General features: G+C 42.8%; 3 protein-coding genes across 15 annotated transcripts in view; all 3 read left to right on the forward strand.

The window, feature by feature from the left end:
* The first annotated feature begins 5990 nt into the window (after window positions 1-5990).
* Window positions 5991-36434, forward strand: LOC104145174 (glycerol-3-phosphate acyltransferase 3-like). 10 transcript variants are annotated; one of them, XR_011140808.1, is made up of 15 exons: window positions 5992-6285; window positions 14224-14296; window positions 15823-16093; window positions 17282-17356; window positions 18046-18135; window positions 19071-19164; window positions 19452-19567; window positions 21131-21186; window positions 21529-21614; window positions 22626-22754; window positions 23829-23908; window positions 24385-24502; window positions 24731-24759; window positions 24885-25404; window positions 28404-28843. XR_011140808.1 is itself a non-coding variant. In XM_068941494.1 (14 exons), the coding sequence occupies exons 1-12, from the start codon at window positions 6082-6084 to the stop codon at window positions 24497-24499; spliced, it is 1389 nt and encodes a 462-aa protein (XP_068797595.1). In that variant the 5' UTR covers window positions 5992-6081; the 3' UTR covers window positions 24500-24502; window positions 24731-24759; window positions 34138-36434. The 10 variants fall into 10 exon arrangements, 7 of the variants coding, with proteins under 7 accessions (XP_068797597.1, XP_068797595.1, XP_068797593.1 ...); XR_011140809.1 differs by having other exon boundaries at window positions 25275-25404; XR_011140810.1 differs by lacking the exon at window positions 24385-24502 and having other exon boundaries at window positions 5991-6285; window positions 25275-25404.
* Window positions 36435-39361: 2927 nt separating this feature from the next.
* Window positions 39362-65118, forward strand: LOC104145175 (glycerol-3-phosphate acyltransferase 3). 3 transcript variants are annotated; one of them, XM_068941497.1, is made up of 12 exons: window positions 39362-39601; window positions 50113-50185; window positions 56138-56408; window positions 56925-56999; window positions 58136-58225; window positions 58433-58526; window positions 58954-59069; window positions 61008-61063; window positions 61566-61651; window positions 62227-62355; window positions 62957-63036; window positions 63921-65118. In XM_068941497.1, the coding sequence occupies exons 1-12, from the start codon at window positions 39458-39460 to the stop codon at window positions 64045-64047; spliced, it is 1341 nt and encodes a 446-aa protein (XP_068797598.1). In that variant the 5' UTR covers window positions 39362-39457; the 3' UTR covers window positions 64048-65118. The 3 variants fall into 3 exon arrangements, with proteins under 3 accessions (XP_068797598.1, XP_068797599.1, XP_068797600.1); XM_068941498.1 differs by lacking the exon at window positions 39362-39601 and adding an exon at window positions 40168-40559; XM_068941499.1 differs by lacking the exon at window positions 39362-39601 and adding an exon at window positions 49550-49618.
* A 40941-nt stretch (window positions 65119-106059) lies between these two features.
* The window catches only part of CDS1 (CDP-diacylglycerol synthase 1), a 385867-nt gene continuing 370303 nt past the window's right edge, over window positions 106060-121623 (forward strand). Inside the window, exons 1-2 of one of the 2 annotated variants that reach the window (XM_068941516.1) lie at window positions 106060-106329; window positions 106596-106736. The gene's annotated coding sequence lies outside the window, so the exon portion shown is untranslated. Of the gene's footprint in view, window positions 106330-106595; window positions 106737-121623 lie in introns of those variants that run through there. The other variant, XM_068941514.1, reaches the window with a different exon arrangement.

Here is a 121623-nt window from a genome sequence, read left to right on the forward strand (position 1 = left end):
TTATTTATTTATTTACTTACTTTACCAGTGCTACCGCCAATTTTTCAGTTTTCCTTTATGTAATTCTTGAGCCTAAATTTCTGTTTTGTTTTCACCGTTAAGGTGAAACAATTCTTTGCTTTCGAAAGGCTGTTCAGCCCCCACGCGTTTCACAGATGGCTTCTGGAGTGAGGGACGGCAGGTGCAGCAGCAGAGGAGTGTTCCAGAAAGCAAGGTATGCTATCCCCTTCTGATGGATTCCTGTGCAGTCAGTGATGGATACCAATACAGTGAGCTGCCCACAGGCATCGGGACCAGCTGAACTCCACCCTGAAAGTCATGGCCCGAGCTTCTCAGTGGGCCTCACTAATCTGGATTAAGATCTGTGGTACAGCATCAAAACAGCATTTAAACAAAGCTGAACCGTCCACATCATCGAGCTTGGCGCGTGGGTGGAGCAGGCTGTATTCATGTCCTAAGAGTGGGAGGACTGTGTCATCCCACCCCCAAGTAGGTAAAGGCACGGGATTGGCTGAACTGGTGTCCATAAAAAGCTTATACCTTTGGAAACATTGATATGCTGTGGGGTTTATCACATAACTGCACACGTTTGCTGTGTGAGTATGTCTGGAAATGCACTGTATTGTCTAGGATTATGATGAGAATATGGTGAGTTAAAAAGCTCATAAATTGTGATAAGGAAATAGTAAAATGATAATTTTAAGTAACAGTCTGGCTGCAGTGAATCACACCACTCCATCTCAGGCTATGGACTGAATTTTGGGAGTTTAGTTTTGCCTTTTTTCAATAGTCACATTTTACTTCTGTCTAACAAATGTAATACTTTTTTCACATTATGGGAGATATTCCCCATCACGTCAGCCAAAAAGAGCTCTGGGAAACATTTTGAGGAAGAGAGAGGTAAAAATTACAGATTTTTTTTGTTTTTTCTAAACATGATCAGAGACCCAATCTAAAGGCTGCCAGTTTGCTCCCCCAGTCCCCTCCAAATTCAGGAAAGCAAGCGTTTAAATGAGTGAGTCTTGTCCTGGCTACTGGGTAGGCCGCCTGTATCTCATAACAGAAACATCACCTTGTATTTTTACTGGAACTAGGAAACTTGACCAATACATAAAATATGAGAAACAGAACAGTCACAGGCACTGCAAGAGTCAAAGACCACAAAGTTTGCGGTTTTGTAGCTATATAGATTGCAGATTGATCTTTTTCAGGCAGTTCTGCGGAAATGCACGCAAATGCTGAATTACCTGTTCTAAATGCAGTAATAAACCGGTTAAAATCCATTGGCTAATCATGGTACTGTTCCCGTAGGTAGAAAGAAGTTGCCTTTTTTTTTTTTTAAAGATATATTTGACTATCATGCTACATAGGGAAACCAAATAGCACTAACAATTAAATGGACAGAATAGTCTTTTATACCCCTTTGAGCTGATAGTGCTTTCTTTGGCTTGTGTAAAGATGGCACTCATACCACTTCACTGGAAAGATACGTTTCTGTGCCAGGTCGCTAGATTTCGCTTCTTTGTACAAGCTTTCATCTGTTATCCCCTGAACAACTTCATGTACCTGGTCTTAGGATCAGCTTTATATGTAGCAATACACAGAGATGATATCAGCCAGTTGATACTGAACTGCTTGTAGCTTACTTATTTCTGTGATTCAGTAGTTGTGAACCTGAAGATATTTTGTAATGAAATAGTCCCCTAAGACGTCAGGAACTGCTGCAGCGTTTCAAGTGAATTTCTCATGCTTGTAGCTCTCAGTTTGAGATTCATTCAAATTGAAAGGATTTATACTCTTGATTCCTCCTTTGTCACCAACATCCTTTTCTTCTGAGTTGGATTTCTGATCATTAATTTTTTGTGAAAGTTCAAGAGTAAAATTCTTCCAAATGAACAGAGAATTTGGCACGTTAAGTTTCTTGCAGCTTCTTCTCGATATATAGGGTATTGTATCACACGTAGGTGCAGAGGTGCATATAGCTATTTGGTATTAATCATTCGTTATTTACCTGAGGCTGATGGAGCATTCAGATGCGTCCAAGTGCATTTTATTGCTGCATATTTCACAGAATTACAGAATCGCAGAATGGTTGAGGTTGGAAGAGGGACCTCTGGAGATTATCTAGTCCAACCCCCCCTGCTCAGGCAGGGTCACCTACAGCATATGGCCCAGGACTGTGTCCAGATGGCTTTTGAATATCTCCAAGGAAGGAGACTCCACAGCCTCTCTGGGCAGCCTGTTTCAGTCCTCTGTCACCCTCACAGCAAAGAAGTTTTTCCTCAGGTTCAGACGGACCTTCCTGTGGTTCAGTTTGTGCCCGTTGCCCCTCGTCCTGTCCCTGGGCACCACGGAGAAGAGTCTGGCCCCGTCCTCTTGACACCCTCCCTTCAGATACTTGTACACACTGATAAGATTCCTCCCTCAGTCTTCTCTTCTCCAGGCTGAAGAGGCCCAGCTCTCTCAGCCTTTCCTCGCAGGAGAGATGCTCCAGTCTCTTCATCATCTTCATGGCCCTTTGCTGGACTCGCTGCAGTAACTCCATGTCTGTCTTGCAGTGGAGAGTCCAGAACTGGACTTAACACGCCAGATGCGGCCTCATCAACTCATTTAAATGAGTTATTTGAAATATCTTTCCACTTCTGGATTAAGTATTTGCTCCAGCTTCAGAATGATCGATTGCAGCAGACTGACTATCGGTAAGAGGAACAAGCAGCAAGAAGGGCAGAAGAATGACATGTTGAGGCTCTGCTTATTCTGTGCATGGCAAAGCCAATTCTTAAAGAAATTATTGTGCTGAGAATATTTGTATAGCACAATCACACACTATAGTTATTCATCTCATAATAGTGGATGCATGACTGATCTTACAGGAATTTGGTGTGAACCATCAGTGGTTCTTTTGGAAGTAATAAAATAAATCAGTGATTGTGATGGTGATGTAATAGGCTATGTCAACTTTCTGACTTGAAAATAGAAAGTTATGTTATGAATTACCTGGAGATGAAGAACTTCTTTTCCTCTCCATATTACAAGCAAGCATATCACCTTCAGACAGCCCAGAGACCTCATTAAAATGCAAGTTTATTTCTCTAGCAATTTCAAATGCTTTGGAGTTCAGAAGCAGACAGGCTTTGGTCAGGCTTTTCTCATTTGTTTCCATGCTCGCAATCACCATGCTCTTCATCTTCCACTTTATGGGGGAACGCCATCACAGTGACCACCGCCTGATTGTCTTGCCCACCTTGGTGGCCTACTGAGGCAGATTAACGGCTGTCCCAGGAAGCTGCACTGGAAAAAGAAGCCACAGTGTCCAAATGGCCCATAGCTCAGCTTTGGACTCGAAGGGGATACAGGCACTCTCTTAGCAGTGATGGCATCTTTTGTGATGGTTGCTGCCCTTCTGCTTTCTTGCAGATGTGGCATCCGCTGTGCCACTGGATTGCCTGCCTGGACCATGGTGGGACCACTTTCACAGTGCTGCAAGGGGCTGTGGCTCCCAGACTGGCCTGTGAGTCCAAGGTGACACTTTGGCTGCAGTGGGTCATGGCAATAGTGTGTGTCCAGGAGCAAAATGAGTGGGATGGCGGGAGTAATTGTCTTTCAGTGCGTGGCAAATGCTGGGTGAAAAGCAATAGACTGCCAGCGCCTCTCCGCTTTATTTGTTTCCCCCCAAACCTAATGGCACTTTTCAGCAGGTGTAACTTTGCCACCTTTCCTGCTTTTTTGGGATGTGCTTGTGATAGCTGTTCCAACAGCTCCCAGGAGAGCTCAGAAGTCTTGGACTGAGTGGTTTGCAAAGGAAAATTGTAGCTGACAGATGGCTGTAGTCCCATCATTCAGCAGGATGGAGGGGTGAGCAAGGGGGGGTTGGCTGGCTCTCTGATTTTTTTTCTTTGGAAGGAGGCAGGGAAGAATTATAGTACCTGCCTGGGCTCCTTTTGTGGCTTGGGGACTATAACTCGGTAAGGGCTAGAGAAGCATTGCGGGTAATGGAGTCTCACAGGACGGAAGATAATTCTCCCTCATTCAGCAGAGGAAACCTCCTCTCCCTCCCAGCAGGGAAAGGAAGTCTCTCCTTCCCTCTCTTCTTTTAAGAAATGATCCTTCTTTCCTGTGCCCAGGCTTTTTGTTGAGATATCCCTTTAAGAGAGTTACCACACCTTCCTGTTACTTCCTGGTGGACTATCAATACCTCATTTGGCCCACACTTCCTGCCTCAAATCAGGTCCCAGAAACTACCTCCACCCTCCCACCCACAAAGTTTTTAGCACCTAGACTATTTACCAACCAATTAATTCCCTATGCTGGTGCTGAAGGCAGCTATTCAGAGATGCGCTGCATTGTGCTGGACCGTCAACACCCCTTCATCTAACTCTCTACTTAAACCACCCTAGGGAACACATGTTAGGAAGGCAGGTTGCTGTAGGAAGAGGCCAAAAGTGAGAACATAAGGACTGACAACTAAAAAGAAATGGGCAAGCAAAACTGTCTATAAATAATGAAACTTTATTCCTAGAGAAGGCCAATACAGCTTACAGCTTTTAGTGAGACGGGTGGGAAATAGTGTGCAGTGGGGTTCCTGGCTGCACCAGTCTTCTGGGGGGCTTGAGACTGCCTTTGGAAGATAGAGCAGTGGGAAAGCAGATCCAGTTAAAAGATAAATCAGCAAGGGTTCATAGATGAGACAAAGGGCTCAAGAGGTCAGCAAAGGAAAAGAAGGTAGGGCAGGTGAAGGAGGAGAGAAAGAGGCAGAAGAAAAGTTAGACTGAGGAGGAAGACGCAGTGGAGTTGCAAAGACCTGAGGGCTGGAATCCAACAGCAAATCTGAAGGTACAAAAGCTGTATGACTCGTCGTATGGCACAAGAAGCATGTCATGGTATCACGTGAGCTTGGTGCACACTGGAGGACTTAGGTGCAGCCCTCCGTGATTCTTGTGTCTCCATTAGTGACTGGAGTCTATTAGGTACACTCTCTAGAGTCGATCTTTTGTGTTTCCTTTCATTCCTCAATCCAGTTTGCGTGTGCCAGGACTGCTCCACAACACGGACCAAAGAGCGGTACGTGGGGAGAAGAGGGAAACTTGTTTCAAAAGCACTGCCCCTGCTCCAAACAGAAATGCTAGTGTAGGCACACTCAAAAGAAAAGCCTTTCACGGACTCCCATGACACCACTTTGGAAGTCATCGTTCCACCAAAATTAGTTTATTCTGTGATAAGTTTATAAATGAGCAGCTGATATGCTCCTCTTAAATTCTAGGAACACTGTTATTCAGCTTTATTTCTTCTCTGGCACATAGAAGTGGACAGGGTAGGCTCTACGGGGCTGAACTTGGACTTTCCAAAGAATACTAAATTTAACTCTTGGGCATTTCATGCGATAAAAGGAGAAACCTACTTAGCTAGCATATTTAACTTGTGCAGCCGAATGGATTCAAAGATAGGCGAGTTGTTACCTCACTGCCGTGCGTTATCTAACTCTGTAATACGATTTGGCTCATTTCTTGCGGAGCAATGGGGGAAGCACGTTTTTATTCCCTTGGATTGTTAATTTACACCTGTTGCAATTTCTGTCTCCATCTCACAGGTATTAATACAATAGCCTGACTTACCACATCTAAAGCTTCAGTTGGGTTCCTTTAATCAGTTATGCAAACAGAGCTGTCATTTTGCCATGTAGTAGAAAGTCTGACCAAATAAATTACTAATTTGGTCAAAACTTCAGTGAGGGAAGTGTTACATGCATTCAATTAGTTTTGAAAGACAACATTTTCAAAGGTCTGAAAACCACACCTACTTTGCTCTGTATTGTAACCTATTGGTAGGATACCTTGTGAAAACTAGTTGACACATTGACAAGTTTCCAAGCATCTTATTACCTGACATATATTATTAGTTACCTGTTTTTTCTTTCTTCTCCCCTGAATTATATCTGATGAGTAAATGCTTACCAATTGTAAGGAAGTGGGTGGAGTTAGGGCGGGATGAAGAGAGCAGCCCTCTCCTAGGGATTCTAGGGCTTAGAATGTGTAATTTCTGTTTGCCTCTGTCTCTTTCAGTTTACTGGATTCTCCACTACAGATGAGCAAATACTGTCAGGCAGTAGGTTGGCATTTTGAAGGAGCAAGCATGGAAAAAAATAGAGGGGGTTACGGTCTTGTGGAAGGCAAGATTTTGTCGGTCTGTCTGGTTCTGTTTGTGGTGCTAGTTCTGTTGCCTTCGATGTTTAGAGTGTCCCTGGGGATTTCTCATATCTACGTGAAAATTGTAGTTAAAACGTTAGAGGTAAGTTGAGTATTGAGTTAAATAAGTATGTGTATACTACAGGACGTATTTAATAAAATAGCCTGGATGTTTGATACGGATATCATAAAAGTCAGCGGAAAGACTTCTGTGAACTCTGGGAGCCTTCAGTGTGTTTTTTATAGCTTTTATTGATGTTGTAGCTCCTTTGAATAGTTCATTTCATTCAATGATAACTAGTTATGTGATGGGCTTTAAACTTACTAACTTAAGACTATCTTCTGTTAAAATAGAGATTCCATGATGTGGTGCTTATAGTTCAAGTTGGTAAGAATGCTTCACAGTATACTTATTAACGGTCAAATCTAAATAAAAGGATATATTTGTTTATGGGAGGTTGTAAGTAACAAGAAAATGTATTTTAGAAATACATGAGTTTTAATTGTTTTATCTGAACTATTTTAACTATATGCTTCTAGTGAGTACTGTTCTAGGAAAGAATACTGACGGCATATGTCTGCTTCTTCCGTTTATAAATCTGGATGATAAAGCAGTCACAAGTTTTGTTGTACAAGACTTGAGGAATCCATGCAGTCTTCTACAAGTGGTTTTTTTTTTTTTTGATGAATAAATAGGTCATGGTGAAGATCCTGACTCTGCTGATATTGTTGGTGATACTAGTGAAATTAGTGGGCTTTAATAAGCCAGGATTGCATTTATTTTTGCAGTTGGATGTTTCATATCTGTCAGTGGCCAAAAGTAGGTGCTATGATTTTTGTTGTGTTGAACAGAGAAGTGTTTCACCTTTCCAATAGATGAATTCCATCCCTTGGGCACAAAACTGCTTTTCATGAGTATGCTCTTCTGACTGTGGCAGAAGAATTATTATTACTATTGTTACTCTTCTTCTTCTTAAACTGTTGAAGCCATCTAGTTGTGCACTAGAAGATATCCCTAACAGTTTGGTAAATTTGATACAGCTTATAGTATGTCCATCTTACCTCCCCAGTTTAGTCTTGTATTTGTCTCTTGTATGTTGTCATCTCCACCCTGCCCCCCCCCCCCCCCACGCCGATTTAAAAACTCTTGGGCAAAGATTGTCTACAGCTGTTTGCACATCATCTAGTACTGAAGTACTTGAGTCGTGATTGCAAGCTTCAGGGGTTACATATGTATTTTCAGATATTCCTGTCAAAGGGAAATGAGTAGCTGTAAGTAACGTTGACTTAGAAGTGACTATAAATCATGCTGACTTTTATATGATTGTTTTTTTTATGAGCCACCAGTATGCTAATTAAATTCTTACTGGTAACCTGAATAAGAGGCTTGTGGCACTTGTGTGTGCAATTGATTTCATCAGGCTCTCTTGCATCTGGCATAAGCCTGAGGAGCTCATTGGAGAGCTTTGCTGTTGCAGCTGGCAGATATTACAGTAATTTCTGTAGTTTCTTCTTATGTGTTTCCCTATTTGAAAGGAAATTTGACCCGCCGGCTGGGCATTTACTACCGGAAGCCACTTCTCTTTTGAAAAGCATGTTAAATGCTTTTGTTGTTATCTGCAGTTTTCTTAACAGGTTATGAGCAGGATAATCTTGTGCTCCCAACACAGAGGAGTAATTTTTATATATAAATATGTGTGTGTGTGTGTGTATGTTTGTATATACGTTTATATAGATTAGATATATATATATATATGTATACACACACACATATATATGTAATCAAGTTAATTGTTCTGAGATCAGATATAGCCTTATATGCATAGTTACCCAGCTGGCAGCAGCTAATAAAGGAAAGAGCACAAGATTACATGCTGTAGTTCTGGTTTGTACCATGTACACGTTGTTGTTGTTGTTTTTCAGTGGAAAGTGATTCTCTAACTGTCCTGAAGGCAAAAAAGAAAGTTTTGTCTGTTTTCACATTCTGATTCATTGCCTCTGTCTTCTCCCAGGTATTGTTCAAAGTGCTTCTTGCTGTGACACAAGAGTAGCTAAGAGGTATCTTGGTGGGGGAAAGAAGGGAGGGAGCATTAGGTTTCATTTGCTTTGGCAGTGGATTGCTGTTCTTTGGCAGTACAGGGTGGTACTGGGGAATGCTCAGTTATAGCTTGTGCGTCCAATTGCTGGGCTTCTTGTGGAAGTCTTGGGGCTGATAGAAGAAGGTATTGCTGAAACCGCTGCTTAGGATGCAGTTTGCTTTAAGCAGGTTTGTATGGTTATATGCCCCCTTTGTTCAAAAATTGTCACTTGACGTTGATAGTCTGGCCAAGTGTCAAGTTGCTTCTGGCTGTGACACTACCTGGTTGCCTGGGATCTTGCTAATGGGGAATGGCACAAAGACTATGTTTGGTTCCTGGTGCTAGCCTGAGTGGCAAAATATGATGCCTTCCTGGATAGCTGTTCTGAAAAAGTAATAGCAGACGCTTAATCGTGTATTGGTATAAATCATGTATCAGTATAATATTGACTATATCTCAGGAATGTCAGTGCTCTGGGAAGTACTTAAGAAGTAGCTAGATTTTGCCCAGGAAAAAGCCCCGTGGAAATCATGGCTGGATTTTCCATTGTCTTGCGCTTGAGTGAGTAGAGAATGAGGCCGTTCTGATCTGAGAATACTTTCTATTTGCTTCTCACAGCTTTATATGACCATACAAATTAGGAGGCAGAGGGAAAACATGTTTCATTTTTCTCCATGTTGTGTCAATTTGAGAAAAATAAGAGTAGATATTAAAGTCAAGGATTTTAAGGTCAAATGTTATTTCTTTCAAAACTGAGTTTGCAAAGAATGGATATGCTTAGCCCTTACTGAATTTTCGGGGAGCTCCAGGTCTTTCAGGATCAGGTTCAAGTTAGCAGATCTGTTCTTGAGCAATGAATAATGATGGCATATGACGAGACACCTCATTTCTTCACTTCTGCAGTGTTCTAGCACTGAGAACAGTAACCGGAGCACATGAGCAAGATGGAATCTGTGTATGGCAAGACCTGAGTTTGTATCCTTTGCCTCTCCTCCAGTGAGGAATCTAGGTGTTTATTTCTTAAAACAAACCAAACTGTTTTCTAAAAACGGGTTTCAAGGCTTGAAAATCTGCTTTTTCTAGAGGGCGTGTTTATGGGGTAATAATAAAAGATTGTCAAGAGGTTAGTTCGATAAGTTTCTATTATACAGCTGTTGGTACTTATTTACTTACTATTATTACATTTCATTTATCCTTAAAAAATATTTCTGAACATGTTAAAAATGAAATTGGCTGGGACAGGCTTATCCCTGCCAATAAGCTTGCAAACTTTCAGTTGTGACTTTTAAACTCTTATTTAAAAGTTGCCTGTCTGTAGTGGGTTTTGGTGGAAACGACGATACCCAGCAAAGCTAAGCAAGCAACGTTCCCCTAGCCCTTTAGTGTTGATGTGGCACTTGTAAAAGAAAATGTTTTTGTTAGTATGAAATAAATACTGTGCTGTCGAAGTCCTATGGGGAGTTGGATAAACATGCATTGCAACTGTAGCCCCATGTCCCAAGAATCGTGTTTGGATTTTCACGAGGTCTGAACTTCCTTGTGTAGCTGGAATAGTAATGCTTCTTGAGAAGCAGTCGTGTACAGGGAAAGCATCAGCAAGCTAGTGTTATGGATACTTCTTTGAACTGATGCATGGTGGGTTTGCCTAGGTCCAAAAATGGACTCAAGAACAGAGTGAAAGCAGCACTGCCCTTACCAGTTCATCTTACTAGAGTCTCAGCTAATATTTTGATAGAAATTATATTGACACAGAGTATTTTTGGGGGACTCCCCCAGTGAAACTTTTGAAGTCTGGTGCCCTACTCTCAAGCTGGAGAGTAAATCCTAAGAAAACTTTGAGCCTCCCGCATGGCCCAGTCAGCATCGCTTCACCCAACTGCAGAGGCTGTCTCGACCTGCTCTTATGCATGCACAACTGACATCTGCTTCTGGAGGGCAGCTTGTGGGCTGTGTTGAATGTCTGCCAGCTCTGTCATATTTTGCGAGAGTTTTTTTCTGAGAACCCAAAAAGCCCAGATCCATCCCACAGGATAGTTTCGGGAAGGTTTGCAGTAGCCGTGTCTTAAACTGAAAAATAGGTCGCTTGCACATTGAGGTAGCTAACGTTCTGTAAATTCCCATTGGAGCATGGGCAGATGCTGTGAACACGTAGGCGAATAGAAACAGCTCTCTGCTATGCTTCTAAGTACACAGTTATTGTGAGCTAGCCACTGCAACACAGAGTAAAGAAATGATTCTTTTGCTTTTGCTCCAGACGAATGACTAGAACCTTACTGAACTGATTTATCTGCCCGCAGATGGGCAGCCAGGAGACTTCTGAATATTTTCCACCAATTGAACATGGAGAGTTGGAGCTTGCCCGTCCTCTTCAGAGCTGCGTTGGGGTATAATACACAGACCATTTGCTCTAGGTTTTTGGCTGGGACATGAGAGGTGAGATGTAACTAGATAGGCTGTTGGACGAAAAATTCCTGAGGGCTTGATCTTAGAATGTTATTTTAGATGGCACTAGAAACCCGCTGATATTCTCTTTGTAGTTACACCAGAAGATTTTACATCAAGTAATTGCTGCAAAGTAAGCAATGTGCCTTTGTTACCCGTGAGAATTAGGCCAAGAAGAGGTTTGAAAAGAACCTGTGTAATGAAGGATTTGAAAAAGCTTTATGAGAACCTGGGAGAAGGGATAGCAGAACGTTGGAAGGGAAGTAGAAAGAGGAAAAAAGTAAGCGATGACATAATACAGCAGAATGGGTTACTGAACAACACATCGAGCTGCGCTTGAGAAAGGGAAGGAGTAAAAAAACCCACCAAAACAGTAGAAATGAGATTTTAGAGAGTGAATATTCCGTATTGTATAGCTCTGAATGATAATGTACTTTGAGGAGAAGAATTGGTAAAGTGAAGTATTGTGCACAGTCATTTTGTTTGGAATATAATTACAGGGAGCTTCAAATGAATGGGCTGTTGGAGTTAAGGCATCAAGTTTTCGGTATTCAAGCTGGGATTCAAGCTGAGGGATGTTGAGACTCCTAATGTCCTCATCCTTCAGAAAGGGGAGGGAAGAAAGCACAGTACCTGAGTTCTCATTATTCAGTCAGCAGACTTAGGAATGGAGTTGCTCTGTTTAACACTTAAATTCTGTGTTAGTTGCAACATCTGTGGTTTTGTAAGCTATTGAAAACATCCTTTCATTAGTGTTGCAACTAAGACAAGTGTGACTGCTCTGTCTCAATACTGTGCAAAACAAAGGCAATCACAAAGCCTTACGTTGTGTTTCAAAAACAGATTCAATGTAAGGATGTCACCCAATGCATGAGAAGGTAAAAACTACTCCACTGCGTCATTGATCCAAAGTTTGGCCAATAGCCTGCTTTTGAGAGGAGTCAACTCAAAGGCTTAGTGAGAAACGTAAGAGCAGGGTGAACATACAGCAGTAGTGCCGGGAATACTCTCCCAGGTGCTCATTGCTGGAGTCTCTGATGCAGGTTCATGTGTTTCATATCTCATGAAAATTTTCTTCCCATAGCTTGACCTAACTACTTGAATCGATTTCAGTTTTTTATCTCTGGCAGTATGTTGCTGCTAATGAACTCCGTGACTTGACTGCATGTTGCGTGAAGAAAGATTTTTGTTCGTAGCTGCTGCCCATTCTTACATTACGCTCCACAGTTTTTGTGTAGAAGAGAAAATGAGTGACCGTTCTCTGCCTGTCATGTTTTTATAGGCCTCTGTCATACACTATCTCGGCCACCTCTTTTCCGAACTAACAAGCCTGTGGAACTGTTCCGCTTATGGAAGCTCTTCCTCATTGTCTGCCTTTGTAGCCTTAGTTGCCTGTATAACTACAGACTGTCATTTTTACCCAGCTGTTCCTCTGTGTTGTGAGGTACTAGGTAATGGCCTGGCAGGATTTTATACTTGACTAGTCAACTTTTTCAATTTGTGTTCAGTTTAGTCTTGTCCTACTCATTTGATTTTGCTAATTTACATTTGCTGAATAGAAATCACCTTGGTCAATAGTTGTCTTTTTAAAAAAGTAGGGATCAAAAGCCAGTCTCCGTGAGGTATTCAGAATAACCTTAAGACAGTATGAGCAAGCTCATGGCAGGTGCTTTCCGTGTAAGAGCATGATATGCAAGATAAGGGTGTTTGACAACAGATAGGAAAGCAGAGAGTAAGGCAGGGGGCTTTATTTGCTGTGTTCGGTGATTTTCATTTTATTTTATTTTTTCTTCCCCTTCCCTCATGCCTTGCAACTGTTCTTTGGGATACTGCGGGAGGGGTGAGGAGCGGTGCAGATTATGAACAGTTCAAGTTTGTTGCATGTCTTCCGTTCCTTTTTTGGTGTGACCTTCTTGTTCATATGGTATTTTTCTTTCATTTCTCAATGTCTGGGGTGCAATTTTCGTGACTACCCCTGGATCCCCGCTTCTGATTGACTTGCCGTGTATTAAGAAACATTGGGGTAGATAATGTGCCCGTTCCCCTTTCCTAGCGAATAATGGGACTTGTCCATGCTGGAACAGCTATTGTGTTTTAAATTTTCACTGTATCTTAATGCGATAATGTTTTAGTATAGACAATCCAGAGGTTGAGATATCTTTCTTTATGCTGTGATAACAGTTGAATTTTGTGGAGTTTAGTATATCTATACATAACATCACTGTGCCCATTCTGCTTTTTGTTTTTCATTTTAATTTTTCAATTTTTAAAATATGGCTGGTAATGTCTGTGAACTAAAGGTAGCTAAAATATCTTAATTAGGCTATGATAAAAGTGTCCCTTTTTGTCATTGACTTCAGCTTCAGTAGCTACAAAAGTTGCTGGTAGACACAAAATCTAAGGAGGACAAAAAGCTAGTCTAAGTTTTTGGCACATGCAAAATTGTAGGTCTGAAAGATGGTGAAAACTATTTGAGTTTAAGCTGCACGGTGACTTCAATGGCTGTACATGTCAATAAGAGGGAAAGAAACTGTTTGCCCTGAAACAGAAGGATGAATCCAGATCTGTTGTAGGTGGGAAGCCGTATGCCAGCTGAAAATACATGAAGAGTGGGTAGTTGCTTTCTTAATAATGAGCAGAGCCCCTCCCCCCCCCCCGCCCCCGACTACCTGTGTCCTGTTAGGACAGATATGTAGACATAAATATGGGAAGAGTAGTACTGAAGAGCTCTACTATTTATACATCTGAATATTTATTATTGTATTTTATGCCAATATAAAACCCTAAGAAATAAGCAGCAGTATTGCAAATGGTCTTTATAACGATCTTGTGTATTTATACGAGATGTTCCAATTGTTGAATGTATTATAGAAAAGGTTTGTTTTTTTCCTTCCTTGTTTATTTGATTTTGCTAATTGAGTTTTGTGCTAGTTTGCACAGGGAGGAGAGAAAAGGGTTAGCTCAAAAAGGTAAAGACAGGGAAAGGTGAATGCTCATTACTGAAAATTCTCCTCCGTCAGAAGTACTATTCAATAAGAAATGGCCCCCTCCTCTCTTTGTTCTCTGTTGACACAAACGGCATGAATGCCCAGAGGCTGAGATAATTTCTTTTATTCCTTAAAATTCCTTTTTAGGTCTATCATTCCAGAATGCCTCTAATGTCAATGACAGTATTTTGCGTAGTTTGCCTGAAGCAGACTAGCGAAGAGGGAGTTCTGGACTCATGAATGTCAGATAGCTCAGTAATCTGGTTTAAAACAAAAACGAAAAAAATCTGGATGAGTTCTGAGAATAAGTTTGAACCAAATAATTTTTCATGACAATGGCAAAAGGTAATCAATATAACAAATGAAACTGGAGGTGTGCACAACAGCCTTACAACTGAATTTGAAAAATGAACGAAAACCTAAGCCCTGACTTCAGTAAGAAAGGCTCAGACAATTCACAAACGGATTTTAAAGAATACTTGGCAATGACAAAATAAAAACCATCAACATTTACTTTTCTTGTTTTGGGAACAGTGGGCCACCCTGCAGATTGAGAAGGGAGTAAAAAAGCAGAAGGCGCTGGTACTTGAAAATTTAACCTCCAACGGTAAGATCTTTGTATGAAGACGACACAGCAGTATTCATCTGGTAAAATGGCAACTATTTTAATATCTTACCTAGGAAAGAGAGAACGGAAACATAAATTGCATCTGATGTTAAGTAAGAAAACTAGAAGGGTCAAAATGAAGTTCCATGAGCAGACCAACAAAAGAGACTAAGTGTGTTATAAGCAAGATACCTGTTGATGAGTCTTCTGGATAACAGGCATTAAAGAGAGCAGGATGGGAGGAGAAAGACATCGCTGATAAGCGTTTGGGAAGCTGTCCCCCTTTTCATGGGGATTTTGTACTTTGACTCCATAAGTTTCCTCTCTTTAGAGGGTTAGGAGGAGGAATGGTTATTTTTTGCACCGGACACTTCTCTTTACAGCTTCTCTGTTCTTCTCTTAGCTCCTAGCACACAAAAAGACTGAGTCTTACTAAATCTGTTCCATCAGCCTTTGGATCACTCTTAGAGTTTGAACTCTTCTCTAGGTATGGGGTTAGAATTTGAAAGACAGTGTAGGGTTTCCCTGCCCGTCAATTTTTCCTGTTTTTTTTTTTTTGACGGAAAGGACTAGATCAAAATCTCATAATAATCCTTTTACTTTTAGTGGCATTTTTAGTCATAGGAACCCAAGATAGATTGTTTGGGTTGTCAGCTGATGGCATTCAGGTCTGATGATTGCCCTGACATTGAAGGTTCAACTGAAATCCAGCTGGAGAAAGGTTTTGTGATTCTGATCGGAGGCTTAAGCACACTTAAGACACACTGAATGCATTTTAAATAATGCGTATTTAATGCTTCTAAAAACCAGCTGTAACCAGCTAGCTAAGAATCTGCCCTCAGAGTGATTTCAGCAAACATCAGACTTCACTGTGAGGCATAACTTTAGATGTGAAACATAAATGTGTTTAATTCTTCCCGTACAGCGCTTTTGCATTACAGTGTGTATGTTTGTGGGGGAAAAAGTTGACACCTTTGTGCTTTTAGAAGTTAAGTGACCCATAAAGAAAAGAGGAATGGGAGGGAGGAGGCGCTGAACTAAACATGTGAGAGGAAGGAGTTTGTTGCAGCTGGGGTAGTACTGCAAAAAAGCAAAATTAAACAAGAACAGCAAAACCAACAACACAATAAACACTACCTGACTTTATGCATCCAGGCAAGAGCAGGGACCTGTAATCTTGGCAGTGCAATGTTGACATGCTGCGTGTACGTATATCGTTTGGTAAATTACAATGAAGAAGGTGTCCTGCTCAGAGTTTTATTTGCAACTGACTCTGAATGCTTGTCTCTTCAACAGTCTAATGATGTGATAGGGCACAGGATTAGAGAAGCAACCTGTGGAGTTAACTGCCAGTCCGTAAACCAAACATTCCAGTGCAGTTGCTGCAAGTGCTTACAGTAGGAGAACTACTCGTAAAAAGTATGAGTATTTTTACTCTTTCTGGAATTCTGATTGTCCATTTTTCTGTGTGGAAGAAAGACTCATTTCCTCATGCAGATGTTTTTTGTTTGCTTTTTACTATTAAGGGATCATCCAGAGGGAGGAAGCCTCCATGGAAGAGGAAATTGCTGGCCAGCGACGAGGACGCTTCAACCTTGCTGATGTTTTGTACTTCTCCAAGAAGGGGTTTGAGGCTGTTGCAGAAGATGAAGTCACTCGGCGGTTCTCCTCTGAGGAGCTGGTCTCCTGGAACCTCCTTAGCAGAACTAATGTCAGCTTTCACCGTATCAGCTGGCAACTGACCTTTGTGTGGGTCATTGGGATCCTAATTCGGTACTGTCTCCTGATGCCTCTTCGGTAAGCCAGATGTAATTAGCTGGAGTTGCCTTTTTTTTAAAGTTACTTTTTACAAAAGATCAGTGAAATTTATATGCTATTGACTAATGCCGGAATGAGAAGGTGGCATGACTTGGATTTTGAAGATGCCTTCAAAACTCAAATATCCATAAAAAGTGTTGATGTACATTTCTCGTGTTCTGTTTTCTTAGTATGCTAATGTCGCTATTCATTTAACTTGTTTTTTAAATTCGACAAAACCTCATAGAAAACATATGGAGATGTTTTTGATATAAAATAACAATTGTCTTAATTGAAGGGATCAGGCTTTACTTGCTTGAATAATGTGGGGGAGATTGTATGCTGAATGCCTGGAGTTTGGAGGAAAGCTAATGTTCTGGGAGCACAGAGTTGGATGGGGCAAAAAAAAAAAAAAAAAAGACACTTGAGATATATTTAATTTTCAGAATTGTTGAGGTATCTTTTAAGCAAAAGCAACTTTTATCACATGGAGCACACAATTACAAATATTCACACATTTTTCTAAAGAGCAGGAGCTTTTAAAGGCTCTAATTTCTTCTTTGGGAGGAAAGTATTTAAAAGAAACTCTCGCAGTGCATAAAGGTGTCTTATACCAGTAAATCACCTCTCAAAGTACATATGCCTCTGTGTAAGCTTAGACAATTTAGGGAGACAACTTTTCATGCAGAAAAACCTTTAGCTTTTGTTTTGCTTGGTCCTTAGTAACTAAGGACAATTAATTTTCATGATTGTGCAGTAACTTAACTGCACAGGATTGAAATACGTGCTGAAATCTCTGGGTAGATTTTTAAAAATTGAATGTCAAGTCTTTGCGTTGCATTTTATAATATAATCTTAGGTACTTTAAAGAATCACATAGCCACTGCTTAGCCTCATTGAACTTGGTGGATTCCTTACTACCTGATACCTTGAGATCAAGGCATGGTGCTTTTTGGAAGATATGCTCCAGGCAACAGAAGGTTTTTGGACTCAATGCAGGATTAATTGAATGAAAATCTGTGGCTCATGTTATCCCTTTGGCCTTAACTGGTTTGTATTGCTAATTAAATGCTACTAAGGGAGGGTAGAAGCATCCTGGAATGGATAAAGGGGTTAAAAGGCTTTTTTGCTTGATCTTCCAATTTTTTAATCTTACCAATTAATTAAGAGGTTTATTTTACTTTGTAGCGTCAGCTTGGCTTCTTTCAGTATGCTCTTGCTGGTTTCAGCAACCACGGTAGTAGGACAGTTTCCAAATGGCAGGTAAATGTTTGTTGAGAACTCTTTGCCGTTTTTGTTGCAGTTCTTCAAGGAACTGAATTAGAGCATTAGAATATAATTCTGCTTGAGCGAGGAGGATTAACATGGAAGACTGTGGGGTGATATATCTCTGTTGTAAACTCACAGGGTACCGAAAGGTAATGGTATCCAAAAGCAGACGTGCAATGTAACCCAGAAAGATACTGCCGGAATATACCGGGTAGCTACTCCGTCTTACAGTGGAAAATAAAGAGGATACTCTATGTCTCAGAATAGGGCAAGTAAAACCTGTCATGAGCAGATCAGTATTAACACTGTGAGGGGAGTTAAGTCCTGTCAGTGCAAACGACTCCAATGTGATTTACCAGCTACACATGTCTATATTTAATAAGGGTTAGTGAATGAGTCTATAGCAGGTTCTTCCAGGTGAAATCTGTAAATCAAAACCCCTACTATAATCTCCTCTTCTTTGAATGTGATGATTTTATAATAGACCTGAATAGAAGAATGGAGCCAAGAATGTCTCTGATATCCAGTTAGCTTGTCCTGTTGGGCACAGCTATTGCAATGAATCATCTTGGTGTACTTTTTGTGATAGCAACTGTTGGGAATAAATTGGGAAGCTTACGCGATATTGTGCTGTGAGTGACTACAGAGAACTGGAAACGTATGCATGGCTTTATTTCTTCTAGGGTTAAACGCTGGCTGAGCAACCAGGTCCAGATGACTTGTGCTGCCTTAGGGGTCCGATGTCTGAGTGGTGCTGTTCATTTCCATAACAGGCGAGTGGTGCCAACCTACTCTCACTTGTGCATTATTCATTTTTTAAAGTGTACTCTATGGTACCAAGCGCCTCAAGTTTCAGAGGGGGATTTTTATTCATTATTGCGTAAGTATTATGGTAGATGAAATTAGATTCAAGAACTGAGTTAGGTAATCTGAACCCTGTCTGTCTTCCTTTCTCTTAAGGCATTTTGATGCCCTACTGTATTTTCTGTTGTGTATTTGCAGGGTGTGTAAAGGTGGAATAATGCTGTCTACTTGATTAAATTTGAACCGAGGCGTTTTTCTCAAGACCTATAATTTGTTTTATTAGCTGATTTGTTCAGTAATTAATCCTTTACCCTCTTTCCTAAAGTACATTGTCGGTGGTATCTCAGTAAGATCTTCAATCTTAGTTATTGTAGTTATGGAGATTTATGTAATATAGGCTCCTTGGTGGGTGTTTTTTTTTTTTTTTTTCGCTTTGTAAGGCAACAAAGGTCATGCTCTGGTGTGTTTAAACTTAGAGTTTTAGTATCTCTGAGTAGTCTTTAATATATATCTCTCTTGAATGGTAATGTGTGCAACTAAAATGTCTTCTGCAGAGAAATTGCATATTCCCAGCTATGAGGAAGCTAACATACAGAAATAAAGAATTTACTGAAATGCCAAAACTGGTGAAGTCTGAAGGGGCGCTTTAAAGAATGAGGAACAATGACTCATCCACTGTAATATACTGCCAGAAGTTTTAATGTGTGTGACAGTAATATTCATATTTTAAAAATGTTTTGTGTTCTTCTGCTTCCTATGGATTTACAGATGTGCTACGTGTCTGAAATGCCTTTGTGGCTGAGAGTTTCTATGGCTGGTATGCATTCGCTAGATGAATTTCCTGGTGGGGCCTGGAGCCTCGAGAATAAACATCAAGTAATTACTTTTACGATTGTCATTGCAGAGAAAACAGACCACAGAAAGGAGGCATCTGTGTAGCCAACCACACGTCTCCGTTAGATGTTCTAATCCTGGCTAGTGATGGATGCTATTCTTTGGTATGAACAAGAGAGTTGATAAACAGTGGTAATGTTGAGATGCGCACAGATACAGTGTTGGATGAGATCATACGCTTATTGGTAGAAAGAATGGGATTTGATAGTGTTCAGAGTCTCACTTTCAGGACTGCAGAGTGGTGAACAGAGGTAGGTGTGTGTACGTTTTTGACCAAGAGGACTGGGATCACATGTGAACGAGCTCAGAAACTGATGCATCTTCATTCAGAACTTTTTATTTAAGTATGTGCATGTGTTTGCATAGTAACCAGTATTTTTGGGTCTTGCAGGTTGGCCAAGCACATGGAGGGCTTCTGGGACTTATTCAGAAATCTTGCATGAAAACCACTGAGCACGTTTTGTTTGAACGTTCAGAAATGAAAGCCCGTCACCTGGTGAGAAAGAAGTAAGGTAGTGAGGTGTTAACTTAATTTTTCCCATCAAGTTTAGAAACTGTGAGCCATAAGTGCGATTTGAGAACGTTCTGACCCTACATCTCTTATTGATGAGCAGCTGTAGGTTGTCATCAGTGTAAGTTCTGCAACTGCCCCATCACTTAGGGGGCAAGGTGTAGCAATCCTGTTCTGAGCTCTTGACCATTTGCCCTGTAACCTCGGAATTTCTCCGTTTCCATGATCGCACTGCTTGCCCCAGGCATCAGCCTGCTCATTCAGATTCAGAACTGATAACTTGAGATGTCAGGACAGGAATCCAAGTTTTGTCAGCACATCTGCTTCCCAGATTGTGCCTTGCCCTCGTATGGTTTTTCATCAGTTCTGAGCCATTGCAAGGCTGATTGTATCCATCATGCGTACAGGATAAAGGGAGGCTGATCGTGGCAAATCTTAACTTTAGCCTCGTGTGTTTGCTTCTGGAGAAGGATAGATCACTTGAGGGAACCAATCACAACTCATTAGAAACATCCTCAGCCCTTATCAGCCTCGCGTGCAAAAGTTTGCGGAAGCAATTAAACAAGTTCATAAGGAAAAAAAAAATCACCAAGATACCACCTGGCTCCTGGAAGCTGGAAGAGCATCTGGGAAGCGTCTTTACAGTTTGCTTGATTCCTGTTCTGCTCTCCAGGCCTGCAGTTTGTCGACTGCTGTCAGAGACAGCATATTGGACTTAAGGACATGAACAGGTTTGGCTCATTGTGGCTCTTATGTTCTCAGGCTTTTTACAAAGTAAATTGTTTTTAACTGCCCTAAATCTTCATGAAATAGGGTGCAAAGCAGCTAACTTTAAGCAAGTCTCTGTGGCAGTTAGTCTTTAGAAGAATGGATGAGGTCCCTCTGTGCTGGATCATTCCCTCATTTTGCTATCTGATGTTTTGCCTTTGTTCTTTAAGGCGGCCTGGAGAGAAGCTGCATGCTCTTGATTCTTAGAAAAGGCAGATATGTCCTGAAAAACAACTAGTTTTACGTGTCAGTAAGTGTGCTCTACATAGTGGTGATACACTTTTTTTTTTTCAAATGATGCACCAAACGTAGTAAAAGGTTGTTCTGCTTCTTATCTAGATGATGAGAGTTATTAGGTATGTATAAAACTGATGTTGTGAAGCTGGGAAGCATGGAAACGTGAAATATGGAAAACTGCTGTATTTTAGGCAATAAAATATTTTAGGCAGAATTTCCAGTTCACAGCTGGAGCCTGTCAAAGATAAGCAGGAAACAGTTCACGTGTCTCTCAAGTACCACTGTTAATTGGGTTAAAATGGTTGAAATAAAAGGAGAGCTATTCACTTTTGTAGAAAACCTACTTACACAATTAGCAAGAGACCCTTCAAGAAACAGGCCTGAAACGAATTCTTATTCTGGTAGAGACTACTGACTGGCAAAGAGCATTGGGCGATGGCTTTCTCTTGTCATATTTAAGAGATAACATATATGTAGATTCCTGGCTGAGTATGAATGAGAGAGTCTTCTACGAAAGTGGAACGTACACTGGAATTTTATTTTTTGCTCCACAGAATTAGAGAACACGTTGCGGATAAGACCAAATTACCCATTTTAATTTTTCCAGAAGGTAAGAAAAAACTATACTGATTTTACTGCTGTGCTCACTTCTTGCCATCAAGTGCAGTTTATTACAGCCGACCTTTACAACGAGTTTTTTTTTTAAATTATTTTTATTCTGTAGAGTTAATTAGCTCTTGTGAGATATGAAAAGTCAAATTCCATTATTTTACAACAGGTTTATGACTACCTATTTGGTTTGAGTAGCTTAATAGAAGAGAGAACAGACTCTGGGTTTCTGAAGTTTGCTTTGTCCTCCAGCAACTTAAGTCTCCTTAAGGCAAATTTGGATTCATTCATTGATACTTTTATTAGAATGGATAAACTCATTACCTGTTTTAATTCTGGCCAGGTACCTGCATAAACAACACATCAGTAATGATGTTTAAGAAGGGAAGCTTTGAAGTGGGAGGGACCATCCATCCAGTAGCCATTAAGGTAATGTATCTCTAGTTCCCAAGCATGGAAGGGTTATTTGAAGAATGTTTTCAAGTCAGAGAAAATATTCATGTGTAAACCTTAATAAGGCCTTTGTTCTGCGTGAGTAAGGCACTAAATAAGCCCTGAGAAATCTGAACCTTTTTATGATGTGCAGTGTCTTGCAGGTCAGTGCCGTATGGGAAATTAATTTCTGAGTGCTTTTATGACTGACTGAGAGCAACCTGAAAAGCTCCGTTGCAATTGTGCTCCCTTCTGTCTGCTCTTTCTGTCCGAAGGCTCCTGGCTCTTGTCTGTTGTGGGGATAAAGGCACGGGACTAGGAATTGATTATTTTCTTGGCATTTCCAGAGCTTTCTGAGTAGCTTTAGCGGAGTCACTTTACCTCTGACTACGTTGGTTCCTTTTCCTGCAGCTATGATGTTGTCTAATCTCATGGAAACTGTTGCAGGTATTGTGAGCATTATCAAGCAAACCTTGTAGTTAGTGTATCTATAGATATAGACGTTATTAGAGGTCTTGACTCTTTGAGTGGATGTATCCGGTTATAGTTGAGATTTGTTTCTATGGGGCTGTCATGGTTGTTTTTAAGCATGAGCTTTTATTAGCTTTTAGTAAAAGTGAAGACATGGAGCTGCAGCCTGCATTTACTGCTGCTTTGAGGAGGTTTGATTAGATTTGCCCCAATTTAAAAGGTTGAGCTGTGACTTCATGGCCAAAAAAGAGCGACCTACATGGTTTAACGCCAGTCCAGCTGTACAGTGTGTGTAGCCCAGGATGAACTCTTGTTTTGTAGATACTAGGTATTTTGTGCCTTGTAATTGTCCATTCTCAGAACTGACACCGTGAATTCCTTTTCGAGTATCGTTTTACTTTTTCATCTTGGAATTGTTTTTTTTCATCTCGGGCTGATCTCTGCTGTTACTTCTATGCCTGTCATCCCTTCTGTGTGTACATCTTGATCTCCTGTGCAGAGATACATGCCCTTCAGCTTATTGTTCTTGTGTTCCAGTATGACCCTCGCTTTGGAGATGCGTTCTGGAACAGCATGAAATACTCCATGATGACCTATGCTTTTAAACTGATGACCAGTTGGGCTATTGTCTGCAATGTGTGGTACTTGCCACCAATGGTCAAAGAGGTACTTATGCTTATGTATGTTTTGGAGATGCTTGCAACTGTTTTCTGGGAAGAAACTGGTACTGCTAGGCACGATATGCTGACATAATGTTTGTGATCTTTATTGACAGCCTAATGGACAAAAGCCAGAAATGACACCGTAGTCTTAAAATTAAGCAGAGATTGGAAATCAGAAAATGCTGCATGCTAAGGCTATGAAAACAATCCTACTGTAGGCCTACATTTCCCTCTCCAAGGGAGAGGTTTCCTTGGTGTCCTCTTGGAGTAAATAAAGCTTATGCCTGCGAGAGCTGTAAACTTTCTGTACTATGGTTATTTATCTGTGCAAGTTGACATACCAGAGCGCTTATAGCTGGGCAGTTAAAGTGTATTCATCATTCCTACCTGCTTACTCCAGTGAAAATACATCTTAGCACAGCGAACATTGCAAAGGCAGAAAAGCTCTAAAAGAAGGATTTGCATCTTGTCTCTAGCTTGTGTCTTGTTAAAATTCTTGGTTATCCTGAGCTGCTAAACCTATATAGCAGTCTGGTTTATACACCATACATCTTTTTAGAAATCAGGAAAGGCACTGACCTTAATTTTAATAGACTTGAGCAGGCATGACAGCAGCTATAGGAAGGCGAAGACTGGTTTTTGGCCCAGAAGGTTATAATTTTACTGATGTTGAATGTACCAGGCCCCAACCCTGCTCAAGACACCACGTCTCCTCCAAGGTGACACTGTTGGTTCACTCTGGGCTTCTTGTGGTCAGAGTGTTACTGAGGAACTGGGAGCAGATGCATGTCCTGCTCTGGCCAGGTCTGTGACCTTGCTCTGAGCATATGTTGTTTCAGACTGCCCTAGAAACCACAGAGCCTCCCACTTCTTTTTGGTACTGAATGCTGGCAAACCCAGCATGCTAACTTGCCAGGTGGCATTTCCGCGGTCCTGCTAAAACTGCCTTACAGGTCACATTTGGCTTTGTGAGTCTGGCATAAACCTGAGTGCCTGCTCTCTAGCAAGAAGCATATTTTAAAGTGGGGCGTAGAGAAAATGTTGAAGTTGAAAAGCAAATCATTTATATCTTTTTCAGGAAGAAGAAGATGCTGTCCACTTTGCTGACAGAGTCAAGGCTGTCATCGCTGCTCGAGGAGGAATGTCTGTACTTCCTTGGTAAGAAGCAACACCTTTTGAAGTTGGGCTTGAAACGTAGTTAGGTGTTCTGTAATCTGAAAGTTTAGCCTGGAATCTTTTAAAATTTCTTCTAATACTACAGCTGTGCTTTGGCTGTAGTTTACCACCCTTTACTGAGTTTGAGCGAATATTTTCTTATTCCATGAAGAATTCCACTAGAGTAAGTGGTGGACTAATGCAGTATAAAAAGAGGTACCAATCTGACGGAACGTGGATCCAGCCAACAGGTAGAATTTGATGAGAATAAATTCTTTGCCGGTTAAAAGCTGGATTAAAGGAAAGGCATTGTTTATATTATAATAGATTTTGGCAATACAGATCATTGAGCGTTGTACTGCAAAAGCTGACGTTTAAGATGAAAGTTGCTTTGACTATGTAGTCTAAATATTCTAAACTTTTTCTACCTTTACCGTGAAATGAACTCAAGGCTATTTTTTTTAATCTGTATCTTCCAGGGATGGAGGACTGAAAAGGAAAAAGGTCAAAGAGTCTTTCAAGCAGGAGCAACAGAAAAAATATTGCCAGATAGTAGTAGAAAATGGAACAGTGGGAAATGCCAATGTTCATTGAATGGTGTTTATTTTACCTCATGTTTTTTTTTTTTCCCCCATAACTTATGTCGTTCAGAAACAGGGCTATATGTTATACATTAAACCCCTTGTCTTTACCTGCTGTCCCTGTAAGACATGTTGCATGTGACATGGCAGAAAAGCCATAAGCAAATAGTGCTCTGTTTTAACTAAGAATGTATGTTTATGAATAGGAAGATTTATAACGTGTTTTTTTTGGATTTCTTTCCAGTGATGAGTGAGAACTCTACAATAAAATTAGTAAGTTTCATTATAACACCAATTTTCTAATCTCTGAGTTACTTTAACAACTTAGATGTTAACTTGTTAACTCTTAATTAAACATTTCCGTACTCCCAGCCGATAGCAACAATTTGTTTTAGCAGTTTTGCTGTGAGCTAGAGGCACTGTCTTGTGTTAGAGATAAAACCTGCTGATGTCAGAAGCCATTGAGTAGTTCAGCAAAATGTATTTTTGGAACTGGAAATTGGAGATGAAGTGTTGGCTATCGCAAGGAAAGAGGCGGTTGCAGACTTTGCTCTTCAGGTTACAAGACCAGAGGTTGCACGGTAGGACATGTTCAAGGGTCCTGCTGAAAAGCAGCAGAACAACTGACATAATAGCATATCCCAGATGCCTAGCTATGTCACTGGGATAAATTAGTCTGAAGAAAGGACAATATGATAGAAAAATGCAGCATATTGCTGCGTTATGTTTTGACTTGTGGTTTTGCTATATCCCTTTCTATGTCTGTTTTTGTGCGTTGCATGAATTAGAGAGAACTATGTCGTGGCCTCCGTCGTCATCTGTTGGGGTTATTTATGGCTAGCTGCCTGCGTGTGTCATCACTAGTTGTGAAGGCTGTCGATTGCTCACTGGCAAGCCCACACACCAGAAATAATTAATGTGAGTGCACTTAAGGAACGTGAGGTGTAAATATTCCAGTCACCTTTCGTGTTTCTTTGTATAAAATGTTTGCTTTCCCATTGAGTAGCTCTCACTAGGAAGGATCTGGCTTTTTTTTAATGATCTGAATGTCAGTAATGAAGCGCACACAAATAGGTGTTACTTTGCTCTGCCTAAGTTGCTGGAAGACAGATGAGTCAGTAAGGACTGTTAATAAGGTTTGTATTACAACAGCCCATTGATTGAGGTCTCATCAGAGATGGAGGGTCTGTCATGGCAAGCTATGTATACAGCACTGCACAAATACAAGCTATAAAACTGCCCAGCCCTGGAGAGTTTTGAGTTTAGTTATACAAAACTAATATGGTGCGGAGGGGCTAACAGAGGGGAAGGAACTTGCTTAAGGCCGCACAGCTCAGGAATAGAGAACTGAGCTCACCTCCATGTGTGGCCTGGCCCAGTGTATCATCCCTGAGTTTAGTTTCTACAAATACATGAGTTCTCTCACTGGGTCAGTCAGCCCAAACTTTGATATTTTTGGGTAGACAGTAGCAGAAAATGCCCTTTTAAAAAGCCATTAGCCACCCAGGTAGGAAGAGTACTAGCAGTAAACCTGCAAAAGAGAACTGCATTTGCCTCTCCCGGTGTCGGAGAGGTCTGCCTGCCTTTTCCCTTTTGCTCCTGACAGTTCTAAGCTGTGCTCGCACGTTCATTAGGGTTCTTGATTTAGTTTCTTAGCGTAAGTATCCGAAGTAACATGACAGACTCTCCTGGTACCTGTTAAACCTCTTCTGTGGGCCTAAGTTTAAAATTGGGACTTCCCTTTTTCTTCCCTATGTCATTGATCTCTGAGTCACTAAGAGAGATTGCAGTTGTATGTGAACGGTTAAGACAAGTGCTGAGAGCAGCTTTTCCACAGAATCCTGTCCCTCCACCCTGCTCAGAGATGGAAGGGGAGATGGAACAGGCAGTAGCAGGGGACTGAGAGAGGAAGAGATGGGGAGAGAAGGAGGAAATGTTGGAACAGAAATCTCATTTGGGCTCCCTTTTCACAAGCCATTAGGAAATGTGCCTCTCTTCCTGTCCAGCCACATTTCCCCAGCTTACTGAGAGGAGAAAAGCTGTTGGATGCCTGACCCTCGTTATGGTTATGACTCTAGACCTTCTAAGAGTATAGACTGAACCTCAGAATCTGGGAGTATTCAGTGTCACAGAGGTGGCCGAGTGTCTGTGCGTTTCTGCCATCTTTTGGCTGCCTTGACAAAAAAAAAAAAAAGCTTAAAAAGTCATAGCTGTAGGTTATAATGAAAGCTTTTAATTAATTAACACCTTTTAATGAAGCTTTAATTAAGCTTTTATTTTTTTATTTTTTACCCTTTAATTTTACCCTTTTATTTTTTACCCTTTAATCACGCTTTTAATTAATTAATTGAATTAATTAACACCTTTAGGTTATAATGAAATTTAAAGCAAACAAACTGACTCAAGGGGAAAAAACAATCCTTTGATTCATTGATATTAGTTATTTTTCCATGTTGCTTTCTGAAACTCCACTTTAATTTTGAAATTCAAGGTTTATTATCATCAGCACAGCTGAGTGATTCTGATTTTGACATTCTAAACTATGTATGTAAACAAATTGTTGGTATCTTAAGGTTAGATCTTAATGTGGTGCAAATCAATGCAAGTCTATCGACTTTCAAAGCAATCTCAAGTTTGAGATCTGGTCCTGTGTTTGGGTTTGGGTTTTGGTTGGTTATTTTTTTACCTTGTAACATGGAAACCAGAATGCTCATTTACATTTGAAGTTCTCCCTCAGTGGAGTCATCTGGCTAGCTTACAAAACAGACAGCTAGAAAGGGGAAGGTAGTTATTTAAGTTAATATTGAGAGGAGAGCAATGCAGTTTGTGCTTGTTTTACCATGGCAGATCTTCACCCTGTGCTCCCTCCACCTAAGGCAGCCTGTAACATCAGGGCTGTGGGGAGAGGCATGGCAGAGCATCCCCACAACCCAGACTGCAGCTCAGTGGGTTGGGTAAATCACCCTGTGTGCTTCAGCACCTATGGAATACTTTTTTCCTTTCCTTTTTCTATCCTTTACTACCTTCTCCCTTCCAGTAAAAATATTTTCTTTTATTAAATATTCTTCCCTCTTGGTGGTGGGTTTTCGTTCTTCTCCATTGGAAGCCGGGGTAGTAGGGCACTTGAAGTTGGTTCGATGTGTTCTGATCATACCATGTCAATGACAGGAATCTGATGTGCTTTGTTAGCTGCTGGCAAAAATGCCAGCCTGGCTTTAGATGGAGACTACTGTTTTTTGAATCTTACCTTGCCAGATTCCTCTCCTGGGACCTTGTATCCATGGGGCCCATTGGTGTGAGGCAGCAGCAGTCTTGTTTGTGCACTGCCTTACCGCACTTTGAAGAAAGGCGTGCACAGGTTTTGATGGTCCTTTTTTCGGCTACCCTCCATCTCCTCCTCAGTTTTGCTGCTTTCCTTTCTCCTGATATTCTGTGTGTGATCTCTATTTTACCTGCGTTTATCATCAGTGGCCTTTAGCAAAGGCTTCTAGCTGAGGTTGTATAGTGACTTTAGAGTGCAGGGGTTGTGGGTAAGTTGTTTGTTTTCTAAAAGGACACCACAGATAAGTAAGTCCTCCTCCTCCAGCAGGAGGATGTGGTAACGGTAAAAAGAACACATTCTTTTGATAACTCATGAGTGGGAAGTTTGTAAGCTGCAGCTTCTCACGGTGGGATAACTTAAATTTGTTTGTGTTACTCGTCCTCCTCTTTTCTCTGCTTATCTTCTCTCCATCTCTTAGGAGTCAGGCTTCTTGGTTGTTTGAGATCCTATTTTTACTCTAGGAGCAGGAGCAGGTGCAGTGGAGTCTCGTGGAGAATTGTTCCCATTGATAGGTCTGGATGGAAAGGAAGGAATATTTCAGAGGATCAGGCCCTCAAAAATATCTCAGTGTAAGTAACTTTTTTTTTTTTGTTAGATATGCAAGCCACAAGATGTATCCTTACCTGGAGAAGCCTGCAGCGCTATCTTCTTGAAGAGCACAAAACAGAGCAGCAAAAGAAATGGAAAGCTTTCTCTCTAGTTTACTACTTAATAGCAGTAGTAAACACTCCCTCTGGCTCCTTAGCCAATGAGCTTCACACTTCACTTAAGCAAGACTGCCTAAGGAGCACTTTTCCTAAAAGTGCCTACTGTCTTTGAATCCATTGGGTGTTTTTTTTCCTCTCAGTAAAATATATGAGGACCTTCTGATACAGCTAATCATTTTGGGAAGTCCTACATTATAAAGCTTGACTTTCCTTTGGAATTCGGTGCTGCTGATTACTACCCATGTATGAAGCGCCTAAGTGATGTTAATTGTGGCCGTGACACTCATTTACCATAGTGATGAAACTGCAACAAATCAAAGTAGTCATAGGTGAGTTCATCCCTCATGTCTGAGATGCCTAAGGCTAATGGCAGTGGGCCATGTGTTGAAAATAAACATACGCTGGAATGAATGAATGAAGTCAGGCCATCCCATTATGGGGGTGGGTTAGCGAGACTGAAAATCCAAGTGGATGCTTATGTTAAGTTTCAAGGACATAACTATTTGATGTGCTGTGTGGATGGCAAGCCAGACATTTTAAGTGAGCTCCACCTTTTGATCTTCAGTAGAAATCATGCAGCATGCCCAAAGTACAGTGCAGAATTTTAGTGCACAGTGTGTGTCCTGGGGTGGGATGGGCCCTGAAGCTACTTTGGGTCACTGTCCTGACTCTGCACTGGGCTGAAGGCTGGAGCTGTCTCCCCAGGTGGGTTGAGAGGTTTGTGGCCTTGAATAAATAAGGGCAACTCTCAGAATCCCATAAATGCTGGGGCACTGGATCTGATGTGCCTTTTTCTTCAGGCAGGCTTCCCATGCCAGTGCTTTTGAAGGAGTCCTCTGAAAGCAACTTCTTGGCTGTTTGCCTTAGTGTTACATAAATCTTCCTTGGCTGGAGCTAGAACTTGCAAGGATGATTTATGCTTTGACCCCCTTTATACTAAATGTGCAGACTGAAATAGCTTGAGCGTCTGGCTCCTACTTCTGGGTTTTCAGTTTTGGTCTGGAAGGAGGTTATTTGCACGTTACAGCTATTCACCTTGGAAGTATATTGCACTGCCCTGCTAAAAGGGTGAAGTACCCTGAAACTGGTTTAACTGCCCACTGTTGAAGTAGTGTAAGGTGAATTCTGTGTAAATGATTGGCGTGGGCTTAATATCTTTGTGTCAGCTGTATAAATAGGTTCTCTAAGTTTCCTGGGCCTCTCAAAATTTATATGAACCAAGTATTGGAAGGGACCAAAAGTTCTGAGGTTTCCATAGGTTTCCAGCTTTCTAAACATAAATCTGTAGGCTGTTAGCCATGTGCAAAAAATGTGATGTGGTTTTGTATATATACATTATATGTATAAAATACTAATATAATTTCTGTTTAGAAATAGTCTATGAAGGGTGCCTGAGTGACTGCTAGCTATTAGGAGCATAGCACAGACATCAGAAGTGTGTATTAATTACATCAGTAGAAATGTTAAATAGAAATGTCATAGATCGTTGTAGGATGTGGTAATAAGCAACTTAATGACCTCTTGTACTCCATGATAATTGTGTCACGGTTTGTTAAAACATCTATTTACTGTAACATACCTGCATCTTAAGAACAATCGTTGCAGCTACAGAGTCCGTATTCCTCTTTCCTCCAAATGTCTTCTCACTCTCTCTACAGCTGTGTGCTGTCTTGTTTCTGACTTTCTTATTTCTTGGACTTCTGCTGACTTGCTTTACTCTACTGGGAGATGCTTCTCCTTTCCCTAAGTATCTGACTAAGTCCACATTGCATCCACTTGACTGGACTCACTGTTGTTTTGGGAATTTGTTTCAGTAGTTGTACATGCAAACGCTAGGAGACATGTGCTTTATAGCTAATGCCAAGATTGCCATCTAGCGGCATCTAGTTAGTGCTAGGAAACTGTCCCACCTACAGCTTTCTCAACTTTTCATTTGATGCAGATTCGTCCTAAATACTGATGTATGAGCCTGAATACTGATGTATTTTTTCCTAGATTTCCAGGAAAATATGTAAACACCCCCTGAACACAAGCTCTTTGGTCATTAGTCATGCTGCATTACATGCAAAAGTTATTTCAAAATGAAGTTGTTTTAGAGTTTGTTGTTTCCATGGATCTGCACAACGGTGATGCTTGTGTGCTTCCAGAGAAGGCCAGGAGAATCTGCTCTTGATTACAGCTGGGACTGGCTTGGCGCTTAACCAGTGCACTTTGTCAGCCCACAGAAAGGTGGGAAATGCCTGGAAAAATACAAACCAGCTCTTTTCCTACTGGACGTGAATCCAGATTACATGTGTAAGTTCACTGGAGTTGGCCAATACTAATCCTGACTTTCAATGCAAGCTCTGCTATATGTAAGCCCATAAAAGGGATTCATATACCTTAAACATGTACTGGAATAACTAGCAGGATCATATGAGAATTACTGAACTGCTGGGGTTAGTCCTGCATATGGATCTACTGCTAGAACTAACACACTGTCAGATAATTAATTATGGGTCTGCGGGATATACGTATTGCAAAACTTGTTGTCTAGAATATATGGTGTATAGCACAGTTGGGTAGCCTGGCTTCATTCTTAAAGTTAACGCTGCAACTGTAAGTTCCCCTCATTAGTCCTGAGAGGGAGATCTGCAAAGTCAGAGTAATCTTTAAAGGGGAGCAAGAGGAGATAAACAACGCAGTCACATTGGGAAGAGGATGGTGGTGTTTTGGCTCAGGCAGCTCAGATCTTGGGCTTGCCCATTCAAAGGTGCGGGGCTGGAGCGTGCTGCATGCGTCGTCTTCCCTCGCTGCTGGACTCTGCATCCTGTTTAAAAGGTTTTATTTTTTCTTTCCTAACTTAAAAGTATAAAAATTGAGAGAGAGAGTTGAGGCCTAAAATAATGAATGTGGCCCTTGCCATGGTGTTGTGAGAGTGCTCAGCAGAAAATAACTTGGAGAAAATGGAGCCCCTGTGTCTGCTACTATTCTGGGGTGGGTGGCAGTATTGGGTGTCCCTCATATTCTCTTTATGGCTGTTTGTAGGCTCTGTGACGCTGTGGCAGCTGAAGGAGCTGGGGCCACGTACAGACCAGGAGCGCTCAGCTCTGCTCTCCAGGGACCCAGTTCTCAGGTTGCTCTGCCCAGGCTGCAGTATGGTGGTTAGAGACGCTGCTGGGGGGCTATCTTTCCGCAAAACGAGAAAAGCTGCATGCAATTGGCAGTAAGCTGTGACTTTTTTTTTTTTTTTCCTTTTCTTTCTACAGTGCCTTATAGTCTGAAGGAAGCCATATGTTATTGCGAGTCAGTCTCTGCCTGTAACCCATGGGAGCTCGTACCCCTAGTAAATGACTGCAAGCTTGCGCTTGCTCTAAGTTTCGGCAGTTGTGTGCTTTAGCGTTTCCCTGGGTGGGTGAAGGTTAGGTCATCTTATCACTGTGACAAGCCAAAAGCAGAGATGGTTCTGTGCTCTTAACTGCTTCAAAAGCAGATGCAGGTCTACCCCCCCTGCTTTTGCCTGTGTGTTAATATTCAATAGAGGCAGGTTGCAAGCCTGGCGTGTGTTCCTGAAGGCAACGTGTCGCTTGTCATTTGCTGTGGTTAGTTTTTGCTGTGAACTCCTTAGCTTCCTCAGCATGTTGATGCTGTTTGCTCCTGTTTTGGGACTGGGGTCATTTCTGGAAGAAAACATGCTTTCAGGATGATGGGGGTGGAGGGGGGGGAATACTCTGAACTTGCATTTAGTTATGCTGTAGTGAAAACAGTGACCAGTTAAAGGCTGGGTACTCAGATCTGGCATTTACTCAGACTCTTCCGTGTCAGCTTGCCTCAAATGGAAAGGAGAGAAGCAGTCTGGGCAGCTTTTCACCTGATGTTTATTTTAGCCTGAAGGCACTCTGAGAAACATCTTGGAGTTTGTGTGTGGTTTGAGGCCTAATATTGAGTTGGCCAATGAAGACAGATCCTTTATAGACAGGACCTTTGCATTTTCTGGCCTCTCTGGAGGATTTGCTTTTGGAAATGACTGTGCTGTGATGAAATAGCTGTTTGCACATGCTCTTTGGAGCGTGTTTCCCACCTTTGACACAGGTTCTGGAGGTAACCTGTGAGGGGTTTATTTGGTTTTGGAAAAGCCAGCTTAGAATTTAGTGGGCACGCTATGGAGACAGAGCCCTTCCTGGCTTTTTTTAAGCCGAATGACAGATTTTAGCTTCATAGCCATTTCTCCTCTCCCCTCCTCCTCCTTGATTTATTATTCTATTTAACGATGGCTCCTCAATTAGTGTACCAGCCTCATTTGTGAGTAGGGTTCATTGTGATCAATGGTCATCAAGGCTGGCATTTAGTACATCCAATCAGTGATATTCTATATAATGGCCATGGTATTGACTGATTTCTAATTTTACAGTATGTTGAGCCCTGTTGAACTCTTTCAATATGATAATTGCTTTACTAATCAGTAGTCATGATTTGTGTGCAAATGTGGATTATTGACAACAGTTTATACCCCTTGGTATTTGTATTTGACTATAAGAAAGATAGATGTGGTGAAGCGTTAACCATATCAGTGGCTATTAAATAGAATAATTATGGAGGCAATATTATCTTTTTGTAGATTAGACTTTCTTAAAATATAATCTTATTAGATAATAGATAAAGATATCTTTCTTTATATATGGGATAGCTACTAAATGCTCATTTACAACTTGATAGACATCACCTATTAAACAGTATATTTCATAACAAGTAATAAACATGTTTATTCATTAATTTATACGTAAAATAGTGTTTCATGAATTATATAATAAATACAAAAAGAGAAGATTCATCATATATAGCTAGAGGCCCTCTGCTTTACCCATATGATGTATAACTTTACAAAAGATACATGAGATGTATACATACATTATTAAGCAATAACAATGTATACTTGCACATCAAATAGAAAAACTTGTTATACTTCATATAACGACTCTATTTGTCATTTTAAAATTAATTTTATTTTATAAAATATATCTGCAGGGGACTATAAGGCTATATATAGATCATACATTTCTTAAAAATATCTAAAGCATTAACTGAACCAAATGTTACATTTTTGCTGATTTTTATCCAGACACAATCTGTGTGTTTAGTTTATTGTTGTTGTTTGCATGTCACACCCTCTCCCTTTGCATTGTATTATGTCATTACTCAAATCCTGGAGGCTCTGTTCCTCGGTCAGTCCCGTGTTATGAGCGACGTGGGGTTCTGGTGGGTACCTGAAGTGTGTAGTTTGGTTTGCATCGGATAATCTGATCTGTTTGTTAAACTGGGATGGGTTGCTCTCACTGTGGGACCAGGAGGTGGCAGCGCTCTACGCATGTGTAACGCTGCTGTGAGGAACAGAACCTGATTAACGCTCTTTTGGGAAGTATATCCTTAGTATAACTTTACTAAGTAAAAACAAAAAACCACACACACACACAAACGTGAAAAGGTAAGTTGATTTACTGGACAGCAGCATGTTTTGTCCTTCCTTATAATACTGACATGAGCGGAAAAATACAGTATCATTTTAGGTAGTAATTTTGTTGTATGCACGCTAAAGTCCCTAGAGAGGTCATGACGGCTGTTCCTCCGTGTTTTCTTCCTCTCCAGGTGCAGCAGAAGGGCAGGCTGTCAGGCCTCAGCTCACGGGAGGGCATGTACAGGGAGGTGCCACCCCTGCAGCCTACTCTTGTTGCAGGTTCACCTATGCCTGCTGGGGTTGCCTTTTTGCAGCATTTTTGGTCTTTGAAGATAGTAGCCACATCACCTCCCATGCCTGATACTTAGAACTGTCCCCATAGCCACAAAATCCCTCCTATGTTAGAGCCCAGGGAGCTTAGTCACTTTAGCCCAGATGCATTAAAGGGCATAAAGGGAGGGCCATTGCTAAATTGCATTCTGATACTTTTCTGGTGTTACAGAGCTAAGCTTTAGATATGTGTGTAAGTATTTTGTGGTATTAAGGCCAGCATATTTAGCAACTTGCAGGATCAAGCCCTGATAAAGCCCACTGAAAAATGTTTAAGTGCATTGCTTGCCAGAAAGGTTCTGAAATATTGTTTTCAGGCTCACAAGGAGCCTCAGCTGTTCCATTCCAAGTGATAAAGTCGTGCCGTAGATGTGAGGCCAGGTTTTCAGAAAGTCCATGCTCAGGCTCTCTGAATTAAGAGTTAGGTGCTTAACAGCCGTGCAGATTTACACCTTTGACCATACTCGTGTGACCATTGCAGATTAGAGAAGATCTCTCTCCTTTTTTAGCCAGCATTGAAGGCTCAGGTTCTGAGCGAGTTGCCTCAGCACCAGCACATCTGAGACGTGCTAGGTTATGTGCGGCACACGTGCAAGGTTGGCAGATAAATAATATAGGACCTCTGAGAGACCTGCGCCTCCTATAGCATAGCTGGTGGTGGTGGTGGCGGCTTGGTGATGTGTCCCAGCCCACTGGATTTCATGATGTTATGCTCCTAAATGATAAAAGAAGTTGACAAGCAGTTCTGGGGTTTAGGCTTTGATGTGGGGCTTTTGAGTTTATTGCCTTTGCCCTTTGCATGTGTAATCCAGCAAGTTTAATCTCCAAACTGGACTGCAGAATGAGAGTATGGTAAGACAGGAGTTTGGCTCTGGAGCCCTGTTGTTATTTATACAGCTGGGATGAGGAGCTGTCTGTGCCAAAGATGATATCATGATTTACTCAAAATAGAACCCCAAAAGAGGGAACTGAAGAAAAAACTCTGGCCTGGATTGCCTGGAAGTCTATTAGTGGAGGCAGCAGGAGACTATGTTTCAGCTCCTATTCCGAATTGGTGTGCTTTAGGGTAACTTGCCTCTCGGACTTTCTGTGAAAAAGGGCTGGGCTGGTTAAAGTACTTGCCTCCAGAGAGGCCACTTAACTGGGAGTCCTGGGCAGAGACCAGGTGCTTTTCTGTGGCCTGGAGCTGCGTGTCTCCACTGTAGTGCATTTCCTATTAGCTATTTCAGCCTGAATCCACTTCGGTATTCTTTGCTTCTGTTAATCGCATTCTTGGGTGCCTATGTTTCCCCACATATTGTAAGGAGAAGCTAGGCTTGGGGCTTTTAATGGGGTTTTAATGGCAACTGGACTGCTGAACTTCCAGAATCCGAAATCTCTCTGTGGACATTTCCCTTAAATTCTCGTGGTGGAGCCGGCCTGGGCACGGTGTTTATGAAGTGTTGAGCGCGTCCCAGCCCTGACCCGTGCTGGAGGCCACACGCAGTACTGCAACTCAGAGTAAACACCGCTAGCCTTAAAAGCACTGTAAAAGTAAGCCACCTGTTAATACTTGTATGTATTTTTAGCGTAATTTGAGTTAGAGGTCAATGACAGCAGACCAGGAGACTGTTACAAATTCTGGTTGGGTTTCAGGATGCTAAGTGAAGCTGAAAACATCCAACTCCATGTATAAAGCATATCAATTTTTACAGTGAGTTATAGAAAGTACAGTGGTGGAGAAAAAGCATGACCTGCCTGCAATCAAAAGACAAATGAATGGATGAAGAATTGCATTGAGTGGTTTCCTGGCTATCTGCCACTCGGGAATGGCAGGAGATAAAAGGGAGTGCTGGGATAACTATGATATATCTGACTGTATTTATTTTCAATAAAATACTGATATTTACATGAGATTAAACTGTTTGATATTCTGAAGGTGCCTGGCTGTACTGACAGGAGACAAATGAAAAGCCACTTTTTTATTAGACCTGACCTACTAGAAACCAATAATGTATACAGTAACTTAGAAAATGAAGAATGTGACTGCTGAATGAAGGGCCACTTTCCCGACCCTCCTCCTGAACTGGGTCAATGGGATTTCCTTAATCCTAGAAGGCAAATTCACAGCTATGCTCCATGGAGTGAAAACTCTGTAGGCTTTGATACTTAAGCAGAATAAAATAACAGTAACCAAAGGAATATAAAAAGAAGTTATTGAGAAAACCAGTGTGGTATAGTTGATGAGAATTTTACACGTGCTTTTTCTCAGTCTTTGATCCCATCCAACTGTCACAGTCATGCATTATATGTCCTACAAAACTCTTTTTCCAGGCAATGAATGTAAATGCATTTTCACTAAAGCCATAAAAATATATTGTTACTAATCTTGGCAGAACAAATATTAGGACTCTTGATAATTGCCCACACAATTAAATGAAAACCATCTTTTTGGATCCACTGAAGCCTCTGTTTTAAATAAACTCAGAGCATTTCCTTTTAACTTCAGCTTTTCTCCTCTGCTTTATAATTTGTAAAATAAATTGAAATATAGTACTTTTCAAATGGAAGTTATTTGAAATAAGAAGTTCAAGAATTCTGTTCAGATAAGGTTTATGAAAATATTTTGTTTCGAGTTTATCAGTATTGCCACATTCTCATGGGATGTGTTTGTTTCTAATGGTTTACACTTTCTGCTGGAAAATGCTCTGTTAGAAGGTATAACCAGATGTATTCTTTTTGCATAAAATAGTCCTTCAAAAAAGGAGAGTGTGGAAAATTATGGAAATTAGCACTGTGTCCCTGACTTCAGTGGACTGATGCTGGCTTACCCATGCTGAAAGTCTGGTCGTAAAGCTTGGAAGGAAAATGTCATTTCTATTAGGAAAATAGGCTTCCTGGTTAAAGCGAGGCTGAATAGTTGGGTCGTATGTTTTTCACATGCTACGATGCAGACAAATAAAATGTAATTGGGGGACTTAATTTGAAAGTGATTTATTGCTAGATAAATGACCAGTGGTTTATAATAGCTATATGTTTTTTAAAAGACAAAGGCCACTGGGCAAAGAGAGCAAAGGTGTGTTTTATTTTGTTTCATTTTTTTAATAAGCCAACAATTTTTTGATAGTTAATAGCTGTTCTGTGATGGGAATGCAGGATGCACGCAAAGGATGAACTTCAGCACATTCATGACAGGACTTTGGCAGCATCTCTAAAAAGAAGCTGTCGAGTTATTAAACATGTTTCTTCCTTACTGTACCAGGCAGACAAGAAGCTTCTAAGAGCAGCTCAAGAACAGCACTGTTTTTCTCCAATTTAATATTAATGGATTTGTGAAATAGTCATGCAAAGGGGGAAGGGATACCTGAATGCAGTAAAATAGGAATTTCTGTTTACATGTTCAGTCTTGCTTCTGTCACGCTTCTGTTCAGTTTGCACAGAATGGCTGGCCATGCTGAAAACTGTGCTTCCTTAAAATTTCTTTTTGCCAGCATTTTTTCCCACTGACACACAGTGATGGCAGAGATAAAACCAGTTATCTTTTCCTGCTCTGAAAAGCCAGTGCTGGTGTGGACTCTGTTTTCTGCTGCGTTTCTGGAGCCTGCAGGCATTGGGCTGCTTCTCGTGTCATCCAGGACAGGGCAGGTACAGTAGCTAAGCCGCTACAATAGCAAACACGTGTCTCAAATCTGTGTGATGAAATAGTATAACTAGCAAAGCAATCACCAGAACTTTGCTCTGATATTTGAGGGACACCAGTGGATTTCAGCCCTCTATGCTTCAGGAATTTGCCGTATGGCACTAAGTTTGACATGCACTGTGCTCGTTTGAACCATTTTTGCATTTTACTGAAACAATGATTAACCAGTGCATGGACTGGATTAAACTGATCTCCCCCTGCCCCCTGTCTGTTCTTTAGGATTGTTACCAAACCGAGAAGCTCTTTGCCTTGCACAGGTTTATCAGTATTGCCATGCTTGCTTCAGATGGCAACCTGAGGTTTTACTGTCTTCCTGAAGACACTAAAACATAATGGAGGTGAAATCTATGTGACACTTTAGCGCGAACACAGGGCTGTCCCCACAGCAGCACAGGATTGTGTGCATTGCCGCTGCCTGCGCTACATCTGCCCTTTGGCGAGACGCCTCCGTTCCTTAATGCAGAATGCAAGCTAACAAAACACCCCGAAACCTTTGGCCTCTGCCACTTGTAGCTGACATGAAAAGTCATGAGTGGGTAATAAATGCCCTGCATTGCTTCCTGCTTACGAAGCAACTAAATAGTAACCTAAATAAGCTGACCGTGGGTGTATGTTTTGTAGTATCACTCAGTGCTGAAAGTAGTGTCCTTTTAAAGAACTTCTGTTCCAAGCTGCTTTCTGACCTTGGTGTAGGGACTCTGGTATTAATGTGTGTATGGCACAGGCCAGGCAGCACCACAACTAAACACATGGCGGGGGGGGGGGGGGGTGATGGTGGTCAGAGAGTCTCCGAGTCTAAGCTGGGTTTTCCCTAGGAAAACGTGAAGCCCTGTGCTCCCCAAAGATGCTTCTTTACTGAGCATCCTCCTCCGTTCTCCTTCGCAAGGAGATACTTGCTGTAGGGACATCTGCCTCATGGTGAAATAAATGATATTGTCTGCGAACAAGCTGTGCAGGAGCGGGCTCTGCCTCGCTGAAAAGACGGCGTAGCGAGTTTGAGGGCCTCGGCCGTTTCCCAAGGCCACTTTCCCCCGCATCCAGACTGCAGGACACAGATGTGCCAAGTCCTCCGGGCGTACAGTTCCTGTAGCTAGTTCGGCTGGGAAACCTCCTCTCAGGTGGTTATGCTATAACTATTGCCCTACCTTGTTAATTAATATTTATACTAGAAGACGCTTAGCAAACTACAATTTGAGCTCAGGAAATTGCTGCCATGCGCTGAGAGAGCCGGGGCAGGTGAACGTGGCGTTGCAGGGCTGACTCCTCCCTTAGGGAGCAGCGTAAGGGATGCGTTAAAACAAAACAAAACAAAACAAAACAAAACAAAGCCAAATCCCCAAAAAAGCAGATGCAGTAAATAAGCGGGCAGGGGCCGGGGCGGGGGCTGCGGGCCCGGGGGCGGGCCCGGGGGCGGCGGCGCCGCCCTCTGCGCGCTGGCGGCGGTGCTGGCGCTGCCCGGTCGGGTCCGGCGCGGTCGGGTCCCAGCCCCGGCGAGGCCCGAGATGGAGGACGTGGGCTCGCTGGCGGCGCGGGTGGCGGCGGTGTGGCTGGCGCTAGTGTTAGCCCTCATCGTGGTGCCCTCGGCGCTCGGCGTGTCGCTGGGCATCTCCGAGGCCTACATGCGGTTGCTGGTGCGGACCCTGGAGGTACGCGGCGGCGGCGGCGGCAGCGGGCGGCAGCGGCCGCGGGGCAACGGCCGCGCCTCAGGCAGCGCGAGCGGCAGCGGCCGCGGGGCAACGGCCGCGCCTCAGGCAGCGCGAGCGGCAGCGGCCGCGGGGCAACGGCCGCGCCTCAGGCAGCGCGAGCGGCAGCGGCCGCGGGGCAACGGCCGCGCCTCAGGCAGCGCGAGCGGCAGCGGCCGCGGGGGGGCGGCGTGGGGGCAGGGGCCGCCGCGCCCTGAGGGGAAGCGGCGGGGTCCGAGGGTGGCGATGCCTGGCGAGGCGCTGCCCGCTTGGCAGGAGCGAGGGCTGTCAGGCAGGTAGGAGTTTTGGGGTGAACCTGGTAATAGCCAGGGTTTCCTGCGTTCGTTGATGGACCAAAATTGCCACATCTTTGTCCCGGAGTTCAAACCGCCCCCCCCCCCCCCGCCGCCCCTGAACCCCTAAATCCCTGTAAACCTGCTGGTTGTGCAAGCCTGCTGCTCCTTGAACCCACTGGCCGGTTAAAACAAGCTCAGGGTTGTACCGTGTCCTGGGTGCGGTTGTCTCGGCCTGGTGCGGCTGTCACCCGCCTGAGAGCAGCGTTACTGGGTCACGCTGTGGGGATGTGGCGTTTCTGGCAGCGTGCCTGGCTCCTGGCACGGCGAAGGGCTGGTGCGAACAAACGTGCATTCACACCAGCTGGAGCTGTGCAGGGCTTCAGCCTTCCTGCTTTTCCCCTGATGCTGTGTAGCTATCTGAGCGCTTCTTGCGAAGAAATCGGCTTCTGGGTGGGATACAGTTCATGAAAGCGCTCCTCTGAAGCTTGCGGTGGTGGCAGGGAAGCATTTTGAAACGCCTGGGTAGGATGGTCTGGGTTAATTTTTTTCTCGTGTGTTTTTTTTTTCTTCCAAGGAGAAGGGAATCAAAGACAACAAACAACTGTTAAGGGGAAAAATAAAATGATGTAAGTGCAACCTGTGCCAATATGATAGCAATCGATGTGTTATTATGGAAAATAGGTTTTGTCAAATTAGATCTCCCTCCATGAGGTTTTCAGCCAAACCTCACTAATGCACTTCAGTGCCATGAAGATCCTTGATGCTCTGCTAAACAACAACTAACCACCTAATAAAAATAGCATCCATTAAATATATCTTAAGTGTGGTGTTTCAAGGCTTTTGGTGAGGAGGCACATACTTGAAGCATTTTTTAGGGTGCCTGGAGCAGGTTTATTCTTACCTAATTTAAATGGTATGAGAATAATTGTGAAGGGTAGAAAACAGAGTTTTTACTGGGAAGAAAAAAATCCAGATAGCAGAAGCTGAGGAGGTAAAGGTCACACCAGCCTCAGGGAACAATGCAGATCACCTAGTAAGATAGTCTTGTTTGAACAACTTGCCTTACCTGTGGTTGACTGCAGTCTACGTTCTGCATTTTTAGATCACTAATCATTATTTTTAGTGTCATCAAATGTTGCAGCACGAGGTGACTCAAAATGTCTTGGGCATAAGTGTGAAGAAGCAGCTGACCGCGTTTTCATGAGGGTGACCTGACAGGCAAAGAGTAAGTGCCATCCTGATGTGTAAGGGAGGAGATGATGACAAATCTAGGAGAAGGAAATGACAAATGTTACCTTTGCGTGTGGCATGGCTGAAATAGTTTTTGGAGTAACATGTCCACTTTTGCTCTCCATTTGTGTGTTTATACGTATATATTAAAAAGAGGAGCCGATAACAAAGTGGGAAAAGTCCTGGGAAGAAGAAAACCTAGTAAGTTGAACTTGCTGTAGGAGAGTGAAGAAGCTCAAGCCACTTCAGACTTAGAAAGGCCAAGTCCAGATGTGACTTCTTTGTGCCCTCTGAGCAGCTGCACGAGGAGAATCCCTCAAAGACGGAGAGGTGGATGTTCTGGCAGCCAGCTCCAAGCAGCTCCTGTCAGAGCTCATTAAAAATGTGTGTTGTCACATCTGGCTTCTGCCTGCCAAAAGCAGTGCTAACAATGCAAAGTTTTAATTACCTAGCTGCTAGCCGTGCCTGGTTGTCTAAGTCTCCGATATCTCCTGGGCTGTTGCTTTGAATACACGAGCTTTCAACCAAGCAGCAATAGCCTATTTTGTGTCTGTGTCAAATCATAGGATGCTACAGTCCGTGATGGCTGAGAGGGATGCTGCAATCTCCGATGGCTGAGACGTTTCCCAGCACAGTGGCCAACTTCATAGCTTCCTCTTTGGCTTCCAGCCCTTGCTTACAGAGGCAGTCTCCCCTGCTGCGGTGCCCAAAGTTGGCCTCTTGGGCCTGCAGAGCACTTGGGATTGCACTGCTGCTGCCTTCGTTGCCTCTTTGATGGACAAGGTGGTCCTGACCACCTGTCCAGGTCACCTGACCACTGACAAGACCTGTCGGTGAAGAGGTGGCCGCTTATTGACGCCAGCTGAGTATGGTGTTATTCCCTGGTTTTGCCTGCTTGTATCCTTCCCCTGTGTTGGCAGAGTCAGGGCATACAGCTGGTGATTGTGCGGAGTTTCTTTCTTTCTACAGAGCATGGCATTGTCGGGTATCGACGTGTGTTTATTAGAGCTACTCTGTTACAAGGGTCTGAGTCTGTAATCTTGGACACCGTAGTCCGGGGTCTGATTAGTTGAGAGGTCAGAGTGAACTTCAGACTCATGTGGTGTGTCTGCTGGTCCAGGGTTGTGTCAGGCATTACATGGACTGTAAATAAGAGTCTGTGGTGTGCAGTCATCTCCTGTGGTATGGAGCGAGTGTAGGATGGTACTGGCCTTGCACTTGAATTTTTTTCCTACTAATAAAAACAGATTTGTTTGTGCTTGGTTCTGGGGAGCAGATGTTTGTTTCCTGTGCAACAAGCATGTTCCAAGAAGAGGAGGGGGGTGGAAAAGCTCCCTTTATGAACAGAGCGTTCTTGTACTTTGCCTATTTGACGTTGCTGATGAGCGAGATCAGTTGGGGCACAATAGCTTTTTTTTCTGTACTGGGCTGCCCCAGAAAGGCACATTCTTCCAAGCCAAATGCAGCATGTACGGATGTGGCACTGTTGAGGATATGCTTCTGTTGGACTGCCCTTCGGGTTGATTTGACCCCGAAGGGATGACCATGTTTATATGGAGCATATTTTACTATGTGACTAAGGGGAAAAGGGTAGAAAAGTGTGACCAGCTATTTGAATACCAGAGGAATGCAATACGGCAGGCAGTCTACTTGCTGTTAGAAATCCCTGCCCCCCTTCCCCCCCCCCCCACTAGGTATAATGACCTTAGAGTATAATGACCTTGCTTCTGAATTTTCTTGCCAAGCTAAGTGAACTTTTAGAAAGCTGCTGACTTTCGTCTGCATGTGGCTTCCCTTTCAGGGCTAATGTAATGACTTCTGGCATCGTGTTGGCATGTGTTTTCTAGAAATGTTTCAGTGTCCCACATGAGAGCTGAATTACTGCTCCAAAAGCTTCTCCGGCAGCCATTTCTTCCTGTGAGGAATTTCTCTGGGCTGGCGATGCTCTGCCAGGCTGACACTTCCAAAATCATTTGCCGCTCAGCTCTTGCCTGCTTTTGAGAAGCTGGGGACTGCCCCTCGTGATTGTCAGAGCGTGTTACAGCTCCTTGTTTGTTTTTAATTGTCTTCACGTGGCTTCCAGTTCTGAATTTTGTGCATCTTTCTGTCTTGATCTCACTCTTCCTGCATCTGGGATTCTGTTTACCTCTTGTATATGCTCTGATATGACCTGGGGTTTATACAGCACCTATACGTATGCCATTTGAGCTCTCTTGCCAAGCAGTGGTGAGACCACCCTTTCAGAGGGTGGTTTGTCTTGCCTTGAGGCTCACAGAGCAGCCACTACCACAGAGCAATCTGTTCCTCTCTAGCCATCATGTTACAGAAAACCTGGAGAATTAGCTTACGCTGCATGCCTAAGTATTACATAGTAGTGCTAAATCCTCCTGAGTGATGGTCTATGCTTGACAGGTTGTACCCAGTCTTGTTAAGAACTAATTCCAATAAACCTTTTTTTTTTTTTTTCCTTCCAGTCTATTGTTTTTTGGGGGTTTGTCTAGCTCCCTGAAATAGTAGGGTTGATTTGTCAGCCAACGCTTTTATAGGCTCTGCCTCACTTGCTTTTTCTAATCGAGAAACATTTCTTGCATGTTTTAAATTGAGTGGTGCATGTTACTAGTGAAATCTTGGGAAACTAGCTAGCCCGAGCGAAATAAAATTATTAGGCCTTGTTCATCTTCAGAAACGGCTCTGCCAAAAAGTAACATCACCTTACTATGTGTTGTTAGGACTAATTGTTTATTGCTGGTTTGAGGGCTTTGACTGCCCCCATCCCACACTCTGTCTAGGTGTACTGCCTCTGGGAATTTTGATTAGCCAAGAAAGCATTTCTGGAGTTGGTTTTTCTCCTGGAGCACTGTAATGCAGAAGAGAGGCTGGGAGTCATAGGTGTGTTTCCTGTTGGGTAACTGATCCATCTGGGTTTAATAGCAGCCCCTTGGAACAGGATCCATTTCCAATAGTTTATTATGCTGCCCTACGGAGATTATGTTTTCCCTGGACAGAAGTGTAACGTTTTTCAGTGGCAAGGAGGTGAAGCCAAGTTAGAAATGGGGTTAGAAATGACCCTGACGGGGAGAATGGACCTCAACTTGAGAATAATGTACCTAGGGTAAAAAGCACCTGGTGGCACCTCTGGTTGAACTCCAGGCTCTGGCTGTGTGGGTTAGGTGAGAAGGCCCATCTGTCCTGAAGTACTCGAGGATGCAGCTCTTTGCTGTAAACCACCATCAGGATTGCAAGCTATAGAGTGTGGTGCTAGGTGTAATGGGGTGGGGAAGGAATACAGAGGATATGTAGGCTATAAATATGTGAATCATTATGGTTTTCTACGGTTTCCTATTTAATTGGCCTCTCTAAGCGAGTTGTGCTGACTAATGTCATTGCACAGCGTCAGCAAAGGCCTTTGTAACTGCGTAGTTGGTATCCTTCAAGGACTATTGGGGCACAGGAGAAACTGAGACCTCTGAAGTAAGAGAGTAATTCCAAAGGCTGCCAGCTCAGATGTTAACAAGAAGCATCTCTTGGAAAGGAGCCCAATACAAAGGACACACCCATGTTTACAAGGCTTGTATTGGCTTTTGGAACAAGAATTTAGGAAATTGACTCATTAGTCTTAAAGTATATATATTTGGCGCAGAGATTTCTTAATAATCAGCAAGACTCCCTGCACACCGGTAAGGTTAGCAGAGGTGGGGTTACCCTCTGCTGGTACATCAGTTACTTAACTCGCCATCCTTCTGGCCAATAGCACTGACCTGAAACTGCTTCGAGGTTCATGGCATGTGAACACCGGGATTTCACACACTGTTGATAACTAAAGGCTGTTCAAAAACAAAAAGCAGCTATATTCGGATCTTGTCTTAAAGTTATAACGTATGAAGTTTATGTAAAAGAAGCTATTTGGCATTCCTGTTGCTGATCCCTGGTGCTTCCCAGTCAAGTTGTGCTCTTAACTGCGCTTTGGGTACTTGTCCACCAAGAAAAACTTGCTATACAGCTCATGGTGTGTATAAAAACATTTCAAAAGCTGTTTCGAGGAAGTGACAAAGATGCACCGTCAGAATGAGGAAAAGATGGCAGAGGAGACCACAGAGGACCTTTCATACCTCATTCCAAAATGGTTGCTGCTCTTTGCGTTGTTGTTTTTCTCTCCTCCTCATACAAAACAACCCAATAATTGGTATTCAGATTTTGTTGGGTTAAACACCGCAGCATTGTGTGGGAGATGCTTTGAAATTGTTCTGTTGGTATTAACCTTTGGAAAGCTTCCGAGGAGGAGTTCCTGCTTAAACTAGCTCGTTAACTTTTGCTCTGAACATGACCTGCCATTATCTTTAAATAGGGGAACACCAATGATCTAACTTCCTATGACTCCAGATATTTAATAATATCCTCTTTGGTAATGATCAATCATTGCTATTAAACTGGAGGTGTTGTTTAAAGCTGAAAAGGGGGGTGACAGGCAAAGCTCCACCTACTAGGGAAATAAGGACAGTTTCTGAAATGTTCCTAATAAATGAAGTTGTAATTGCGCCTAGCAAAACATCTTCTTAATATGCTTGTGTGAAATGATATGTCAAATTTGGCTTTGGAGATAGGTATCTGCTTGGAGATGAGATTGGTTTTGGACATCTACTACAAATCATGTGCAATTGTTGCCTCTGAGCTCTGACTGGACCTTTCTTGAGTAATGCATAGTGCGTGTGTATAAGGGGAGTAGATTTTTTGACTTATTTCACATAGCCTATTGACTTGCTATATATCTCTTTAAGGTGTTGGTAACTTAAAAGCCTTTCCCAAAGGTCGAAGAGGGAAACCTTTTCAGGGAAAGGAGGACCTGTTATTCTTACTTTGCGAAATGTGGTATCGTGCAGACTACTTAATGCATCCTGAGCAGCTGAACGTTACAATTGTAAAACGAGACCTGTGGTGGTGTTTGCTCAGTTTCTGCAATCGTGCAGTTTTCTAATCCTGCATGTTAGCAGGTAGCCCAAGCTGCAGACCCCCCCCCCCCTCCCCTGCCCTATAATCTGTTCAGGAGTCTAGGGTTTTATACTCCTTCCCTAAAACTGTTTCAGGAATTCCTGATAAAGGCTGAGGTCTGCACCACGGTGCTGGAGGCTGCCTGCCCAGCCCGCTCACAGGCTGGGAGGAAGAGCCCCTTGGATGTGTGTCAATATTACTGATAAGCAGTATGTTTGAAAAACCTGCCGGGCTGCTTTTTGCTCATCTTCTGTGTAGAAGTCGAATGGAGGCTATACGTCATAATTTTGTTTCAAGATGCTTTTTGGTCTCTAATAGGACATGGTATTTTCCCCTGTGTGGTATGAATCTGATTACATCGTGGTAACTCTTTGAAGCATAGGGCTGTACTTTAGTACAGAGGCCAGCTGAAATGGCAACAGACAGGGCGAATCAGTAGCTAGCAGAAAGGAAAGGAAGTTACTCCTGTTTCTGCATGTGGTGTCTTTTCTCAAGGTAGATGTAAACTGGCTTTTGACTTGATCAAAGCTAAACATTTTAGCTTTGATGAAAGTGCCTTTATTTTAACTGCCTGAGAATTAGCGGAAGGATTAGATTGAGTAAACCTAAGTAAACAAGTCTTGCTCTTTGGTGGTTAGAACATGCATGGTCTTGGGAAATAGGACAGAGAGAGAGAGAGAGAGAGAGAGCTGGAGGAGAGGACTTTAAACGGGTCTGCAATAGCAGTGGGTAGACCTGGATCCCCTGGGCCCCAGAGAATACCTTAACACTGCAGGGCAAGAGGGGTACGTGGTCTTCCTCTTGCTTGCTGGTTTTATGAAGCATGACTAAATCCCCTGGGAAGTCTAGCACCAAAAATAAAATTGCCTCAGCTGTTGACTTGTGGACAAGTCAGTTATCCCCTGAAACGATCTGTGCAGCCTTTGTACGGGGTGCCATGTTGGTACTATGCTTGTGGCAGTGTTCCCATCCCCTGGCAAGGGCATGGGTGGTGGACAACGGCAGCTGTCCCCTCGAGTCTTCCTTTCTGCCCTGAAAACGGGGTGTCTAGGTGCTCTTTTGTGGTGCTGCAGCTCTCTGAAGTTAGGTGAACCTGTGGACTAGAAGTCAGAGTAACTTAGAAGCATGAATGTCCTTTTCAGAGAAGAGTAGATAAACACATCTAAGCAGTAGAAACCGATTTAGGTTGCACGACCCTGTAGTTTCCATTTGCTTGGGGAAAATCCATCACCTCCTTTGCAAAGCTCAATGTCGAAAGATGCTGCTGAATATTCGGATGTCGCAAGCTTTTGAGCATTACCAAGGCACGTATCAGTAGCCTATTTCCTCATTGTGTTACTGACTTCTGCTTGGTCTCAGACTTGTCTCAGGCTAGATCCACTCAGATCTAGCATGAACTAAGCTTACTTATAGCAGTAGGATTTCTGTAGCAAGAATGATCTGTAGGGAATGCTGCATGTTCTTCTGAGCTCCAAATGGAGAAACTGTTCTCCCAGATTTTGCAAAACAAGGGGTGACAACACTGCCTTGCGATTACCAATTTGAGAGGATCTGCTAGGTGAAAACTCATTTTCTCCGGTAGTGTATGCGGCTGAGGCCAGTAGCCAAGTATGCTTTTGTTTTTCTGTGTAATAAAAGTGGCTTGCCTGCTCACAAGCATTCTGATTGCAGCTTTGTGTAATGATTGGTCAGGGAATGATTATATCAGCGTATTTGCTGGTCTATGTATGCCCCCAAATTCAGTTAGTAGAGGAACTCCAGAAATTGAGGGACGCCGAGTAATTTCTTCCTTTATGAGCGTTTCGCTTTGGCATTGCCTAGGACTTTCATGGTTGTGGCATTGTCGAGGATCATGCGTAGTGAGAAGGTACTGAGCTAGTCTTGGAAGTAATGGTTCCTGGAAGAGCTATTGCCTCAGCAACGGAAGAACTGAGAAAACAAGAGGACGTGTTGGCAGGGTTGGTCTTCAATCAGCAGGATCAGATGTAGTTGGCAGTCCTCGCAGTCTGCTGTCTTGGGAAGTTACGTGGTGGAGGTAATGCTGTCAATCAGGATATTGGACCTTCAAAATGAAACTGGATCCCCAAATGCTCCACAGCCCTATTGGAGGAGAGAGGTGGAAACTGCATGGTTTAACATTGGGCTAATACTTGAAAATTTCAGTTACTGTGAGCTCTGTTCATGCCGTGCTGTGACTGTGGGCAGTCACTCTTCTGTATGACCTACCCTGCTCATGCTGTGTTCTGTGTAGACCAGCAAGGCCCATCTATATGCTATTAAAACAAAAAGCGTTCCTTTAGTACTGATTGAGGACTGCAGAGCAAGTCGAGGTTTGAACAGAGTAATATCGTGATCCCTAGATTTGAGCTAATTTTTGTCAAGTTGTGTGCCTGTCTGAGAACCACCCACTGTAACAGTTTTCCTGGAAATAGGTTGAAGTTCTGTGCGTGTGCATTCATATTCACAGCCTTCCCTTCACAGGCAACCACAAAATCGGTCATCGTTTGCTGGGCTTTCCATCCTTTCCGAAAGCAGTGATATGGGGAAAGAGTGGGTCGGGGACAGAAGGGCTACTACGTGGTCAAGGAAGTTTTGGAACAACGGGGTTGTCATGCTTAACGGAATGAAAATGAAGGCTGATGTGGGAGGTGCAAGGGCTATTTAAAAGCACTTTGTGGAACTGAGTCAACTGAAGCCCATTGGCCCGAGAACAGGTTGAGCTGACTAGAGATGAATCGGGGCTGGAAATGAGAAGCAGGCTCCTAAACCTGGAGTGGTTTTGCCACATGTGTTTCTAGGGGAAGCAGAGGGGCAGAGCTGCCAGGAAACTTTGACGCTAATGGTGCTGGGGGGAGAGCTCAGGTAGCTTTATGCCCTTTTACAATCTCCTTCTCCTGACCTGCCTACCGTAAAATAGCAGTTTTGAACTCAAAACAGCTGCCAGCCCTGGCCAAAGGCAGGGGAAATAGTTCTCTGCAGCTGTTCACTAGAGCTGACGTTTTAGCCTTATTCTCTGCTGCTCTTAGCCCTAAAAAATGGCAGGAAACGAGCAGCTGCAGGTTCAAGGGAAATTCTGATTTGCCCAACTCGGGTAAGTCTTGGGGGCAGTTTTCTTCTGAGTGAAACAAAACTTGAACAAGGCTTCCCGTGACTGCAAGTGCTGGTTTGTTTTTCAGTTCAGCTAGCTGTGTTTAGGCCTCAGTTTGACCTAAAGCATTTAAAACAATTTTTTTTTCTTGTTTTAAGTTTCATGTGGTTACTTTCAGGACTGTGGCTGGGTCAGGAGTCTACTAGTGGAAGGTTTCTTTGGAGGATATTTCCCAATAGCGTGGGAGATAGTTGCTGGTATTGTGACTCTCAAGAAGTGAAAATGTGAGTCTGTCACAACAGAGCTTGAAATGGCGATGAAAGAAGACGGCTGAATTGCAGTGCTTCTCTTGGCTTTGTGAAAACACATTGCGTGCACAGGGTCTGTTCTCCAGCTCAGTGCTGTGCCTACATGGGAGGGCTGACTGGTCCTACGGACTTGGTAGCCAAGAGCCTCCCATGTCATGATTCGGTGGCCGAGGGGCGAACGGCAAGACTGATAACAGGCCTCTGTGGCTTTCAGTGGCGAAATATCTGAAATTAAACTTACAAATCTGTGAAGCTCTGAGTTGGCTCTCTGAAGACAGGCAAGCCAAGTCTGAAGCCCTGGCTATGACTAGATGTTTTTTGGTTATGAAGTATGTTCAGGCAGTTTTTCTTCAGAGGAATGATCTATAGTGTTGTGTGTGCGTCTGAGGAAGATGAGGGCTTGTTACCAGGGGAAGAGGTTCCTTTAAAGTCACAACCTGTCTCTTAAGTAACTGTCACTTCTTAGGAGACTTGTTTAAGTGAACATTAAGTGAATATTACTTATTACATTCATATTAATAAGTGAACGTTACAGCTGTGAAATTAACTGTTCTTTCTCTTCAACAGTGGGCCACTATACGGATAGAAAAAGGTGTCAAAAAGGCACAGCCACAGATGATCAAGACTCCTGCTGCTAATGGTAAGAATATAGTCAAGTCATACTGATAAGGCTCGCAAGCCAAAGTAGGGGAACCGTTTCAGATGAAGAAGTAATGTGTATGCGAGAGCGAACAGGAGAGGAGGTGAGGCTGATCACTAACTTACTGCTTGATCTAATTATTTTGAAATACTACTGGCACAAGAACTGCTATTGCAGAATGAAACGCTTCTTGTATTGGCCTGTGTTGAATGGTTGAAAAGCCAGAGGGGTTGAGAAAACAAGGGTATGAAATAACAGTATGTTCAGTAAAGCAAAGCAGGGCTTAAGACGGAGACTGTTCTCAACTGAATGAAACATTCGTGTTGCAATGCTTGCTTTTGTCTTGAAGCCTGCTTTTAGGTCAGTGCTGACAAGGCTACTGGCCATCAGTCCTGACGGTATCAGAACACATTTTGTAATCTCTGAAGAGATCTGTAAGCTTAGTGGAAAGCATTTTGAAGTCTAAGCCCGGCAGTCGTCTTTTGCAAGCTCATTGCTTTGATTCTGTTGTAGGATTTTTGTTGTGGTGTTTCACTTTTTTCCTTCCTTTCAGTCTGCTTCTGTTTCCCTTTTGCCCTCTTGCGTTGCCTCAGCATTTGCAGACAAACTTCTTACTCTCACTGTCTGTAGAGAGACAGCTGAATAATTGCTTCATGTTTCTTCCTTTACCCTAATTTTGAAATGACTTCTCTTACTGTGTTTTATCCCATACAGCATGTTATGGAAGGCTGTACTAGGTCAGAGTTGGCTGCAAGAGGACTTTGGAGCTGTACATGGAGCAAGAGCAGCCTGAATTTGCACAGGAAACTAAAAGAAGAAGGCTGAACTTACCATTGTAGTCAACACTTGGTCTTCTCCCGACTCCTGATTGCATTTTATTTCTATTGATATGCTCATTTTTTGGACAGTGTAGTGTCAGCATTTTTGCTGTGAATTTCCTCATTAGGCAGCACACCTGAAAGCAGGGCAGTACTTAGTGAAATTGTTCTCTGATGCCACAAAAAATAGCTCTTGTGTGAACATGTTACAGTAATGGGGATTGAACTCCAGAAGTGATTGTGTGTATTGCATTTCAAAAGGAGTATCCTTACCAATGCTGGAAATGCAGGCCAAGTATGAAACAGGCTTGGATGCTAGTAGACCCAGCTGTCAGTTAGCAGCAGTAATAATAACTGGAGGTGCTGTGCAGCAGCCCTTAACGGGTCGGAGGATGACTTCTAATTTAATTTGTGACTTGAAAGGGGGAGAGTGAATATATGGATGTCTTGTGCCAGTCACTGGCGTCCTGAAACAGTTTGGTTTGATTTTTCGTTGTTTTTGTCTTCTTTTTTGGGGAGTGGGAGTGGGGAGAGGTAGAAAAGACTGAGAGGCGAAGGAACCACCCCGAGGTAATGCAAGTGTCCCGCTGGCTATGCCTCACAGCTTCTCAGTGATGCTGCTAGATTTCTTCTTCCTTCCTGTAAGGGTGATAGTGTCCCGTCATGTTGTGGCCAAGTGAGAGGGCAGGAGATGCGACTGTGCTGCTGCAGCTAGGAGCTCTTTTTCCTGTATATCTGATGATCGTGGCACATAGGGTTTCTGCTCTAGAAAAGGAAGAAAAACTGAGGGAAAGAATACCTGGGTAGCGGATATCGCCGTATGAACTATCCTTCTCTAAAAACCCAAAGTAACGCTATGGGATACCTATTGCAATTGTATGTGCAGCTGAGAGGTGCACTGGATGTGCTGTAGTTTATACCTGGGACAAACATGTGTGCAGCCATCTATTTGATTTTTCTCCTGAGGCTTTAGTAATAGTTAGTAGTAATGCCTGTGGATATCTCATATAGATGACCGCTTGCAGGACTTCTATGTTCAAACAGTCTTTTGGATTATGTTTGAAGGTAAAATTGCAGCATTTCCCTGCTGTGGGTTCTTCTCCTGTGCTGTTAGCAGTGTTCCAGAAGAGGCTTGTCGCAAAGGAGACCTGATGATTCCCTTCTCATGGGGAAGACTGAAGCCTAACTCCTCCTTAACTGAGAAAGTATGCGAATAGGGGGGATTTGTAGTCTCCTGTACCAAGCTGTGCTCTGTATACTGCTCTGAGGAGCTTTTTGAGTTGTCCAGATTCTAGTCAGGGGGAGAAAGAGGCAAGAAAGGAAGCTTGTGATGGGCATCCTACCTCTCTTACAGAGAGTCAAAACTCCCTTTGACTTCAACCAGATCTGGGCACACACAGTGCCTTTTGAGGCATGGCTGCTGCTTCTCTGTTCCCCCTGCAGTCCAGTAGCCTGTTTGCTACTGAAATCCTGTCCTAGCTCAGAGGACAGGCCCAAATGTGAATGATGACACATGCAGTCAGAACTGCCAAACAGTATTAGGCGATCTCTATGCTCAGTGTAATAGTACGGTTATGAATGCTATGCTAGGTATGAATAGACGTTAGGTAGATAGCACCAATCATGGATCTGCATTGGAAATAGTAGTTGGGCGTGTGCTGGGGCACACACGGGCACAGCAGCAGCGTGGATCTGAGGCGAGTACAGCTGAACACTCTTGGCCATCAGGGCCTGCAGCTATTTCCACATCGAATTTCTAGTACTGAAAAAGAGCACAGTAGTGACTGACTTGTAATTAGGTGCTCTGGGCTCTTGCATGTGGATGAAACTACTAGGGGGCCAGGGAAGGCCGAAGTGTAACAGTGCTATATTTAAGTTGGCCCCTGAGGTGTCAGAACATGACAGGTTTTCCACGTGGAAAGGCCCAATTGTGTTATGCAATATTTATTGAGGGCGGAGAAATTCCTAGTGGTAATAGATTGCAGAGCATTGAATAAAACAGGGTGAAGGTAAGGGCATTCACATGTGTATGATAAGGGCTGTCTTGAGGAGATTTTGTAGTACCTTCTCCCTTCTTCCTGACTCTGTCCAGTCCTTGCTAGGAGGTGGGTTAGGAAAGGAGGGAGAATCGTAGATGTGCGTGAAATGACATGTTTTCCTGTGTTCGCTGTTCCCTGGCAGAGCAAAGTGTACCTTTTCCCAAGAACTTAAAATCCAGTTATACCTGGATCTTCAACATGAGAGCCAAGCAACAGCGTGACTGAGGAGGCAACACCTTTCACTCCAGTACCAAAGCTTTTTGTATCTGTCACCAAAGAGAGCGGCCAGTGCCCCTACGTTGGCAGTGTGAGAAGGAATAGTCCCAGGAAAAATGTCGGCTGATGTTTTTGCTGGGTGGGGAATTATCTGGTGCTGTCCCTTCCCACGTTGCCTGTGTCAGAAGGCAACGTGTCACACGTTGGGCCCAGTGGGTGACTCTGTTGGGCAAGACTTCAGAGGCTGGATGTGCGTCTCTTAGTAACTGGGTGTCTGCTCTGTATGTGTGTTGGTTGTGTCAAAAGGCAGTGCTGCTCTTAAGTTTGTGAGTTGAAAAAACACCCAAACACTGTTCAGTTACAAATTTTGTAAGTGTCATCCACTGAAGGAAGGGCTTACGCAAATATGTGACTGTAACTGGGTAGTGTGAAGTTTGCTGTAACTGGGTAGTGTGAAGTTTGAGCATGGTATAATTAGCTAATTAGAGTATGAGAGCTTGAGACTTAAAGCTCAAGTGCTCAGGGCTTGTGCCACGACATTGTGACTAGTGGCGTGATTATGTCCATTTTCTGGTTATGAGCGATGTTTGCTGTGCTCCTGCATAATGCTGCCTTTTAGCTGCCTCTGGCAAACTCAGCTCTGCTCATGGCCAAGGGCTTAAAGGCTATTAAATGTTACTCCTGATTAGAAGAAAGCTGAGTATATCGCTTGAGCGGTGTGTGTTTAATTCTGTGCATAACAGTACAGAGCTCTTGGTGGGGAGTACCTCACCCCTAACGCAGCGTGTGTGCCGGGGCGTGGTGTGACGGTGATGCAACAGGCCTTTCAGAAGAGAGGTTACAGCAAGGGCATCCTGGCTGTGTTGGCAGCGTGCTGAACTTGAACTCTAGGCTCCGACGTGCTGCACCTGCGGCAGTTTCAGCCAAGAAATAGGAGCCGGGAGCTGACTGCCCAGCTGATAACTGAGCCAGAGAGCGGGTACCAAGGAAGCCTCTGGCCAGCAAAGCCATAGCAATTGGTTGCCGTTGCCCAGAAGTGTTCGGGGTCAGATCTGTGGGCGCAGCTCCTCATCGAGTGTTGCAGGTGCTGCTAGTCCCTGTTTCCCCACTGCGGCCACGGCTGGTGCCACTTCCTCCTGGGAGATGCAGAGAGGAGTGGTACTGGTGTCCAGTACCATATATACACACACACATATACGCACATATATGTATCTATACCATATACGTGCCTACATACATATATACTGGTATGTATATACATACACGCACACGTATATGCACACATACATATACGCATGCGTGTGTGTGTGTGTAATTTATATATAAAGAAAATATGTAGTTTATTTTTACATAGATATGTGTATAATAAATGTATGTGTAAAAGGTTAGTGATAAAATCTGCTCTGAGATGATCTGCCAGTGAAATTGCAAGTCATCACTGCAAAGTTTAGAGGTGAAGGTGTTAACAGTGAGTTGGTGTTGCAAGGTGACATCTCTCTTGAGTAGTGTTTTTAGAGTTTACTTCAGTGATTTGTGAGGCTTGGATCTTGGAGCTTCTTGTATTAGCCTCTATGCATGATACAGCGAAATACAAATGTTTCCTGGATCAGTTGTAATCTAAAAGCTGCCTATGATTTGTACAGCATATATATTGCCAGAGTCTTTCCTTCCATGTGCTGGCAAGACATTCATAGGAAGTAGATTTTAATTCTGTGGGATGTGTATTAGTGGGAAGGTGCGGTGTGTTTTGACACAATTGGGTGCTTCCTCCTCCCCTTATTTTAATCCCATAAGCATTGAAGATTATGCAGCCTATCAGAGGACATCTGGAAGAGCAATGACCTGAACTCGGACCTCTGTAATCCTAGTTGAGTGTTTCAGTGGTTGTTCTGGTTAAATGCCAGTCTAGATTTCTGTGGTCGTCAGCTTCTGGAGCTAGACTTGCTACCAAACAGCAGTTACTTGATCTTTATATTTAGCTTACTCCGTTTGCCGTCACCTTCAGGGGCTCAGTGAGAAATCGCTGCTTATCAAACTAGCTTATAGACCATAAATAAAAAAAATGGTTCTTGCAGTTCTGAACTCTCCAGTTTTCTCTTGTATTGTCAGGCATTGTATGGGCAGAGCTCAACTAAAGCACAATTATTAGTGACAAACTACATTATTACATTAAGGCACCTCTAGGCACAACTTTCTCTGGCTTCTTGTCTTTTTGTAGGGTTTTCCTTTCTTTTATATATGCTACCAAAAAAAAAAAAAAGGTGTGGCCCTGTCTCTGCTCATAGAAGAGACTTCTGCTGTAATGGAAGGTAGGTGCATTTGGTCCAAAGCTGATCCCTTCTCAGACGTCAGGTAGCAGTCACGATCTGGGACTTTGACAGGTAGCAGCAGAGCAGGTCTCAGCAGAGCATGGCTGTGGGAAGCCACAATGCCTGACTAGAGACAAGGGCCTAGGAAATAGGGAAGCCTCCACACAGGAGCATGAATGTCCTTAAATATACACTTGGAGCACTGGGAGAAGGGCTCTGTGGAGGGGCCAGGTTCTTACTTGGTCTTCTGTGGAAGCACGAGATGGTCTTGGATAAAGTTTCTGAGTTTATCATGTGTCAGATGATGGGAAGGGGTTGACTTTCTTGCTTCACCTCCAGCAGGCAGCAGAACTGGATGTGTTTGTTCTTGAAGGGGTTTATGCGAGGAAGGGGAGCTAGACCAAGCCTACTGAAGAGTATGCGGTGTTCAACTACTCCTCTGATCTTATTGTCATAGGTGGAGCTCTGATAATAAAGCTGTCTCCTGGAGCATTGCAGAGCAGCGAGTAATTTCAAGGAAGACTATTGTATAGAATTGTTTCCTCATACGGTTATGCTTTCTTTCCCAAGGTATCATAGAAAGAGATGAAACCACTATGGAGAAAGAAATTGCGGGTCTGCATCGAGTGGATTTCGAATTCTCCGACATATTCTATTTCTGCAGAAAAGGGTTTGAGGCCATTGTGGAAGATGAAGTCACGCAAAGGTTTTCTTCTGAAGAGCTGGTCTCCTGGAATCTCCTCACAAGGACTAATGTCAACTTCCACTACATCAGCCTGCGGCTGACTGTTGTATGGGTCATTGGGGTTGTGGTGCGATACTGCTTCTTGCTGCCCCTACGGTGAGTTTACGGGTGCTGAGGGATTGTGTTAATCTGGGAACAGGTCAATGCCTATCTTCTTAGGAAATGTCATCTGAAGTTTTTAAGCAGAAGACAACATTAGCAGAGGCTACCTGTGGATACAGACAATTAACTGGCTTAAACTCTCCTTTGGCTAAAAAGCTACTCAACGTTTTCCTTCCCCATTCCCTATGCACGATAGTTTAAGGCAAGTGATCATCTTTTCTGTGATTATTTCCCCTAAGTCACATGGATTGGCAACATAAGAGTAATTTGGGCAATCTCTAGTTAAACTTTGACCTTATAAGCAGCGGTGTATCTGATGCTGTTGCCTTTGCTGGGCCATGATTTTGAGCAATATGTGACAGGGGGTCATTAACAATAGAGCTATAGAGAAATAGGTATGTCAAGACTCTGAGGAATAATTCAGTTTCTGCAGTCTGTTTCCATTTTAAAGGAGGAGGTGATATTAAAAGCAACAAAACTATTTATCCAGCTTTCATGTCTCTCTCATAGCTTTACCCTGGCTGCCATTGGGATTACCTCAATGATTGTGGGGACAACGATGGTAGGGCAGCTGCCAAACAGCAGGTAAGTGTGTTGTGTATGTGAGGTACAGACTAGCCCAGTCAGTAACATGGCATCTGTGCAGAGAACTTGAAGCCAAGACTGGACAGACTTTTGCAAGTCATAGACCATTGATACGACAGTCCACCCGCAAGCTAGCGTCCTTGTTTATGATGGCATTTCAAACTCAAGCAGAGCCTGGCTTCTTGCTAGGCTTGGCACTAAGGATGGTGATTTCTGTTGGGCCCCCGTCCTTATGAGAGGTAGGCATAAGAGGTGTTAAAATATAAAAGATGTCCAAGATCTTGGAGACCAAAGAACTCATTATCTCAGGACTTCAGAGCTAGAGCACTGAGGCCCAAAACAGCCGTTCAGATAGGATGCTGGTGATGTCCATTCCTTAAGGAGAGGAGGAAAGAGGTATCCTGGGATGGCCTTGTTTCAAGTCATATGAGGAAGACAAAGAAATGAGAATTAATACATGAGACTCCTGCTTTTACTCCGTCTGATAGAAAAGGAGAGCGGTATCCTGCTGAGTTGCGAAGACAGGCTCTTTAAAAGGGCTGATTGGAAGAAAAATCAGAGGAAGCAATTTTAATTCAGCAGTGTGTCTTAGTGATGGGATTGATAATGAAGCAGTGTTCAGGTAGGGGCAGCGCAATAACATGCAGAGGTGTGTAGAAAAGGGCAGCCATAGCTCTGTATGGGGACAATGCCAGAAGTCAAGCAAAAAAGGGTTGAAGGTAGTGCCGAGTAGTTCAGGTCTCCCTCCCTCTCTTGCCCTCTGTGCCCAAATTGTAACTCAGACGAGGTATTGGCATCCTTGTTCTGTAGTTGGGTCTCTGTGCTAAGGTCAGTCCTCTGTTACACGTGAGCATCTCTGAGGCGCAAATCCTGGGCTACTTTTGTGCTAAGATAAAAAATATCCAGTGAGGAAATTGCTGCTTTGCCTGCTGCCTAAGTAAATGAGACTAAGGGGATGATGTGTTTTGGCTGAGCCTGCTGTAGCAAGTGAGTGGAAGAGCTGGAAAAATCCCGCTGTGCTCCTGGGTCCTCGAAAAATCTGTCTTAGCTCCAACTTCTGTCGAGTAGCCTGGAGACCGTTGTCTGTGTCTAGCTGCTTTCCAGGATGCTCCACATTACTGTGTTTTCTCTTTCAGTGTGAAAAACTATCTGAGTGAACTTGTCCACCTCACATGTTCCCGGATCCTTGTCAGAGCTCTGTCTGGTACTATCCATTACCATAACAAGTGAGTGAGCCAATGCTAGGGTAGCTTAAGTGAGGGTGGGTAGCTCTGCGTGCGTGACTATCCTTGTTGAAATGGGGCAGTTCTTTCCTGGCCCACAGGTCAATGTCGCACTAGGTGCTGACTTACCTGGTAGTTTTAAAGATACGTTGTGTGTGTTAGGTGCTGCTCTGTGCACTATTAGTCTAACAACCAATTCTGTAATTGCAGGGAAAACAAACCTCAGAAAGGAGGCATTTGTGTGGCCAACCACACATCACCAATAGACGCAATCATTTTGACAAATGATGGATGCTATGCAATGGTATGTGGAGGTCCGTGATAACCAGAGGAAAGAGGGAGGATGCAAAAGGGGAAGGCTATGGGGTATTGGTTGTGAGATTCAGTATTTTAACTTTCACAGTTAGTAGCTACATTAGGTTGAGCACTGATCAGTGGGAAGAGTATAAATCGTGCTGAAGGTTGACTACAGGGAAGTTTTTGTTCTGGCAAAGTTAGCTTGGCAATGTCAATGCCAGGTTCTTCATCTGGTGTAAAACCTGAGATACGCTTTTACATGTGCTTAACAGGCCCTTTCAAGTGCATGCCTTTTACTTTTTTTTTTTTTTAAAACTAGTTTTGCCCAATCCTGATTTGCAGTTTCCAGTAGCCTTTTTTAAAGTAGGGATGCAGGAGGGGTAATTCTGCTTTCCAGGAGTCTCGTGTGCTGACGTGTCTCATTGCACTTGCAGGTTGGCCAAGTTCATGGTGGACTAATGGGAGTCATTCAGAGAGCCACAGTAAAGGCCTGTCCTCATGTCTGGTTTGAACGCTCAGAGGTTAAAGACCGCCATCTAGTGACAAAAAGGTGAGGCATAGGTTTGAGTGGCGAGTTGTAGTAGTGATGTAACTGTGATATCTCATGGTGCCTCAGGCACCGTGTCCAAGGATGCAATCCCTGCATGGTGATTCAAAAATCAAGGGCCTAGATTTGGAAGCATTAACTAGGAAAGACAGAAGTCCAAGATGCCCATGAGGTTACTGTGAGAAATGGCACTTGGAACCTTGTTGTCCTGTGAGGACTAAGGCTGTCTTGTAAAAGTGTCTTCTATTGGTTAGGGACCACATCTAGTTATGTTATTGCAAATGATGGCTGCTGCTTACAAGCCCTAATCATAGGGACACCAGTCACTTGTAATTCCACATTACTGTAGGTTGAATTGTGCAGGATCTTGCCAACCAGTAAAAGCAGGTAGGAGTGGAAACCATCAGCGTAGCAGTGACTGTATGCCGGTTCTTGGAGCCAGAGTAGGGGCTGGTTTGCAGCATACTGGTTCATTCAGAATGGCCTGAATGTACTTGCTTGGGTGGGCTGAGGTACAGTAGGCTGTCGTCAAAACGTCAGGCTCCGAGATCACTGAGGAACGCTTGAAAACTTCACATAGGGTCAGGTGTTTCAGGCCAAAAGTTCTGGTAAGGATTGGATTGCAGTTGACTATAACAAAATAACTGATTTGGGTAGCCATCAGCCTAATAACTAATTTCTGACTAATTCAGGCATGCTTAAAGAGGACATTAAGATACTTCACATTCAAAGACTGTGTGTTGAGAAGGGAATCCTGATTATAAAACAGGCTTTCTGTGACATGAACTATCTGGACTTCATTCTAAATTGAATGAAACAGCAAGCTTTGCTCACTCAGGTGAGGGGAAAATATATCTCATTGTAAAACTGAGCTCCTTAAAAGAAAGCTGTATTTTGCAGAACCACAGTGTAGCATGTAGGAGAGAACTTGACTTAGATCATTTGAGAATAGATAATAGCGCATGTGTTGCCAGCCATGCCTGCGTGTGAAACCGGTACTCTGAAAGTGTCATCTGGGGCAAAGTAGTGCTTTTGACTTCAAGAGAACTGCTGACACCTAGCTAGGCCTAATTACACAGCCTAGGCCTTCGTTAAGGCAGAATGCTCTTGTAAATGGGAGAATATTTTGCCCAAACCATTCCTCTTCTATTCCTCTTTTCTTTCCTTATATATATTCATAAACCCCTTCAATGTCTCTTTCCGTTTTTTTCCCTTTTGCTCACCCTAAATTCCTCAGATATTTTGAATGAAGTCTTTAGCCAAATAACTTGGTGATAAAGCCTACTTCTCCACGTGAGATATGTGGTTCTGGCTCTGAACTTGCCCAAAGGCTTGCCTGTGAATGCTGATGTACAAGGGATGTACCCTTCCTCATTTTCGAAGAACTTCTCTGATTAATTTTATGACAGGCTATCTTCTTGATCACCTCGTTGGCCTCTACATGGCAAGATAGCTCTGGCAAGTCATCCAAGTGCTGTCAAGGTAGTGTGAGCTGTAGGCATTAGAAATCTTTTCTTGAAGAAATTTAGTGTTAAGTAAGCGGAGCCTGGATAGACCATTTCTTTTTTTTTTTCTCCTCAGGTAGGCTGTTTCTTACGAGCTGAGTGTATAGGAATGACTTTATGGCATATATCTATTGGCTCTCCTGATAGCCGATAACTAATAAAACAATATGTAGGAAAGAAAAGAGGATGTTGCCTTAGTGTGAAAGTAGTAGGAGCAGTTCTCAGAGGGTATACAAGACTGCTTGCACAAAGCTTCAAATCTGTTAGGAACTGAATGGCAGATACAGATTTGTGTCCAGTATAAAGTTTTAGTTTCTTATAAATATATGCAAGTTTTTTGGTTTTTTGTTTTATTTTTTATTTTTTTAAATGTACTTGCCTGGGGAAACCAAAGTGGAAAGGAACTGTTTTTTAAACTTTCCTTCTGCTTCCACAGACTCAGGGAACACGTTGCAGATAAGAGCAAGCTTCCAATCTTAATTTTTCCAGAAGGTAAGAAGTTCAACAGCTCTTTCCATCTATTCTGTATAATCTCATCTCCCTTATTCTCTTGTCACGCCTTCTCATGCTGTAACGGAGCTGACCCATGGCTTAGATTTTTTTATTAGGGCTTTCATATATATATTTTTTGTCTTTTGTATAAGACTCCACAATGACAACAGTATTCAATCTGTGGCTGTTGTATCTCCTGGCAGAAGCTGTAGGCAGAAGAGTGGGAAGATGATTTGTTTCAGTTAATAGTGACTCAGTTAGCACTGTCCTCCAGAGCTAACCTCAGCCTTGTGCTTCCCCCCCCCCCCCCCCACATTCTTGCCTCGCTCAGAGAGTCTGTCAGAAGACAGAGAACGAAAGACAGCAGGGGAGAAAAGCTTAACTTTATCTTTAAAGGGCCTGCATTTGCTCCTCAGTGAGCGTGAGACCTGTATGTTGGTGTAGTCCTGCTACTGAAATGTGGCAGGCTATATGAAGTAGTGACTTCTTCTCTTCTGGGCAGGCACCTGCATAAATAATACATCTGTGATGATGTTCAAGAAGGGGAGCTTTGAAATAGGAGGGACAATCTATCCTGTTGCGATCAAGGTAAGGGGAAATAAGTGTCTGCTTAACTTCAGAATGATTTGGGGTCTGTTTCTGTCAGGGAGGTGGGAAGCTATCACAGCCCAGCTGCGAATACAAGCACGCTGGCTCTGGCAATTGGTCACCTGCCTTGCTTGGCTACTGGAGCGTAAGCGACTGAAATGAGAGACAGGGGGGAGAGAGAAATTCTTCAGGCAGCAGAGCTCAGCTGTTCAGACTTGGTAGGGTTGATGTCCTCCTCCAGAAAGCTAGAAGAAAGGAAGGCTGGAGAGGGAGATCCAGCTAGTCCTTCCCAGTGCTGAAAGGAAGAGAAGCATGTAGCTCATAGTAGAAGTAGCTCTTCTGGCTCTTTGAGCGGATGGGTGACTGCTGCTGGTGGTGCTGCCGTGTAGCACAAGATACAGGAATGAGCATGTGTTAATTTTCTAAAGCCTCGTGCTAAGTGAACGCATTAGTTGTGAATATTCTTTCTCTGGCATGTGACTGAAAGCATCCACCCCCCTCCCCAAGATTCAAAGCAGGCTGTGGTGTTCTGTGAAGAAAGGGTTTTACCATTTGCTTTTTGTGATCCTTTACAGTATGATCCTCAGTTTGGAGATGCATTCTGGAACAGCAGTAAATATAATATTGTGAGCTATCTGCTGCGAATAATGACCAGCTGGGCCATTGTGTGCAATGTGTGGTACATGCCACCAATGGTTAGAAAGGTAATTTGGCATATGGTTGACTGTCTGATTGCTATTTAAGATCTACACTGTCTGTGCAAGCATTGCTTCCTTCCCTTCCTCTCCCCCCCCCCCCCCCAAAAAAAAAAAAAATCAAAAGGATTTTATACTGGACTTCTGTCAGTGTTGATTTTGCCCTATGACTGAACTTTGCTTTTCCTGATGTATTTTCCTAAAGTATTGTCAGGGTCTGTGCTGGAAAAAGGTATGGAGTGCAGCCTGGTACTGTCAGCACTGCACTAAATATTCAAAGGAGAGCACTGAACATACTGCTATTTACAGTAGCACTGCTGCTAATGCCAGCTGGAGTTAAGGGTATATTCATAGTTTGGAGAGCTGTTGTTAGGCGCTCCATGAACCCACCCTGTTGGAGCAAAACTTTCCCCTAATTTCAACGCTTGGGGAAAAATGAGAGCTAAATGAATATCACATAGGAAGCTCAGATGATGTTGCTATGAGAAGGGAGGAGGGATCATTTGTCACCAGGCTAATCTGATGAGGAAGCAGACAAAAAAGTGTGGTGGAAGTCTGTTTAAAGTCAATTCTTTCTGATCTCATTATGTTGAACTTAAAACCTTTCAAGGAAGGAGAAGATGCTGTTCAGTTTGCCAACAGAGTGAGGTCTGCCATTGCTCGCCAAGGAGGCCTGACTGAACTTCCCTGGTGAGTAATGCCATCATTCTTAGAGTCTATGGACTACTTGCACGTATTTGTTACAGCTCGTGGTTGAGAGATGCTTCCCTTCCCAGCTTTGTGGAAGATACCATTCAACCTCACTTTATTCCAGTCAGGACAAAACAAGAGAGTGACTTTACTTGCACATACAGATGTTTGCGTGTGAGAAAAAGGAAGCTTAATGTCTTTGGAGCATGTAGCTCCCTTACAGTGACTTCTGTCTGAAGGTTTTGTGCATTTGAAGAGAGTCCCCCCTTGTTGAGATTGAAGTTGAGCGGAGATACTTGGCCACACTGATGAACAATGAACAGTAAAATTGGGTCTTGAAAGTCCCTGCTGTACTGACCTCCTCATAGTGCGTGCTACTTCAGTAAGAAGTTTGATTTTTTAGGAGGAGATGTAATCCCTTAATTTTATTGGAGTATAAAAAAACCAAACATGAGAGCAGGATACTGGTAAACAGAACGGGCAAGCTGTTAGAGCTGCAAGGCCCAGCTGGCCCTGGAGAGGAGGTAATGCAAGAGACAACTATGGTTTTCACAAGATTGGCTGTCCGTACAGTTTAGGGAAGTACTGTTCCATGTAGGCAAGGATTTTTCTCCAGATGTAGGTGCAGCCTGGTATCAGCATCAGATTATTCCCCTTTAATGGGCTAAGCTCTAAACTTGGCCTGCATATTCATAAAGGCTCTGTGTAAGTGCTGTTGTAATGAACGCACTTAAACTTATATTTAAAAGTTCTGAAGAAAAGCCTCTTGAAACATGTTGTAGGACAAGACTCTAGAGTTGACTAAGATATTCGATATAATACCTATTTTGATAACAATAGTTGTAACGAACTTGATGGAGTACTTCTCTTCTGCTCTCTTCCAGGGATGGAGGCCTGAAACGAGCTAAAGTCAAAGATGCTTTCAAGGAAGAACAGCAGAAAAACTACAGCAAGATGCTAGTAAGAAATGGATCAATAGGAAATCTGTCTACAGGAACGGAGTCAGACTGAATGGTGATTCTTTCAAACAAATTTTGCACAACCAGCCTTAGCAGGAATAATCGTTTTTAATTACAAGAAAAAAAACCGAACAAAAAACAGAGCAACAAAATCCCTCTTGTAATGCGTGCACGTATTCTCTGTATGGCTGGTGCAGAGCCTGCCGAAGGCAGTGTCTCTGTATCTCCCTCTCTCTCCTTCTCCCTTTTTTCTCCTTCTGCTGTCCCTCCTCATCTTCACTGTATGCACGATGGTGCACTGCTGTATTGTAGCTCCTGTGATATCAAGGAATGGAGCATATGGAGAATCAAGGGACATAAGGAAAAAAGCACCACGCTACTTTTTCTGAATTTGTAAGGATGAAGGGAAGTGCACTGAACAGATGCGGTCAGGACACTGGTTGCACAGATACCTTTTGTCCATGGTAGTCGGAAACTTTAAAACCTAACAAAATTTTGTTTTCTCCCTGTTGCTCACAGACTTCTTGTTGTTGTAGAGTTCTTATATAACATGTTCTAGGATGGTCTCAAAAGTAAGGCTGACTCTGGTTACCTTGATCTGGATGTGCATGGGGGAGGGGAGCAAGGACTGATAGATCCCAAAGGATAGAGAGGGAGCTGCCCTGCCAAAAGCACAGTTCAACGACCATGAGGAATTTGGCAGCCTTGTAACATGGAATTGCCTTTATTGAGAACTGTTACCTGAGGGGAACGAATCCTCAGTCTACCTGTCTACTGCTACTGTTCAAACTACTTTCTTCAGACCAGGAGAGCTATCTTGAAGGTAAGATACAGTAGGCAGCTGAATAAGTTAGGCTGTGACAGATGTGTTCTAGGAAGTGGATTTTCAAGACTACTTTTCTGCAAAAAAAAGAAAAAAAACAAAAAAACCCCCAACCTGCTAATGGCTTAAAGATCTTAAGAGTACAACTCCAGAAATGCATTTGTTGTTGATCTGGGCCAGCAATAGCTATCACAACTCTAAACAGGATCTGCAAGTCATCTATGATACAAGAAGTGGCATGTTTGAAACTACAATGCGTTGCTATCTTAATGTGAAGAGAAATAAATTCTATATTTCTAATGGGTCTTGTGTGGCGTTTATATTCTGTTCTATGTTTGTTTAAATAAAACAGTTGTACTTTCTGAAAACTTAGAGTTAGGGTAATGGACACTTAACTCACTATGGCATGAAGTACCATCTGTAGTTGGACTCTTACCTGATTTCTAACATGACTTTTTCCTTGTTTTCCCCTCTGACAAAGGAAGGTGTTTCTTCTGTCTAGAGAGTGGAAATAACTTCCAAATCACGCAGACTTGAAATTAGAACATGAAGTCACCTCAGGGAGATTTGACCGATTAAACTATAGTTAACTGGAAAACAACAATGAACCTCTGAATTTGTTACAAACAGTGAGTTCGTTTGTAAGTCTTGTTTTCCCAGAGCAGAGAGATTTTCAGTTTAATGCTGAGCAGAAAAACTTACTGTTCCAGAGCTGAGAATCGTATCTCAAAATCTGTTACAGTTTAGTCTCATGAATACGGAGGGTTCCTGATCCGTTTTCCCTTGTCCCTCGGGACTTGCACTTTCATAAGCATAGATACTCCCATTTATCAAGTCTAATACAGGTACACTGCACATGGTACTTAGGTCTTGGATGTCTAGTCTTGAAGCCCATTGAAGAAAGCATTGGGAGCTAACTCTTAGAAAATGCTTTTTGGTTTAGCACGATGGGCCTTTTTAAGAGCGAAAATGTTTAAATTGAGAGGATTAGGGATGACAGAAGTGAAATGAGGCAAAACTTTTTGTTTAATTTGAACCTAATTCAATTTTGACTTGAGTTTTATTATTCCTACTAAGATGAACTGGTCATGCGACCTTTGGGCTCATGAATTTGGTCATAATTTCTGGATACGTGCTCTGAGGTGGAGCTTTCTTGGCTTACCTTTTCTGTAGGAAGCTTTGTGTTAAGAAACTCTTCTGTGTGTGTGTGTGTGTGTGTGTGTGTGTGTATAGACAGATACAAAATACATTCTAATCTCTATATTGTTGCATATATGTTACTCTATAAATGAAACACAAAGTTAAAATAGGTGAAGGTTTAAATACGCAATTCCTAAGTGAATCTTCACAGTCAGCTTATGGCTCACTGTGCTACTGCTTCCTTCCTGTGTTTGGAGCTAATCTCATCAGCAACTGAATTGCATTGGATTATGAAATCTTGCTGTGTTCACTGGCACATCCCGTATGTGTAAGTGTTTACAGTAGTAGGGCTGTGAGCTTTGGGAAATGCACCAAGACTGTGGTTTGACTCTTGCCTAGGGCAAAATTGGCTTCTAAGGAAAAAGCCTTTTTAAGTGAAAGGGTAATAATAAGGTAATACAGCTATTATATTGAAATGTCATCTAGGAAGCCCAGTAGGGTTGTGTAACTTTTTTTAAGCCTGTAACTTCTACAGATTTGCAAATATCCTCTACTGAACCAATTGTTAAACAAAATTTTTCTTTCTTTCTCTTTTTTTTGAATGGAGATACCAAGAGTGCATCTTTACAGTCATGAGATGGGGCATCACTCAGTCAGCTCTTAATTGCTGCATAGTTGCAGAAGATGTAGGTGAATGAACAAGCTGATAGGGTTTTATGAGGCTGCAGTTGCTCATACGCTTTTTTTTTAAACAAAATGTCTTCTCACTTAGTCTTTGACTCCATCCCTGGCAGGAGTTGATGCATCTTTGGTGTAATATCCCTTGGCTGCTTCTATTTGTCCTTAAGTGTTTTGTACAGGGAGGCTGTGCGAGCAGTAGTGACTATGAAAAGATGCTCCTGGACCATATTGCTAATTCATTAGAGAGGTGAGATCGAGATTCTTTGGGTGGTTTAGAGATGAGCCTATTGACTTTGGGGAAGCTTTTTACAGGGCAGCTATACATACGCAGTTGGAGATGGCAGTGGGACAATGAATTGTTGCGGTCACTCGGCTCAATATCAGTTAAGCTACTCTCACCTCTTTCCCCTGCCTTTGGAAAGATTTTTGTTCAGTTTCTTCTTTTTTTACCCCCTGACAGGTCTGGGAAATATTGCTGCTGAATTGGCTTGGATCAATAGAGACAGCTTGAGAAACCCATGGAGCAGTTGAACTTAAAACCTTAGTTCATAGTGCAGTGCATGTAAGATTCGTATTTAAGGACCGATATTCTTTCTTTTAAGATTTAGGGGAAGGCATTTGATCTCAGAAAACAGAAACTGGTAAGATCAAACGTGAGTTGTGTATCTCAGTCTTCAGGGCCTACCTGAGTTATGACTTGGGCTGAGTCAGAGAGAGGCCAAGACATGCCCATGCCTATTACCTTTTTTCCTGCATAGTTTGCTGCATTCCTTTTTTCCTTGCAGAGTTGCTTGTGGAATAGCAAAGAATGAGATCAAATGCATCTTATTCATACAAGAGACTAGGGCCAAGGAATACCTGTGTTTTAGGTAGTACTTAGTCGTCTTTTTTAAAAATAGGCATGTAAAGGAGTGTGACATGGAGAATATTTTCTTTCTTTCCTTGGGCTTTGCTGTACAGCAGCCTTTGTATCTCACAGTCTCACAAATGTTAATGTTTCTTTGTCCGAGTTCTTTTATTTTCCCCTCTGTTGTAGTCCTAGAGTGCAATACGTCTCCTGAACTCTCAGAGGACAGAGGCCCCTTTCACACTCCACCAAAAAAAGGGTTTTTCCTCATTGGCTTTGAGCAAAAGCACAGGCAGATGATTTGGTAGATGATGGTACAAACCAGTTCAGGTGTCGCTAGTTCTTTTTACATCACTCAAACCTATGTGTTACTTCTACCTTAAGCACAGTAGCTATTGCCAAAGGTTCTGTTGTTTGTATCCTACTTAACGTAGTTCCACCTCTGATTGGCTTTTCCTCAGCTATACAAAATACAGAGAAGCATTAAGACCATGCAGACCGTCATTGCAGAAAACTTATGCTTGAATAACAAGTATTGCTCTGGAAGCTGTAGGGCCAGAATTCAAATTACTTTATCTTGAGATCTAAAGCACTTAAGAATGTCCCCCTCAGCCTCACTGTTCAACAGGTCCGTAGGGGTTTCTGAGACTGGGGTATCTTGAATATGTGGTTGGTATAACTTGCAGAAAGTTTTAACCACCAAGCTGGCAAATGATGTGATGTATTCCCCTGTTGTTTGTTTTGCCTGGTATTTCTCAGGAACTGGACAGGCCTGGAATTCTGCAGTCTGCAAAGTCTCCCTTGAGGAATGGAAGGGATTTTAAGCAATCCTGAGGTATTTAAGGAAAAAGCCAAATAATACTGTAGCCCCATAAATAAGATGGAAGCAGAGTTAAGCTACGAAACTTTGCTGCAGGTACTAGTACTAACTTCCTAGCAGGAGATTGCTGGTTCCTAATTTTCTGTATGTGTTTGACCTTAAATACCCGTTAGATAAACAACAATTCAATCAGTACAAGAACTAACGAATGATTTTGTATGAATTTGTGCCACCGCTTAGACTGCAAGCTGTAATTGAAGTAACGGTACAGGGCTGTGGTACAAGGTGTCCTGGCTGTGGATTCTCTTGTGTCCAATGTATCCATTACTTTCTGTGGAGACATGAATATAATCTGTCCTCAGTCTGGCCAGCTGGGTTCATAAGATTAGTAGACCTGTATTCACCCTAAAGAATTTTACTTCCTTTTAAAAACTTTGTACTTGTCTATTGCTTTCAAAAAAATTATTAGGGACATGCCTCCTGGCACATAATTGCCGTGATGGTGCAAGTTTAATTTCCTGTAGAAATCCACTCAAAACCCAAATAAGTTCTTGGACAAGAGCCCAGATTTGGTGGCTCAGTGCCTTAATAGACAGCTAAGTGTCTACTCCTTTCCCCGCCGCCTGCCCCTTTCTTGTGCCCTGATTCCTGCCTGCCTTTTCGCACAACTTGTGTTTCAGTGAGGGGAGAAGGGGGAGAAATGCATTCGCTCAGTGTAACTTATACCCTTGCTGGCAGTGCCCTTCTGAGAAGGGAAGTGGATGCGCGTGGCATCTGTGAACGCTGAAGGCATAAAGCTAGCGTTTGCCATGTCATCAGTGAGTGTTATACCCATTCGGGTCTTACGCATGGGGATATGTTGTCCTGATTGTTTGTTTGGGTATATTTTTATTTTTAATGAAGGCAAGTGAATTCTACAGACTTTGTTTACCTTGGTGATACAGGAGATTATAGGCTGATGCCTTGCTAGTCTTTCCTGGGCTGTTTTTTATACTCAGAAAGCAGCTCCTGAGCATGTTCACGCGTTTCTACAAAGTCCCATTGTTTCTGTCTTCAGCACTATTTTCTACCGCAAGCTAAGCAGTCTTTCTTCCAGATAGCACTTCACTGAGATAGCTTTGCTAAATGAGGGTAAAATGGAAACTAATGATATTCTTGAGCTTCTCTCAGGCCAGCCTTAATGACCCTGGTCCTGTGGCTATATAGATAGGTCTGTGTGAAGACTCATTAGCAGCAGTAGCTTTGAAGGGCTCCAGTCTTTGCCCTGATCCCAGGATGGTGACTGAGAACTACGGGCTGAATCACTGTGGGGTTGGAGGAATCGAGGTTTGAGCACAGTCATCCTGAGCGTGGATATAGGGCAGTACACGCTGCAAAACACAGGTCATGACTCAGCTGTGCCTGAGCATCCACAGTAGGAGGCTGTTCAAATCAGTGGTATTTTGAATATTGATTGGATGACAAACTAGTTGCTTAAGCCCAACAGTGAGGGTAACCTCTTGGTTTTGTCACAGCTGTATGTTTTTGGCACTGCTGCTCCTGATGGATGTGTCCGTGCTTTTATCAGATCTGGTATGTTGCCACCCAGAAAGGTTTTTTTTTTTTGTTTTGTTTCCCTGAAATGAACATAATAAAAAAGGCAGAAATTTGACCTCGAGAGTCAAGATACAGACTCCAACGATTGTTCACTGTCTCCATCTTTCTATTAGATTTTCTGAGGCTGTTTTTTCCCCCCCTACTTGCTGGATGAAATCCATACAAATGAAATACAAGCGCAGTCAGTAAATAATAATGAAAAGGTAAATTCATTTTACAGAGAAGCCAGTGCATGTAAGACATCATCTGGAATGACAGTGATTTTCTTGCACAGATCACGAAGCTATTACAGTCTCTCGAAATTAATATCTGGCTTTTAGGCTCTATAACTGTGAGCATGACCTCCCTTTACCCTTTTGCCATTAAGAAAAATGGTATTGTTGTTTTTAAATGCAAGATGGACAGCAGATAGGATACTCTTCCTCAGATAAGAACCGCTACTTCTGTTAGGTTCCAAGGGAAAGGCAAGTGCTTGGGTCCGTTTTCCAAATTGCAAACTGGTGATGAGACCAGCCAGGGGACAGGCAGGTGTAGAGTTGTCTGTGCCCAACCTTCAGTGCCGCTGCTCCTGCAAAATGGTGAGAAAGCCCAGAGAAATCACCCTGGCAGCTTTCTTCCCCTTTGCTGCCGGCCAGGCATGGCACAGTGACTGAAACCCTGCTTGGCATGCTGAAGGTGGCTAATTGGCTGTTTCTGTATCTCGGTATGGTGGGAAGGGCCAGCTTGCCTGCTCGTCACCCTACCTCCTCGTCGTCAGCGATTCAGTTGTGTTTTTATGCCGGGTTATTGTCTAGCCCATGGGCTGGGCTAAATCTAACTTCCCCTTACGCTTCAGATAATGTTCATTTTGCACAACATTCCTCAGTGACCTAATTTCATAGGGATTTTAATTGCAGAGAGGGCGAGAGGTTCATAACCCTAAATTTCTGTGAATTGCTCTGCCATGCTATATCTGATACTATTCCACCAGTGTAACTTTGTTGGCTTTACTGGAGTCATGCCGGTTTAAAACTGGGATGAATCCGAGGACTGTGATTCTAGGCTATACTATGAATGTATGTCCTGTTTTGGTATTTAAGCTTTTAATTCTTGGTAAGTTCAGAAATCTCTCATAAAAACCGTCACACAGAAATGCAAGGAAAACTTGCCTTGGATTTCTGGGGCCATTACCTTAATTCAGACACTTATTGAATACTTTTTAGGAAACAGACCTTCTCCTTTATGCTAAGCAATGTCACATTTTAGGTGATGCTAGCATGAAAGGTTTTCGGTTACATCTCAATGCAATGCATTGACTTGGGATGTTGTGTTAACTCATCTTTACAAAACCCTAAAAACCCCCTTGCTCTGATTAGAGAAGAGGGATTTTTGGATAAGCTGCGGCTAAGTGAGGATGCGGGGATGCTTGCTGTTTGCAAGTAAGCTCTCCTTGATGCTGTTGAAGGTTTCAGAAACCTGTTCAGAAAACTACTGTTTTACGTCTTAGCAGAACACTGCCACCTACAGACTGTAGCCCTGTGTCAGTGTAACGTCGAGACTCCGGCCTCAGAAGTGAGTAAGTTGTATGAGTCAGGGCTTTAATGAATAACGACGGGTTTCTGTGTGTGTGTTTTGCTCATCAGAATTTCACACCTTTCCATATGTTTTTATCATACCTTTTGTTGTAATCTAGATTTATTTTTTTAAAAAACATACTCTGGTTATGCAGTTCAATGCCTGACGTTTCTCAAAAGGAAGGCACAAGTTTTGTTCTTTTTGTTGGGTTTGGATTTTTTTTTTTTAACTGTTGTTTGCCTGTGAGCTGTCTCTCTCTCCACCCCTGTACGCTAGGAAGTCACTTGTCTCCTACAATTGGTTTCATTTTGCTATAGAAGAACAATGAGATCAGCCCTGTGCTCTCCTCACTTCATCCTTGGATAATGGATTAGTCTAGATGCTTGACAGCGTTGCATAAAGTGAGCATGATGGTATATAAACCCATATGGGGAGAGCTCTAGCACAAATCAACCCTTGCACAGTGCATGGTAATCTTCTTCCTTATGCTTCATCTTGTGCAAGAGTTCCGCTTAATTTCTGTGCCGAGGAGGTCAGCTGCCTGGACAGAGATAAATCCTTTCCAACAACCACAATCAAACTTCCACTCGTGCACACAACTCCTAATGCTGGGATCGTGCTCAAGGGAAGGGAAGGGAATTTGGCAGCAGAAATCTCTTCCTTGTCATGCTTGACAGTAAGGACTGTACCCTGTTGAGGAGGGTGGGAGGCAATCTTGTTTAAGAGAACCTAGTATAGGTATAGGTGGTAAGTCCTCCAGTTAACCACGTGTAAGAAAGCAGTGATCAACTGAAAAGTCAAAAACCGAGCCGCTCATCTACCTTGGCTGCCTTAGGGTAAAAGTTAATCATTTTCTGCAGTTAACCATTTTTTGCCTCATGGATACTGGAAGCTGTACTGAAATGCCTAAAAACCTTGTATCTTAATCTTCAGGCACTGAAAGATCTTTGGAAATTTTCTGGCACCATTAGAAAGGTGAGCCCCCATTGGAAGTCTTCAATCTTGCAAGCTCCTTAAGTAGCACAGACTGACACTAGTTCGGTAAAGCTACAGCTGACTAACATGTGAATTAAAAAAAATCATGTCTGGGGAGGGAGTGCCATTGTAGCTGCTGAAATCTCTTGCTGCTCCAGAAAATCTTGTGTTCAAGCTAAATGACATCCTTTCTTTGCACCCCTCTCTGTCTCTTTCAAAGCTGTACTGAGCAGTCTAATGACTAGCTCTTCTTTCACTGAAAGGGACAAACTTGTGATTTTGTTCTGAGTCTGATTTGTTGTCCCCCTCCTGAATTTGAATGTTCTTCAGTTGGGACCTGCTCCTCTCTCTACTTCAGTCAATACAGGCTTTACCGTGCATTTCAAAAGGGCTAGAAATGAACCTTTAGAATATCAGTAGGGTTTTGTCTTTCATCCCACTCCCTCTGTAAAATGGACTTACCTCTGTAAGAAAACTAATTTGGAACTGCTAATCAGTGCTATGTCAGAGGTCAGGTTTGTCATTATAATTTCCACAGATATGTTGATTTCTGGTCCTGAAATTGTTTGAACGGTATTTTTTACTGCAGTATTTGCAGAGGTTATTGAAGCACACAGAGAACCCAAAGTGATTTGACAAAAGAGGCACTAAAGGTAAGATCAAGAGTTACCTTCAATGCAGACTGGCATTATTATAATGCTATTTTATACATATATATATGTGTGTGTGTGTATGTATGTATGTATATATATATGTATGTATATGTGTATTTTTTTATATATAAATAAAACTTCAAGAAAAGTTTATGATTTGATGCATGTGGGTGCTCCCTAGCAAGTACTAACCATACTGGGTTTTTTGAGCACCACTGGACGTGCTACCTCCAATTGCTAAAATTAAAGCATGGTATTATTTTCTCTAGATTTTTATTGTTTTTCAGCCTCTGGCATAACTATGCTTCTGTTAAATGAATTTCACATCATTTTAAACTGCAAATATCTTTTTTTTTTAAGATATTGCGTCTTCCAGCAGTACCTTGGCAGTAAGAGTCTGGCATTCCTTTTTTTTTTTTTTTTTTTGGCTGTAAATGACACTTACTGATCCCTATTATTTTGCACAGCTTAAAGTGATTATGCACTCAAAATACTACCAGTATCCATTGGCAGAATCTTAGACTAAGAACTGTGAAGGACAAGTTTTAGTGTTTTGAATCCTCCATGTTTCATGAGAAACAAATATGCCTTTGGTATAATCTACTACCTTGTGAAAATGGAAAGCTGCTGTCTAGTGAAATGACTGAGCCCCATTTTGGGGTCTTTCCTGACTGCTTGGTACTAAGCCCCTGGAGATCTGACTTACCTCATGTTCTGACAGTATGTCTAGATAACTGAAATTTCCAGGAGATGTTGAGATCCATTGCCAACTCTTCTGGCTTTTGGGACAAAGAAAAATGTTGGAGATGGGATTAATTATAATTCTTGTTGAAAAAGAATGGAACAATGGTGTTTAATTCAGTAAATACAGCTGCACATGCTTCCTGTGTGTCCTCAGGTTTACGCCAGTGATGTTCAGGTTCTTAATTTGCACTGGAATCTCTTGAGGTTCCAGCTATAGAGTAATAAAAAAGTATTTTGTGCGCATCAATATTTTAAAGATGGCAAAGGTGCACATAGTATTGTAGAGAGGATCAGATGCTTAGCAAAGGGGGGACTTTTATGAGATTCTAATGATTATTCTCATTCTGGTGCTCTTTACTTGTGATTCGGTCACAGATATGTCGTGAGACCTTCCTTAGTGAGAGGTTTCCTCCCCAGTTCTTTGCAACCTGACTTACTGTGAACTTTGCGTTTGTGACTGTAAGAGCCTTTATTCACTCTCTCTAAAATGACTCATTGTTTGGACTTTTGCGGTTTGTTTTGGAGGTGAAATTTAGTGCAAATATGAATGTGAACTGTATGTTTTAGAAATAGACATAAGGAGGCCAGGTAAATGGAAATCCAGAGTGTCTTTGTCTCAATACTAGCAGGCCACCATATACTCTGTGAGAGAGGCTGTTCTGAGATTCATTTGCCTGGAGCTTTTATAGTGTGGTAGCTACTTTCCACTTGAGTCCGAACTTGTTAACGCTTGAGGTGATTGTTGCCCTTTGTGTGGGACTAATGCCAAAACTGAAAGCCAAACATTGCTCCTCACTGTCATGAAGCAAGCTTTTTAGTCTCTAAAAGAGTCTGAGTGCACCCTCACATGCTGCAGCAGCTTTGATGTTCAGCTGCATCAGCCAGAGCCTCTGAGGGTCTCCTGCAGGGCAGCTGGGCTACACGGGGCTTTCCTTCCTGGCTACCCCATATAAGCCTATTCTGTGTCAAACTTTTTTTTTTTTTTTAACTCCTCTTACTGATCTGGCTGTGGTATCCCCTGGGAAATGTGCAGATCAAACTCCTCCGGAGAGCAATGAGGCAATTTTTTTTTTTTTTTTTTTTTTTTTTTTTACTAAAGTAAGTATCTCAGGTTGGTAAAAGGCAGTTACATTCATGTTTTGTTTTCCTTTGCTTGAAACTCTACAGCCATCTCAGCTTTTCCCAGCCCTCCATGGCTCTTCTGGAAAGCTGGAGGTACTGCAGTGACCTTGTGCTCCCCAGCACAGCAGGAGAAAGGTTTTCAGGAAAGCTTCAGCAGGCAACAAAATGGAGCTCTTTGTTGCATTTGAAAATATTGCTTTATGCTACAGAGCCAGCCTTTCACCACCACTTCCCTTTCTATTGCCTGAGCCCTGCTCGTGTTTCTTAACCCAGGGCTGCCCTCTGTAGCGAACCTGCTCTCCGTAGACTGTCATGGCGCTGCCTCGTTGTTTGGCTGAGGTGGGCTCGCTGCTGGCTGTTTTGGAACTGATCCCTGCTTGCTGGTTTGCCTCTCTTCTGCCTCCTCAAACTACTGTCCCTCACTTGTGGAGGGATGACTCATTTCTCCAAGGCTTGCCTGCTTCCTTGGCAAAGGGCAAATCAAAGAGTATTGCTGGCAGTGCGAGCAGGCAGGCAGCCTCAGCTCAGGCCCCATCCGCTCCAAGGCTTTGTGGCTTCTCATGAGGAATTTCCTTCTCCTTGTCCTGGCTATCAGCCTTCAGCCGGCACAGCTGGCATGGATTTCAGTGGCAACATGGCCAGATGTTTTGCTGAGGAGCTATTCGAAGGGCTGAGCATAGACCGGAGAGGCTGCTCTCCTCAGCTTCCTCTGCAACAAGGCTTGACCTTAAAAGTCTAAGGGGTACTGCTAGAAGATCTTTCAAAGGTGACCAAAACCACCCAGTTCCTGTGTGCTGTGCAGATCAGCTGGAGGAATAGCACATGTGCTAAAGATCTGGCTTCTGTTCTGTGTCCCACAGAGAAATCGAAGGGTAACAGCATGGCAGTGCTGGGTCTAGCCTTGGGTTTGATGTGTAAGCTTGGTGAGCTTGGGGTTGAAAGAGCTATAGCAACTCATTATGTTGTCCTCTGTCACCAACTCAAAAATGAATGTGCTGGGGTATAGGGAAGGAGTCAAACCGCAGTAATGTTGTGAGACTATCGGCCTACTTACCTGTAACCGACCTTTGGGTTGGGTAGGCGGGTTGGTTTTGTTTTAGTACTTAAAAGCTCAAAGAGTTTATCATCTCATTTAATCAAGCGGTAGGTAAGAGGTGATTAATTTTCCATCTTAGGGCTCTTTCTGGGAAGAGTTAAAGGGTGTGGCATAGCAAAGTTCTTGAAATGAAGTCCTGGGCTCATTTAACTACAATGAAGAGGTCCCTTCCATCCCTCCCTGCCTCCACTTCAGCCTTACTCTTCTCAAGTATTTTCCAGGCATCTCTCTCTCACTTTATAATGACTCCATTAAAGATTGTCTCCAAGGAGCTCACCATGACCTCGGAAACAAAGAGAGACAAAAACTGGAAGAGTTAGAAAGGATGGTAGAAACCTAAAAGGAATTTTATGTTCCTTTTTAGTAATTACTGCCAGTGCACTATTAAAGTAAGTGTTTCAAATCACGCTGACTGGCAAGGAGAGCATACTTAGGCAGCTATATTGTGAACTCAGAGAACAGTCTGGCCCATGGAGCCTGAGAGAGTGACTCTTGAGTATCGTGCCCTGTCATATTGCAGCCTAGATTTTTCTGATTATACAGAGAGTAGCAGGTAACATTTCCTGGTGAATTAGAATGCTGATGCTTTTGTGTACCAACACTTAAAACAGAATGATTTGGGTTTTTTTTTTCTTTAACAATAGTATGTTTCTTCTGGGGTATAGAAATGGTCAGCGGGTAAGCTGTTGTCAGTAGTTTCTCTAAACCAGACTTTTAGATGTTTTAAATTTCAGATACAACACTTCTGGAAGATAGTGACGTATGAGGGAGATATATTTTTGTAATTAAAACTCTTCAGTCAGAAGTCTTTCCAATAAACTAAACTCTACTATTCTTTGCTACCAACACAAAATGTTTCTGAAGAGTTTGGTAAATGTATGCTATAAGACACATTCTTTTTCTGTCAGCTGCTTCTTGACGTGATGCATCAGTGAGGATGTGGTGCTGGTACTCTTCGCTCATAATGTCAAACTAATTGCCATGATGAGAAGCTGTGATTTCATGAGCAAAGGCTCATAACATCACTATCAGTCCAAGAATCAGAAGAAGCTGGTAGGAGGGGGATAGCTTGTATATGCATTAATGACTGTTGGGAGGCAGCCTCTGGACAAACTTATGCTGATGTCAGTTGTCTGGTGCAAAGACCAAACTTCTGCTCTGGATCCTGGTCCCTGCTGGGCTCCTGGACCCCAACATCTTAGGAATACTAATTAGTAATTATTCAGTGATGTGTTACTAAAAATCCACGTGAGATTTTCAGATAGGCTTTAGATGTTGATACACCAGAAGGCTGTGCTGCCCTTCAGAGGGACCTGGACAGGCTGGAGAGCTGGGCGGAGAGGAACCTCATGTTCAGCCAAGGCAAGTGCAGGGTCCTGCACCTAGGGAGGAATAACCCCAGGCACCAGTACAGGCTGGGGGTTGACCTGGTGGAAAGCAGCTCTGCAGAGAAGGACCTGGGAGTGCTGGTGGACGACAAGTTAACCATGAGCCAGCAGTGTGCCCTTGTGGCCAAGAAGGCCAATGGGATCCTGGGCTGCATGAGGAAGAGTGTTGCCAGCAGGTGGAGGGAGGTGATCCTGCCCCTCTCCTCAGCCCTGCTGAGGCCTCACCTGGAGTGCTGGGCCCAGTTCTGGGCTCCCCAGTACGAGAGAGACGTTGCACCGTGGGAGAGAGTCCAGCGGAGGGCTACCAAGAGGATGAGCGGAAGGGAGCATGTCTCCTCTGAAGCAAGGCTGAGAGAGCTGGGACTGTTTAGTCTAGATAATCTCTAGAGGTCCCTTCCAACCTTGGCCATTCTGTGATTCTGAGTTTGGTGCCAAGTGCCATGCCTAGCTCCTCTGGGTCCTTGTGGAAATCCCGGCTCTATATGTTAGCTCATTTTTAATATGTGCCTTTGAAATCTGTGTGTGTAGCAAACCAGACCTTCCTTCTCTGGCAGGCTCTGCTGCGATAGCTGTTGGCACCGTCCAGGATCTGTAGCTATACTGCTTTTTGGATACTGCTACTCACACTTTGCGCTTTCTTTTTTTAGGAGCAAATAAGACCATCTGGCTCCTTTTGGTTTGGAAATACACACCAGTTTATCAAATAGAGTTTGAATTTGGCCTGGTTAAATCGCGGTAGTCTCCTATTGCAGAAATCCAGTTAAGAGGGCAGCAAGTGTAGGCCTATTGTCAAAAAGATGTAATTATTTACTTGGTAGGACGTGTGCCTGCTAGCTTTGCTGAATTGAAGTGATTTGACAATTTAGGACCTTAAACTTGATTAATCCTTGCTTAAGCCAGCTTAATTTGCCTTACTAAATCACTTGCTCAAATGAAATTGAGCAAGGATTGAGTCAGTATGAATGGGCCCACAGTTGTGGCTTGCCTTTCCCAGTTGCTCTTTTTAGCCCTCCAAAAGAGGGTTAGCTACAGTCTTGTTGCTGTCCTTTGCACTTCCCATCAGTAAGGTAGCCTTGCTTGCCTTGCCTGCTGTAATGTCGTGGCCTTTTGTGGGGCATGTTCTTCAGGTTTCCAAAAAAAAAAAAAAGAAAGTCAATAGATTTAAAAAAAATAAGGTTGCTTATGTAAGGCACTGTGGTTCTTTAAGACGATGGACTCTGTAGGGAGTTAAACTCTCAGCCATTAAGAAAATTGCAGTTTGAATTGGTTGTGACCCAGGGAGAAAGCAGAAGAAATACATCCTAGGATGTGACAGAAGTGCTGTCTTGAGAATGCCCTTGATAGCCCTGAAAATTTTTTCATGGGTAAGTAAGTGATGACAATTGCAACATACCTCATTATAGCTCCCAGAATTCCCTTATTGCAGTGTCTCAGACAGCCTTCTAACTGCATGTGTTTGTATGTGCGTTTGGAGATGAGCGGTTATTTCATACTACTCTCTTAACAGGAAGGTAAAATAGACTCTTTAGGATACTGTTTCAAGAAGGTTGTTAGGCTGCTGAGCGTCATGTTACTTTGCATGAGGGTTTGTTCATTGTTTTCTAAACTCTCTGAAGAAGATGTTTTTTAGTTCATAAATTAATCAATGATTTGCTTTAAACTTTGTTGTTGTTGTTGAAGGGTTTCAGTTCTAATGCTTCAAAAGTCTTTTGGGACTACTTGAAGTTAGAGAGATTGCAGTAGTTAAATATGAAGCTCAAATCTTATTCCATGCAGTCCACAGTGCAAAAATGCTTATGTCTGGATTTACTATAGAAATTAGTTACTTGCAAATATGTAAAGGGAACAAGGGTCAAATGTGACTAGGGCAGTTGAACCCACGGGTTTGGTGTGTCCTATCTCTTATGTACCTGTGTCAGAGATTGCTAGCATTACAAGCAGTAATATTTTTCTTCGCTCCAGGTACAGCATAAACTTGTTATTCTTAAAGATATTTCAGAAAATCATGAGCACCCTAAAACTTGGAGGTACCCTAATCTTGCAAAAGTCACTAAGCTGCTATATGGTTAATTGCAAGCCTTTGCAGCACAGAAGTGTTGCAATGAGGAAAATACTATCCCATAATTCTCGGATAACTAACCAAGACATGGAAAGATGCAAGTTACCTATCGAAGGTGCTTCACAAAGCCAAGGGTGGAGTCTGGCTACAGGGGAAGGGAGAGACAATGCATGGCTGGGTTTTGGCCAAAAGCGTAGTAGCAGAGATCCTGGTTCTCCCTAGTTCGTTTGCAGAGTCTGACAGGAAGACTGGTGGCCTTTCTCTTTCCAAAAGATTACAGAGATGAGGGGGATCCATAGGAGTTGATTCAATATAAAAGTAAAACACTGCTTCTATTTAATATGAGGTCCATGGACAAGAAATATCACCTGGTGTGCGACTAGCGAAGAAATTCAGGTTGGCTTCCCTTAAAGATGCTGAAAGATGCTGTAAATAACATGAGATTGATACACAGCTTTGTTGTTGTGCTGGCTGCCTTGGAGTGAGGCACCCGGTAAGTGAAGTTTCTAAAGATAAATATATGACATGGGTGCTTCTTTAAATGGAATAATTCTGCCTGTTGTGAGGGGGTTTTGGGAAGAAGAATCGGGATTAACAGACCCAGAAAGGCCAGATTTTTCATTGCATGTATGTGTGAAATTAGATCCCATGGTGTGGCAGGCGCATGTCCGTAGCATGTGTGCTGCAGGGATGTGCGTGTGATTGCACACTCAAGGCTTACTGTGTTAATACTCTGGCGTGTGGCTGGGGTAAACAGGACTGTGGGACATGGACAAGAAAAAGGTGAAACCCAGAAGAACTCAGCTCATCTGTCGGAAACCTCATGTTTCCAGCCAGCTATGGAGTTGACACGTTGCATGTGTGAAAATTTTGCTAAGCTTCTCCTTTACGTATTGAATTTTGACATGAAAGAAGACAAAGCTTCATGAAATGCTGCAACTTTGTTTTTGTTGTCCCTATAAACTTGTGCTTTGGTGGGGGTGGGGGGGAAAACAGCCTCAGATTAGTGTGGTAGCATGGGGGATATGTACAACTGGCTATGTCTGCCACCAGAAATCTGTTCTGGGGACTTGGGAAGCTCTACACTGTCATTGGAGATGGTGAGATATTTAATTGATGTAGGTAGCGGTTGGCTGAAATCTCTTCCTTGCTATATAATTATGTGCCTCTTAAAGTGCCTTTTCTTCATCGTCTAAGATGATGGCAGGAAGGCTGTGGCTGTTTTAGTAGGCTCACTCAATTGTCTGTAATTTCCACGTGTACTATTTCTTGTAATTAACCTGGAATCTGCATTCTGAGACACGTTTGGGAGGTTTCCGGGTCCTAAATTACCTGGTGGGAAATGGAAGAGTGGCTGCTGTGGGGCACAGACAGTCTCTGCTGCTTCTGCATCCCCTTCAAATAAATCGGAAAGGAGCTGATGTTTTACAGCACTGGCAGCTAGGGGCCAGCACCAGCTCACGTTTGCTTTTTGCCTTGCAAGCGTCTCCCTCGGCAGGGCCCTAGGAAGTAGCAGCTCATCTATATGGTGCCCTATTTACATACTCTAACGAGATGGGCTATAATTGGCCTTCATTGATTTTGCTTTCATTGAGCTAAAATAGAGTCAGAGCTTCTTAGGCTAGAAGAGCTGATTGATTTGTGGTAGGATTCAGGACTATTCAGTTGAAGAAATAATTAATTATGTTCTTATTTAGTAATTGTCAGGGTCTACCCTGGTAAGACTGCAAGCAACCCGCTTGCTCTTACCAGTCAAGCGGGCACTGCTGAATCTTACCTGTAGACTGAGTCTCTCCTTTTAAAAGCCAGGAGGCTTTCTTCTCTATCCTTTCATTGCAACCTCTTTTCTCCCTGTCATGCCCCCACATATATCCATTTGCATGCAGTTCTCTTTTTCCAGACCTGATCAGCTCCATTCTCTGGCAATGTTCTTTTAAAACAAACACTTTAGAAAACACAATTCCAAGAAAACATCTCGTCAACCACAAGTTGAAAAAGAAAAGGAAAAAAATGTGCTCACTTTGGAAAAAAGAGAGCGTTAACATGCTATTAAGATTCTTCTGAGTTTTATTTGATTTTTTTTTTTCTCCTCTGTGCAGTCAAGCTCTTGCCCCCACGAAATGCTGGCTTTTTTGAGAAAGGGTGTTGAGCAGATATACCTTGTTAGTTCAGGGCCTAGGGTGTGTTGATTATGTGCACGTTCCTTATAAAGCTACAACAGCATATATGTTTGTGCGCAAGTGAGCAAGTTATATGGCAGAGCTGTAAGTGCAAGCGTAGCTGTTGTCCTTCACAGTGCTTTTCTTACAAAGTATTCATTTAATTAAATGTTGGTGCTGTGTCTCAGAGCAGACAGTGCTGTAAGGCAGAGGCAGATTTTATGAGCTGTTTCAGTAGAGTTGAAAGCAAGGTTACAGTGGCCATATACAATAAAGTTATCATTGGCAGATATGTAACATGGAATATGCTTAGTGCATTTTCTCCTCTTCTTATCTTTTGCTTGCAGCGTAATACGGTGGCAATGTTTGTTAGTTCTTGTAAAGTGGTGGATCTTATTACGAATATAATGTTGTACACTAATGAATTGACTCTGAGCTCTTTCTGCTCTGCTGCCAGGAAAGCAGAGCTCAGTAAATATGTTGCACTGACAAAGTAAATGACAAAGGAACTCTCTGGACAAACAACAATCAAAAACAGGAGATTTTTTTGTAAGCAATCAGTTGTTAAATGGAAGGATCTTCTCTGACTTCCCCAGGTGAAACCTTCTGGCTCAGTGAGTGTGCAGAAGTTGGCAGAGATAAGTGGGACACAACCTTGGGGCGGCCTCAACTCCTTCATGGAGTGTGAGTTTGAGGAGTGGGAAAATGAGAGGAAAAGACAACTGAAAAAATAGTGAGGGGTGAGATTGTCTTTGCTTCTGGCTCTGTGTGAAGGGCCAAGTATAGTGTGGAGGAGAATTGCTTCCACTCTGCACCTGCCCGACAGAGCTCTGGTCTGTTTTGGGGAGAGGAAGTCAGAGCCGTGCGCAAGCATCTGTCCACATGCTGGAGGAGAAGCGGCGCAGCTGCTGAGACTGTCTCCAGTGCACGCTGACAGCATTGGCGTTCGGACTGAGGAGGTGCCTGGGACCCTGAGCTTGGATGTGTTCAGAGGGACGCAGTTTGCTCTGGAAATGGTACCTGTTTACTCAAGCGTTGGTGGAAATCTTTTAAAAACTGTCATGAGAAACTGCTAAGTTATTTTTCTTCTGTTGGTTTCAGAAAGGAAAGAATTTAATTTAGAAGCATCTTACCAAAAATATTATGTTAGCAATCTGACATTTTAAAATTTCCTCCTGTTTTTCCTTTTCTCCCTTCTCATTTCCAAGAAAAAGCAAGCTTTTTCTTTTTTACTTTGCTGCTGAACAATGAGGAAAAACATTTCAATGTGCAGAAGAATGTTGTTGCCAGTCATCAGTTTCCTTCAAAAAAGTTACTAAAGAATATAAATGGAGTAGATTCTGAGGCTTTGTTTTGCCTTTCAGTATTTTGAAAAAGGAAAGATTTTTTTGTTGTTGTTTGTTTGTGTGGTTTTTGCACGAGCAATCTCTTGCTTAGAAATGTTTGCCCAGATTTCTTTAGCACTTAAGTGGAGAATGTCGTTCATAATTTCATCATTTACGTTTTCTAGACGTGAACAAACATCTTCAGCCCTATCGTATGGAGGGAGCTCCCATAGAGAGAAGGAAAGGATGGAGCCTAAGTTCTCTTTGTTAATGATTTTGGTGGACTTAGAATATCATCTACATACAAGAATGTAGTCTACATACATAAAATCATGGCAAAGGCCCAAGTAGATATTAGCTCCATAGGATCCAGAGCCCTTAGTTGGCTGCATAAGCTCTCCTGGACACTGCTGGGGAGAGCAGCTGTCCCTGGATACAACCCCGTCTCCGAACCTCACTGCCCCAGCAGAGCTGGGACCTGTCTGTGCTCCCCAGCACTGAAACTCTCCTGTTTCCTTGTCCTGATGCGAGCTCACTTTTTGGAGAAAGTATCTATTGCTGCAGTTGATGCTTATGGACTACATGATTCTGTGCTCTGAGCCTGTAGGAGGGGAAAAAAATCCTCTACTCGGGAAAACTGCTTGCAGAAACGCCAGGGCTGGCGGGGAGAGCGCGTGGAGCTGGGAGCTGCGAGGGTGGCATTTGTGCCGTGTGAGGTGGGACCAGCCACTGGGCTCTGTGGCACTTCCCACTCACGGCATGGCTCTGCGGCACCCACAAAATGTCCTGTGAGGAGCAACTTGATGGTCAGGGCCCAAATGAAAAGGGATTTGCTGGGGGGGGGGGGGGGAAGGAAGCGAGAGGAGGCAGCTGTGTGGCCTGATGTTGGTAAATCAGTCTTTGCTGACTGACCTGTTCATTTGAATTGGACACTCCCATTATATTATACAGCGTATGGGTTTTTCTTCCCCCTGACCATGACTTTTCTCTAGATAATGCTCTGTACTAGTGTGGATTAATTTATATAGGTACCTCAGGGGATTTCTTTCTCATTTATGTTGCCCCTTGTTATTCTCTCTGCTCCAGAGGTCCCAGGTCATTTCAGAACAAGAAAGGCAGAAGCTGGGATGTTTTGCCCATGTGCCTTTTAGATATCATACAGCAGAAATCTGGAATCGCTTCCTGCCTGCATGCAAATTACTGAAGGCAGCTTTTTTGACTACATGTACATCCCTTGCCTTGGATTCTTACGTATTTCTGCCTTAGGAGAGAGGCAGCACTTTAGTGCACAGCAGTGCGTTTGTAAAGGTTACCTACTTTGTGTGTGTTGTGACTGTTGTACCTGAATTCCAAGAGCTCAGAAAGAGTTTTCCCTGTGCTTTCATTGAAAGCAGGATCAGCCCTTAAACCTGCTTAAGATTTAACCTGTGTTTCACAGGCATCTTAAACTCCATGGGTTTAAGATGGACCAGAGCTTGAAGACTTGTCATGTCTACTAGCTGATTGGCTTTAAAAATGAAGACTTTACTGTGTTCATATGCTCTGGATAATGTATGATCAGCTTAGGAGAAGATGAGCACCTTGAGGGTTGTAAGGATTATCGGACTGTCTACCCTGGAGCTTCAGCTATTGCATTGCAAAGATAATGAATGATTAATTATTCTCATACTTTGTACTTACCTTAATGGGCAGCAGCGCTTTGGCCACACGGGCCGCAGTAGCAGCTTAGCCTCAGAGGATGTACTCTGCTCTGCGTCAGAAAAATGAGGGGCCGGGCCGTAGGACAAGGAACGGAAAGTGCCACCGATCAGCTTCTCGCTGGCCCATACAAGTGTGGGGAAAATGGAAGCAGATGAAGGAGCTGGGAATGGGGGTGTAAAACAGGAACGCTCTGAAAAGCTGTGGAGAGAAGAGCTTGTGCTGCACCCTTCGACTCCTCCCTTAGCCGTTCAGGCCTCACTTCTCTCTTTCCAGAAGAACGCAGGATAACGATGTTAAATGTCTGAAGTGTCTCTTTCGTATAATTCCTCTGTACCAGCCTCTGTCTAAAGAGAGGCTGACCTGGCTATCTCTGCTAGTTGCCTCTTTACAGATGAATATTTTGCAGCAAGCTGCAGCTGCAAGGGCTTGTCATGACCAGTGTGCTACTTGCTCTTTCCAGCATTGCCGCATGTGTGTTCAGAGTCCTTAGCGGATTATTGAGCCATGTACTTTCCTATAACTAACCCTTTGAAACACAAATAAGTGGCTGCTAAAAGAGGCAATTGGCCACAGTAAGCAGCCCATGTTAGAGATGAAGTTACTTCCCTTTAGCGTTGCCTTTGACTCAGTTTGGTTTTAACTAGTAAAACAGGAAGACCATTTTTCACCAGTGTTAGTGTGGTATATGAAATGACTTGTGAGGTCTAAGGAGAACACTGGCAGCTGTGCAGCTCTAATCTTGTGTAAAACAAGGGAGTGTCACAACCACATTTTGTTTAGCAGTCTGCCAGAAACCATCAAACATTCATTTTACAAAGGAGAAGGAAGAAGTTCTGCAACTGTTCAATATAAACCAAGGAACCAGCTGGTAGAACCACTTTTTTTCCTATCCCTTTTTTGTTGAAAGGGGAAAGAAGCCTGTAAGTCTCACACCAGAGGAAAATGCTGGGATAGATGCTTCCTGGGGTGTTCACCTGTAATCTTGCTGCCAGAAGAATCTCCTTCTAGATGGAGGCGGTGGTAGTACCATAGAATGGTTAGAAGTGTTCCTCCTGCTGAGATTTCTCACTAGTTTGGGGGAAAAAAAAAGATGAACTCAAGCTAGTTAAATTACACTTTAAAATGAAAATAAGATTGTGGGACGAATGACTGCGTGGATGGAGCGTTCACTTGCCAAAAATTCTGCAGAAATCCTTATTGACGTGAAACATTCAGATGAATTTGTTAGTGTTAGCAAGTGGAGGTTATGTTAATCTTTGTATGGAAGAGTCCATGTATGTTAATAATGCTAAAATAAGCTTACTTATTAAAATAGTCATAAATCATATTGAATCTCCACAGCACTTTCTACCTAGGTGCTCCAAAATGTTTTATGAAACCTTAGGCCTTTGAAGATCACAGCAAGACGTTGTAAGCAGTGTGGTCTTCTGTGGACAGTAGGGGAGACTGAAACCACAGGTCACTGTATGACTTGTCTCTGTTCACAGAAAGTTTTCCTGACTAGAACCGAAATTTCTTGACTCATAGTCTTACGCACAAAGATTCCTGTTCGTTGGCACTGCTAGAAAGTGGGTCTCTTCTGCGTTAAGTGCAGTTAGAGAAACTAAGACCTGTAGCAAAAATTATTAATTCTGTAACCATTTCTGATAGTAAGCAGCAACTTCTGCTTTACACCGTCTTTGGCACTCAAGATGCCCTCAGGAGATAGCAAGTATTGTATATTTCTGAGCAATAACGTGTGAAGAATCTTTTTGGTTGGTTTTCTAATTTGTTTCTACTTCAATTAATTTTTTCAACTGCGTATCTTGTCTCATAAAATGATGAACGCTTTCCAATTTATTGAAACAGTTGTTCTATGAAAGAAGAACAATATGCTTGAGCAACTCTTTGTACTGATACATCATCATCAACCTTAATAATGAGTGGAAGAGAGATAGGGGTGGTTTTGGCTCCATTGACAACATTTGTAGATTCTATCTGGAACAGATTTTATTAAAATTGCAACAAACTTTATAAAGCCCAATATACGGTTCATTAAGGGAACATTACCTTACAATTATGATTAATTAGATTAAACTTATGAAAGTGTGTTATTTGTTCAAATCAAAAGGGTGGTCGGGAAGAATGATGGATGATGAAAGAGTGTGATAAATGAAGAAAGCAGCTGAACTAAATTGAATGTGTATTCATCCGTTTTCACTTCATAACTAATGATAAATTGAGCATGTCACATTTAACAATACATGTCTGGGCTTAAGCACAGTCCCAGCTCCTGTACTCTAATGTCTTTTGTCAGGTAGCTGCGTTCGGGGGATGTGATATTTTGTTTGGTGAAACCTACACAGTTCATTATCTATCTGCCCCTGCCGTTAAAATCACAAACGAAAGCTCTTCCTCTCTCTTGAAGTAATAGGAAAAGTCTCAATTAGAATAGACTTGTCTAGGAAGCAGAAGCTGACTGTGAAGTGTTAATTTAACTAGAAAAGCAAGTGATGTATTGAAAAGTGTATGTTGTTGACAAGAATATAGTTTGGGATAACTGCGAACTGAACAAGCCTGTGGGGGGCAGAATCGAACACCCTTGTTCACAGGCAATTGTTGTGCAGCCAGTTGTGGAAGAAGGTGCTAGGCAGCATCAGCCAAAGCATCCAAATCTGGTCCCAAATATGAAGGGACTCTGTGTGGGCAATGCCTGGGTACCTTGGGAGAGTTATTCAGGCTTCTGAACTCATACCACGTTTGCTTCTGGCATTTGTTTCTTCCTTCTGCAGGGCAATCTAGGAAACATAGTCCTTCTGACGGTGCTCAGCAGGCCTGGCTGTTACGGGTGTGAAGAAGGGTGACATCCATGAACGAGTATGGGGCGAGGGGAATCTTTTTGTCTTCACTGAAAACAAAAAGAAAAAAATATTTTTCTGTGATCTCTAAGAACTTGGGTCAACGTTTCATACCAGAAATGTTGTTTTAGCTGACTGGGTCCTTCCCTTCTTATTCCAAAACTATTTTAACCTGTCAGGCCAAATTCAGTGGTGATGGCATGTTTTGCTGAGCCACACCACAAGCCAATTTGGGGCATGAGAAGTTGGCGTTTCTGGGAAAAGGTAGCTGTGATCCTGCAAGTCATTTTGTGCTGTAGACCAGAGAGTAAAACGGGCTGTGCTATGGCTTAAGGTGTAAAGGGGAGTAATTGCCGAGGGTGCTGAGTGCATGAAATAATAGGTATGTTCCTCCAAACCTGAAATGGAAGAAAGTCCTGTATCACTTAAGAATACTGGCTATAAAGGGTTGGGGTATAGACAGTGAATGTGGGTGTAGACTGACAGTGAATGCAGCTGGGGAGCTAAACATGGGCTTGGTAGTCTGGAAACTTCTGCGCCTTCTCCTGCCTCCTCGCTGTACAGTATACATTGTTGGCATGCTTCTTTCTAGGACAAATTTTGGTGGTGATCTCCTAGCTGGACCTGACTCGAACCAGTGAAAGCTCCAGAGGTGGTGCTGGAGGCAGCAAAGGGCAAAAAGGTAGCAATGTTTGTGTTAGTTTTCCCACTCAAGCTGTCTCATGCAAACTGGTCTTTCAATAGCCTGCGTAATTCCATTTAAGACCTAAATGTCTTGGGCAGGCCTATGAGGGCTCACAGCACAGAGTTAGCGGTTGGGCATATAGTGTATATTAGTGGTGCTGTGCATGGTGTAGCGTATGCACTGAGCTTTGTATCTTCAAAGTGCTGCACAAACACTGTTTAATTAGCTAGCCAGTACTTGCTGCAGGAAGTAATTATGCGTTTTAGCCTCTCAGCCAGGACTAGTTCAAACCTCATCTCTATACCCTGCTGCCTGTAAGATGGGATGTTAAACAGGTTCCGGACCATTATAGTCCTTTGAGAAAGTGAGTTTTAGATTTGCTGGCTTCAGTAAATTTAATGAGGGAAGAGAAGAATTCATGTGTGTGTGTTTCTAAGTGTAAAAGTTGGGAAAAACCCTAAATTTTAGTAGTGCCATCTCCCTCCCCAGACTAAATCCGGTGTTTCATGTGGCTATATTGCTCTTTGACCCTGGCCTCAGGTGGCTGGGTGCTTTGTTGTTATGTGCCAGACATCACACCTGGGACATGGGGGCACTTCTGGGAAGCCGCCTCTGTTCTTCCTTTGTCTCCTTCCCAGGAAAGCTGTAAAATGCTCTGGTCTATTTAACTGAGGGGTGCAATAGAGGATTTCTTCTTGTTTAAAGAAGTAATTCATTTACACCTGTAGCCACCACCCGTAAAACCAGAACCTGAGTGCCCTGAACTGTTACGGTCTTATTCTTTGGGAAGGCTGTAATGATGTGTGGCATTGAATTGGCTTTAGCAGTCATTTAATAGGAGTAGGATTCTGTTGAACTTCCAGGGTTTGTAATGTAATTAGTTCTGCAGTTCAGTTGTGTGATGACTGGCAATAAAACTTGAAGCAATTTAATGAAAGTCCTTTTGCAAATTAGCAGTTTTATTTATCCCACTTTCCGTGAATGGGGGTGTATGTTTTATTTATTTATTTATTTATTTGTATTACTGTAGCTGACATGCGATGTGCAAACGTTATGCTTATTCCTGGCTGTTATGGATAAGGCTTCCCAAGCAATTGTTTATGGTTGCAACAGAGGTGTTTCTGACTATGACATAAATTTTGAGATGGATTTTTCGAGGGATGGTCCATGCTGCGAAGACACTTGAGATCCTGAGAGGTAAGCGGACTCTGTGGGCTGTTTTAGCCATCTCAAGCTGGGATTTCTCAACAGCTGATTTGTGTGGCGAGGTTAGATTTGGCTGTGGAGGGAGGGTGCAAGGTGCTGGGACTGCTGTTCTGAAATATTCACATGGACCCTTTTGTTTCTGGCCCTTATGCAATGCACGTCCATCTTTGAGCTGCTGCCTGCCCCTACCCCTTTCCACCAGCTCTGCTCTGCTTCAGCTGCTAGGTTCTCTCACAGAAAATAGTGAGTTGTCTGCATGAGATGAGAAGGTGACTCTCGTCCAGAACGCTGGAGACTGCTGGGGAGGAGACCACTGCTTTGGTGTGCTCCATTTTGGGTGGCCCAGTTGGAGATTCTGGAAGGAGGTGGCTGCAAGCACTTCCTGGACTTTGAGCATCTCCAAGGTTTTGCAGACTGAGCAGCTATAAAACCGAGGCACTGGAAATGATTCCTTTCTTAAAAGGTAGCCTTTCATCTTTAAAAAGCACTATAGGCCGCCCTTCCCCCGTGACTAGGTAGAACCAGGAGGCACGGAGGAGACGTGGGTGTGGGAATCATTAAAGTGAAATGTGAGTCATGTTCATTAAAGGCAAGCTAGCAGAATGTTTGATATTAGTGGCTGTGTAATGATTAGAGCTTCCTGTAATAATGATGATGGTGATTCAACTATATGAATTGAACATTCATTCTAAGTTAATTCACATCCTTTTAACTAATAAGCTATCTAAGGGAGGAAAAAAAGAAGTGCTTTTCAGCTCATAACTTGAATACGCTGGTCAGAAGAATAGTGAAAGAGCAACCCTCCCTTCACGTTGGGGAGGTTTGAACACTAATCTGAATCTAAATTTCATAGTGAAGGCATATTTGTATTTATTGATTTATAATACACTGTGTATCTGTCAAACGCTAGAGCTTCCTCCCTTTGAAACTTTGATGTGTGGTTGCTAGCAAATGCGTTTCCAGTTAAGAGGATAATGAAGAGCTTTGTTTTGGTGTGAGATTATTTAAAGAGCAGGTCACGTTGATTTTTGGCATTCCAAGGCACGGCAGGGAGAGGAATGATTTACTGTTTTCCATATGAACATCTCCATTTTGAGCAGGAAGTCATGGTCTACAAATATTCCATGGCATAAACAAACCAAAAAAAGAAGAAGAGGTGTTTATTGTGTACAGAAAATGTAAATTTAGAATAGTGAAATGAAAAGGAGAACAACATGTTCAGGTTAAATATTAAGAGCACGCTTTGGTGGCAGGCATTTGGTTTTTCAGTAGTCTTTCATCAGGGAAGGCATCTTGTGGTTGAGGCTGTTTAAAGCTAGCCTGGAAAAGGAAGTAGATAGACTGCCCCGCTGGCTGGCAGGTGGGGGTGGTAAATTAATTAGTCATTTGGACTAGTAGCTTTGGTCATTCTGGAAGTCTGTATTACTGCTGTGCACCCCTTAGTGAGTGGAGAACTTCAGAAGTGGTGGCAGTTGTGTTCCACTGGAGTCAGCTTTTGTGTGTTTGTAAATTCACCTGAGCAATTCAAGCCTTTGAGTTAATAAGGGGATTGCTCATAATTTTATTCAATACCTTTTCCCTGCAGTCAGAATAGATCTGTCACAGAAAATTGTTGGCATGGTTAGATGTAAACACTGTACAGAATACGGCAGTGCTTGAGTTGTAAATGGTGCACAGAAGTAATAATTGAATAATTATTATGATTTCCCATTTGATGAAAATATTAAACTTATTAATATTTCTTGTATTGCCATGCATTTCAAGATTAAAGTAGTCAAAATCTCGGCCCCCGAAACAGTCAAAATTTGGAGGAATACCAAATTATGATGTGAACTATTAGGTTCCAGTTGAACTAATAAAATGTGGCTTGAGCCTGAACTACACATTCTGATCTCCTATAATTTCAACTTTATTCAGTTGACTTCTGTTGTATAATAGCCGTTATAAAATTAGTCAGTGCAGAACAACAAACATGTAGGAATCGTGGAGAACTTTTTGTAATTTATTCTTCAAGTTCTGGTCTTGTTTGCGATGTTAAGTCTCATATGCAAATCCCTCAGAGTTGTTAAATGTCTTCTATTTGAATCATTGCAGGTATCTATTACACTGTGTATTATTCAAATGAAAATGAACATATGGTTATTTGAGGCATAATAACGCAACGTTAGTTTGGAGAATGTTTCCTTTAGGATGCTGTAGTGGATTCTCGAGAACAGCGAGCAAGGCTCACAGACGGGCAGGCCCGTCTGTGCCTGCACGCTCAGGAGGCTCGGGGAGCTGTCCAGCAGCGTTTACTGCAGTGAGTTCTGCACGTGGCTTTTACGGCTTTTTTCTTCTGTTATGATGAGAGCCTTCCTCTTTTAAGCTGAATAGATTTGGCTCTTCAGAGCTACAAGAAAATCCTTATTCCATTGAAAGACTTTCTGGAATAGCAATGCTGGAGCCCACTCCCAGATCAGATTTGAGCAATCCTGTAATTGAATAGTACGTGTCAACTATATGAGTTGAAGCATTCTAAAACATTAGCATCTTGCTGACTTTATGGTGCTGCAGATGACGTTCCTGGTTTAGGATATAACTAGCTATGAATAATTTCTCCAGTATGGCCCACTCCTCATCCATAACTCGGAGGGAAAAAAGGTCACTTGAAATTTCTTACAGGTGGTAAGCAAACAAATGTTTTCTTCTTTAGGGTATTGGAATATACTACTAGCCGTCAACAAGCAATTCTGAGACAGAGGCCCTTGAAAGAGGAATCATTCTGCTTTTTTGAATCTTTAAATAATTCATGTTCAGCTGCTGCTCAGAAGCAGAGTCTGTGGACAGCTCAGCCTCTAACATATGGGACTACTTCTGGTAAGGTGCTAATTCCAGTAGTTTCTGAATGCTCAGATAACTCTTGGTTGGATTGCGTATGCTTAGACATGGGCTTAGACATAAGTTTAACCAAAGGCATACTTTATAATCCTGACCTAAAATCTGGTATACTTCAACTTGGTTTAATGGTGGAGTCTAAATTCTGCTGGGTGAAATACAAAGATTTGGTGGCACGCTATGTAGTTTTGAACTTTGCTGGTAAGCTTAACTGTTTGGATTTTAAGTCCTATTGCTTCCTTCAGAAGTGTTTATGTGCGTTCATTCTCTTCAGCGATAACAAGATCCAAACAAAGCTCTCCTGGGTATGTATGCATGGATATGTACAGCAGTCATAGCTATATATATATCAAAGGATGCTGGATATGCTAATCTGAAACATATACAAATTAGAATTTGTGGTGAGGCCTATTATGTCCTGCCTAGGACTTGTAGGTTGCGGTGGAAGATGGCTGGGCGTTAGGCATGAATCTATAGTCAGGATGATGATCAGAAAGGCGTTCTTGGACTGTAATTATGGATCTTTTAGCTTTATATTTTTCCTCAACAGATATAATGTGCTGATGAAGTTGTAGCTTAATTAGGATCATTTCAACAGTATCTGAGAAAAGGTTTCTTTGCAGGAATTGCAAAAATGCCCTGTCATCTCTCTCCAGTGATGTTACCATCTGTGGTGTTTGCTGTAATCTTGCTGTGCTGAATGTGAAAATTGCACCTAGCTTTACTATGAAATTCATGAAGAGCGCTGCTTCTGAGCAACTGTCAGAAAAGCTTTTTATCCCTCCACTGAGGTCGTTCACGAATACACATTTAGCTCCATGGGGAGCCATTTGAGAATGGGATTTCCCCTTCCCTCTCCCCTTACTTTCTTCCTTCCACTGCCTCTCCCAACTCTCTCTTTTCCTTCCACGTCCCTTTCTCAACCTCATCTAGATACCTATTAGCGCTCTCTTTCAATAACACCGCTGTGGCTTCAATGAAAGTGCTTTTTAATGTAGGAGATGTACTTCAGCCATAACACCGGGGTCACTTTCTGAGTAACATTTTATGGGATTGATTAAACTTTAACACCATAACTGTTGACTTTATAGGCCGAGGAAGAGACTCTGAGTGCTAAGCTCCGGATAATTTGTGCTTCACAATTTTTTAAAATCAAATAGAGATAAGGGTTTAATGTGTTTGATAAAGCGGCCCTCTATTTTTTCCCAGAGTCTTCTATTTAAAAGACCCCCAACATTTAACATGAAATAATGTCTTTAACACTAATGAAGTAAAGTTACAGTAAATAACCATATTTAAAAAAAAAGGTGTTCAGCCCTTTAGCAAGAATATGAGGAAGAGATTTAACTTGCTCTTACTTGGCTCTGAATGGGAACACCTCGTATTTTTTGTTGTTGCTAGAAAGTGAATGAATGGGTGCTGTTGGCTAGGAGTCAAGGTTGCAGAAACACGTAGTTCCTTCTCACTGGCGATTCTGTCCTTGCAGTAACTTTGGAAGGATGGAAAAAATGCCAGTTGGCTGAAATTAACAGCAGGTCCTCATCTCTGCTTACCTTGCTTCTTTCAGCGTGCATGGGCCTTGCTGCTGAGAAATTGCTGGTTAGGACAGAAGTGCATCTTTCCACGTACCAAGAAGAAATATGAGCACAGAGGATTGTGGATGACAGTGCGACTGAAGACGGGGGACAGTTTCTAGCTTGGCTATACTCTCATCTGACTCTAAGCAAGTCATGTGTAATGTCAGCACCTCACCTGTCAAGTGACAATCAGAATGCCTTTTTGGCAGGGATTGCGTTGTCTGTTTTGCCTATTGGAAACTTCTCTGGCTGGAGCTCTGAGACACGGCTCCGAATTACACTGACACCTTGGCCCACCAAAAGGAAAGTACAGTTGTACGGTGCTCATGGAGCCAAGTGAGTTCAATCCAGTGCACGATGAACTTTGGTTGGGAGGACGCAGATACTCAATTTCAGCCTTGCTGAACAGCTCTGGTGCAGATTTACTAGAGACCCTGAGGACATAGCCAGGCTGTTAGGATGTGTTACGGCTTATGAGACTGGCTCTCCACAGCACTTCCTGCTGTATTACCTACAGCTAGTTAGTGCAGGGATGTTAGATAATGCTTTGCAGATCTGTATCATAAGCATCAGCTTTTGATGGGGTCTCTGGGCCTCAGATAATAAATGACAATTAAAAGCTCTTCATGAATCCCTTGGAGAATTCAGCTTGTGTCGAGGCACAACCCAGGCATCTTCAAGGTGAGAGAGACCTTCCCGGTTTCAGAAGACGGCGTGGTGTGACCACTGAGTGCCGTTATAGCCTGGCGTCAGCGGATTTCCTGATGAAGTCACAGTAAGATTGTTATGTTAGAAAATCAATAACGTGGTTAATTGTCTTGTCCTAACGTTTCTTGGGAAGGGTAATTGTACAGCTTAAAAAAGAGCCAAATTTTAAAAGCTTGTGGCTTACTATTTGAGTTAAAATATTTGTAAATTGAAAGCTCAATCATGCTGCTCTTGCTGTCCTCCAGAAAAAGGTTCACCTCCTTGAAAGCTTCCCCTCTTGACACTCCCAGGAGTCACGCGGTAGAGCTCTGTCTCTCCACCGAACGCAGGAGAGGCTTGGCCTCCCAAAAAAGCTAATATTCTGAGAGCTGCTGGGAAAAGCTTGAGAGCTCAGGTTCTGTGGCTGGGTTATTGCCAAGGAAGACTAATCTCCCTGCATGCTGTTTATGCGCCACTCTTCTGCCTGCCTGTGTTGCCAGTAGCCTTGGCAAACATACGCTGCCCACTGCTCTTCAAGAGATGTGCCGTCATGGGAAGGGGTAGGGATAGCCCTGCGCTAGGGGCAGTTCTGCAGAACTGCTCGCTGTCGTTGTTTCGTCAAAAGCACAATTACATTGTTCAGGAGGACTGGTGGATGTTACACGTTGTGCTGAAGAGGCAACTACTGGCTCAGGAAATCCCTGAACTGCTCAGTGCTGGAAATTGGGAGTATCCCCCAAGAGAAAAAGTACTGTCTCGTTTTCATGCTGTTTCCCTGGGAGTCTGCTGCTTGCAGCTGACCGAGACAGGTACCGTACTGTGTGGATCTTGAGTCCGTTCTTACATGCTTGTGAAAACCCCATCCTTAAATAATAATGAAAATAATTTGATGTAAGCCTCCAGCCAGCTCCACAGCACACAAAGTAAAGGTTGCTTTGTTTTCATTTCCAGAATTAAGCATATGAAATTTAGCAGAAATTCGTGTTTGTTCAAGCTTCTATGTTGTTTTACCCTGGCCTTTCTGACTGAAAAAAGAAAGAAAAGAGGAAGAGTTTGTGTGTGGTTTTTTTTTTTTTTTTCCTTTTTAAAGCTGGCCATCCACAGTCTGTGGGCTTTTTGTCTGTAAAGAGCTCATGTTCATAAGCCAAAAATATAAATTTTTTAAGAATAACAGGGAGTAAATATCGGACAGAAGTAAAACCTCCATGAGAAAGCAAAGCATACTTTGCTTTTTCTGGTTTACTGTGCTTTCTCAGCTGTGAGGACCCAAAATGCTATTTCTGCGTATAGGCTGAATCCCAGGAAGTTCAGATTGCCTGTGGAAACAAGGAGGAATCTCGATCAGTGTTCCCTAGATGGAAATTCAGAAATAATGCAAGACTGTAGACGACGGAGCTTCATGACTGCTGAAAATTAACTGTATCAGCTGCTTGCTTTCTCTGTTCCTTTTCTCCTTCTGTCTTTCTCCTTCACACAGATTTTTCCTCTACTTTTATATATTCCCTTCCCAAGGTATCCAGAATGCTCTCTCTTCTTTCATCCTCCAGCTCCTTCTCATAGTTTTTTTTTTTTTGCTTTTATTATATTTCATCTTTCTCTTCTAACTCAACAAGATGCTCTTGTGAACATCAGCTGTCTTTTCCCTTGAACCCTGATGAGTTGATCTCGATGATCTCCTGTGTCTAATTCATTTCATAGCGTCAAATATGATGATTTCTCACTAGCTATTTTCTTCTCTCTCTGAATCCATACGGGATGGTTATTTTCAATTCCCCTTCAGTATTTTCCTTGCTCTTGAGTCTCATATCCTTCAGCATGCCACTTTGGCTGATAGGCTGAAGTCTCAAGAGAGCCTGGCAGGCACTGTTGCTGTATTCTGATCTTGCCAACAATAATATTTTTTCCAGGCAAGGCACCTCATAATTCAAGTGAGGTCAGTCAGGACCCAAGAAGTGAACCTGTCCTTTCCAGCAGATCAACAGTGGGATGGAAAGGACTTATGCAAAGGGTCAAAATGATTTTGTTTGTTCCCAAGTTGTTGGGGATCGGTCTCATTACTTAAATTTTTACTTTTCTGCAGCAATCAAAGAGTAAAAAGTGTAGGCTGCACTAGAGACCGGCTGTAGCCTCCCTCGTTGTAGACTTCCCAGCTGAACTCTCAGAATAAGGTTTGCGTGACTTGAGGGAAATGTAGGCTCTGAGCTGGTCCTTCCACCATGCAGAAGGCAGAAGAATGAAGCTAAAAACAAATAGAACAGGTGACAATTTGTCCCAAACCTGTTTGTTCTTCGTCTGAGTCAGCCAGTGCTACTCCCTTCCTGAGAGTGCCCTCTCTCGCATATGGGAATGTAATTTTTCTCTTGGGCCATAATTAATTGCCTTCTAAGATGCAGGCACTGGACTGGGAATATGTTTCTTACTGTGTGTTTACCATTACCTAGAGACTCTTAGGAGAGAGAAGATTTTATTTTATTTTTTTTTATTTTTTTGAAACAAGCTGTACTTTGAGGATTAGGTAGCACGATAGCAGCCAGTCTCCCTGACACTACTGTTTGTTGAAATTAGAGCTGTTCCAGGCTCAGCAGCATAGATGTTGATATCCCTTCACTTTTGGCAGGATTTGGATCTGACTCCTGGTCCGAGCCTGAGTTCCTCTCTTGGATACTCACATCATGATGAGGTTTATCTTAAGGTATGGAAACCCAAAGCACAGAGGATTTGAACCCTCAGGGAAGGTGTGACTGCACAGAAACACTGGAAAAGAAAAATCTGAGCGACTGTAAAGGTATGCCTCTAAAACTGATCAGTAAAATCGGTCTGTGGACACACTGAGGTAAACCTTGCAGGTAAAGACAGAACTTCTTCTGCCAGTGCTCTAAGCTGCCCAAACCCAAGTCTACTCCAGCACCTTTGGTGTAGTGCCTGACCCAGTACCTCAGTGCCTGTGTGCCTTTACAAGCTATCGTTAAAACGCTTTTCACTCCCAAGCTGTTCCTGTGTGCTGGGTTCTTGTGTGCAGGATGCTGAACTGTTTAACTAATTCACTTTAGAAATTAGTTCAGCTTAATTTTCCTGACAGTCGAAATGTAGAGAAACTTAGGTGCAGCAGTTTGGGATTTTGAAACCTTTTCCATATGTCCTTTCCTTCTCTAAACATAATTTCTTTCCCCCTAAAATAAATCAGGGGCATTAGTAGCCCAGAGCTGAAATGGGCCTGATTCAAAGCTCTTTACTGCCTTTGGGTCGTGGAGCGGTCATGCAATCCAGGTCCAGATTCAGAAGGTGCAGATTTGGTGCATTCTTCATTTCAGTCGCTTCTATGACTGAAAGACACTTTCCTTGGCAAGCAAGTAACCATAAAGATTCTTAAACCTGGGTTGTGTTATTTCCATTCATGTGAATGGCGCTCCGCTCCTGAGCGGTCCTACCCTTGTCAGTGCTTGCCGCAGCAGAACGCTGCCTGGACTGCACGCCTCTCAGACGCTACCCGTTGCAGGTTAGCAACACGGGGCACTTTTAATTCACACAAGAAGTTTTTGGCCACTTGCTCTCTAGAGCACATTGCCAAAGCAGACGTTAATCAGCTTTACTCTAGGAATTAGAATAGAAACTCTCTTGTAAATTACGACCGTTATATTTCCGGCTTAAATTTCCCTGCTCCTTTAAGCTAATGTTTTAAAAGACTAACCCTACCACTCTGGCAAGACCCATGATTTGCCTTTATATCAATTCGGCACTTTTATTTCTTTCTTTATTTTTTTCTTTCTCTTTTTTTTTGTTTTTTTTCTTCTCTCTCTTTTTTTTTCTCAAAAGCTGAAGAATTACATTATCTCTGTGAAATAACTTTCCTTCTTTAGTTGTTCAATTTGATTCAAGGATTTTTGATTAAGCGTTCAGGGGTTATGAATAAATAAGAAGCAGCAGCCCAGTAATTGGGATATCATTACTCCCTAGTAGCACATTTAATCCTCAGCTTCACTGCACCACGTAACCTTTTCCTTCAGTCCTCCTCCTCCTCCTCAATATTGCTTACAAAAAAAGGAGGAGGAAAAAAAAAAAAGCAATGTCACTGCAAGCTTCACAAGTTAGCATTAAAATGAATACTTTTTAATTTCTCTGGATGAGATGGGGCCCTGTGCTCTGGGACAATGCTGATGGATGACATTTTAATGCAGCCGAAATGTTATTTTTACTGAACCAGGGAAAACTATAAATTTTGCTTCATTGCCACTGATGGCTCTATGCATAAAACTATGGTGGCGCCCATTGCCCATGAATAATCACCTCAGCATGGCAGATGTTACTTCGTGGGGAAAGCAATTCTTATGCCGAAGAATTGTGGAAAGATTAATTGTCTACAGCTGTTTCATGGCCCACAGCAATCTTGATACATTTATGATAAGTTTAAGAGCTCACTAGAGGCAGCTCCTATTCCCTGTTGTGAGTGAGGGGAAGGGAGGGGGGAGCTGAATAGCTTTATTTTGACACCTGGATTCATAGAATCTGTCAGCTCCATTACAGCCTTCATAGAAACCTGACTGTTGGCAGGTTTGGGATGACTGTGAGTGAGCTAAGATGCAGGAATTATCTAGACATAGATAAAGAAAAGGAGACTGAGAAGAATTATTCAAATTTGTGCAAATGAATTGCTTCCATTTTTCCTCCCTCTGCCAAGTGGAAATTGAACGTAACCTGCTCTGACCTTTCTCTATTAAGTGCTGCAAATTGCAGTAAATGCATAGTTCTGAGTGCCCTAATGAGACAAAGCTCTAGCAATGCCTCATTAATAAGGAAAGTTTGACCTTGCTGGTCAGCCCTTCATTCGATATTGAAAAGAAATAGGAAAAAAGAAGAGATGACCTGCTGTAAATTTTGAACAATACCTTTGATTTAGTTTGTATATACTCCCAACCAGACACTTCGCAACCTTTTTTTTCTTCCATTTCTGCAATACAAGTGAAGGAGAAGTATTTACTTATTAGGTTTCTCTGTAAATTCATGAGGACACCGGTGATTTGTGGCAGGGATGCACGCGGGAGGCCTGACAAAGATTTTTTTTTTTAAATGTGTTTTTAGTGTCTTTGTATTGATGAAAGAATATCGATACCCTCCATCCTACTCAGCTTTGTTTTCTTTTTTTCTTCAGCCCATGTCCATTATCACTGTATCTGAGTGCCAGCATGTACTTGTGCATTACTTGAAAGAAGTCCTGCAGGTAAACCACACTTTATTCTTAAACGTACAGTTGCTGGAGCAGGGAGCATGTCTGAATGGGTGACTGGAGATGTTTGTTCCCCACCCCAAAAAAGCTCTGCGATTCCAGTTACTCTACCGCCCCAGCTGAGATATAATTTAAAGGTGATGACATTTTATTCACTGATATACTCCAATAAGCCAGGCTAAACAGCTGTATTATAAAATCCTCAACCTGTCAGTGGGTGCATGTGAAAGAGTAAGTATTGAAAGGGAATAAATGCTAGAAGAGAAACATCAAAGGTAAGAATTGTATTTGTTTAAACTGAATGGCTATAAACTCTGTGTGGTTGGTTGATCTGCCTGCCTGCCTCTCTCTCTCTTGCTCAGAAATCTAACAGGTCAAATGCTGCAAAAGTGTATTCCCATTTTGAATGACTTGTTCATGGTGAACCTACTTTATCTGATACTCACAAGGACTGATTTGATTTTCATATTCTTTTATTTTTGTAAATACCATACTAACAAGTAAAGGTTTTCCTTAGAGTTGGCTAGAAGATGATATTTTCCTGTGGAAATTCAGATAAACTAAATCAAGCATTTCTATTCATGTGTGTCATTAAAATTTGGAAGGGGGCTTGAACTGTAAATGCTGAATGTGTTCATGTTTTTAGAATACTTGGTATACCATTTTTTTTTTTATTTCCAGCTATTTTGAAGATGCCTCAAATTAATATGAGCATCTTTTCTATGGAAATGCAACACAGGAGGAAACTCAGCTTTCTATTGAAAAGAATGTTCCACTGGAAAAATGACTGGTTTTGATTCTTATGCCCTTCACTACTATTGTTTACCGTTTTAAATTTGGTATTAATTACTCATAATTCTTTTAAATGTTTTAGTCATACATTCAAGAAATGCAAATAAGCAGTGAGCCTTCGATGACCAGTATCTTTTCACTGCTTGCTAAAACTATAGGTCCCAAATTGGAAAGAGTGTTCAGGAAGGTTTTGAAATTAATGGGACTCCAAGGGAGGGACCGAGTAACACCAAACTCACAGTGATACCGAAGAAGAGCCAGAAAAACTGTAGTCAAATCAGAAGGGAAAAATGAAGCCTGAAATTCCACTTTATATTTAAGAGTCTTCCGATGGTTTTAAAAAAAAAAAAAAAAAAAAAAGGTTTCAGGAAATACAATAGACACGTTGCAGTGTTTTTTATATACACAATGGTGTAATCAGGAGCAGAGTTTGTCCTCTTCGTGTGGGCGTCCGCGCATGCTTTGCAGCAATACCGTGCATTCCACAGCTGTCTCCTATATACAGCTGGGGACGGGAGGTAAACACACACAGCTGGAAGCTGAATCTCAAAGCCCCGATTACCCAAATTGTTGTCTGTGGTCTGTGAGGTCATGATAAGTGGTCTGTGGCAGGTCTGCAGACCTGTAACCTGTAATAACATTTATATAATCGTAGTTTCTAAGCGGCAATGCTGGCGGTGCAGAAAGCTGGGAGGTTGACAGCGACCACTGGTCCAAAACGTCTGGGAGTCTTTGCAGTGAAGGGATGTCAACTGTCTGGTGAAGTCCCACAAAGGGATTTCTATAAAGGGATCTAGACGTGTGCTTTATACAGTAGAATACTGTGTAATGGAAGGTATGAGTACATGAAACAAGGGCATTTTAATCTACCGAATGGCTTTAGATCACTTTTAACATTTTGACATATTTTATACTTATAATTTTGATAATCCTCTGGGATTTTACTATTAGATCCAGAGCCAGTGGCTGTATGAGGAGAGGAATATGAGGAAAGAATCCTAAAGAAAAGCATTCAAAGTATCAGACGCATTTCTTTAAGAGTTTGCTTGTGTCAGCACATGTGACACTAAGCGTGCAAGTGTTATTCTGTACACAGCAGCATTCATCCCTGGTTACTCACTGTGTGTAGCTCTAAGACCATGATTTTCTTACACTGGGGTATTCCTAGTCAAGGTGGGTAACAGAGGTGCCTCGTTTGTAAAGAGCAGTGTATTTGATGTATTTGATTTTTCTTCCTTTTTATGAATTGGGAACGGACCAGGATTTCCTCAGTATATTCACAATTTAAAATAATTCACTAAGCTCCTGAAAATATGTCTTAAAATGCAGTTTATTTGTAAATCGAGCTCTGACAGGTGGTGTTTCAAATATTTCCAAGTCAAGACCTGCTGGACAGTTTTCATTGGATGTGCAAGTCCCACACTGCCTTTCTTTTCTCTGATTGGGTAAGGGTAACTCTTTAAATCCAATTCCCACAGTGAATATTTATACTTAAGACTTAAAATGTTCATTTTATATCGATATATTCCAACATTGACTTAAAATGTACTGTTTCTGCAAACATTCCTCCAGAAGTAGTCATTTGTTTGAACACTGAAAGTGTCTCAAAAAAGGTTGCCCACACAGCTGGAAGAATTGTGAATAAAATTCCGATGTATTTACACACAGCTTGTTTAATATGCACTCTCCCCTGATAAAGGGTGCCATTTGAGCCTGATGAATGAGACTCATAATCCGTCGCCACTCTCTCTCTTTTCTTCAGGATCAGGTCTTTCAGTGCATCTCGAAGATTGCAAATATTTAATGAAAGATTTATTATGTAAGAAGCCTGTTTGCAGTGTTTAACGTGCCTTGTAAATAGCAGAGACTGGTATTCTGTATTACTTCACTAGGAAAATACAATAGTATTTACTCAGAGAAACAGGGAAAATACAAAGCCAGTCAAAATGTTCTTTTGTGGGAGCTGTCACTAAACTGAAATATGACACATGTGATTTCAACTAGACTTTTTTGCTGCTATAATTAACTTTGTCTTTTGACAACTCCTTCTGAGGCATATATTAATTAAATATGGGATAATGAATGGAGACAACTAGATCACCAGGGTATAAATCAATTGAGGGGTTCTGATGATACCATAAACCACAAGAATGGAGTATGTGCAGTTAATAATAACATCAAAAGACTGTGATTGATTTGGAACTTAGCGATCCTTCCACATTCATTATTATTTTATATAAAACATAAAAATGAGTGGTGTTTTATGCAAAGACAAGACAATTTTTCTCCCCCTGGATTCATTGATAATGGAGAAATTGTCATTGTTCACAGTTAAAGAAAAATGTCATGCTTAGGGTATGAAGAGGGATGGTAGGAGCTTCTTGTGTGGTCACACAGAATCACTGGGACTAAGTATGGTTTTACTGTATTTATTTTTATCTTCTACAGAGAAAGGAGGGCCAGAGTCTCTGAGCATTTAAAATGCTGCTGCTGCTGCTGTTTGAAATCCACTGAAACTTCATGGATTTACCTTCAGGTCATGCCCATGTTCCAGATTCTCTCTTTCATAGAGTTGAAGATCTTCTCCCTGGTGAACCTGGATTTTGTTTTCAGGAAAACAAAAAAGCACACTTAAGTATACCTAAAGTATATAACCGCTAATAAACTTTATTTACCAATGGAAATGTTTAGTCCAAATGAATAGATTTTTTTTTTTTTTTACAGTCACATACCTGCACAGTACATCGGGTCCAAAATGTGCCTCTGCTCTTAAAATAGTTGTTTTTGAAAGTTGCATATGGATATGTATACTTTTGTAAAATAGCATTTGATGAGCACAGGGACTTTCTGGGTGATACCAGGCACGCTCCCCACTTGCACAGTGTTTTCCATTTTAAATTTATTTGACGTGGGAAGATGAGGAAAGGGAAGATGCTTTTGTTCCTAATTCAGAGTGTTCAAACAGAAGTCTTTAGGCCGGAAGATCAGTTGATACTCCTGTTAGCTCTGCTGTGATGCTGTCAGAAGCGTCTGTATGGAAAGCTTTTTCAGCAGCTGCATAGGGTGTTGCTCAAAATCTTGTTACTATTTCTTAAGAAGCCATTCAAACGTGTGGTCAGGTATCTCTGGGTCATGCAACACTGTTTTGCAAAGCAGAACTAGAATATGGCTCTGTAGCTGGGTACTGTCCGTCTGGCTGGCACAACGCTGCAGCGTGACTTTGGCTATGTGATCAAATGTGACTTTAAAGAATATAGAGTCAGGTTTTGAAGTCTCCAGTTACCCCTGCTAATCATCACTGACTGAGGATAAATGCATTAATTTAAAGTCTCTGTCCCCTACTTCGCATCTGCTATCCGCAGGCTAATCAACAGAGCTTTTGGCCAGTGCCGGCATCCGGCTGTTCTGGATGCTGTATTGGAAGTTACGGATTTTGCAGAGAAAGAAGCTGTAATCCTGGAAGGGGCTGCGGATGCTGGACGCTGCTGGCTTGGCGTTTTCAGCGCGTGGTGGGAGTTCGGCGCTGTTCCTCCCAGCGTTGCTCATTTTGGCACCGGTGCCGGCACCTGATAACGTGTCACCTTTTATCAGGAGGTGTTTGAAGCTGTGTGTGAGGGCCAGAGGGTAGGTGTCTGCGAGGTGCTGAGGTTTGGGGCTCTTGGAGGAGAACCGGGGGGTATAAAATAGCAGGCCGTACTTGTGCGCGCTGCCGCCCCGTGGGGAAAGCCAGGGCTGGGCTCAGGCCTGGCCCTGTGGGGCCCGGCTGCACGGCCGGCTGCTCCAGCATGTAAATCCGCACGTGAGCTGAAAGCGCTGAGAAAGGTGTTTCCAAAGCTGGCAAGACACAGGGAGCACAGAAGGACTGTCGAATATGCAGCGCTGTTTACCCAGCGGTATAAAAGGAGGATCAAAAACGCCGGGAACGCTTTGGTTCATGTTGGCTGTCTTAGGCTCTAGGTACGTTTTCAAAAGAAGTTCATTTGTATTTACATCATGTAAATACATGATTTCATACGCACATAATCTAAAGTAACTGGTTACTTCTGGCGCTTCTCCTTCCCTGCCGTTGCACCTAAGAGTCCTAAAAGGAGCCTGATTGCATGATCGCTTGGGCTCAAATTCTTCATATCGCCTTAAGTTGGCTTCCAAACACATAGGCAAGCAAAATCACCAGTCATTAAAAAAAAAAAAAAACTGTCCATTTTAAATGTAAATTAGCTGCTAAGGGTTTTGTGTATAAGTAAATCACATTTTGAATATGAAATCCTTTTTAGTTGCTGAAGCTTTGGGCACATTTTAATACTGCGATGCTAGCATTTTAAGTGTATTTTTGTGAGGCCTCTAGGGCACTGTTGCAGATAGGCACCATATAAATAACATTTATTGTTATTATCATTGTATGTCGTATTCACTCTGTTTTGCTGCCATTAATAAACCATTCAAGCAATGCTGTTGCAATGTATAATATTAGCACCAGTCTCCTTTGGGAGACATATAACCGCGTACTTAATATTCTGGCTGTTTCCTGGGCCATCTCTCCACAGGCGCAGACGCTGCAGCCTGTTCGAAGTTCAATATACCAAAAAAAAAAAAAAAAAAAAAAAAAAAAAGGGTTGGCTGTGCAAAGATCACAGCGTCTGACAGCATGCCTCACTAACTCACGCGGTGGCCGCTGCTGTCCAAACTCTGCTACGTGAAATAAGAGTAAATTCGTGAAACGGCCTGTAAGCTTGAGAGTTGCTGTTTCGCTGCCCTCCTCAGGTCCTGGTTCTTATGGGCCGGTTGCCTCCAAGTTGGAGTCCTCGTTTTGCGAATTACAGTTAGAGCTGTGTAAATAGTTACTAATTTTTTTTGGTGGTGGTGGTGGTGGTGGCAACCCCTCCCCCAAATATTTGGGGGGGGCACAGTCCCTAGAGATGACCCCCCCCCCCCCCACTGAACTGAAACTCCACAGGAAGCGTTATTGGACCGAAGACTGAACCGAGTCCTCCCTGTGGTGCAAGAGCAGGTGCTCAGGCTTCGGTGCGGTTTTGGGATACCTTTTTGGCGACACGAAGCGGGGCGGGGGGGGGAGGCAGTTTGGCTGGGCTTCGCGTGGGGCGGACAGAAAGGACAAAACGGAGTAAGGAAACAAGTCGGCCCAGTCCGTACAACAGGTCGCGTTTCCCCAGTTTACGTGCAATGCGTGGCTCTGAAATTGCTGCCGCTGTTTGTTTAAATAGCATACAGAAACCAGCCGTGCTCTAAAATCGTGCTTTTTAAAAACAAAACAAAAAACCCTTTTCATGGGCGCCTTGCCAAACCAAAACGTTTTTGGGTAATGATGATGCTCTGAACGTGGAAGAGGAGGGAAGGAGGCCGTAGCTAGGTGCGAGAGCAGGGCTGGTTGAGGGCAGCCTTGCTGCCGAGGGCCGGCCCAGCGGGGCAGCGCCATTTTGTGTGCGCGGGGCCCCCCTCCCCGAGGCCCGGCCGCCATGTTGCGTGAGCGCCTCGGGAGAGGCTGGGCGGTCCGGGTAGGAGGTCGTGCCTGTGCCCTCGGGGGGGGGGATGATTAAACGCTTCTGCCCAGGCTAGTTCGTGGAGTTCAGTAATCCTAAATCCGCCTGCCCAGCTCTGGAAGGGGGAGTGGGGGTCCCCCCCCCCCCAGCTCCCCTCAGCGGGCGGGGGAGGGACGATCCGGAAGGTTCTCCAGCGGCCGCAGCAGCGAGCGCAGAGCCGGCGCAAGTACACGCTCTCCCCTGCCTCACGCGCGCCCAAGAGACGGCAGGGGTGGTACGTACCCCTGAAAGGGTGGTTGCCGGCCAGGCAGGCGCAGGTTGGGCCGGACTGGGTCAGCCCCGCAGCTGCCCGGCGTTGCTCGTGGCTCCGGCCCGCGAGGCTGCGCTCATCCCCAACTGCGCCCACCAGCCCGACTGGGTTGCCTGCCTGTGGGATTTTATATCTTTCTGTGAGTCGGTGGTTTCCCTCTTGGATCGCTGAACTGATACCGACGTCACAGTCCTGCCCATGTTATTTTTACCTGTCTTATCTCTTTGCAGCTTTTCTCCCAGCTCTTTCTGGGCAGTCTGCGTTGAGGTGACACGGCTGGGCAACGTCAAGGCAGTGCCGGCTCGGGTCCTTGGTGCGACAGCAGCTAACCCCAGGGAGAGGAGGCAGCCGCAGCCCCGAAGAGGATCCAGGTGAGAAAGGACACTGGCTCCTGCAGTCGGTGCCTTCATCTCTTTTTAGCTCTAGACCCCCTTTTCCAAGCAGGGTTTCCCTTTGCCCCCTGTCCTCTTTTAGTATTTTTCCTCTCTGGAAAGTAAAACCCTACTGATAGCAGCCACCAATAAAAAGCAGAGAGCAAAGGGGAGTCCTGGCAGCGTTGCCAATGCAGCAGGTATTTGGAGGGCCTTTGGCTGCAGTCCTCTGCTGTGCTAGCCCGGGGAGCTCTGAGAGAGGCTCCGTGCCAATTCGGTCATCTCGCAGGATGCAGCTGGTGTCGGAGAGGGCAGACACATACTGAAACAGCTTCTTTTAAGGTAAGAACGCTCTACCATCAGCTCCTGAATGTGATCAGGAGAGCCCTGTGGTCTTTTCTGGAACTGAGGCTTTTTGTCTAGCCTTCAGTCCTTTCATAGAAAGGCATCTCAGTAATGGGTACATACCAAAACACTGATCTGAGCCTGCAAAGGCTAAACACTGTGAAATGACATTGTAAATATGCTCTGTTACTTTCTTATGTTCCCTGCACTGAACAACTGATATTGGTAGATACTTGCCTGTTAAAAAATTAATTACCAGCAGACCAACCCGTGGTAATCCACCCTTTCCTTCCATAGGTTCAGCTGAGTGCAATCACATCACCTGATGACATGGTCATAGCCAAGCACCATACCTTCTGATGCCATTTTGCTTTTTGTGATAGAACGAGACTCTTGCAAGCGCTGCTGAGTGACAGCCTCAGGTCAATGGCAGCACTCCCTCACATATTATGGTTCCTTGTTCAGGGAGAGTTCTTGCCTGGTTTATTACAGTTTGCAGGCAGGTGTTTGAGGGAAATGAGCTTGTTTTCTTTTAAGCAATATACAGCAGATCAGAAAGGGGATGCAGCTGAGCAACATGGTAGAACTCTGTTCCCAGGTTTGCTTAACATCCTCCCTACCTTGCCAACTTGTTTGCATCGTTCAGAGATCAGGGTGCAGCAGGTGATAGGCTGTAATGACTGAAAAAAACCTAAGGGATGATTTACAGGTAGTTTAGAAGATTATAGCATCAGCAAATACTCCATTGTCACTTTATTGGATTACCTCCTCAAACGATGTCTGCACTGGGCATGCAAGTCTTCCAGTACATCTTGGGGTTTTTCCAATTGGCAAGGGAGGAAAGTCTGAAAGCTCCTGTCTGTCAGAAGTCTCTCTCCTGCTCCTCTGCTAGGAAATTTCTCCTTCCTCAGAAGCAGTATTGATACTAGAAGCCTCCATGCAAAAAAAAAAAAAAAGAAAAGAAAAAAAAAAAGAAAAGAAATTGCGCTTTTGCTCTTTACTGGTTGGCGCTTTGGGTCCTGCACTGGCAACTTGCCATTTCCAAGAGGGCTACTGCACCTGGCTGATACTTTGTCGAGCTCATTGTAGCTCTTCAGGCACTCAGCTCTGAGCTGATGAATATAGTGATGCTAATAAGGTCTGTGAAGAATTTTGCTTTCTTTTCACCCTTGCACCTTGGTGTTTTATTTCCGTTGAAGCAGAGCGGCTATGGAAACATCTGCAGAGATTTGTAGTAAGTGACAGCCTTGTTTGTTTTCTCCCACTCATCCACTCCCACTGACCTCCTGACCAACGGTCAGAAGTGCAGTGAAAGTCTTTGGGTTGAAAGCTGGATATGTTCCGTAAATGTTCTTGCACACTTGCAGGGCTGCTGGTGCTAAGATACCACAGAAATCAATTTAAAAAAGAAGAGACTGAAGTGAATGGAAGTAAAGAACAGTCACTGAACTATATACAAGTTAAAGTTAGGTTCTTGGAACAACCCTGGCTTTCTTCAGAGAGCTCATGTCAGAGGAGTGTAAGATGTAAAGGATCATGTAGATCATTGTGTCCAGTCCCTCACAGAATCATGCGGTCATGTAATAGATAATATGTCTAGAAAGGTGCAAAAGAACTTTCCTCTCTGATTCCTCAGTGTTTTTCCTAGGTACTAAGCCAGAATGTATCTCGTGACTGACAGAGTCCTTTTAAATAAAGGGTCCTGCTAAAGACACAGTTCTGAAGAGGGTTGGTGGACTAGTACCTGCATGTCCAGTCTCACCTTAATTTCTGCAGTTCATCACTTAATGGATACAGCCTGTCATTCTTGGTAGCATGGAGTCTTTCTCTGTATTTAGCTGATCAGAGACTGATGATACTGAACGAGGAACAGAATATGGCACAGCAGTAGGAAAAGTGATGGAACCTGATTCCATGTCTGCAGTGTAGATATTTGTGTATGGACATACTAAATGTCAGTTAAGGTCAGTTGGGCTGTAAGTGTCCTATATTTAGCAGAGCTTCACCAGTGCAGTAACATATTTCAAAACATTGTGGGGGTAATGCTGTTCCCATTCACAACCACTTCATAGATGTTATACAGAAAATAAATACCTGCTTTTTCCCAGAGAGGTTGTGTGTGGCAGATCTACAGTATTATCCCTTTTCCAAAGGCAGGCAGGAAACATTATGTTCTTGGAACAAGACCCTTGGCTTAAAATATTAAGACTGCTGAAACGTCGCAAGCAGCCAGTCGGTGACTCTTCCCCTGAAGTAAACATGGGAGGAGAGATCATGTTTCCCTGTTCGGTTTGTGTGCGCCAGCTGCTGCATCCTTTCAGAACCTCACTGACCCAGCCTGTCACTCGCAGAAATCCCAGGGTAGCATGTAGGCCTCACGATGTTCTTTGTGCTTATTACTTTATTTCAGTCCCTTCTTTTTCAATTTTGGGACTGACACGTGGCTCTGGTGGTGATGTGCAGTGTCATAAATAGACACCCTGAGTGGTGACAGTTAGTAGCCTGGGAGATCAGAAGTGAGCTGTTGCCCTTCCACTCCTCCCCCCCTTTGCCCCATACTTTAAAGCTTAGAGAAAATGATACGGGCCCTAACAATTAAAATTATACATACATATTTCTTATATAGAAAAAAAAATTCTAACTTAATATTTCTCCTAAAATCTTTAAGAAGATTTTAAATGCATCCTGTTTCAAAATATCTGAATGGTAATGTTTCATTAACAGTTGTTTTAGAGCTTTATGCAAAATCTTTGGAGGCTGAATCTCACTTCCTTAGAAAATACAGTGCTATGGGCTCTGCTAGGCTCCTTCCTGAAAGCCATTTAATGACAACTGAACTTTTTTGTCGTTCTCCACTGGCCTTTTTCGAAGCTGTGAATCATCCATTTGGCCTTCGCAATAGTAGCTGAGCTGTGCATTTTCCAGGAGGGGAAAAATGGTAAAGGGCGAGGGGGGGTGGGGGAGGGCTAGAGGAGAAAAGAGGGTGAGTAGAAAAGATTAGTGAAAGCAGCTCATGAAAGTCCACTCTTGGCTGCTACCTGTTGATAGTGAAGAGAAGATGAATCACCAGCTTAGGTCTGTGACAGCTTTCCTGAGATGAGAAAAAAGGGGCCCAGTAAATGCATGCAGCCTTCTCCCATCATCCCTTTAATAACCTGTAATATTGTAGCAGGATATTTTTGTCACACTGAATCTGATTGATGGTCTTGGCTATAAGACATTACAAGTGTAGTGTAAATTGACCGAACACCTAAACATACAAATTATTAAAAGGAGGGGGGAGCAAGCTTGGGCCTCCTGGGGAAAGCAGGCAGGCTTTAGTTAAGATGATCCCATTTCCAAGTGCAATTTATAGTCTATTGACTTGCAGCAGTGTCTTTTCAGATGTGAGGAAATTGTCATACATTGCAAATGAGAAGCTGTTTTGACATCAGGATCGCAGAGAGTGCCAGGAAGAAATGATATCAATGCCTGGTCTGTTAAGGTTAAATGAAGTTGCATTGTTGCCAGCAGATAGGCATTCATTTCCTTTTCTTCCCTGCCTGTCCCTGTGTACAATTACTGTGATTAGGATGAGTAACAATGTGCTTCTGACACCCATTGTATTGACAGCTTGCCTAGTTTTTTCCACTCAAGTGGCACTAGTCATTACTTAAACACTTGGATGTTTTGACAGGGAAGATCCATGCCTGCCAGTCAAGTGTATCAATGACAAGGAGGCCTTAGCCCCTGGACACGTACCTCTGAATTAAAGCAGTCAAAGCCATTGCTGCTGGAATATGATGAACCCCTTCTGAAACAGGGCTCTGGCAAGCCTGTAGATGCACCAGTGCTCTTCATCTGTTCTTTTTGCCCTCCCCACCACTTACTGCTGTTTATGTGCTTACTTTTTTCCCTTGTATGTTGTGATATTTTGAAGGAAAGTAGGATTACAAACTGAATTGTTTTTGAGGGGAAAGGAGTTGAAATGGATGTGGGCTTTTACGTTGCAGGATAGTTTTGATTCAGAATATCCTGGAAAACATGGTCAGTTAGCATGGTGGGGCTGTCTGAAGGCCGACCAGGCTAATGACATGGGAAGGTTCTTTGAGATCTTGCGAAGTGTGGCTACGCTGTTTTGGTGGTATCAGTTTCCTGTCTCAGACTTGCTTTCTGCAGCCTGCCTTTTAAGTGTTGTAGCACTTGGACCCACTCTTGGAGGAATAAGAATTTAAAACGCTTGCATTTCATCTATATCCCGCAAGCCTGCTATCTTGCTAGCAACGCACTACCAGCAGTGGTAAGCAAGGCGTCACAGAGCCCTGAGTGCTGTTTCCTCTACCAGTACCATGTCTCCTCACTCGAAAGGGGAAGTCTCACATTTCTAGCTACCCTCAAAGAGGTGCTGTTCTGGGCTGATGGAAGTGAAATAACCTATATGGCCAGTCAGCCTTGATGACTCTTTACAAAGAAATGCAGCAACTTGCCCACTGACCTGACACCTTTCCTTGGTTTGGCAGACAGTCTTCAGTTCGTTCTCCCTGAGTGCCTGCTCTGCACTTGTGAGCAGCGAGGGTCCTTTCTCTAAGCCTGAGAAAAAAGGCAGGTGGAGTGAAAGGGCAGCAGGATGAATATGCGTATTGGTTGCTTGGGGCAAAGCACTCTTGCAACAGCAAAAAACCCCCCCAAAAAACTGCAGCCTGAATGAATCAAGTAGAAGACTGTGTTTTTTTTGTTTTTTGTTTTTGTTTTGCCATTGTGACTTAAGCTATGGTCTCTATTATATATGAAATCTTGTGTATGGCATATAATCTAATAACAGGCAGATGATAACAGTATACAGAGTGTGTGGCATTCTTTCTACAGACGGGACAGTACACGCTAGTTTGGCTTATTAAATCTCCTGGGTGCTGTGAGATCTTTTTCCAAATTATGTCTTTCATATATTTCCAAAGCAAATAACTGTGCCACAGTTTCTTGACTTTTACCATTAGGAGGCTCTGATAATTTCTCTTCAACCAGGAGAAAATTTGGGGAAGAAAATACCTTTGCACAGAAGGATTCCACAAATTTTAAAAAGTATTCATGCTGAAAGGAAGAGGATGAAGGGAAAAACTAGCATGCTTAGATCAGGAGGATAAAAAAATCACCTATGAATTTTTACCCAGTCTCACTCTGACCTCCTTGGATACTTGAGTAAGTGCTGGCGGCATATCCAGTTACATAAGTACTGTTATTTTTCCAAAGACCTGTAGGGCTTTGCAGATGCCCTTATTTACATGAATACACACACACACACAATTCAACAGACTGTTCTCAGAGCTACACACATTTGCAACACACTGCTGGATTCTCATAACACCCCCCACTCTCCACCCCCTGGTGCTAGATAATTAACGAAAATGGTTTGTAGATTCCTATTGGAATCAGAAAGGAGTCTAAGCTTTACTGGAAAATCAATTATGTAGTAGGCGAAGCATCTCCATAATGTTCAGCAAAAAATGTGCTAACATCCAGGTCACTGCATTGGAAAACACATTTATCATGATTTCCATGATAGCCTCAGCCTAGTGCGTCACAAGAGCAACCTCTGAACTTTCTTGAACCAAACAGTCAAATGGACAACTCTGCCTACTTAGCATTTTAAAATCTTGCTTCTCTTCTGAGCCTTGAACTGAAAGGCTCATAAACTGGGCCCTTCAGTCTCCCTAGAGGGATTTAATAAACACTGCTTGTAGAGGAGGTTTTTTGCCTGGCCTGTTTCTTTGACTCGCAGCTCCAAAAAGTGCTTCAGATTGGTCGCTACGCTTCTTTTAGCCAGTGATTTGCCTCAGGAAAAGCTGAGTATGAAATAATTATATTTCAAGTGAATAGACCATCAAGTGTACGCGCTGTCAAATTACAGCTTCTGACAGTCACATCAGCTTCCTTTAAACACTTTCTTCTTTACTTTGCTTGGTATTTAACATTCCTATTGGAGTTTATCATGGAAAAGATAGTCCTGGTTACAGCAGCGTTGATCTAGGTGGTGCTGTACAAATAGCAGGCTAGAGATGGTTAGAGACAGTCCACTGTTTACAACCTGGAAAATAAGTGTGCGCACCTGAGCAAATGGCTGTACCATGGTCATGTGAGAAAACTTTAAATTGCTCCACGTCGAACCTAATCTTACCTTTACCCTGCTGACACTTTCAAGAGCTAACAGCTCTGCCGCAGCCCTGTAAGTGTGAATAGAAAGCTGATATCCCACATAAAAACCCAGTAAAGCTCATGTAGTGCTGTCAATGAGGAAGATTCATCACGACGTGCTATACAGTGCTCATTGTACTCCACGTGCGAAGAATAAGGGATAATGCAATAGATGTTAAATAGCCAAGGCTACCCCCTCTGGTCATATAAACCTGTACAATCCTCTTCCTGTGAACGTGGCCTTTGACCTGAACGTGGTCCCTTTGAAAAGGGACCTAGGGATGCACGTGGTTGCCCGTGGCCCAGGACAAATCCATTCGGCTTTCTGTATCTCCATTTCTCTCTTTGTCTTTCCTATATTGGCAGTAATCGGTGTCTTTTGCTACGTAGCTGTACGCTTCCCAGAACAATATTTGAAACAAAAAGCAGGGGAGCATCTGGCATCCCAATTTGAATGGCTGTTGTTCTCTCCTCTGTAAGATACAGTATTAACATTGTTAGGCCTTGCTAGGCTTTATTCGTAGTTTCATCCTCTACACAAAACAAGCATGACACTGAAACATAACGGCATCTGGAGATTCCTTCACTAAAAAAGGCAGAAGATTCCCCACTTGAACTGCCATGCTTTTTACCCCAGCTGCGTTCCTGAAAGGACTAAAGACCATGACAACTGTAGAGAAATAGGGTAGAAAGGACCTTTCAGAAGTGGTCTTACCCATCCCTCTGTGCCAAACAAGCTCAATACCAGCCCAATACTTTTGTCATTCCTGATGGATGTCTGTCTGATTAAAGTTTAAAGATTTCCTTTTCTGGAGGCTTCACAGCCTGCCCAAGTAATGTATTGCAGAGCTTCATTATCCTTTCTGTTAGCTGGAAACCCCCCAAAGGAGTTTCTTTACGTCTATCTTTGTTTTCTCTCGCTGCAATTTACATCCATTCCTTCTTGTCTCATCCACTGTGGATGTGGAGAACAGGTTATTCCTTTCCTGTCTCCGTCAACTTTTTCAGGACTGTCATCATGTTCAACATCCAGATTATCCTCCTCAGGCATGTATCTTGCGATGCATATTGATTTCATCCATGTGATCCTCTTCTCTGGAAAGATAAAGTTGGTTTAATGGTATTTTTTATCCACTTCTAATGATACTTAAGCATGCAAAGGACACACTGTGTCTCTGTCCATAGCCAGAAAAGCAAGTGTAGCCATCTTTCAATAAAGAGCAGAGCTTCCCACAGCCTCATCAATACACTGATGTCTTTGGCTAATGGAATCTTGTGACTTTGTTCTCATTGATAAATGGAGACAGAGTGAACACTGATGAAAGGAAAATACCTCAGGTCTCCTATTATTATTACTAATTGTAATCTTGAGAATATTCTCTGGCTGGAAAAAAGAAAAAGGATTTGGTGGAAGTCTGTACTTTTTTTTTTTTTTTAATGAGTGACATAAAATGGACTATTTCCTGTCCTGGCAGTGAAAGAAAATAGCATGGGTCTTAAAAAGACAGTCCACCTCAAATTAATTTGTAATGAATTGCAATTTGTAGGGCGAACAGTGTTGTTAAAATGGTGCCACGGCTGGTGTTTCTCTCAGACAGGTTAGGTGGTTGACACAGTCATGTACAATTAGGCCTAAGACTAAGACAACTGAGGGAAAATAGGGACAGAAAAACCTCTCTCTGTCTTTCTCTCTCTTCTCTTTCTCTGTCTCTGTCTGTCTCTCTTTCTTCAGTAAAAAGATGTTCCTTGACCAAAAGTTATTAAAAATATTCTAAGAAACAATAGGACAGCACTTTGAATTGGTGTACGATGTCTGGACTTGCCATAAACATAATTAATCAAGGGTGGGAGGGAATCAGATTATTAAAATATGTTTTCTTGATACATGATGAGAACACAGTTAAAAGGGACAGTCTTATGGCTATGGTCAAAGCGTATGTAAGGACACCCTTCACCATACAGGAAGCTTGAAAAGAAAGCTGAAAAACAGAGAAGGGTGAAAAATCTGGGTCAGCTCTCTTGAGTGGTGGCCTGAGTTATGGATGACAAGCTGCAGAGGCTGTGTCTTGCTGAAGTTAAGTTTTTGGGTGATACTATTAGGGCCTATTATGAGATTTTTTTTTTTTAACCTTGAGGCTTCTTGAAGGGAGATAATTATTTGTGTGACTTTGTAACACACTGCCCTTCAAACTTACCCAGCCAGGTTTTGGAGTCTTTCACTCCAAAATGCTATAATCTCACATCGATTTTGTTGCTGACGTACTAAGCTCTGTCAAAAACTAGTAATGAGCTGTGTCCATTGCTCTCTTTTATATGATTATATTAAATGTGATTTTCAGCTCATATGTTGAGCTGAGACTTAAATTCCTCCCTGCTGGTCTGAAGGGAGAATGGGTAAATAATTTTTTTATTGTCAAGTTAAGTACCAAGCTGGTCTTTAGATGCTGCAACCACCTTTGACTGATAGAGTTATTTCCTGGACAGGCAGTAAACAAAACTGCCTGGCAACACCCTAGGGATATCAGCACTTTTAAGCATTCTTCTCAAGCCTTGAAAAGCTTGACTCTAGCAGTCAACCGTCTTGGGGGAAATGCTAAACATGGATATCTTCATTACTTTTCAATTAAGCAGCAAGTTTATAGATTACAGGAAACCCTTGGAGGGCGTCGAGCTCTGAATTTAACTCTCAGGGATCCAAATCAGGGAGAGCTTGTCCCTAGAACAGTATACATTTTGGGGAAGGATCTCAAATACTTGATTTATCAGAGGAAGGGACGCTGCTCCTGAGGAGCTGCAAGAAACATCTTAGGAATTAGCTTTATCTGACATTCTGGTGACTGATGAGGACAGGAGGAACATAGAAACCGATCCAGAATCGCAGGTTGCTCTCATTTTTTCACTTTCCCTGATAAAGTCAGTATTTCCTTGAACGAAGCATTACAGTGCCAAGATTTTCAAAAGCAAAGCGAGATCCCTGAATTGTTGTGGGGTGCCTCTCAATGAAGCTGAGGGGGGGAGCTGACAGTGCTCTGAGCTGGTTATGGAGAGAGATCTTGTGGGAAGTATTTACTGGAACATCCTCCTTTGTGGAAGGAGGGCTGGAAGAATGCCTTTGTACCCCAGTATGGTCATTGCAAGCTGTAGGCTTTAGGATTTTGTGGGGAGGCCCTTTTGAGGACCTCCCCCAGTTACGCTTGCCACAACATTAAGGTTAAAGTGGCTGTAAAGTGGCAGCCCACAGAAAGCACTAAGAGATACAGTCAGGCTGTCTAATGAGTACGGAACGGTTACCAAGCCCTGATAACCACCTGGAAGGCAATCTAACTACTTTCCAGTAAGGCGCTATTTGGACAGGCTTGGAAAGAGGCACCCAGGTGGTGCAGCTGGCAGCCAGCAGTCTGTGACTCCGCAGCGAGTTAGAGGGCGTGTTGAGTACAAGCGTAGCAAAGCTACACATTGTACTGAGGAAGGTGGAAATGGCCACAGAGGCAGGACCAACTCTGTGATTATCTTGTTTTGTTCGAGGATGATTCCTCTAGCTTGTCGGTGCTGCTGGAGCAGGGGCTTATGTTGTCTCCAATCACTTTGCAGTAGTCTCTTTAGACAGTGCTGTGGCATACGTTTGGAACTGGACCACTGCATCTCTTGGATTCCTGTATGGCAATTGCAGCTTCTGTGAAAGGTTAATCAGTTAAATAAGCCAAATAAAGGCAAAGTGGGATAAACAGAGACCAAGTATGTGATATATCTGGTAAGTTTTAGAATGGAACGACCTGCAGTAGCTCTATATGCAGCCTGGGAGCATCACAGAGGGACAAACAGGAAGAAGTAAGAACACAAACGCTACTCTTCAGTTGCCTGATAAATAATATCTCAAATAATGTCCTATATGTAAAAGGAAAGAGCTCACATTAACTTCATTGACCACACAAAACTAAATGCCTTAAAGGTTAAGGAACAACTATTAAAAATGTGAAGTATCTTCAATTTATATTTCAGAACTTTATACCCATTATAAAACTGAAGATATCTTATAATTATGCCAACAACAATTAATTAACTGAACATGAAGAACTCCCGAGTGATTGAATTAACAGTAAAATCATGATACGGCTCCAGTTCGTCTTCAGAGTTTTAACAAATAATTTATTATCCAGTAAATGCTTAGACTTCATCACATATTTTAAAGCAGTCACTATTTTTCCTTCTCACATTACACGAGTTTCAGTTCCAGGCTTGCAGTCTAAGCTATACTGGCAAACCCCAGTGCGGAGCCCTGCTGATTTCAGCAAAGCTCTGCTTGAGACCTGGAGTCTGCTTGGGTGGAGCTGGTTTCCACACTGAGCCCCTGACTGGAGAAAAAAACATTCATTTCTACACGGTAAACCTTGTACAATGCACTGCATATTTAAAATCATCCTGTGCTCAACTACCCTGGACAAAAGCAGTTATGCAATGAGCCTGATTGCCTTCTGCCTGTCATCCAGGTTGTTGGCACCTAATCCCTAAGCGAAGTGAGTGGGAACATACCATCAAAGTGATCTGGTGGTTTTTGCTTCTGCTGGGCAGAAGCATCAGGGATAGCCAGAATGGACGCAGTGAATTCTTCTTTTGGATTATTCTGATTTTCATTTTTACAGCTTCTTCACATCATGCACAGCATAAAAATCCCATGTAATGAAAACGGGCTCATCACCAGTGCAGCGGAACCCATCCTAGCCGTGTATCACTTCCAAGTGAAAGGGGTTTGATTCCTCTACCTCCTTGCCTGCTTTCTGTGATTACAGTTCTTTTGATGCAGAAGTCGTTTAGGGTTACTACTGTCGTAACTGCAGGGGTGGAACAAGCAGTCCCTTTAACAGGGGAACTGATAAAGTCTGGCTCTGTGTGGGTCTGCGTCTCAAGAATGTGCTTCTGTGTGGAGTCTCTGAAAGGAGTCCAAGAGCGTATGTGTCCCTGACGGGGGGTTCATGTTGCAGCTTTGATCTCTACTGGGGCACTGTCAGACGCTTGCTCTCTCCCTCTCTCCCCTGTCTGGCCACCCGTTTTCATAAGGCTGTGGGAATTTTATGTCTTTGAGACCTCTCTCTGTCCATGAGACTTGGTCAGAATTTGTTCTTGGGTTGAAGAGTTATTGGGGAGGGACAAAAGGACAGAGAGCATGATGGCGAATGTCTCGTTTCTTTAGGAAACCACATAAATTAACAGCCATAACCAAAACTAGTATTTCTAGACAGAAACAGGCAAAATATTTATAGAAGAAACATTAATAGTGCAAGTTTTAATATAAGTAAGAGTCAGACCTGACATTAGTTGTGTGTTAGTTACCCCTAAAAAAAATGTACATATAAAGAATATTTTAAAACTAAGTACAGAAAGTAAAGCTAGAATATCCAAGTGTGTCTTTTTTTGATCTACAATACGTGCACTGACTTTGGTTAGACATCTGATTTATGTAATCCTAGATAAAGGATAAGCGTCTCCTTTAATAGCTCTACAAAATAATTTGTGTGTGGACATCAGGACCCAATCCTGCCATCCTTAGTCCCAGGAAAAATTCTTACTCATTAGGTAGACTGTGCAGTTTAATTGATTTGGAGTAGGAAAAGTATGGCTTAACTCTGTTCAAACCAAATACATGCTGACTGCATAGTATTTTTTCTCTACTTTTTCTTGTATTGACTTTTACAGCCAGACAGGACAATGGAAAGTCAAGTTCATATTGTTTTCTTAGGAAATTCTGTAAACTTTCTAAAGATGAAATCTGAATTCTCATTAGCACAAGATATCTGCTACTTCCAATTCAGTTTGAAGAATTTCTTTTTTTTAAATGTGTATGATCAAATCCTGCTGTCTTTATTCCCATCATCCCCACTTCCTTTCACTTTCTGTAGTCCTTCTCAAAATACACTGAACGTCAACTTCTGTCTGCATGGCCAAGGCAAAAATCTTCATGGACAATGAAAGACCCCTGCCAGCTTCCCAGGACCACCTCTGCGAAGTAGCCTCATCCACCAAGACTTAGCGCTCTTGCTTTCTTGGTTTTGGAGGAGTGAAAAGATACTAATTCCAGAACGGACGCCGAAGCAAAAGTAAGCAGCAGAAGCATTGCAAGGCCTAGCATTATTAGAGTCCTTCCGCACAGCTTTCTGTCCCTCAGAGTTTTCTGGAGAGCTGCTTAGTTAAATTTCCTGGTTAATTGTCAGCACTAGATCTCCAACCAGCACACTCCCAGTAATAATTAGACAAATTAGCCTGTCTTTCCATGGATACTTCTGCTGGCGCAGTTAGCTAGAGGAAGAAAACGTGTAATAGAACACTTCCAGATACCTTTTACTCTTTCCTTCCGCATGCAACCAGCCTGTTACTGATCCCTGAGAGACCTGGCCCTATGGTAACATATGCGTTTACCTACTGTATATTCAAGTAATCCCTCTCTCCTTTACCCTTTTTTTGTCTAGCTCTTTCTTTGCATTGTTAGCCCTCTGGAGAAGAAGACAAATAAAATTAGGGCAATAGAACCATATAGCTTGGATGGCAACAAAGGGGCCATCCAAAGGTTGAATAATTTCATTAAGAAAAATAGTGGCTTAAAAAGACATGCAACAAATGCACATGACACATAGCTAATCTGTTTACAAGCATCTTTCCTGTGAAAGAATCCAAACAAGAGGTGGCATCAACAGAGACATAAGTTACCAAAGTACAGAGGTGATGCTCACTCCTTCCTAACATTAAGATGAATTTTTACCAGAAATAGAAGATCAGATTGTTTGTGGCCTTTACAGTAAGGGAAAGGGAGGGAGAGAGTGCAGATCCAGGGAACAGTGGGGACCCATCCCTTTATGGAGGACAAAGGGGCTCACTTACTCACATAAGGCTGGTGTTGGGGATACCTCCTGCAAGATAGGTGACATACTCGTCTGTGATTTCACTCTAGGCCATGAAGAGAAAACTGAGCTACATAGGAGTAAGGAAGAGGTGTCACTACTTGAATTTTGGGTGTCTTTTAGGTACTTTTGTGGCTCTGTCAGCACCATAGCACTTGAGTACATCACGGTCCCTAATGAATTAATTCCCCAAAAGAAATCTCATCCCTACTGTTTAAACAGGGATGCAAGTTAACTGATGGATTAAATGGCTTGCACAGTGTTACAGAGGAGGAAGCTTGTGGTACTCAAGTGCAGGAAGGTCTCTCTGTCCTAAGTTAGTAGTATCAAAACTGGAGGGGAGTTCTTGCATCCTCTTTGTACAAGCTACCTGAAAGGTGACCTGAACGGCGTAACAGCTAACCTATAGAAACAGACTTTGAAATGGTTTCTTTTAACTTGGTATGGTGTGTGTCAGCTACAACCTCACCAAGGGCACCTCCAAGGGTAGATGGGGTGTTATTTGAGCAGGGCTAATTTTTAAGGGGATGGTCGAGGAAAGAATAGCTATTACTCACATGAAATGAGCTATTATGTTATTTGTGTTTGGGTTTTTGTTTGTTTGTTTGTTTGTTTGTTTTCTTAAGGATTGGTGTGCCAGCACATTTCTTACAAGAATTACCCTGGACTGGTGGGCTGTTGTAGGAGAGCAATTGGTGGTTGTATGGGAGAGGTAGTGGAAGGGCCTTGACAAACCTCAATTTCTTTGTTTGCCTGAAACGCACCCTGAATTTTTAGTAAGTCCCAGTTGTGAATATGTGTCATGGAGTTTCTGTTCAAGTGTGCGTGTGTGTGTGTGTGTGTGTGTGTGTGTGTGTGTGTGTGTTTTTGCTGTCTTGCAAACTGATTGCTACCTACTTTAGACAAATTGTTCAGAGAAGAAGCAACTTTCATTTAGCAAAAACACTTATTTTGAAATAACCCTTTGGTGACTGGCGCTGTTTCTTGCTGGCTCCAGCCATCACTGAGCGCCACCTCTGTCAACAGTGAAACCCACAGGTCTCTTTCTGCAAGGACAAAACAAAATGGTCGGATAGCTGACCTTTCTTTTCATAACTCATCCTCTCCAACTCCATGATCATGTTGGTGATCCTGTAACAGCTTTTGTCTCTCAGCATCACTAGAGATCACCCCAGCCACCCACTTAACAACCATCTGTTCACTGTGAGGCAGCAGCAATGACCATCAACCAAGGAAAGAGGGAACTCTGAACAAAGATCCTGTCCTAAGATTAGTGGTAATGGAGATGCTAGTGGATCTGCAAGGAGCCAGTCTTCTTCCCATGGTAAGTTTATGGGAGGTAGTGTATCCAACAGCCATCTTTAGTAAGGGTCTTCCACACAAGCCCTACAATATGTTCTCAACTGTCAAGATGTCTAAGTGTTTATCCCCTATATTCAGGCATTTCGTTTACCCCTTCAAGTGCAGGCTTGAAAGCTCTTGCT

This window comes from Struthio camelus, chromosome 4, assembly GCF_040807025.1.
Source record: "Struthio camelus isolate bStrCam1 chromosome 4, bStrCam1.hap1, whole genome shotgun sequence".
In the NCBI taxonomy this organism is placed as follows: Eukaryota; Metazoa; Chordata; class Aves; order Struthioniformes; family Struthionidae; genus Struthio; species Struthio camelus.

Excerpts from the sequence above, each read along its gene's own strand:
- LOC104145174 (XM_068941494.1), top strand. The coding sequence starts at position 6,082 with ATGAGCAAATACTGTCAGGCAGTAGGTTGGCATTTTGAAGGAGCAAGC. Across the intron at positions 14,297-15,822 it reads TGAAAATTTAACCTCCAACG|GGATCATCCAGAGGGAGGAA; the intron begins GTAAGATCTTTG and ends TTTACTATTAAG. Across the intron at positions 19,165-19,451 it reads GTGATGGATGCTATTCTTTG|GTTGGCCAAGCACATGGAGG; the intron begins GTATGAACAAGA and ends TGGGTCTTGCAG.
- LOC104145175 (XM_068941497.1), top strand. The coding sequence starts at position 39,458 with ATGGAGGACGTGGGCTCGCTGGCGGCGCGGGTGGCGGCGGTGTGGCTG. Across the intron at positions 61,064-61,565 it reads AATCTTAATTTTTCCAGAAG|GCACCTGCATAAATAATACA; the intron begins GTAAGAAGTTCA and ends TCTTCTGGGCAG. Across the intron at positions 61,652-62,226 it reads TCTATCCTGTTGCGATCAAG|TATGATCCTCAGTTTGGAGA; the intron begins GTAAGGGGAAAT and ends GATCCTTTACAG.